This window comes from Pinus tabuliformis, chromosome 1_2 (assembly GCF_031772625.1).
Source record: "Pinus tabuliformis cultivar Carrire ecotype Pingquan chromosome 1_2, CPIR1, whole genome shotgun sequence".
NCBI lineage: Eukaryota > Viridiplantae > Streptophyta > Pinopsida > Pinales > Pinaceae > Pinus > Pinus tabuliformis.
In genome coordinates, this window is record NC_142298.1 from 552,176,632 (window position 1) to 552,320,810 (window position 144,179).

Consider the following 144,179-nt stretch of genomic DNA (forward strand, 5'->3'; position numbering starts at 1 on the left):
GTCTTGCAATTGTTGGATTCTTTGTGCTGCTATTTGTTCTTGCAATAGTTGGATTATCTATGCTTCTAGTTGATCTTGCAACAACCAAATTGTCTATCCAAACAATTTCTCCTTCACTGCAACTATATGGTTTTCATGTAACACTAGACTTTGTGTCAGTGGTTTTACCTACAAAAACTGGATTACCTACCACTATTTTTTGATCACTTTTTCCATTGCAGTAAACCACTATATTTCCCTTGTTTGGTTCCCAAGCACTTTACCAAACACTTATCTGGTTCCCAAGCACTTTACCAAACACTTATCTGGTTCCCAAGCACTTATCGTTGAGTACAACATCAAGCTTGTCAACCACAACCTCCCAAGTTCTTAAATAAAAGTTTTTAGATCATATTTTGTTTCTTAGTTTGTTAAGTATTATCATTCAACCGAAGATAAACATAGACTTCATTTGTGAGACATGGTAGATTTTTATTATTAGTGAGTTGAGAAGGGCATCGAGTCCACAAAGGTCAGAATAGAAAGGGTAATCAATGAGTAAATGGGACTAGAGAATTCAACATTCACAATAATCCAATTGGTCAGTGTAGTAGCAATTCACTCCTAGATCAAAAACTAAGTTTGATCATTATGTCTTTGTTGCTCTGTTAGATGTAGTTCTTAGTTTTACAATCCATAGTAATATTATGAGGTTATCTAGTTGCAACCACTCTAACATTGTGGGTGATCCCTGTAGTTGTAGGTTGAGTAAATCATATTCCTCCCACTGGGCGTTACTGAAGAATAAGATGCCTACCTCCTCATAGCTGAAACTATGTCTCGATAAGAAGAACCTAGGTAGGAGTCGTGTAATAAGTGGTGTTAATGTTAAAGAAATATGTTTCATCTATCTTCAATGTCCAACCAACATCATAGTGAGTGTTGAACCAACATAGGAATCATGTGCAATAGCAATTAACTCTAAATGAACTAGTACCAGTGGTAACATTTGTGTCGTGTACTATTGTTGACTAAGCTAGCATTTGTGTCATGTATCGTTGTTAACTAAGCTCGTGAATGGGTGGTGTATTGTGCTTTGTAAGTAGCTGAAAATAACAATGTTGCAAGAAATCGTTGCATACCTAGCTTACTTTAGCTTTACTTCTACCAACAATTACCATTAAATGATCAAGCAATTCAACAAAAGGAATACATCAATAAATACAACTAGCAATTGTACTAGATATTGCAAAAGAAACATCTTAAGTCATAAATTCGAGAAGAAACGTGACATATAAAACAACATTGAAGATTTACCTAGTAAATCATAAACTTGAGAAGAATCGTAACATATAAAATGACATTAAAGATTTACCTAGATTAACCATTAAATGATCAAGCACTTCAGCAAATGAAATACATCAATAAATACAACTAGCAATTGCACCAGATATTACAAAGGAAACATCATAAGTCATAAATTCGAGAAGAAACGTGACATATAAAACACCATTGAATATTTACTTAGTAAGTCATAAATTCGATAAAAATCATGACATATAAAACAACATTGAAGATTTACCTAAAAAAATCCACAAGTGGAAACTAACAGTTGTCAAGATAGTCAAAGATTTACCTTACAATCCATAAACTCGAGAAGAATTGCGATATATAAAACGACATTGAAGATTTACCTAGAAAAATCCACAAGTGGAAACTAACCGTTGTCAACATGGTCTAAGATTTACTTACAATCCATGAATGAAGGCTAGCATTTGTCAAAATGGTCTAGAATTTATCTTTCAATCCAGAAATGGTGGCTAACATTTGTCAAAATGGTTTAAAATTTACCTTAACATAATATTTGATATCATTACACATCATATGATAAATATTCATATTAAAAATCCTTTAAAATTCATGCTCGTTGGCTACGCACCTTCAGCTAGTTAATAAAAATTCACTCACATGAAAAATATTGTGAGAGCAGAAATAGAGAACCAACTAATTTTTAATCATACCTGGAGTATCCCTGAATGAATATCATGTATATATGTTTAGTTTAATGTGGAAAAAACATCAATTATGCATTGAATCAAAATTAAAAAGGAGTAATATGAATATGTTTAAAGAGGCTTCACTTCCCAAGGCTATAGCTAGATAGTCTCCTCCTAACCTTAAGCTTCCAGTAAGTGCCAATCTATCAAACAAGTAACTTAAGAACACAAGGTGATTGCCACAAAATGAAAATGTATACACCCATATAGCTTCCTCAAATATCATTCTTGATATAATGAATATACATATAGAGATATCTAAATAACATATAAATGACCACTGGTCCATGGCATAATTTTGCATTTTCTTGAAAAAGGATTGTAATATGTCCCCAGTATGATCAATTGATAAAATCCAGATATGTTGTAAAACAAAATTCAACAAAATTTTGCATTTTCTTGAAAAAAGATTATAATGTCCTCAATATGATTTATTGATAAAATCTAGATAGAGGTTGTAAAATAAAATTCAATTCTAGTGGTTACAACATCTGCATAAAAAGGTTATCACCTTGAAAATACCTTGTAAACAAAACAAGGTTGACATGTTTGATATTGTAATTGAAATAAATTAAGCAGGAATAATCAAGGCTCAATAAAACAATTCACTTGCTGATCCTTTGAGAAGAGGGGTCAAAAGTTAAAGCTGTAAATGGGCTCAGTAAGATGTTGTCCAGAACAACATGACACAATTTTCCCCACAAATTAACATGTCAAAAATTTCACATGTACATGTTATGTCAAGATCAACTTGAAGCCAAAAGAACATTCTAGAGTGCTAGTGCTTGGAATGGTAGGCACGTACATACGTTAGTCTCTTCTCTCTTTGTATATATTAGAGGCACAATTCAATGCACATAAGTATCAAACAAGAAATTGCCCCTTTTGTTCTTCTTTAGGCCTGATTAGTCCATCTCATTAGGCTTCTTGTAATATAAGTGAACAAAATTACTTGAAGCAATACTAGAATATTCATGACTTGACTTAATCTGCATTGAAAAAGAAGTGGGTGCTTTTGCTTGCTCTATTTTTGAGTGCTTACTCTCTAGACCAAATGGCCCAAGGCCCATCCCCAATATCATACTTCCCTCAGAAATACCTACACCTGCACGACCTTTTGGAGAAGTAAAACTTTCACTTACAATTCTTCCAAACATGTAATTGTTGTTCCCATAGCCATTGTTAAGATCAACATGCTTCCTCACTGAACATCCTGCATTTGTGGGTTTATAGTAGCTCCTGCCAATACCACGCTCTCTAATCGTAAGGACTCTGGAAATAAAATTTTGAAAAGGAAAATATGATGATTATACTGTTTCATATCTTCACCTCACAAACGTAAAACAAAATTATATGGAAAGTCTAATATCTTAAGGGCCTTCACATTTGGAATTTCGCTGCAGTACAAAGCATGTAACAGTAGCAAACAATCTAAGCTCGATTAGAGATGAGTGCTCAAGTAACGCCCTGTGGCTAAGCTCAAATTCTTTTCTTTGCCAAGTGTAGGATATTTTGCCATTGGATGGATGCCACTTGGCAGACCATCAATGGCCCATATATGGCCTTTAAATGACTACCACTGGCATGCCCTCAATGGCCCAAATATGGCCATTCATTGAATGCCACTTGGCGCACTCTGGACGGCACAAATATGTGCATTCAATGGCTGCCACTTGGCATATCGGTAGAGGGTTCTTTGTTTTCTTGTAAAATATTGAAATTTACCATGTCACTTGTTGAATGAGGGTTAAATAAAAGTAGTCTCTGGTTAGAAAAAATTAGAGTGATTGGTCAGCACTGAGGGCCATCTTGTCCAAACACTTGGTTACGATGGGATCACCGACTAAAATATTAATGTGTACAAAATTCTTCACATTCATACAGAAGCATTTTAAGAAAAAATATATATTTTTACATTGAAAATAATTCTAGTTTCCTCAAAAGGGTTCTCTAGGTTTTCCATAACATTAAACATGATACGCACTCAAAATGGGCAGGGAAGCATATCACACAGATCTTTTCTTATGCTATTTCGTTGATTCTCTCTCCCAAACAGGAATCGCTAGTTTACAAATCTTATGAACCACATAATCCAGTCAATGGTGCCAAATCTTTCCATGTGCTCGAAGGTGTAATCTTACAGTGACCCATTTTGCATGAAGATACTGCTAAAGAAGGGTTCGGGAGGGCAGTGTCTGGGCAGCATTTGGGCAAAGCATAGGTGTTATAGACCCATCCCATGAAATGTCTGAAATGTTTAGTCGAGCACAAGTGATTTTATGGCTTGGCTAGCTTATATAAGAAGGCTAGGCTAATATCGTTGTAGTGGTTCCAGCTAGGGTACTAGTCTAGACTCTATAATTAATATCGACCGAGGTGCGTAAGCTTAGAGGCGTGGTCTAAAATATATAGACATAAAGGATCTCTGGCCAAGTGATTGTGATGTAGGTTACAAGGCTTCTTTACGGAAGACTGGAATATGTAGCCTATCATTCAAACACTCATATTACCCTATTGATATACTTGATTACAATGCCTGTCATGAGATACATCTATCAAATTAAACCCTGAACCTAAGTACTGTGTATGACTGTAACAATGATTTTAATCTCCTTACAGAGATATTGCCCAGAAAACCCTTGTTCAATAAACACACAGCATTCAATGATATTTACACTATATCAAACTATATAGAAATCATAAATGAATTATGAAATAGAAACAGAGTTTATGATGGTGTTTCTACAAGCCACACAGGGATCGAATCCCTTACAAGACTCACTTCCAGATCTCAGTGCTGACTGTTCAACATAACCATAAACGCAAACCATTCATAAGCGCACACCATATACATGCAATGGAAATCAAAAGCTATGGGAATCGAAAGCTATGTAACTGTTATGCAAACCATATGCTATGGAAATCGAAAGCTATGTAACTGTGACTATTATGTAAACCATACAAAATATATTGAAATCGAAATCCAATATAAACACTGTGCAAACATATGATAACCGAAACGTAAATGAAACAAACGGACAGTATACCGATTGAACGCAGGGCCCGTCCGCGTCCTAAGGGTACACTGGCTATAATCAATCAGCTACCAAATCAATGCAAGAGGTATACACGTCGTGACTATGAATAGGTCTTTGTATTAAACTTAAAACTCTGTTCTGAAAACGATTCAATGATTAAACTATCCAAACATTAACCTGACTGTATTTACATATACGTATGCACAGCCATGTCATTGCTACAATGAATGTACATTCGGTTGTTGCCGCTTTTATTACATAAACCTTTTCAAAATGTTTCCATGCTAAGTGTTTTCAAAAAGAACAAAAACTAAAATGAAAATGGAACGAGTTGTTGTTGCTGCTTTTGTCTGCCAGAGTGCCCTGCTTTGACTTGAGTTGACCGCGTACATAGGAGGTTCGATTCGGCTGGGAGATAGGTGTTTGTCCATGCTTGGACATTCTGCTTTTCGCCCATGCCTTTCGTTCTAGCTCATCTGCTGCGCCACATGTCAAACGATAAGCTCATTACAGGATGTGGGTACTTCCTGTAATCATTTCATCAAAAACTTCTAATTCTTCAACATAAAACCCCTAAATCAATTTCTATGCAATTTAATAACTATAAACTTATTAATAATCAATTTTCAAGGATTTTGAGGGATATATGATGAAAATGAATGGATAAATGATATGTTTTTGGGAAGGAAAAAGGGGTCTTGGGATGATACCAACATCTCTCCCCGACTTAAGGACTTAGCATGTCCTCATGCTATCCCTGAGGTGCTTCCCTTGAACTCTGTCCCTGCATGGATCTCTGCTGCCTTGAGCAAGGTGTCTACATTCTTCTTCACCTGTTTATCTTTCTGTCCCTTGAGCTCCTGCTTTAACTTTTTATACTTTTCTTTAAGAGCCTTCTTCTGATTGTACCACTTAGTGGCCCAGTTAGAAATCTCAGTTTGCTCAGTCTCCAATTCACTAATTCTTTCCTTTAACTTTTCATTTGTCTTCTGTGTTTCTTTGCTTTGCACCCTGAGCAGTTCATTTTCTCTTTTAATAACTTTTTCCAACATGTTAGCTTCCATGAGCTCTTCCTTCAATTCTTCAATTTGTTTTTCTAATTTCTTTTGTCTTTTGGTGGGAGGTGGTGAACATTTTTCCTGTTTGTTATTGCTTTCTACCTCCATGTCAACTTCTGGTGCTGGTAGTGAATGGTCACCACTCTCAACATCCATTTGTGCAGGTGCATGAGATTCAAACTGTTCTTCTTGCAACTGGGCTTTTGGTGTCCTCCTTGTTCTTCGTGAGTAAGTGGTAAAAATTTTGTCTTTCTCGGCCCTCTTAGCATCTTCTTTTTGCATGTTCCTGGTCCTTATGCTGCCCACAGGTAGAGGTGCTTTGCTGGCTTTAGACACTGGAATTTCTTCATCAATGTCCTTCATAAACCCTGAATCCTCTTGCACTTCTTCTTTTTCTTCCTCATCTCTGATTTGATTGACAGCTAGGAATTCTTTCCATGGTTTCCCTCGCTTCTGCAACTCATGTTCAATGAGGATTTTAATTAGGCCAAAATGGTACAAGCTTTTGTCTTCATTCCCCTTTTGCTTCTGGATAGTCTTGGCCATCTTGGTTAAACTTTGTAGCAGAAATTATGGCACACTAATTACACATTGTTTCTTCAAATGGAGGAGTAGTTTGATGTGGTATAGATAAACAATACTGTACCTACCTTCACAGGTTATGAACTTTTGAAGAATGTAAACCATTTCATCCCAAGGATGAACTAATCAGCTTCTTGGAACACCCTTCTTCCAGTTTACTGAGGAAACTCTATATCTGGACATGAACTGTGTCCATGATTTCTCCTTAAATTGCTTGGTTTTAAAGTACTTCTCTCCTTCAGGACTAATCCCAATTGCCTGAGCTATAGTATCCTCTGAGATTCTGAAGGAGAAGTTACCTATTAGGGCCTTTTCTCCATTAAAGGTGAAGGCAAATTGCTTGGTGACTTCCTCATTACTTCCATGGAATTTTTCTAGAAATGGTAACCACTGTATTTCTCTGAGAATCTCAATGCAATCCTCATGGTATTGTGAGCTGTCGAATACACTGGGTTCGATCCTATTAGTCATGGTGATGGCAGAGGGTCGTGCCTCTAACCCTTCTCTGTCTATACTCTTAAAATTTAACACAGAAATGTCGAGTTGGTTACCTGGTATATATCGCTTCCTTCAGTCTTCAATATGGTGCTCGGCCGGTCGATATGACTATGATGGGAGTCAAAAATAGAATGGTGATGCTTTCCGCTTTCGGCGCTCACTGGTTTCAATCTTTACTGTGTAAACCGACCCAAACGGTGATATTCTCCTCGGCACTCCTTGCTTCTGATTTTCACTTTGTAAGTCTACCCAAAGGATAATACTCTCTTCGACGCTCCTTGCTTCTGATTCTCACTTTGGAAGTTATGGGAATCGAAGGTGGAAATGATGGTGAGATAACCCTGTACTCACTTCACAACATAACCATTCATTTAAAAAACAGAGTGTTGTACGCTTGCATGCATGTTACCACAAGAACGCTGAGAGCGTATCTATAGTGCTGGGCTATAATGCTGGGTATAATTTCGAGGTCCCTTTGGATCATTGGGTACGTTGGGTGGCGAAGTTATGATTTGGCTGTGTGTGGAGTGAAATATATATAGGCCGCTTATTATGATTTGGCTGTGTGGAGTAGTATATATATATAGGCTGCTTTTACATCTGTCTCTTCCTTTGTATTTAAAACACAGCTCACCACGTGTCCTTTTCAGTTGGTATTCGGTCGTATAGAGAATGTTGGTATGACTGTAGGGTATATGACAAGTGGATGCGTTGATAATGGGTTTTTAGGGATATGAATAGGTTGATGTATGGGAATGATGAAAATCGGTGGGATAAGGGTGATAGGAGATGGATGTAGGTGTCCTTGAAATCAATTATAACAGCTCACAGTCATCAAAGTTACATTAAAAACCAATCTAGGAATTTAAATGTTTAAGAACAGAAATACACTACTCTTTTGTTGATCATTATCATATTGACATGCTGAGTTGCTAATCCTTTTTTACTGTTCTTTTGCTTGTTGTAACAGGTCCTCTGAGGAAGATTGAATGCACATGTCCTTCGAGAAATTTTTTGAAGATGTAACAGGTCCCTTTAAGAAAATTTGAACGTACAGGTCCCTTGAGAAAACTGAATGTAACAGGTCCCTTGAGGAAACTGAATATGTAACAGGTCCCTTTGAGAATTTGAAAATGTTCATACATCTCCTTGTATTGTTATAGGTTCACTGAGCTTGCCATTTGCTGGAGTGTTGGTGCCCAAATCCTTGTAGAAGCTTGATGGAATTCTGTTGAAGTAGCCCTTGGTGTCAATTTCTTTAACAGGTCCCAACTGAATGTTTTAAACAGGTCCCATTACTGCTGGTTGGAATGTCTTAAACAGGTGTCAATTGCTTTAACAGGTCCCTTCTGAATGTCTTAAACAGGTCCCATTGTTGCTGGTGTTGGTAGCATAGATGTCTCAACAGAACAGGTCCCCCTACAAAATATTTATAAACAGGTCCCTCTGAAAGCATAAATGACAAAACAACTTACTTATTGAAGTCTGGAATGCTGGTAACAAGCTGCTGTTGGAAATTTACAGTGAAGATATAGAATAAGAAATCTGAAGAATTTACAAGGGAGAGATAAAAGTAACAAAACAAAATGGTGAAGTCTCTCTCCCCGACTTAAAGTCTGACTTGTCCTCAAGTCATGATTCAGCTGAGAAATGAAACAGTGAACAACAGAAAGAGAATTCATACCCGCCAGAGACTGGTTTTCAAGTAGGAATTCGAGGTTAGAGTGTGCCAGAGACTGGTTTTCACATCTAACCCATTATTTTTTATATTCTCTTTTTTTTTTTTTTTTTTAGTTTTTGTTTTATATATATATATATATATATATAATTTCTTTTTAACTTTGAAATTGAAAGGAAATGAAACTAAGGCAGTGATACTGCAGCTGAGGGCTGCAGTATCTCAACCTCTTCTTGCTGAGATAGTGTATGGAGAAAATCTTGCTTGCTGATGGGCTTGTTGTACAGCTTCAGGCGATGACCATTGACTGTGAAGGAATGACCCTCTCCATCAATAGTTTGGAGCTTAACTGAACCATTGTCATAAGCCTGAATAATTTCATAGGGGCCCATCCAGTGGGTGGTGAACTTGGCTTTATGATCCTTGAATTTTGAATCGAAAAGCAAAGCCCAGTCACCTTCCTTGAAGTGCTTCTTCTTAATGTGTGAATCATGCCATTGCTTCCTGTGTTTTTGCATGAGGATGGTGGTTTGTTCTGCTTGCTGTCTCATCTCATCCAGCTGGTTCAACTGCTGGATTCTCTCTTTTTGTGCTTGGTCCAAATCAATTTGTAAATCTGCAGCTAGTTTAAAAGTGTGAATTTGGAATTCAATAGGAAGCATGACATCCTTACCGTACACCAATTGGTATGGTGTAAATCCAGTGGTATCTTTCCAAGTAATCCTGTAAGCCCAGAGTGCCTCTTTGAGCTTTTCTTCCCAGTTTTTCCGGTTCATTGCAACAGTTTTGGTAATGATCCCCTCCAAAGTCTTGTTTGTTGATTTCACCTGCCCATTGGCCTGTGGATGGTAGGGGGTACTTTTCCTATGCTTTATTTGGTACTTGTATGTGATGTCCTTCATGAGCTTTGAGGTGAATTGAGTACCTTGATCAGTTACAATTTCCCTTGGTACTCCATACCTCACAAAGATCTCCTCAAAAAGGAAATTGACTACTGTGTGTTCGGTTGCTCTCACCAGTGCTTTTGCTTCTGCCCACTTTGTGACGTAATCAGTACATACTAAGATGTACTTCTTACCATTGGAGGTTGGGTTGATAGGTCCTATAAAGTCCAGAGCCCACTTATCAAATGGTTCTAAGTGAACTTGGGGCTGAAGGGGCATCTGATCGGTAGTTGTTGGCCTGCCCATTCTTTCGCAGCTGTCACAACTCTTTACATACTTCTTAGCATCCTTGAAAATGGATGGCCAGTAGTATCCAAGAGTAAGAACTTTGAAGGCTGTCCGCTTCGCTGCAAAATGCACACCACACGGTTCATCATGGCAAGATTTTAAAATGTCAATTACCTCATCATTTCTTACACATCTCCTAATGATCATATCAAAACCAGTGTAAAAGAGATCGCCATTAAGCCATGAATATCTAGCACTTTGTTTGATCTGTCTTTTCCTTTCCTTTGCAGTGAAATGTGGAGGTGTCCTTCCTGTAGACAAGTAATTAGCTAAATCAGCATACCAAGGAGTTACTATGGAAATTGCAAATAAGTGCTCATCCGGAAAAGAATCTTCAACTGGAACAACCTCACCTGGATTTTGCAGTCTAGAGAGAAAATCTGCCACCTGGTTCTCTTTGCCTGGTCTATCTAACATTGTGATGTTAAATTCCTGTAACAATAGTAACCATCTGGTAACTCTGCCACTAGTTATTGGTTTATTCATGAGATGTCTAATGGCAGAATGATCAGTATGTACAAAGACTTCATAACCAGTTATGTAATGTCGGAATTTATTCACAGCATAAATGATGGCAAGTGTTTCCTTTTCTGTAACTGTATAGTTTAGCTCGGCAGGTGTTAGATTTTTACTAATGAAATAAATTGCATAAGTACAAGATTCTTCTTTTTGGCCTAAGGATGCACCTATTTCAGTGTCAGATGCATCGGTAAAAATATGAAATGGTAAACTCCAATTAGGCCCTCTCAAGACTGGTGCGGTAGATAGTTTCTTTTTGAGTTGTTCGAATGCATGTTGGCAGTTCTCAGTCCAAATGAAAAGTACATCTTTGGTTAGAAGTTTAAACAACGGTAAGGCTATCTTGCTAAAATGTTCAATGAATCTGCGGTAATAGCTAGCATACCCAAGAAAACTTCTTACCTCTCTCTGATTCTGTGGAATAGGCAAATCGGCAATAATCTGGATCTTAGCTGGGTCAACCTGGATGCCTTGAAAAGAGATATAATGGCCCAACACTATCCCTTCATTTAACATCATGAAGCACTTTTCGTTGCTGAGGGACAAGTTAGCTTCAATACACCTTTTTAAAACTCTCTCAATATTTTCTAATGCATGTTCAAAAGAATTGCCATATACTGAAAAATCATCCATATACACTTCAACACAATCATGAGACAAATCAGCGAAAATAGCTAACACAGCTCGCTGAAATGTAGCTGGAGCGTTAGAAAGTCCAAATGGCAAAACATTGTAGGCATAGGTGCCCCAAGGACAGGTGAATGTGGTTTTGTCCTGGTCTTCAGAGGCAATCCGGATCTGGTTGTAGCGACTGAAACCATCAAGAAAAGAAAATGATGATTTGCCAGCTAGGGTGTCTAACACTTGGTCAATAAATGGCAGTGGGAAGTAGTCTTTGAGCGTTTCTTTATTCAGCTGTCTGTAATCAACACAGATGCGCCACTTGCCATTTTTCTTAGGCACGATAACCAATGGGGATACCCACTGACTGTCAGAAATAGGATATATAAAGTTGACTCTCAAAAGTTTTTGCAATTCCTCTCTGACAATGTCTTGGAGCGTGGGGTTCATTCTTCTTTGTGGTTGCCTCACCGGTTTAATGGTGCTATCTGTGTAGATGTGGTGAGTGCATGTGTCGGGGTGAATCCCATGCATGTCAGTGTAATCCCAAGCAAAGGCTTTTTGATACTTCTTCAAGAGTCTAATCAATTTCTCTTGTTGAGATGGGTCTAGGTGGTTGCCTATGTTCAAAGTTTTCCCTAGACTGATCTCTATGACCTGACTCTGTGTATTGGTGATGGATTGAACTGGAAAGATGTCGTGAAATGTAGATTGTAAGGAGTGGATAGTGCATGTTTCTTGAAAGTTTTGAGCCAGAAGTACATCTGCAGCATTATATTGTTCATTTCTCAAATTTTCAGATACATCAGGTTGAGAAAGAAATAATTCTACCAAATCATTATTGTCTTCGTGGAAATCATAGATCTGGTCAATGCTAAAAACAGATTGTACTTCCTCTTTATCATTAAATTTATCATCAAGCCACAAGTTATGTGTTACTGCAGGTGATTGTGCCGATGGATAGAGGGTGATTTGTTTTCTTTCGTTCCCTCTGGAAATAATCATGTTGCCTGATCGACATCCAATAAATGCATCAGCAGTCGCTAACCATGGTCTATCTAGAATGGTAGGGTGTCCTCCTAGATTGGATTTGGGTTGAAGGACTAGGAAATCCACTGGATACTCCCACGAGTCCAGTGAGACAATGATATCTTCCAAAATCCCTTCAGGAATGACTTTGGACCTATCAGCTAGTTCAAGAACAATCGTGGTATGTTGCAAATTCATGAGCTGGAGTGTTCTCATGGTTTCAAGGGTCATGACATTGATTGCGGCTCCAAGATCTATCAAAGTGTTTGGAATCTGTATGTTGTTAATGATGGTGGTCACTTTTGGAATGCCAGGATCAACATACTTCTCCATGGAGATGGTATTGGTCATAAGGTCTGCTAAATTTCCTAAAACATGAATGGTCTGAGGATCAATCCTTTTCCTGGCAGGCTTCTTGAGACACATGTCTTTGATGGCTTTGGTGTAGATAGGAATGTCTTTTATAGCTTGCAGCAATGGGATTTTTATGTAGACATTTTTAAGTTCATCCAAGACATCAAATTGTGGTGGAGGCAATGGTGGTTTTACTTGGACCAATCGGTCTAGAAAAGGTGGGTGCAGTGATTGCATCTGTTTATCTTTGGTATCACTGCTTGGTTTTGTTTGAGCTGTCATTTCATTTTCTTTTTCTAAGTTTTCTTCTTGCTGATTTGTTATTGGAGAATCCTTTTGGAGCACCCTACCAGACCTCAGATTAATGTTTTGCAAAGGCAGTGTGGAGTATGAGGTTCCTTCCTCTACATTATAGGCTGGCCTCTCTGCTCTATTGTTCGGATTTGGGACAGTTTGAGCAGGTATTTGTGTGGGTCTGGGAGGTTGTGGGTTAGTTGGAAATTGCAGTTGTGGTACATTTATTTGTGGAGGAGCAGGCAGTGTTTGTTGAGAAGGTTGGGGCTGATAAACAACTTGCTGAGGGTGTTGCTGATATGTTTGAGAATGTGATGGATATCGCTGTTGGTACTGCTGATATGGCTGCGAGTAAGGTGGGTATGATTGCGGATATGGATGGTAGGATTGGGAATACTGTTGAGTCGGTCTCCATTGATTTTGTGATTGGTTTCCATGCTGCCATGGCATAGGTATATTCCATGAGTTTTGTGCATACATCTGATCATTCATAGGAAATTGTAGATTTTGATTAGGAAACATACCTTGGGATGCTTGCCTTGGCTGCCATGGTCGCTTTGCACCCATGTAATACACGTTCTCCATCTCTGTACTGGCTGCCATGTTACAGTTCTGAAAAATTTTAACTTTAGGACAGTTAAACATATCATGATGTTCAGTACAGAAAGCACATACTTGGATATTCTCTAGAGGGCAGTCTTTTAATGCATGTTTCTTGCGGCACTTGGGGCAGAAAATAGCCATGATATTATCTTCTTCCTCATGTTTCTTTTTGGCCTTTAAGGTATCAATTTGGTTCTGTAGAGTGCTCAACAAATCTGTTTTGAACTCTTCTAAAAGATTACCAATTTCAGCCCGGGTGACACTAGCAGAGGCAGTTTTTGTGACCTTGGTTGACAAGGTTCTCTTTCCCATTTTGGCTTTACTTCTTGAATATTTTTCACACAGTTCAGCTATTTCTTCAAAGGGTAAGGCAGAGATGTCACCTTTGCCCATTAAGTTGAGATCATCCATGTATTCTTCCCGGATACCTTTCAAGAATATTGTGCAGACTAGATCAGGAGGCATTGTTCGGTGTTTAGATTTTTGCAAGTTATAGACAAACCGTTCTAGATATTCTTCTAAGGTTTCATCCTCCTGCTGACTCATTCTAAAGATGTCATCTTTAGAGTCTTTGGATCTGCAATAAGGCTGATATTTCCTTAGAAATATTCTCCTCATGCCATCCCAATCAACTATGGCATGCTCACCTAGCCCCATAAACCATTTCAAGGCTGCTGCCTTTAATGTGGCCGGAAACAATCTCAATCTATGAGCATCATCTGTATAGCCATAAGTTCGACATACAATGTCAAACTCGAATAAGAATGAGTCCAGATCCTCTGAAGCCATACCATAGAAATTGGGTAGCACGGATGGGGGTATATTTTTCATTTTGATCTCCTCATCCTCCTGTGGTTCTTGTATGGGGAACTGATCCAGATCCCTCCTCAGCCATTCTAATTGGTCTCTTAGTGTCACTTGGTGGAAAAGAGAGAAAGGAAGATTGCTTGGTAATTGTACTACTTTTCGCTTGTGTAGAAGATCTAGGAAAGGGCTTCTGCTGTGATTTATGTGCAAATAGAGTTTCCCTCTCAGCAAGAGTAATTTGTTGTTCTGAATAAAATCTTTCTTCCAATGTTTGGATATCCTCCTCAGCTGGTGTTGTATTCCCTAGAGAGTCTGCTCCTGATGATGATGGGTTAGTTTTGAGATGGTGGGGGGTTCTTACAAATCTCCCTTGATTGTCTCTAAGTCTAGGCATAAATGAACATGATTTCTAACTGTGTTTTTGTTTGTTTCTGTGTATTGAAAAAAAATTTCTTTTTGTTTGAATCCTTTAAGTACGCCTCCCTGGCAACGGCGCCAAAATGTAGTGGTTCCAGCTAGGGTACTAGTCTAGACTCTATATTTAATATCGACCGAGGTGCGTAAGCTTAGAGGCGTGGTCTAAAATATATAGACATAAAGGATCTATGGCCAAGTGATTGTGATGTAGGTTACAAGGCTTCTTTACGGAAGACTGGAATATGTAGCCTATCATTCAAACACTCAGATTATCCTATTGATATACTTGATTACAATGCCTGTCATGAGATACATCTATCAAATTAAACCCTGAACCTAAGTACTGTGTATGACTGTAACAATGATTTTAATCTCCTTACAGAGATATTGCCCAGAAAACCCTTGTTCAATAAACACACAGCATTCAATGATATTTACATTATATCAAACTATATAGAAATCATAAATGAATTATGAAATAGAAACAGAGTTCATGATGGTGTTTCTACAAGCCACACAGGGATCGAATCCCTTACAAGACTCACTTCCAGATCTCAGTGCTGACTGTTCAACATAACCATAAACGCAAACCATTCATAAGCGCACACCATATACATGCAATGGAAATCAAAAGCTATGGGAATCGAAAGCTATGTAACTGTTATGCAAACCATATGCTATGGAAATCGAAAGCTATGTAACTGTGACTATTATGTAAACCATACAAAATCTATTGAAATCGAAATCCAATATAAACACTGTGCAAACATATGATAACCGAAACGTAAATGAAACAAACGGACAGTATACCGATTGAACGTAGGGCCCGTCCGCGTCCTAAGGGTACACTGGCTATAATCGATCAGCTACCAAATCAATGCAAGAGGTATACACGTCGTTACTGTGAATAGGTCTTTGTATTAAACTTAAAACTCTGTTCTGAAAACGATTCAACGATTAAACTATCCAAACATTAACCTGACTGTATTTACATATGCGTATGCACAGCCATGTCATTGCTACAATGAATGTACATTCGGCTGTTGCCGCTTTTATTACATAAGCCTTTTCAAAATGTTTCCATGCTAAGTGTTTTCAAAAAGAACAAAAACTAAAATGAAAATGGAACGAGCTGTTGTTGCTGCTTTTGTCTGCCAGAGTGCCCTGCTTTGACTTGAGTTGACCGCGTACATAGGAGGTTCGATTCGGCTAGGAGATAGGTGTTTGTCCATGCTTGGACATTCTGCTTTTCGCCCATGCCTTTCGTTCTAGCTCATCTGCTGCGCCACATGTCAAACGATAAGCTCATTACAGGATGTGGGTACTTCCTGTAATCATTTCATCAAAAACTTCTAATTCTTCAACATAAAACCCCTAAATCAATTTCTATGCAATTTAATAACTATAAACTTATTAATAATCAATTTTCAAGGATTTTGAGGGATATATGATGAAAATGAATGGATAAATGATATGTTTTTGGGAAGGAAAAAGGGGTCTTGGGATGATACCAACAATCGCTTCGGTAGACCAGTTATAGATTATATAAGAAGACTCATAACAATAATTAAACTCCAATTTATTTTGGTCCTCAAAGATAATTAAAATTTTGAATTAAATTATTTAGGGAAAAAAGCTATAATACTATATTGTTGTTGGTGAAACCACCACTTAGAGAAAATAAAAAATTGGAGTTAAATCATTTAACCAAAAAAAACCCTAATACTATGTCACACATGGAAGAGAGTTTAATTAATTGAACAATCCACTCAAGACATGTTGCTAATGAGAAAGTCATAGATCAAAACTTTAAATATGGTCAAGTCCCAAGTCCTCGAGGTTGTTAGCCATGATTCTAATAATTGGTAATTGAGTTGCTCTCTATTTAGATATGCTAAGGAATAAGTCTGGGTTTGTAAGTAAACTTGGGTAAAAGAATAGAGATAAAATAATTAGTTTCAACTATATATGGGTAGAAAGACTCACTTTCTAATAAATTAATTACACAAAAATGCCAAAGCAAAACATATTAAAATAGATTCTTTTTAAGTATGGTTGGCATATGAATTAATTGATACAATTTGTAAATTGTGTTTCTCTTCTCTTAGAGATTTAACATATTGCAAATTCTACATGATAAACTTTATTTTGAAATGGTTTAGTTTTTGCCTTAATTTATTATATAATTGACTTATGCATGACACTACCTCTAGGTCATAGACATTTTGGGTATTATAGGTATTAGGTATTATGAGTGCATGCATTGTGGTTCTTTTCTCTCAATGATTTAATATATCAAAAATTCCACATGTTAAATTGTGTTTTAATGTTTAGTTTTTACCCTCAATTATACATTTTTCTAACAATTGTGATAGAAAATTTGGGTATTATGAATGAATGTCTTTGATTCGGATTGGAAAGTCCACATGATAAACTGATTGACTTATAGATAACATTATCTGGTTTCACATTCTTACATTTTTTTGAGAATTTTGATCAAAATTTAGTATTATGAATGAATGTTTTTGTTTTGGATTGAAAAGTACACATAATAAATTTTGTTTTGAATGTTTGTATTTCTCTCTGTAAAATTTATTCATAGTTGTACCCTCGAGTGCTAAAATATTATATTTTTCCCAAAATTGTAAATTGCAATGTAGTCAAAATTGAGGTTTGGTTCAAGAAAAAAACCTTAGAAGTATGAATATAAATTGTGGTTAAATCAATCTAGTACAAATTATCTTCAAAATTTAAATTACAATGAAATGAAAATTTTTCCCACAATACACATCCATTTTTAAATTATAATGAAATGATTTTTTTTCCACAATACAAATCTATCTTTAAATTACAATGAAACGAAATTTATTTCCATAATACAATACAAATCCATCTTGAGAACTTTAAAAAGATGAAATGTGAAGCAAAAGTTTAATATTCTTTTGACAGAAAATGAAACTTATTCTTTGTATTATTTTTGTCCCGACTAGTTCAAAATTTCTTCTAACCAACAATAAATCCGTCTTAACCTACTTTAAAGTTTGTTCCAATTTAAATTACAATAAATCCACAATCCAATGTAACCTACAACAAAGCCTAAAAATATATAAATTTCATTAATTTACCAACCCATCAATCAATCTAACATCTTAAAATTGAAAAAACATTTTAATTACACAATTCTAAATTCATCTACCAACTCATCAATTTAAAAAATTTAAATGAAAAATCAATAATAGTTATATATACAATGTTAATATTCAAACTAAAAATGCATAAAAACAATGATCCAATTATAAAAATATGATTGCATATTGAGATCATTTCCACTAATTCTATTTTCCTGCATCCTATTGCGAGAATATATATAGACAATGTTTTCCATATATGAAAATATTGTCCTCTACTAGCACAACATATTAGCCAAGAAAACACCTTTATAAGCCCAAAAAACAACTTGTTAGCCAAAATAAAGACATCCTGTGTTTTGTTGGAGGTAACTTTGTTCTCCCTTTAACTTGAACCACCTTCCATATTTCCATCTTTTGCACTCCATATTGTCTATTGCTAAAGGGGATTGCAATTCATCCTCAAGTCAAAACTTTGACAAGCCAAACCCGCAGTTTGTTGGTCAAACTATGCCGCTAGTTGGTCTTGGAATAGTTGGATTCTCTGTGCTGCTAGTTGGTCTTGCAATAATTGGATTCTCTGCGTGTGCGTTTTTTTGGAGGTAACTTTGTTCTCCCTTTAACTTGAACCACCCTCCATACTTCCATCTTTTCCACTCCATATTGTCTATTGCTAAAGGGGATTACAATTCATCCTCAAGTCAAAATTTTGACTAGCCAAACCCAGAATTTGTTGGTCAAACTATGCCGCTAGTTGGTCTTGCAATAGTTGGATTCTCTGTGCTGCTACTTGGCCTTGCAATAGTTGGATTCTCTGTGCTGCTAGTTGGTCTTGCAATAGTTGGATTCTCTGCGCTACTAGTTGATCTTGCAATAACCAAATTGTCATGACGCATCCCTTGATGATGGACTCACTTGGTAGTCTGAAACGTTGGGTTCATAAAACTCTATAACAGGTCATTCCTCCTCTAATTAACAACCAAATTGTCTATCCAAACAATTGCTCCTTCACTGCAACTATATGGTTTTCATGTAACACTGGACTTTGTGTTAGTAGTTGTTCCTACAAAAACTGGATTGCCTACCTCTATTTTTCAATCACTTTTTCAGTAGTTGTTCCTACAAAAATTGGATTGCCTACCTCTTTTTTTCGATCACTTTTTTAATAGTTGTTCCTACAAAACTGGATTGCCTACCTCTATTTTTCGATCACTTTTTCCATTGCAGTAAACCACTTTGTTGCCCTTGTTCGGTTCCCAAGAACTTTACCAAACACTTATCTGGTTCCCAAGCACTTTACCAAACACTTATCTGGTTCCCAAGCACTTATCGTTGAGTACAACATCAAGTTTGTCAACCACAACCTCCCAAGTTCTTAAATAAAAGTTTTTAGATCATATTTAGTTTCTTTGTTTGTTAAGTATTATCATTCAACCGAAGATAAATATAGACTTCATTTGTGAGACATGGTAGATTTTTATTATTAGTGAGTTAAGAAGGGCATCAAATCATTGTCCACAAAGGTTAGAATAGAAAGGGTAATCAATGAGTAAATGGGACTAGACAATTCTTGATCCAAATACAATCCTAGAACTATGTATAAAGGGTCAACATTCACAATAATCCAATTGGTGAGTGTAGTAGCAATTCACTCCTAGATCAAAAACTAAGTTTGATCATTATGTCTTTGTTGCTCTGTTTGATGTAGTTCTTAGTTTTACAATCCATAGTAATATTACGAGGTTATCTAGTTGCAACCGCTCTAACATTTTGGGTGATCCATGTAGTTATAGGTTGAGTAAATCATATTCCTTCCACTAGGCATTAATGAAGAATAAGATGCCTACCTCCTCGTAGTTGAAACTATGTCCCGATAAGAAGAATCTAGGTAGGAATCATGTAATAAGTGGTGTCAATCTTAAAGAAATATGTTTCTCTATCTTCAATGTCTAACCAACATTAGTGAGTGTTGAACTGGGATAGGGATCATGTGCAACAGAAATTAACACTAAATGAACTAGTACCAATGGTAACATTTGTGTAGTGTACTATTGTTGACTAAGCTAGCATTTGTGTCATGTACCATTGTTAACTAAGCTCATGAATGGGTGGGGTATTATGCTTTGTAAGTTGTTGAAAATAACAATGTTGCAAGAAATCATTGCATGCCTAGCTTACTTTAGCTTTACTTGTACCAACAATTACCATTAAATGATTAAGCAATCCAACGAAAGAAATACATCAATAAATACAACTAGCAATTGTACCCAATATGGCAAAAGAAACATCTTAAGTCATAAATTTGAGAAAAAACGTGACATATAAAACAACATTGAAGATTTACCTAGTAAATCATAAATTCAAGAAGAATCATAACATATAAAATGACATTGAAGATTTACCCTATATTAACCATTAAATGATCAAGAAATTCAACAAAAGAAATACGTCAATAAATACAACTAGCAATTGCACCAAATATTACAAAGGAAACATTGTAAAAGTCATAAATTCGAGAAGAAACGTTACCTAGTAATAAAACAACATTGAAGATTTACCTAGTAAGTCATAAATTCGAGAAAAATCGTGACATATAAAACAACATTGAAGATTTACCTAAAAAATTCCACAAATGGAAACTAACAATTGTCAAGATAGTCAAAGATTTACCTTGCAATCCATAAATTTGAGAAGAATCGCAACATATAAAACAACATTGAAGATTTACCTAGAGAAATCCACAAGTGGAAACTAACCATTGTCAAGATAGTCTAAGATTTTACTTACAACCCATGAATGAAGGCTGGCATTTGTCAAAATGGTCTAGAATTTATCTTTCAATCTAGAAATGGAGGGTAACATTTGTCAAAATGGTTTAAAATTTATCTTAACATAATATTTGATATCATTGATATCATTACACATCATATGATAAATATTCATATTAAAAATCCTTTTGATATCATTACACATCTTATGATAAATATTCATATTAAAAATCCTTTAAAATCCTTTACCATTCATGCTCCCTGGCTAAGCACCTTCAGCTGGCTACGCACCTTCAGTTGGTTAATACAAATTCACTCACAGGAAATATATTGTGAGAGCAGAAATAGAGAACCAACTAATTTTTAAATTATACCTGGAGTATCCCTGAATGACTATCATGTATATATGTTTAGCTTAATGTGGAAAAAACAACAGTTATGCATTGAATCAAAATTATAATCAATGGAGTATCCCTGAATGAATATCATGTATATATGTTTAGCTTAATGTGGAAAAAACAACAGTTATGCATTGAATCAAAATTAGAATCAAAATTAAAAAGGAGTAACATGAATATGTTTAAAGAGGCATAGTCTCCTCCTGACTCTAAGCTTCCAATAAGTCCCAATCTATCAAACAAGTAACTTTTCTATCAAACAAGTAACTTAAGAATAAAAGGTGAACAAGTAACTTGAGAATAAAAGGTGATTGCCACAAAATGAAAATGTATACACCCATCTAGTTTCCTCAAATATCATTCTTGATATAATGAATATACATATAGAGATAGATAAATAACATAAGAATAAAAGGCGATTGCCACAAAATGAATATGTATACACCCATCTACCTTCCTCAAATATCATTCTTGATATAATGAATCTACATATAAAGATAGATAAATAACAGATAGATGACCACTGGTCCATGGCATAATTTTACATTTTCTCAAATGTAAAATTGTAATATGTCCACAGTATGATTTATTGATAAAACAAAATTCAACATAATTTTGCATTTTCTTGAAAAAATGCAAAATTGTAATATGTCCTCAGTATGATTTATTGATAAAATCATACTATGCTGTGAAACAAAATTCAACATAATTTTGCATTTTCTTGAAAAAAGATTATAATATGTCCTCAGTATGATTTATTGATAAAATCCAGATAGAAGCTGTAAAATAAAATTCAATACTAGTGGTTACAACATCTGCATAAAAAGGTTATCACCTTGAACATACCTTGTAAACAAAACAAGGTTGACATGTTTGGTATTGTAATTGAAATAGATTAAGCAGGAATAAATCAATTTCTAGAAACTATTTACAAGGTCCAGAGATTGAGTTGAAAAAATACATAAACAATAATCGAGGTTCAATAAAACAATTCACTTGCTGATCCTTTCAGAAGAGGGGTCAAAAGTTAAAGCTGTAAACAGGCTCGATAAGATGCAGTCCAGAACAACATGACACACTTTGCCCCCACAAATTAACACGTCAAAATTTTCACATTTACATGTTATGTACAGATCAACTTGAAGCCAAAAGAATATTCCAGAGTGCTTGGAACGGTAGGCACGTACATACGTTAGTCTCTTCTCTCTTTATGTACAGATCAACTTGAAGCCAAAAGAATATTCCAGAGTGCTTGGAACGGTAGGCACGTACATACGTTAGTCTCTTCTCCCTTTGTATATATTACAGGCACAATTCAATGTACAGAAGTATCAAACAAGAAATTGCCCCTTTTGTTCTTCTTTAGGCCTGATTAGTCCATCTCCCTCATTAGGCTGCTTGTAATATAAGTGAACAGAATTACCTGAAGCAATACTAGAATATTCATGACCTGCAGACTTAATCTGCATCGAAAAAGAAGTGGACGCTTCTGCTTGCTGTATTTTTGAGTGCTTACTCTCTAGACCAAATTCCCCAAGGCCCATCCCCAATCTCATAGAATGGTAAGCACGTACATACGTTAGTCTCTTCTCTCTTAGTATATATTAGAGGAACAATTCAATGTACAGAAGTATCAAACAAGAAATTGCCCCTTTTGTTCTTCTTTAGGCCTGATTAGTCCATCTCTCTCATTAGACTTGTAATATAAGTGAACAAAATTACCTGAAGCAATACTAGAATATTCATGACTTGCAGACTTAACCTGCATTGAAAAAGAAGTGGGAGCTTCTGCTTGCTGTATTTTTTAGTGCTTACTCTCTAGACCAAATGCCCCAAGGCCCATCCCCAATCTGATAGAATGGTAGGCACGTACATATGTTAGTCTCTTCTCTCTTTGTATATATTAGAGGCACAATTCAATGTACAGAAGTATCAAACAAGAAATTGCCCCTTTTGTTCTTCTTTAGGCCTGATTAGTCCGTCTCTCCCATTAGGCTTGTTGATATATAAGTGAACAAAATTACCTGAAGCAATAGTAGAATATTCATGACTTGCAGACTTAATCTGCATTAAAAAATAAGTGGGCACTTCTGCTTGCCGTATTTTTTAGTGCTTACTCTCTAGACCAAATGCCCCAAGGCCCATCCCCAATCTCATACTTCCCTCAGCAATATCTACACCTGCACGGCCTTTTGGAGAAGTAGAACTCTCATTTACAATTCTTCCAAACATGTAATTGTTGTTCCCGTAGCCATTGTTAAGATCAACATGCTTCCTCACTGAACATCCTGCATTTGTGCATTTATAGTAGCTCCTGCCAATACCATGCTCTCTAATGGTAAGGACTCTGGAAATAAACTTTTGAAAAGAAACATATGATGATTATAGTGTTTCATATCTTCACCTCACAAACGTAAAACAAAATTATACGGAAAAGTCTAATATCTTAAGGGCCTTCAAATTTGGAATTTCACTGCAGTACAAAGCATGTAACAATAGCAAACAGTCTAAGCTCGATTAGAGATGAGTGCTCAAGTAACGCCTACCTGTGGCTAAGCTCAAATTCTTTTCTTTGCCTAGTGTAGGAGATTTGGAAACGTATTCACGTTTGTGGTAAAACGTATACCAACAAATGCAGTATTCTATTTTGCAAGTATAGAAAGCAATATATACAAGGTGGACCATAGAAGCAAATGTGTAAGTGATATTGCCATGTAAGATACTGTGATATAGCATTCACCTTTCTACTATTTATAAGTTCCATGGCATGTACGATACAGTGATATACCTGCATTTGTGCATTTATGGTAGCTCCTGCCAATACCATGCTCTCTAATGGTAAGGACTCTGGAAATAAAATTTAGAAAAGAAAAATATGATGATTATAGTGTTTCATATCTTCACCTCACAAACGTAAAACAAAATTATACGGAAAAGTCTAATATGATATATCTTAAGGGCCTTCACATTTGGCAAAGCATGTAACAATAGCAAACAGTCTAAGCTCGATTAGAGATGATTGCTCAAGTAACGCCTACCTGTGGCTAAGCTCAAATTCTTTTCTTTGCCTAGTGTAGGAGATTTGGAAACGTATTCACGTTTGTGGTAAAACCTATACCAACAAATGCAGTATTCTATTTTGCAAGTATAGAAAGCAATATATACAAGGTGGACCATAGAAGCAAATGTGTAAGTGCTATTGCCATGTAAGATACTGTGATATAGCATTCACCTTTTCTACTATTTATAAGTTCCATGGCATGTACGATACTGTGATATAGCATTCACCATTTCTACTATTTACAAGTTCCATACCAACTCCACGATATTGTATGTTGTGTTCACATATTTTTTTTTAGACAATTGTTTAGCTACTGGAAATCTTATATCAGAAAATGACCTTCACATAGAATGTAACAAAACGAATAATACCCATTCAAGAGTGGTGCAATTATCTTAACTCATAAGAACATTAATCTTACAAAAATTCTAAGGCAATGTCACCACCTGAAGATGAATCATAGAAGAGGTTCCAGATCCGGAAGAAAATGCCATAGCTCTAAAACAAATGAATTATATTATGAGAGAATGTAGCAGCTGAAGAAGTGACATACAATTTGCACCAGTATAGATGGACAAGAAGACTATGTCCTTCAAAGACAATCCAATGGCCCATTTTTTTTTGTCAAAGTGGAGGAGCAAACCTATCAAAAATATCAAATCCCTGGATGTGCAAACTTTTTTAAGGGTATAAAGAGCAAACTTTTATGAGGGTATAAAGAGTTAACGTAACCTGATTTCCCCACTTTGGAAACTGTGACCTCCCATTAGCAACATGCCTGTGGCATGGCTGTGGCAGATGGTCCAAACAATTGATCTAACCCTACCAGGCTGTGGTCTAGCAGGCAACTTGTGACAAAGAAAGCAGTGGCAAGGTACACCAAAACCCTAAGGCAATGTCACCATCTGAAGATGAATAATAGAAGAGGTTCCAGATCCGGAAAGAAAATGTCATAGCTCTAAAACAAATGAATTATAATATGAGAGAATGTAGCAGCTGAAGAAGTGACATACAATTTGCACCAGTCATTATACATGGACAAGAAGACTTGATGTCCTTCAAAGACAATCCAATGGCCCATTTTTTGTCAAAGTGGAGGAGCAAACCTATCAAAAATATCAAATCCCTGGATTTGCAAACTTTTTTGAGGGTGTAAAGAGTTAAAGGTGATTTCCCCACTTTGGAAACTGTGACCTCCCATTAGCAAAATGCCTGTGGCAGATGGTACAATCTGCCAAACAATTGATCTAACCCTGCCAGGCTGTGGTCTAGCAAGCAACTTGTGACCATGAAGGCAGTGGCAAGGTACACCCAAACCCTATCCTTCACTTAAGTATGGGTCGAACTTATACATTACACGTCCCTCATGCTGGGTTGTACAGCTATAATTATATCATAAGAACTATCTAGATTCACTGATATCATGGAAAAGCTTATCAAAGTATGCTTTTCTGTGAAGCTTGAGAAAGAAAAATCAGCAATTCATCAAAAAAATCAACACAAAAATTGGTTTATTTTGACAGCTCAAGCTCTGTTTACTTAGTAATATTGTTTATTTTTCTAATATGTAAAAACAAAAGGTCTCAGTGGAAGACATTAGTCAGTAGAGTTCTTCATAAAGGAAAAGTATGGAAGGGAGATATGAAAATTCAAGACTTTGAAGAGGTGGCCTAGAAAGCCTCATGTTCAAACATGCAACAAATGTGCAAATGTTTATTTCCATCTGCTGCCACAACCCACATAGATTATGACTGATAATGGGAAATTCCTAAATGAAACCCATGATTGGAGAATAAGTAGTTTAAATAGCGCAAATCTGGAGTATAAACAGAGAACTTGAAAAAAATGGAAACAAGGAAGCAAATATGATCAAGAACCATATATGCCAGCAAGGTGCATTTGTACACCAAGCAACCCAAAGAAGGCTAGCACTTTATTTATTTTATCTATACCATATTAAGACAAACATTATTAGTTCACATTACAGAGAATGGGTACAAAATATAGACAAGCAGATACCCTTTGGAGGCAAAACTTGCCATAACCATAGGCACCTGATGTGGGACTGCTCAATAAACCAGAAAGTTAGCTACAAGGAGAAAACTAATCGAGATGGTTTCAAAGAGGTTAAATATAAATCCAACAAATCAAAACAAATCAGAAAGAAATAGGAAGATCAAGAGACAAACCCTAACAAAAAAGAAGCATTAAACAACATGAATGAGAAACAAAGAGCTGAAAAAAGAGAGTCCTGAGACTCCAAAAAATAGAGTTTGCCAAGTAAATCACCAAAAAAGCTTGGACAAGGAATCTCAAAATCACAATTACCCTTCTTAAACCAGACCCTAACAAAAAAAATTATTAAACAACATGAATGAGAACATAGAGCTAAGCAAAGAGCATCCTGAGACTTGGACAAATGGAGATGTTCAAGTAAATCTCCAACAAAGCTATAATAAAGAAATCACAATTCCCCTTCCCAATGAGACTTGGACAAATGGAGATGTTCAAGTAAATCTCCAACAAAGCTATAATAAAGAAATCACAATTCCCCTTCCCAAACTTCTGAACCAAGCAGGCTAACACGAGACTCTTGCCCTCAACCACCAGCGATAGTGAGATCGAAGGAGGTCAAACTTGTAATTCAGGTACCAGGAGAATTGAGACGTAATGAATACGCTGCAGCAGGACATTGATGAGGAGAAAGAATCAGAATCCTTTATGAGAAAATGGGGGATGTAAATGTGGAATTTTTAGCATGATTGTATGATCATAACTTCCTAGAAACTCTATCTAAAGATGGGCTTAATGTTCTGCAACACAAAATACTAAATGTAAACAAGGCCTCATTTAAAATAAAAAACCTCTGAGTCAAAGCACTGGGCATCAAAGCAAATACTTTAAAGTCCCAAAACACAAATACAAATAAATATAAGAATGGATGGAAAACATCTAAGGAAAAACTACGAGAAGAGCATTAGCTACTTGTTGATTCAAGTAAAACTCAGATTCTTTGAGAGGTTTACACTTTATCTCCAAAACAGTCATAATAACCTAAAATGAAAAACCTATCCTGAAATATTAGTGGACTCAATGCTCCAGGTAAAAGAGGAGACTCCTAACAAGGAAACACATGATAGGTAAATCAGGTCTGTGATTTCTCCAAGACGCAAAGTGCAGATACTCTCAGAAGATTTGCAGGGGGTGTAGATGTATGACCCCCATGATTTTGCAAAGTTTCGACCACAAATATCTTCCAACTCTCCTATCTAGTATCTATGCTACAAAGCAAATACTTTAAAGTACCAAAACACAAATCCAAATAAAGGAAAAACTACGAGAAAAGGGTTAGTTACTTGTCGATTCAAGTAAAACTCAGATTCTTTGAGAGGTTTAAACTTTATCTCCAAAACAGTCATAATAACCTAAAATGAAAAACCTATCCTGAAATATTAGTGGACTCAATGCTCCAGGTAAAAGAGGAGACTCCTAACAAGGAAACACATGATGGGTAAATCAGGTCTGTGATTTCTCCAAGAGGCAAAGTGCAGATTCTCTCAGAAGATTTGGAGGGGGTGTAGATGTATCACCCCCATGATTTTGCAAAGTTTCAACCACAAATATCTTCCAACTCTCCTATCTAGTATCTATGCTACACAGGAACATAGCATCTTTTTTACTTTCTAAAGCTTAACTTACATTAGCTTATACTTTGCAGTTTTCTGTCTCTGTCCTTATCCTCTTTTCCAAGTATTCTGCTGAAATTATGCTAGAATTATCACGTCAGATAGTTCTGTATCAGACGTATACACTTTGACAGAACTTAATTTGACTTACTTTCTACTGTTATGATATGTTAACAATCTACAAACTCCATGTTCCAAACATTGCAACATTCTTAAATACCAAATGGCAGCATAAACTTACAGGACATGTACTAGAAAAAACAAAACGCATAAACTTTACCAGAATTCATCTGACTGTTATTAAATACTGTTACATACACATGACAATTTAAAATTTCAAGGAAATTACAGACGTTGACCATCAAGTACAAAGAAAACACAGTATGAAGAAAATAATAATATAGGATACCTTGGGTTGGGATTGCCTTTTGCTACTTTCTGTCCATATACTTGTGCCAGCGATACCCATCATCAAGGATATCGATATCAGTGGTTGTTTGTACAACAAGGCTCCCGAATAGTTCCAGTTGCCCCTATGATGTCCATCGTATCGGTTTCTTTCTTCCTGTCAATTTTCAGAGAAGCATTTGACACATATTAGAGCAAGTAATTAATTACATCTGCAAAAATGATCAAATAACAAATAAATATGAATTCTAATAAAAGTAACCTGTGGTTTGAATCAGATTCTTCTTCATCAAGATCTTCACCAGAGAACTTGTCCACTTGTGTCCTTCCATCATCATCTTCACTTGCAGAAATTGATGATTGCTCTGGTGTACCTAGTGACTCCAGGTGATTAGAGTTTTGCCAGAGAACTTGTCCACTTGTGTCCTTCCATCATCATCTTCACTTGCAGAAATTGATGATTGCTCCAGCGTACCTAGTGACTCCAGGTGATTAGAGTTTTGCCTTAGTGATGGAGGAGACGATGGATCTGAGAGATCAGTAACAACAGAAGCTGATAAGGACCTTTCAAGACCTTCACTCTTCCATTTTTGAGAATAACTTGAAGCACCATTAACTTTCATTAGCCCTAATTTAATGTTTTCCCAAGACAACCCACCTTCAACTTTGACAAGAGAACCACAGCCTTTGGTACTTTCTCCCTCTTCATGAGGAGCTCCCATCTGACAACTGGGCTGAGGTTTATTACGGTTATGAACACCCTTGTACACAATCTCCGTTACATGTCCATCAAGAGAACGTTCAATCTTCTTTTTGGTTGGACAACTAGGGTGTGTGCACTTGTAGTAACTCCGAGGATATTCACTACCTTTAACATGCCTTTGCCCATATTTGCGCCCATCGTCAGAAGGCCTTTCAATTCCAGTAGGAGGAACTATTGCAGTTTGGTTAAACTCTGAAAGCTGCCTTTGTTGCTGCTCCTCAAAAGAAGCTGCCTGTGAAGGAACAACCCGAAGAGGAACAACTTGCATAGCAGTAGCGCCAGTCGTTGGTGGTTCAGATTAAGAATCTGCCACAGGCTCTTTTGTCTTGCTAAAGATTGGCGAAGTCCACATCTGAGCATCATCCTGAACCCCTTTTAGAGACTGGTGGTGGTTGTAACCAAAAGTTGCCTTCAAGATAAAACCCATACAACTGTTACTTTTCCAACTTCCAATGTTACTAACTTGAAATAAAATCTAGAGAGAGAGAAAATGGAAAAATCAATCAATTATAAAACTATAGAGAGAGGATTCCAGTAAGCTCAAGATCAACATGCTCATTGTAGCCCCATCTAAGTCTATTAGTGTGTGCAGCTGAAACAATCCCCTATAAATTGAAATTGTTTGAATTGGGTGACAAATCCAAATAGAAATACATTTCTAATTCCATAAGTATAGCCCAAATTGGATTTCCCTTTTCTAGCTTGATCCCTACTTTTCAATCTAGCCCAGCATCCACTACATCTTGCCGTTTCTCTTCTATTTTAGTCTAATAAGGACTGAATTTTACAGAGGCATGGAAAGCAAAAAAACGTCAAATACTTGACTGCGCTCTTGTTCAAAAACAAAAGGCTTAGTATAGCGTTACCAAATTGTGTTTCCAAAAAGCCAGAGGCAAAGAGTTGCACGATGATTACCAGGTTTCCTAAAGGTTGCATGTCTGAACTAAGGTTGGAACTGGAAAGAGGTTTGAAAGCAAAGCTGGAGCAGCTGCCATGCTCATTCTTTACAATGTCTAAGGCAGCAGTAGCAGCAGTACTTTGAAATGAAAACACTGTCTTGCAGCAGGATCGGAAGGTAAATCCTAGACCAACTTAACAACTGTTAGCCATATGTTGCATAGGGACGGATTCATTGAAATATTAACCAGATAAGTGCCTAGCTGCCAGCATAACTAGATAATCATCAAAGCAGCAAGTTTTACCAGAATTACATCAGCTAAATTAATTATGCTCGATAACCTTGTGTCTGCTGTCAGTCTTGCTACCTTAGATCACCTTATCATTGAAGACCAAGTGGGCACTTAATGGTAAATGAACAACAAAAAGGAGCCATTTTTTTCATAGGGACAGATTCATAGATGGTAATGGAACATAAGTTGACTGCTCTTGAATAAAATTAGATGTTTCGAAACTGTTAATTCATATTAAAACACAGTATGCACAATATCTAAACCAAGCCCACTAAATAACGAATTTAATATTTTCCTCCAATAATATTGGTGATAGTTGGCATTCTATTTTACAGTAATGGTTGGTGAAAAAGGACACTTGATGCCCACGTGATCTCAAGGGGTGCCACATGGCAGAGTGGGGCCATGCATATTTAAAGGTGCATGTTTGCCTAAGAGGGCAATTCTGGAACACGTTCATTCATTTAAGCATCCATTATCCATCATTCTGGTGAACTAGGTTTTTGTGCGATGAGCTAGTGAGCCCTGTGCTTGGAACCTAACATCGGCTAGAAGTTATTTTGGATTATGGCTGGAAAGGTGCCTAGAGAGTAGCACAAGCTCCTGTAAACCTGGAATTGAGGCTGTCTTTGGCTGGCTGTAAGGCACCCTAAAGAGGTGGGCACCACCGAAGATTGGCAGGGCACAAAGAAGGGTGTGCCACTTAGGCACAGGTTCAGGAGAGTGGAAGCCTGTGGCTGGAGCAGCGTCTGCTAGTACCTCATCCAAGGATGTGTGTTTGTTATTTGGTTTTCACCGTTGCATGTGGAGTTGCACCCTCGGCTCGGGGGTGACCCATGGTTGAGATTTATGAACCACGCGATCTATGGTTGTGTGGAACGTAGAGAGCACGCAACCACTTGGATTTCAGTTGTAGATAAGTGTCTACTATGCAATTTATTATTTTTATGTGCCATGCTTATAATTGTATGTTTTCTTGTTGGAAACCCTAGTTAGGGTTTGGTATTTATGTATGTGTTCCATTGTGCATGAACATAATATGTTGTATTTAAACCCTAATTTTCATGTGCATAAACCCTAGCTGGTGGAGTGTGGATTGGTAATGTGCTTATTGGGTTTTACTAAATAGGGTTTTATGAGTTAAATATACTTTGTTGTGTATGACTCTAAATTATTGTGTAAACCCTAATTACTATGTGAATGTTAATGGCTAAAGCATTGTGCTAATTACTCGTTAATTATACGTGTTTTTAATGGATTCAATGCTATGGTTAATACCCAGGTGACAAAACTACAGTGGGGTTTGCACAGAGTTACAAGGGCTCTGGCAGTGACCCAGGGTTTAATATCTGAAATCAGTAATTACGTGCTTTTTTAGGAATTTTTGGGGAACTTTGGTTTCTGGGTTAGTAGTGTTGCCCAGTTGGGGGTCGGGGATGTTTCATAATTGATGTGGCAGTTCAATGTGCTCACCTCAATCTACGCCATGGAATGCATGATTAGTTCTGGCAGGTAGTATCCATAGCCACCTTATCCATCTTGTAGTAACTTCTAGTCCTCCCTTTTCGTTCCTCGTGTTCTAAAGTTTCCTTCCTCTCTTCATGTCCTGCAGCTTCCCTCCCTTTTGTCTATCATTAACATGCGTCCCAGTCTGGGGTCTACGAATCTCTATTAAGTGGTATAAGTCTTCTCACTCTCTTTCAGACAATGGCCCTAGTCAATGCAATTGCAGTTGCAAAGAAAAAAACTTAGCTCGATTGTTTCTTCAACAATAATCACCACATTAAAAATAACACTCATTTTTTTCAGTTGAATCTTTAATTATGCTCTTGTCATAGCACTTGGAGGTTGTTCCCTCGCCCTAAGCATATGTAGTCACCAAAGCTATTGTTGTAGATGTGCATGTCTCAATAGAAGTCAAAGCATACCTAGATTGAACCAAATCTTGGGAAATTAGGGAATTGTAATGGATGCTTCCACCGAGAAAGAAGGTGGAACGAGGAGGAATGTTGACTCTAGTGCCTTTTATATGCCTTAGACACCTAGGATGACGCTGGAGCTTACTCACAGGTCAACTGATGGTGGTGGATGTTAGCTTTTGGTAGCATCGGATGTGCTCTAGCCATGAAAATTGGTGGAGAGGCTAAGGCACATGAGTTCTAAAGAACCCAGAAACCGATTGGTTAAATTCCACACGGATTGTATTTTATTAAAATAATTAATTTTTTAATGGTGTTCCTAAGTCTGAACTTAGGAAAATTAAAGTATTAATGGGTATTAATCAAAAATATGGGTGAGAATGTTCTAGAAAGCAGATCAAGTCAAGTTTTAATCTTAGCCGTTGATTAGAGACTTAATCTCGACCATTGAAGTCTCAATGAGAAAAGTATAAGAAGGAGGCTTGGGGTTCATTTAGAAACACATTGAGAGAACAAATTGATCTAGAGTTCGAAATTTCTGGGGCTAGGAAGCTAAGAAATTCGAACTAAGTGATCATTCTACAGCAGAGGGGTAGGGATAGTTCGAAAATATTGGGCAGAGAGACGGAGAGCCACTAGTAGAGGTAGCACAACACCTAGAGGGACTGACGCTAGGCCAGTCTGGGCCCATGCAGGCTTAATGCAGAGCCAGAAGGGCCATCGAGAGGAAAAGTTGCCTTCACACGATAATCCAGAATTGTCGGGGAGCTACCGAAACAGCCGAGAGAGGTTGACGTAGAAGATCCAAGAGGCAAAAGAGACAGCACAAGGCTGATGTAGAGTCTCTGAGGCTGACGCAAGGTCTACGCAGGGCCAGCACAGAGATAGTCGGGGTTAGCCAGTTCTGTTGTCGGAAACAGCCGGGTGAAGTGAGGTAATCTCACTTAAGTTTTCCGCCATTATATTTTCTCTGTAACGGGAAACCGGGAGGGCATCCAACATTGTATTCAAAACTACTACTTAATAATATAAAACCCTCGGAGCTGCTACACCAGTTTTCCCACATTACGTTTTTCCAGGGACTATTTTGTCCAAAAATAACGATGTCCTATGTATCTTGTTCTTTGCTCAGTTTCTTGTTTCATGTAATCAAATTAAATTGGTGTAGCCTGCAAAAGTAATTTACTTCGGTATTTTTCAGAAAATAACTTGATAATGTACATTGTATATTAAAATCAAGTAGGAGAAGTAAATTCAGTTTTGTTGCAGTAGGGGTTCCTTGAGTGTAGGAATTTTCACATGGTATCAGAGCATTGATTTTGAGACAGGAGGAGGAGATCCAGCGCTAAGCAGAGAGGCCAATAGTTGCATTTGGCAGTAATTCGAATCCCCTTGAAGGGATTGCGCAGTCCTTGTCGGGAGAGCAGAGATTCCGAGGAAATCTCTCTCTGAGAGAGTCGATAGAGAGGTAACATTTCTGGTTCGTGATCTTGCAAAGGCAGAGGGAGTGATGTAGAGCCTTGGCGCAGTGCTTGAAGGGCGCAGTTTATTCCGTGATAGAAATCTTTCAGAAAAGAGCAAAGACACATAAAAGGGGAATTTTCTCCTCAGAGGACTTTTCTCACCAAGACTCCGAATTTTTCAATTGTCAGGCAACAAACCAGTGTTTCGCAGTGCCTAGAGGAGTCAGTTCAACAATTTGGATGAGATGGCATCACATGGGCTCGGAGATTAGGACAGGTTGGAAGGAGCCTCCATCTATGTCATATGGAAGACCATAATCTTAGTTGTTCTGGAGGAGTACAATCTCGAAGCTTACGTCAAGAGTGTTGTGGTTGTTCCCATCGACAATGATCAGAAGAAGTACAAGGCCGAGCAAGCAAAGGCGAAGAGGTACATACTCAATGGAGTTCGAGATCATGTGGTCTCACATTTGCAGGGCAAAGATACAACCCGAGAAATGTGGGAAGCTTTGTCTTCATTGTATGAAGGTTCTTCCGAACATCGGAAGATGTACTTAGAACAAAAGTTGCAACGAACACTGATGCAGAAGGGAGAAGGGGTTAACTCCTATCTTCAATGTCTTCAGGACACCAAAGACTAACTTGCTGCAATGGGGTCTACTCCTCAGTCTACCGCGATGGTAAGGACAGCCTTGAATGGAGTCCTGGATAAATGGCAAGTCTTCATCCAAAGTATATTGGGCAGGGAAAGACTACCTTCATGGGAGGAGATGTGGGCAGCCCTTCAACAGGAAGAATTAAGGAGGGATCTGGTTAAGGTCAACCTCAATGGCAGCAGTGGGAGTGGCACGAAGACCAAGGAGGAGGAGAACACAACTCTAGCATCAAAGGGACAACATAAGGATAAGTGGAAGAAGGACATTTCAAAGGTGAAATGTTTCAAATGTGGCGAGATGGGCCACTTTGCATCCCAGTGTCCTTTGAAGCAAAAGGATAAGGATGACAAACATGATCCTAAGGCTACTCTAGCAAAAATTGACGAAGTTGAATTTTCCATGAGTGCCCACGCATCTCTAGGAGGGAAATGGGGCGATATAGAACTGTAGTCAGGAGGACTACATGTGGGCAGGATCCTTGAGGAACCCACCTCTTAGATCAGTTCCTTGCTATGGGAGCCCGATATTCAACAGTAGCGAGATGGACTTAGTGTCGGATGATGCAGTGGGTTGGTTGGAGAAACAGATGTAGTAGCTTGAGACCAGAGACTGATCAGCGCAGAGCAACGCAAAAGATTCAGAGGGTCAGAGACTAGTAGCAATCAGATTCCAACATGCACATGATATTATGTTGAACACAGTTAGTTCAGTAATTTTGGGTGTTTTTCAGTTGCTTCTCTCAACCACTGAGTTGCAATACGAATGCAATGTTAGCAGCGATGGTGCTAGCAGCATAGCAGATGCAACATTTGAGGGAGTTGTAGTACAGATGCAGCAGTGATAGTGGCAGTGTCATGGGCAGTAGTACAATAGCAACAGTAGCACATTGTTGATGGCAACAATAGCATGCAATTGGACATTGTTGCTAGAGCACATTCCCCGCTAAGAGGGAGTGTTAGTTTTTGGTAGCATTGGATGTGCTCTAGCCATGAAAATTGGTGGAGAGGATAAGGCACATGAGTTCTAAAGAACCTAGAAACCGTTTGCTGAAATTCCACCTGGATTGTATTTTATTAAAATAATTAATATTTTTAATGGGGTTCCTAAGTCTAAACTTAGGAAAATCAAAGTATTAATGGGTATTAATAAAAAAATATGGGTGAGAATGTTCTAGAAAGCGGATCAAGTCAAGTTTTAATCTTAGCCGTTGATTAGAGTTTTAATCTCAGTCATTGAAGTCTCAACGAGAAAAGTATAAGAAGGAAGCTTGGGGTTCATTTAGAAACACACCAAGAGAACAAATTTGATCTAGAGTTCGAAATTTCTAGGGCTAGGAAACTGAGAAATTCGAACTAAGTGATCATTCTGCAACAGAGGGCAGGGATAGTTCGGGAATACTGGGCAGAGAGACGGGGAACCACTAGTGGAGGCAGTGCAGCACCTAGAGGGGCTGACACTGGGCCAATCTGGGCCTACGCAGGTTTGACACAAATCTAGAAGGGCCGGCGCAGAGGAGAAGTTGCCTTCACGCAGAAATCCAGAACTGCCAAGGAGCTGCCGAAATAGCCGGGAGAGGTTGACGCAGAAGCTCCAAGAGGCAGAAGGGACAGCGCAAGGCTAACGCAGAGCCTATGAGGCTGACGTAGGGCCTATGCAAGGTCAGCACAGAGATAGCCGGGGTTAGCCAGTTATGCTGTCGGATCAGCCAGAAACTGCCGAGTGGAGTGAGGAAATCTCACTCAGTTTTCCACCATTATATTTTCTCTATTACTGGATTGTTGGGAGGGCATCCAGTATTGTATTTAGAACTACTGCTTAATAATATAAAACCCTCAGAGTTGTTGCACCAGTTTTCCCGCATTGGGTTTTTCCGAGGACTATTTTGTCCAAAAACAATAGTGTCCTATGTATTTTGTTCTTTGCTCAATTTCTTGTTTCATGTAATCAAATTAAATTGTTGTAGTCTGCAAAAGTAATTTACTTCAGTATTTTTCAGAAAATAACTTGATAATGTATATTAAAATCAAGTAGGAGAAGTAAATTCAGTTTTGTTGAAGTAGGGGTTCCTTGAGTGTAGGAATTTTTACAGTGGAGGAATGCCATCCATGCGCTAACAAGTATCACAAATTGTTAGAGAATTGACACACCCACCCCATCCACTGCAATGAACTATAGAGCATCAATTGTAGCAAACTCTCCAATTTGAATAAGATTGCAATGCCTCGCCAACAAGATGGAATACAATGAATTGCAAAGCATTAATTTCATGGAGCTCTGCAACCTCATAATTATTTAATAAGCCTACATAGTGACCTATACAAAAATCAGTTTTTTAAATGATTAATGATTCCTAACAATTAAATAGAAATAATTCACAAACTTGGGAGATCCAAGTCAAATCATGTAAGAATGAACCCATGAAAAAGGCATATTTCAAATTTCAAAAATATAAAAATGAATTCATTTTTCTAAATAAATAAAATAAATATTAAAATTTGATGAGACTTCGAATAAATATGATGAAACTGAGCAAATTAATATACATTCAATGGATTTTGACTGCTACACAAAAACTATAAAAACTATAGTCCCTGGCTAGAGGGAGGGACTGAAAATGTCACCATAGAAAAATGTTTATAATTAAACATCATAAACTAATATTATGAAATTCTTAATTGGCCTTATTTAACATTAAATTTACTTACAACCAAGTTCATTATGAACAATTGATTTGTTTGCTTGAAAAATGTCACGGGTGCAAGAAGGAAAATAAATGTGGTCACGCTGCCTCAAACCCGAATAATCACACAAGGGGGAAGGACCATTCACCCTCATTATATGACGGTTATGGATCTTAACCCCAATAAATGTGCTCACTCTGCCACACAAGGGAGAAGGACCATGCACCCTCATTGCAAGGGGTTATGGATCTTAACCCCAATAAATGTGCTCACTCTGCCTCAAATCAGCACAATCATGTAGGGGAAGGACATTACACCCTCATGTTATGAGGGTTATGGACCTTAACCCCAAAGAGAAGGATCAAAAGTGGGTTATTTCCTCTCCAACATTAATGGCGGAAGTCAAATTACTAAGTGGAGTGACAAAATAGAAGAATCATAACAAGTGCATGTGGATAAGGTTTTGAGAATGGAGATAAAGTAATGGATTCAATATTCTTACGTATTTGTTGCTTTTGTTGCATGCTTTTATCTCCCTTCTTTTGTCTGAGAAAAGATCATATTCCTTTTAGTTGTTGTATTGTTAGGTTATTTTGAGGGTATTGCTTAAATATACCAATGTTGATGCTTGGGGTAATGAGATCATTATAAAGCAACAAATCTTGGACAAATGGCCACTGGAAGTGGTCACACCTATCATGAGTACGAGAGAGAAAACATGTGTGGGACCTCCACCTCAAACCAGCATGACAAAGTAGGGTGGAGAACCATGCAACTTCATGATATGAAAATGATGGATCTTAACCCCAAGAGAAGGATTCGAAATTCTTTCACCCTCTACAAAAGTCACATTATTGTATGAAGTGGTAAGATGGAAGAATCCTATGAATTGCCAAGTAAAAAAGGTGTTGAGAATGAAGAGAAAGCCATAGCTTCAATCTTCTAATGCATTTGTTTCTTTTAAGGCTCACTTTCATCACCTTTTTGTCTACTTAGAGACACTTTTTGGTTTTAGCTAGTCTATGTTCCTAGGTTTTCTAAGGCTTGGTCTCAAGACAAGTTAGTGTTTGGTCCCAACGAAAGTTGATTTAGGAATGGCAGAAACATATATGTAGGACGAAGTATGAGGCTTTGTTTCAAGATACATTAGTGTGTGAATTAAGGCCCAACTAAAGTCGATTGAAGAATTGTAGAAATATGTAGGATAAGGGCCAAAGGGAGTTGATGGAATGAGGTCAAAGTTGGAGCATTCTTTCCTAGCCTTCTAGGAGGCCAAATTTTTTATGTTCATTATATTGCCTAACTATGATAAGTTCTTGTCAAACATGCATTCCTATATGATAGAATGATGGAAGAAGTCTGTGATGCTTTTGGCTCTTTCATAAAAACATGAAGCAACCATATAGAAAGTTGTAGATACTATTGGGCTAATAGGACAAATGTGTCATGTTTTAATGATAATGTTGAAATCGAAATACACAGTAAGAATCCCACACTCTCCAATGGCACAAAGTGCTTACTACCCCTCTCAATTGTAGAGGAAAATTGGTATGGTCATAACTTGGATTGAAAAAGTGCTTAGTACCCTTCCCAATTGTAGATGAAAATTGGTATGGTAATAACTTGGATTGAAAAAGTGCTTAGTACCCCTCCCAATTCTAGATGAAAATTGGTATGGTCATAACTTGGATTGAAAAAGTGCTTAGTACCCATCCCAATTGTAGATGAAAATTGGTATGGTAATAACTTGGATTGAAAAAGTGCTTAGTACCCCTCCCAATCGTAGATGAAAACAAGTATGGTCATAACTTGGATTGAAAATTTTATTTTGTTTCATCCATATCTACAAACTCTACTCAATTATGAAGAAATAAAACAAACTGCGAAACCACAATTTAGCATGGCCATGCTCACAAAATGTAAAAAAATAACAACCGTAGTTGTACAAAAACAAAGTAACAAGCAATAGCAAAATATAGCAACAACAATAGCAAAAAGAAATGAAAATAACAAAAACAAAACAAAGATAAATAGTACACAAATTCTTCTTTACAATCCCAAAAAGTATCCATAGTCATCCTGCACATTAGAAAAAAAGAAGAATATTAAATAGAGACCCTAAAATCATATGATAAATATTAAATACACACCAAATATCTTTTGAGAAATATAAAACAAAGACTAACATGAGGATTTCATAGCAGATAGCATGGATTTTTACACCAAAAGAGAACTCACCTCTACTACTACCTCTTCACTATAATATAGTGTTTCTAAATAGATATTTCAATAGTTTCATCAATTATCCTCCATGTTACTTTCCCTACATTGCATTGCACTCAATATTTAAATAAACAACAAAATAGTTTCATCAATTAACCTCCATGTTATTTTCCCTACATTGCATTGCACTCAATATTTAAATAAACAACAAATAAATTAAGATGCCTCTAACTTAAATAAGACTAGATTTTGTCTTTTCCAAATGCTCTTGTATATCCATGTTACCCCTTTTACCTGAACTTACCATTGATGTTAGCTCACTCTCAATAGTTGAGTTCTTTATTGTTTCATATGTGCTCTTTCTTTGCATCCTTGGCATTACATGGATTTATATTTGTTGTTTAACCTGCAATATCATCAAACTCAGGCTACTGTGAAGAAAATAGCTCTAACAAACAAATGGTGGATGTTTCCCTAAAAAGTCTGAAAAATGTTTTTTTTAAAGCATATGCATATGCAACTCAGGCTACTGTGAAGAAAATAGCCCTAACAAACAAATGGTGGATGTTTCCCTAAAAAGTCTGAAAAATGTTTTTTTTTAAAGCATATGCATATGCAGTTCTTAATCTGGCATCCTGCATATGTTGGTGACATTTGATATGGTCTTTTCACCCGACTAAACTTGGATAATATTATTATATGAAGACTTTAATTTATTATCCACACCTTGAGGAGAGTTGATGTCATTTGAAGTGGATGTTGACTTGGTTTATTCATATAGATCTAGCATTTGATTGCCAACATCTGCACAGAAATTAACAATTGTAGTGAGTAGATGCCTACATGTCACAAATTGACAAGTCACTTACAATAGTGAGTCCCCTACTTTCAAATATATCTTGCCTAGCAACAATTGATGTATGAGCAATAAAAGAATATATATAGATATGATGACATTATGCAAAGTTTGAGCATATTATAATTCTAAACACTCTACAGAAACACCAAATTAGATCACAAGGCAGATAAGCTAACCCTCATGTTGGTGAGGAGTCACATCACAATCCCCCCACCAAGGCCTTTGTCCATCTAATGGCAAGTTTAACCTTCAAAAATTTAGCAGCAAGAAAGATAGCTCCAACAGCAATATGTTAAAGGCTTGCACTAGAGGCAGAGGGTTGTAATCCATGTAACATAAAGCAATTTTAGTCTTGTTGAAAATCCATAGATGCATGCAATCCAAAAAGCATAAAATATTGAAGAACAAGGATAAAGAGACTAGAACACTCACCCATTACTTACAAAATTCCATGCTACTTGTGCTAAAGAATTTTCTGCAACATTAAAAATCTTAATTGCAGAAACAAGATATTTGTATGGATGTTGCACGATAGAAGCAAAGGCCAAAGGCCAATGTGGAAAGAAGAACTTGCTCTACCATGAGTAACACCTGTGGAAAACGGAACTTGCTCCGCCATGAGTAACACCTATTTCTGTTATTCATGGCACTATATAGTATTGAAAACCAAATTTAAATATCATAAATCAAGTTGCATAAATACAAACCAAGAATGCTACATAAATATTGAATCCATAAAATACATCCAAAATGTTAGATCCTTAAAATTCATTAGCAAAAAAGGACATGAAACAAGTTTCAACATCAAGTTTTACATCGTTTTAACACATACCTTTTCTCTAATATGTTTGGCTGCAGTGAGGCTCCTCTTTTGCCAAATGTCCTAAGCCAACATTGTGACATCTCAAAGAAGCACAAAAGTTTCTTCTATCTTACCAGAAAGGAAAATATATGCAATCGCAATAGTCTACACACAGAAATAAACATAACTAATCATCAAAATGCTATATTTACAACATTTGGACTGATCGCAATATACATCCCCAACAATATACTAAGTTGAACCAAAACAATAAAACAATAATAAAAGGTGTGAAAGATGAGCATTGGATTCTTGGGCATGAAGTCATCCATCAAAGGAGTAAGGCCAATTCTCCCTCAACATAAAACATGCCTAACAATATTGAAAAGAGCATTCAACATATTGTTTATTTTTGTTACAGTTGTCGGTTAGTAACAATAATACTCATTGACTCAACCCTGAAATAATTGACCGATCAAGCTTGGTCAAACTTGCTGATACAAAACAAATTTGACTACACTTGCAAGTACTTGACAAATTTTTCAATACTCACCATGTGGGATCCAAATATTCACCCAGCAAACAATAAGAAAAAAATGCAAAATAGAACCTTCGTTCTCCATTATTATCAGTTTTGATTTTTTTTCCAGACAGGGTTTTCTACAGAAAGTTGTATTTGTATTTTTGCAGCCAATTTGGACATATTTTTCAGGCGTTGATGAATGTATAGCAAGGGGAAACTAGGCATCTTGTTTCAGGCGTTGATGAATGTATAGCAAGGGAAAACTAGGCATCTTGTTTTCCGCATTAGAAATCGATTGTGTTGGAAAATATCTAAAGATTTGCAGTGGAGACTCTGTGATGCTTTTCGCTCCTTCATAAAAACATGAAGCAACCATATAGAAGGTTGTAGATACTATTGGGCTAATAGGACAAATGTGTCATGTTTTAATGGTAATGTTGAAATCGAAATACACAGTGAGAATCCCACACTCTCAAGTGGCACAAAGTGCTTAGTACCCCTCCCAATTGTAGAGGAAAACTGGTATGGTCATAACTTGGATTGAAAAAGTGCTTAGTAACCCTCCCAATTGTAGATGAAAATTGGTATGGTAATACCTTGGATTAAAAAAGTGCTTAGTACCCTACTTAGTACCCCTCCCAATTGTAGATGAAAATTGGTATGGTCATAACTTGGATTGAAAAAGTGCTTAGTACCCCTCCCAATTGTAGATGAAAATTGGTATGGTCATAACTTGGATTGAAAAAGTGCTTAGTACCCCTCCCAATCGTAGATGAAAACTAGTATGGTCATAACTTGGATTGAAAATTTTGTTTTGTTTCATCCATATCTACAAACTCTACTCAATTATGAAGCAATAATATAGAAAATTGTAGATATTATGGGGCTAAAAAGACAAATGTCTCATGTTTTAATGAAAATGTTGAGATTGAAATACACATGTAAGAAACCCACACTCTTCAATGGCACAAAGTGCTTAGTACCCCTCCCAATTGTAGATGAAAACTAGTATGTCATAACTTGGATAAAAAAATCTGTTTTGTTTCATCCATATCTACAAACTCTACTTAGTAAGAAGAAAGCTTGGCTTATGCTTGAATATTCCAATTACCTTCCTTTACTAATATTGCCTATAATATATTTATACGTGAACACACATGATATAAGACGCAACAAAAGAATTCAATTAAAACAAAGTGGAACCATTAAATTATGTAGCAACAAACTAGTGAATTCCCTCATACATACCTCTTTCATCTTTGCCCATTACATTTGTTCAATCTTCATCAACGCTAAATCCACAATATGTGTTGTTAAGGCTTGCCTTAATTTGAAGGCAAATCATAAACCATGAACAAAGGTATATAAAAATAAAATAAAATGAAATGAAAATATATAAATAAATAAATAAAAAACAAACAAACAAACATGAAAAACAAACTACGAAACCACAATTTAGCATGGCCATGCTCACAAAATGTAAAAAAATAACCGTAGTTAAACAAAAACGAAGTAACAAGCAATAGCAAAATATAGCAACAACAATAGCAAAAAGAAACGAAAATAACAAAAACAAAACAAAGAGAAATAGTGGACAAATTCTTCTTTACAATCCCAAAAAGTGTCCATGGCCATCCTGCACATTAAAAATAGAAGAATATTAAATAGAGACCATAAAATCTTATGATAAATATTAAATACACACCAAATATCTTTTGAGAAATATAAAACAAAGACCACCATGAGGATTTCATAGCAGATAGCATGGATTTTTACACCAAAAGAGAGCTCACCTCTACTACTACCTCTTCACTATAATATAGTGTTTCTAAATAGATATTTCAATAGTTTCATCAATTATCCTCCATGTTATTTTCCCTACATTACATTGCACTCAATATTTAAATAAACAGCAAAATAGTTTCATCAATTAACCTCCATGTTATTTTCACGACATTGCATTGCACTCAATATTTAAATAAACAACAAATTAATTAATTAAGATGCCTCTAACTTAAATGAGACTAGATTTTGTATTGACCAAATGCTCCTGTATATCCATGTTACCCCTTTTACTTGAACTTACCATTGATGTTAGCCCACTCTCAATAGTTGAGTTCTTTATTGTTTCATATGTGCTCTTCCTTTGCATCCGTGGCATTACATGGATTTATATTTGTTGTTTAACCTGCAATATCATCAAACTCAGGCTACTGTGAAGAAAATAGCTCTAACAAACAAATGGTGGATGTTTCCCTAAAAAGTCTGAAAAATGTTTTTTTTAAAGCATATGCATATGCAGTTCTTAATCTGGCATCTTGCATATGTCGGTGACATTTGACATTCGATATGGTCTTTTCACCCGACTAAACTTGGATAATATTATTATATGAAGGCTTTAATTTCTTATTCACTCCTTGAGGAGAGTTGATGTCATTTAAAGTGAATATTGACTTGGTATATTCATATAGATCTAGCATTTGATTGCCAACATTTGCATAGAAATTAACAATTGTAGTGAGTAGATGCCTACATGTCACAAATTGACAAGTCACTTACAATAGTCAGTCCCCTACTTCCAAATATATCTTGCCTAACAACAATTGATGTATGAGCAATCAAAAAACATATATAGATATGATGACATTATGCAAAGTTTGAGCATATTATAATTCTAAACACTCTACAGAAACACCAAATTAGATCACAGAGCAGATAAGCTAACCCTCATGTTGGTGAGGAGTCACATCACAATCCCCCCACCAAGGCCTTTGTCCATCTAATGGCAAGTTTAACCTTCAAAAATTTAGCTCCAACAGCAATATGTTAAAGGCTTGCACTAGAGGCAGAGGGTTGTAATCCCTGTAACATAAAGCAATTTTATAATCTTGTTGAAAATCCAAAGATGCATGCAATCCAAAAAGCATAAAATATTGAGACTAGAACCCTCACCCATTACTTACAAAATTCCATGCTACTTGTGCTAAAGAATTTTCTGCAACATTAAAAATCTTAATTGCAGAAACAAGATATTTGTATGGATGTTGCACGATAAAAGCAAAGGCCAGAGGCCAATGTGGAAAGAAGAACTTGCTCTACCATGAGTAACACCTGTGGAAAACAGAACTTGCTCCACCATGAGTAACACCTATTTTTGTTATTCATGGCACTATTTAGTATTGAAAACCAAATTTAAATATCATAAATCAAGTTGCATAAATACAAACCAAGAATGCTACATAAATATTGAAACATAAAATACATCCAAAATGTTAGATCCTTAACATTCATTAGCAAAAAAGGACATAAAACATGTTTCAACATCAAGTTTTACATTGTTTTAACCCATACCTTTTCTCTAATATGTTTGGCTGCAGTTGGGTTCCTCTTTTGCCAAATGTCCTAAGCCAACATTGTGACATCTCAAAGAAGCACAAAAGTTTCTTCTATCTTACCAGAAAGGAAAATATATGCAGTCGCAATAGTCTACACAGAGAAATAAACATAACTAATCATCAAAATGCTATATTTACAACATTTGGACTAATCGCAATATACATCCCCAACAATATACTAAATTGAACCAAAAAAATAAAACAATACTAAAAAATGTGAAAGTTGAGCATTAGATTCTTGGGCATGAAGTCATCCATCAAAGGAGTAAGGCCATTTCTCCCTCAACATAAAACATGCCTAACAATATTGAAAAGAGCATTCGACATATTGTTTATTTTGTTACAGCGGTCGGTTAGTAACAATAATACTCATTGACTCAACCCTGAAATAATTGAGTGATCAAGCTTGGTCAAACTTGCTGATATAAAACAAATTTGACTACACTTGCAAGTACTTGACAAATTTTTAAATACAAACCATGTGGGATCCAAATATTCACCCAGCAAACAATACGAAAAAAATGCAAAATAGAACCTTCATTCTCCATTATTATCAGTTCCGATTTTTTTTTCAGACAAGGTTTTCTACAGAATGTTGTATTTGTATTTTTGCAGCCAGTTTGGACATTTTTCACGCGTTGATGAATGTATAGCAAGGGAAAACTAAGCATCTTGTTTTCGGCATTAGAAATCGATTGGATGGGAAAATATCTAAAGATTTGCATTGATGAATGTATAGCAAGGGAAAACTAGGCATCTTTTTTTCGGCATTAGAAATCGATTGGATGGGAAAATATCTAAAGATTTGCAGTGGAGACTCAAGAGCACACTATGTTTATGATAATTCCACCTATTATTCCCACACAATTTTTCTTTATTTCGCCTATGCAAAACTTTCATCGACTTCTTGGGAATTTTTTGGATTTTATGTTGGATGTGTTCTCATAAAAGTCTATAGAGTAAAAAAAGTAATTAAAAAAACTATGAAAATTGTTCAAGGAAGGGAATTTGTCTAGCCCTATCGTAAATACCTGAGTGCAGTAAGGTGGAATGTACTATGAAAATTGTTTGAGGATGGGACTTTACAACAAACAACCATTTGAAATACCATGTCAATTTTAAAGCATTGACGAAATGAGAATACAAGAATTAACCATCATCAAAATGGCAAATCTAGGAGCCATTGAAGTTGCAAAAGTGAGACATTGAAACAAGGCTTGAATTTGGACAAGGCTCATTTTTTGAATTTAGTCCACCTCCTCTAGCTGAAAACACTTTTGCTTCTCCCCTTTTAATAAAAATGCTAGATTTTAAGCACAGTTTCTTTTGCTTCACATATTACACCTAAGGGTTGAATCTCAACCTAGCCTAAAGAGCACAGGAGGGGTGAAGTTGAGAAGGCGATAGGGATATTTTGGTCTTATTTAGACTTACCTTTCTATGTTGCTAGATACCATATTGGTAGGATACTATTGAGGCTCTCGTCGTTTGTTGCTTGAATTTCAAAAGTCCTAGATTTAAAGTTCTTAAGGGTGCGATTTTGGTTGAGGTTGTCCAAGTTGTGAGAAAATCCCTTGTAAACATTGTTCTTCAGCAAAGACAATTTTGCAATATTATGACGAATGGATAAATTGATGACAAATATACACTATATATCAAAGTTCACAGGGGTGAAGTTGAGAAAGCGATAGGGATATTTTGGTCTTATTCAGACCTACCTTTCTATGTTGCTAGATACCATATTGGTAGGATACTATTGAGGTTCTCGTTGTTTGTTGCTTGAATTTCGAAAGTCCTAGATTTAAAGTTCTTAAGGGTGCGATTTTGGTTGAGGTTGTCCAAGTTGTGAGAAAATCCCTTGCACAACATTGTTCTTCAGCAAAGACAGTTTTGCAATATTATGACGAATGGATAAATTGATGACAAACATACACTATATATCAAAGTTCACAGTCCTATCACATTCTTGAAAAGTCATCTACAAGAAAATAGTCATAGAATACATTAAATGTTTCAAAATGTATAACCAACAAGGATAGCTTTCCTAGGAGAAGATGTCACTAACAAAATAACCTTATGGTTCTTAAGAGAAGTAAATACAACAAGTTTGCATAAATTTATCCAGTCCTTTCTGGGGGAGAGACAATCTAAATTTATAAGTTATGCAGTAACCTATGATTGACCATCCAAGGTGTTTTTGCACATCATAGTTTCTTCTAGTATCACAGGGAAAGTTAGTAAATGTCTCAAAGTTTGCTAAAGTGTTTTCCTATAGACCAAACGTCAATAAGAAGCCTTTACCATCAATATTCATAAAGCCCAGAGAGAAAAGAGCCAAGTCCTACAATTTTCCAATTTATGGGAATAACACTCGAGGAAATGGTATGGGGGATTGTACAACCTATATTGGTGATGACTTCCAAGAAGGCTTGCTGCAACTACCAAGCTTCAAATCCCTAACACAAGAAATAGAGTGATAGAACAAACCAAAGAATTTGAATGTGAATTTATTTTATTTTTACCTCACTCTTTCACCAAGTGCAAAAATGAGGTGCCTAGGATGGCACATGCCTATTTGAATTGCCTATGTAAAAAGTACATTGGAATCTAATTGCTATTATTAATAATGTTGATTTTTGGTAGCATCAGATGTGCTCTAGCTCCGAAATTTTGTGAAGGGGCTAGAATACATGAGATCTCCAAAACCCAGAAATCGTTTGGAGAAATTCCACCCGGATGAGGAGTTATTAAAATAATTAATATTTTTAATGGGTTTCTAAGTCTAAACTTAGGAAAACAAAAATATTAATGGGTATTAATAAGAATATGGGTGAGAAACTTCTAAGTGACGAGGATCAAGTTTGTTTTAATCTTAGCCGTTGATTAGGGACCTAATCTTGGTCATTGATTTATCAACAGGAAAAGTATAAGAGGAGGCTTGAGGGTCAGTTGGAGATACACTTGAGACATAAGTCGGTTCGATTTTTCTAGGGCGAAGTTTGCTGAGAAAATCGAACAAGCGATCTGTTGCAGCAGAGGGGCAGGGATAGTTGAGGTTGGAGGATCTTCTCCGGGACCTCGAATACACAACAGAGAGAGGCAGAGAAACACTAGAGGACGCAACGCAGACCCAGGGAGGCTAACGCTGAGCCAGGAAGGCCCACACATTACTTGACACAGTGCCAGCGCAGGGGTAGAGCTACCCTCCAGTAGAAGTTTGAATTTAGCCGAGGAGTAGCAGGATCAGCCGAGAAGGCTGACATCAGAGCTCCAAGAGGCAGAAGGAGGTAGCGCAGTGCTGACGCAGTGTCCTAGTGTGCTCCACGCAGGCCCACGCAGTTACTGCGAGGGGGCAACGTAGTTGTAGCTGGGGACAATCAATCCAATTGCCGGAATGGAGAGATGTTGTCGGGTGAAGTGAGGTAATCTCACTTAGGTTTCCGCCAATATATTTTTATCTCTGTAACTGGATAGCTGAGAGGGCATCCAGAGTTGTATTCAAAACTACTGCTTAATAATAGAAAACCCTCAAAGCTGTTGCACCGGTTTTCCCGCATTGGGTTTTTCTGAGGACGTTTGTCCAAAAATAACGGTGTCCTTTGTGTATTTGTCTCGTTCTATTTTCAGTTCATGATCTGTATGTATGTGTAGTCTGCAATAGTGATTTCATCGTTGTTTAAATAATTAAATAACTCGCTGAATGTAAAAACAAGTAGGAGATGATAAACCAGTGGTTGTAGTAGGATTTCTGATGTGTAGATTTAGAAATTTTCACAAATAATATTGAACAAAATATATTGTAAACAAAAAGAGTCAAAGAGACATCACATTTCATCCAAATTGGACTTTAGCCATATTTTGCCACAATGGTGTCCAAAGGCATCTAACATATTGGTGTGCATGGGAAAACGGGTCAGTGAAAGTTAATGTATTGATATTTTAAACATTTTCCATGGTCAGTATTTTGTTCCACATTGTGCAACAATGATGAAGATCGATACAACAATAACTCATTTCAGCAGATATCATATTTGGATTCTATGCAACAGTGCTGGCAGAGAGAGAGGACACAATAACTTGCAAGCGTAGAAAATTCATAGTTACATAGGCTAGAGTATAGGGCACATTCATGCCTAGAGATGAGGCAACACTAGTTTGTAGTGTGGAGAAGACACACTTTACATAGGGTAGAGTATAGGGCACGTGCATGCTTAAGCCATGCATATGCCAATATCAACATCTTTTAATTTGCATGCATGTTCCAAAATTATCAATATAAACAGAGTGCAATCAACTTGTATTTTTTCAGACATATTGTATTCTTTTCACCTTTTGGAGAGCCTCCCATTTAAGCCCATTCCCCCAATGGAGTATGGCACTACTCTTCAATTTTGCCATCCATCCTTTTATACAAACTATACAACCTATTTCGCTAGAATATAGCTCCTAAATCACCTTTCACTCCATTGACTTACAATTCCAATAACAATAATTAGAGAAACATCCCTTGAGTTGGAGCAGAGCCACCCTGAAGAGCAAAGGAAAGTTGGCAAGGTAATGGTGGTTGACGTCTTGGTGACACAAATCTATTATCTAGGTTCTTGTGGCTTTTGCACTGGTGAATATAGATTTTGTGGTAACAAGACTTACCTTGATTTTTTTCCACCTACTAAACCAAACAAAAAACAAAATCCAAAAATATTTAATAGAGACCAAAAAAAAATTTAAGAAATTTTAAAAGAACACAATAAATATTAAATAGATAGTGACATAGATTATGAGATATTAATGAATATTGAAATATATTATGAGAAAACATAAACAAAGATAAAAATCTTTAATATGAACAATCTTATGCAAAAGCAAGAATCATTGTAACTGGAACGAGGAGAAATTCATAACATAATCAAAAAAGAACTCACCATCCAACTCTGCCTCTACACTCTTCTTCATTGCCACCATCTTCGCATGAAGATATTTCACTCATTTCATTAGTGCACCTCCAACTTTGCTCCTCCTTTCATTCTCTGCATAACATTGCATTCATAAATAAATAAATCACAAATGGTATGTGATGCCTCTATATTAAACAAACACACATGGAATCATATGTACCTCCTCATCTTGAGTTGCATTCTTCATTGAAAGCAAAAGTAAAATCTACAACAGCCTTAAGACTTGTCTTTATTTCTCCATTGCCTAAAACCAACAAAAACCAAACTAGAAGATATCTAACAGAGAGCAAAAAATCTTATGAGATATTAAATAGAAACTAAAACCAAGTATGAAAAATCTTTAACAAACAAAACCCTTATGAATAATCATATGCAAAAGTAAGTACATCTTACGTATAGACCAAAAATCATTAACCTTAAATAGATAAGTAGGGAGGAGAACCATCTATTCAAAACATACATGGGCCTCTACATTCAACCTTACTTTAAATGCATTTCATCGTATTCATAAAAAATAAATCACAAATGATATGTGATGCCTTTAAATTAATCAAAGGCACATGGAACCATACATACCTCCTCACCTTGAGCCATGTTCTTCATCGAAAGAACAAGTAGAATCTACAACAGTCTTGAGAATTGTCTTTAATTTTCCATCACCTAAAACCAACAAAAATCAAACTAAAGAGAATGCCATAGAGAGTAAAAATATATTATGAGATATTAAATAGAAACTAAAATAAAGTATGAGAAAGCTTAAACAATCAAAAAAAATCTTATCAATGATCATATGCAAAAGTACAACTTATGTAACGCCAAAAATTGTAAACCCTAAATAAATGGGTGAGGAGAACCATCTCTGCAAAACATACATGGGTCTTGGACCATAACTCCTCCGCCTCTACTTTTGCCTCATCTATAATGCATCCCACATCTTTCACAGAAGGATATTCAACGGTTTCATTAGCATTCAACTTTACTTTACATGCATTGCCTCTAAATTTAAATAAATACACATATGATATCATTTTCAAGCAACAAATGAGCTAATTTAAAACACCATGAAAGGATATTCAAAAGTTTCATTAGCATTCAACCTTACTTTACATGCATTTCCTCTAAATTTAAATAAACACACATATATAATTTTGAAGCAACAAATGAGTTAATTTAAAACACCATGAAATTATGAAATTATGTAGACAAAATCAAGTTATACTTACCTCTCCCTTACCTTTTTCATCTACTTGTGTGGAATTTGCATCAACTCTAATCCCACAATATGAGCTACTAGGTCTTCCATTAATTTCCCCACCCATTGAACAATAAGAAAATTTCAACAACTATAAGTATATAAAAAAATGAGTATACAAAAATGCCAAACCACAAATTAGCATGGCCATGCTCATAAAATGCAAAAAAAAACATCAAGCATAACAATTACAAAAATCAAATTTATAAAACAACAAAATAAACCACAACAATTGGAAATGTATTAACAACAAAACAAAAAAACCAAGTATAACAAAAAGAAGTGATAAACACAGACACAACTCTCCAACCCTAGAAAGCTCCACGACCAACCAAGGACACCCTACACAACAAAACTTAGATAAGTATTAAATACAAACCAAAAAATTCTATAAGAGATATCAACCATATAAGATATTTTGTGAGAAATATGATGCAAAAATCAAATTATCAAATACACAAAATATCTTGTGAGAAATGTGAAACAGTTTGAGAACCATCGTATTGAAACGAGAAAATATCCATGCTAGAACTAAAAGAGAACTCACCTTGTACCTTTGCACTCTCCAACACTTCTCCAAGTCTTTCTCATACAAATATTTCAGTAGTTTCATCAACGCTCCTCCACCTTCCTTTACCTAGATTTGCATTGCACTCACCATATAAATAAATCCCAAATAATATGGAATGCATTTAATATAAACAAGCACATGAAACCACACCCACCTCCTCCTTATTCTTCCCATTCACCAAATGCACCTACACAATCTACGCCATTCCTAGGTCCTGCCTCTATATATCCACTTCCTAAATCCAGTAAAAACCAAATCATAAAATATTAAATGAAAACCAAAATGTTCTAAGACAAACAACAAAAATATTATAAGAAATATTAAACAAACGTTGAAAGATATTATAATAAATCTTAACCATAATCCAAAAAAAAATATTAGTGATATTATGCAAAAGTACATTTTATTCAATGACCAAAAATCATAAACCCTAAATAAATAAAGAAGCAGAACCCAAAAGAAAATTCACCCTCTACCTTTGCACTCTCCTACACTACTCCAAGTCTCTCTTACACAACAATATTTCAAAGTGCTAAAGTCTCTCTTACACAAAAATATTTCAAAAGTTTTAGCACTGTTCCTCCACCTTTGCTCGTCCACCTTTTACCTACATTTGCACTACATCCAATAAATAAGAGAATTCCAAGTAATATAAGATACATCTAATTTAAATAGAGGTACATTTAATGTTAGAAAAAATTAGAAACCCCAAACTGGTAAGAAGGATGGAGAACCATGGTATCTGAACTAAGAGGATTTTATAGTAGAACATACATGAGCCTTGCTCCAAAAGATAACTCATCCTTTGCCTTTGCTTCTACTTTTGCTATAGTGTTCCACGTCTCTCTCGCACAAAGATATTCAATAATTTCATTAGTACCCATTCACCTTTCTTACTTTGCATTGCATTTAAATTTCAACAAACACATTATATAAGGATGAAGCAACAATCATTTTTTTCATCTCTCTATCTTTAATATCATCTCCCTCATGAGCGGGCTCTGGTGCAAAGGAGGGTTTGAAGATCCTGCTCTTTTGCAAAGGAGGGTTTGAAGTGATGGAGGTATGATGGATGTTAGCTAGAGTCTAAAGTATTGTCGGTCTACTAGCCGACACTCCGTAAGTCCAGTGCGGCACTAGGGGTTTTCCTTTCTATGTGCAGTGTTTTTTCCCTCAGGCAGGGAGGTTTTCCTTTGGGGTAGCTTTTCTCTTCAATGTTCTTAACTAGGAATTACATACCATGGTCAGCTTTCCTTTTTTGGGTTCTTGCTGGTGGAGGCTGCAGTGGTTTGTCGATCTAGCACTCTTAGCAAGGTGGAAGTATGGAGGACCTGGAGGTTGTTGACTATTACTCAGTGAGCCCATTTAGGGTGCATATGTTTGTCTCTTGTGGAGGTTCTGACTCCTTCAGGGAGGGATACATCTCATTTATTGGAAGTGCTAAAGGGGGCTTATTTTCTTCCGGGGGGTTGTCTCGATCCAAGAACTGGTTGTTCCTGAAGATTCCCAACTCTCCATTGCCATGTGTCTTGAGATTTGGCTAGTGGTCTCACAGGTCTTTTCACCCCACTTGGTGATTTTTCTCAAGTCGTTAATGTGGGGGATTTTCTATTCCAAGCCCACCCATACACGACAAGGGTTTATTAGGTATTTCGGGGTCTTTCTCGATAGGTTTCCTAGATTCTGGCTTTCCTTTTCCCTAAATCGGTTGTGGGGTTTTGTCGTTTTCGGGTTCTTCATCCTTGGATGGTATTCCAGTGATTACTGAGGCTTTTTAAAAGGTTTCCTTGTCAATTACCAAGATCCCTTTGTCGAAGTTTTCTTCCACGAGCTTCAGTATGAGGTAGGGGATCTTCTTCAAAAAGAAAGAAGATCCTTATAATTTATGCATGGGGGATGATTTGGAGATGGCAGAAGCAATGGAACTGGTAGAGAAATATCTAGTGGGTAGAGCCAAAAGCCGAAAGTTTTGTTTAGAGACCCTTGTTGAATGGAGGAACTAGAATGTAAACCCATTGGTCATCGATGCTACAAATGTCTTTCTTCTAGCCAAGGGATGGATTCATTAAACTTCAAGTCTCATGAGGATGAAGAGAAAGTGGAAAAAGAGATATGGACTATCAATTCCACCCCCATTATTTTCAAGTTTTGAACTCCTTTATTCGATGCTAGCAAGGAACGACTTGATGTGGTGCAAGTTTGGGTTTGGTTTCCTAGTTTGTCGTCCCATATGTATAACCCACAAAACATTGCAAATCTAGGGATGTTATGAAACCATCTCACAAAAATATGGAAAAGAAAGATCAATGCCTTAGTATTCAGCCTCTTCGAGGGGGCAACCTCCTTTATATTACACAAATGAACAATTCTTCGATAATACAAATGACAAGACCTCATTTCTATATATAGGAGTCTAAGGGGTCATAATATAATCAGAGCCGACATAATAATAATAATGTACGGGCACAACAATAACAATAGTGGGCTTCTATGGGGCACAATAATAACAATATGGGGACTACATGGGTACAACAATATAATAAGGGGGTTGCACTAATAACGATAAGGGGTTACACCAGTAGTATAGGGACCTAACATGCCCCTCTCCTTCAAAAAGTGTTGTCCTCAACGCTTGAGTAGTTCTGGATGGTTCCATATAAAATTCTCATCCTCCCATGTGGAATTTTCAGCGGGTAAGTTCTTCCACTTGATGAGATACTCTGAAATTGATGGATTTCATAACTGTCGATTTCTTGTTTCTGTGACTGTTTCAGGTTCCAATATGGTTTTTTCTTCCTCGTCAAGTTCTGGCAATATTATTTGAGCTGGGATCTTCTGCAACTTTTGAATGAGTGGCCACACTTCTTCGTCATTCTTCCATCCATCCCTAGCTTCATTTATCCAATCTGATTGGATAATAGAAATAGCACAAAACAATGCTTCCACATCCTCATCCTTTCTTGAGAGTGCATCTGCAACAACATTTTGCTTCCCTTTTTTGTAGATGATTTCAAAGTCATAACCCAACATATTTGTGACCCATTTTTTCTTTTATTCTGAAGATAATCTTTGTTCTAAAAAGTATTTAAGACTATCATGATCCGTTTTTACCTTGAAGTGTCTTCCCATTAGGTAAGGTCACCATTTTGGTTCGTGGTGATGGCAGTATGGGAAGCTCACGGAGTTACGGATGACAACATCAAAAAGGCTACCCTGGTTAGCACGCTGCAGGACCGTGCACTGACGTGGTATATAAAGTACTCAAGTGATCACCCGAATGCAAGGACAGCGGATATCCGGGCTGAATTGAAAAAAGAATTTAGCCGGCCAAAATCAGAAACGCAGTCGATCATAGGGTTCAAGGAGATCGCGATGATGCCTGGTGAAACTCCGTGGGATCTAGATCAAAGATTGAAAAGTACAATCCGCGAGGCAAACATGACGCTGTCAGATGTGCAGCACTGCGCGTGGTTTGTGGCATCATTGACACCACATCTAAGGACAACGCTATCACAGCAAAAGATCTCAACCCAGGCTGAAGCATTAGAGACAGCGATGAGGTTGCATGAAGCTCCAATACAGGATCCGGGGTTGGGAGTTCAACAAATCCATGCGCAAATACAAAACCTATGTTTAGAAATGCAGAACTTAAAAAAAGAAAAGACACCTCGGCCAGAGGTCCGGAAGGAAGTGTGGTGTATAAAGTGTAGAAGCCAGGGTCACGATAAGGATCACTGTCCGGTTTTTGCGAACTATGTGGCAGCAGGGGGACCAACGTCATTGCGACTAGAGGCACAAGCAGGGCCGAGCGCGACACCCTCACTCTGGTGTGCAATCTGCCAGGTAGGAGGAAAGCATGCTGCATAACACGGACAACTATCATCTACTACCAAAATTTAACCAAACCCCCCAATAGTTATTTTGCAACTTTTGTAGATCAGTGGGCCACGAGGAGCGAGACTGTCGTAGTTATCAATTATTAATGGACCGGTCACCTGCCTACAGAGTGCAAACTGAAGCACGAGGTCAGGATCTAGCCGCAGCGATAGCGCGCGGTGGGTTCCAGGGACGTGGATGAGGACGAAGAATGGGGCCAGGAAGGGGCGCGGGCAACTAATATGTTACAACTGCGGAGGACCAGGACACTAGGCGCGGACTGTACCAACCCGACCAGAATATCATGCACTCACTGCGAGCAATTCGATCATGAAATGATAGATTACCCCACATTGATAGCACAGATACGGGAGAAGAGGGCATGTAGTATTTCCAACATTTCCTTCTCATAAATAGCTTGCTTGAGGGACATTTTTTTGTATGGATGTAGTCGTAAAAATACCTAATCGCCTACATCAAAACTTCTTTCACTGCGATGTTGATCTGCCTGTTGTTTCATTTGATTCTGCACCAAAGTGGCATTATCCTTTAAAACTAAAAGTTGGAGAACTTGTTGTTGATGCTCGATTTGATCTTTCACTGCTTGAACCATTTTCTTCTTGATATGTCCTTCTATCTTGAGAGTTTGAGAAGTGGTAATTTCTGCCAATGCATTACAAGATATGGTCGAATTCATTTCTTGATGCTCAATGTGATCTTTCACTTCTTGAACCTTTTTCTTCTTGATATGTCCTTCTATCTTGAGAGTTTGAGGAGTGGTAATTCTTGCTAATGCTTTACAAGATATGATCGGATTAATTTCTTCTTTCTCTGGGGTTGGTTCCTGGTGTATATCCTCTTCTTTTGATGTTTCTTGATCATTTTCTTCCTCATCTTCACAATGGTGTAAACCTTGTTGGTTGTGGAAGGCTAGGAGCAAAAACACTTCTATATTTATAGTTGTGAGTGGTAGGATTCCCTGTTTCCATCATTCCGCTTTCAATTTTTCTTGCCAACCTGAATGCCTTCTCCAATGAATCAGGTTCCCAAAGACGAACCTCATGTTGAATGTTATCATTTAAAGTCCCTATGAAGACATCAAACCTTTGCTTCTCTGGAATATCATTTACCCTTATTATCAATTTTTGGAAGTCCTCAATGTACTTTGTCATTGAACCCTTTTGTTTGAGATTTATCAATTGGCTAAAGCAGGTGTTTCTCTTTGTATCCTGATAATGTGTTATCATTTCCTCCATGAAAATTGACCAAGTGACAAGTGGTTTACGAGAACAAAGCCCTTTATACCATAAAAATTGATTCGATTCTAAATATAAAGATGCAATATGTACCTTTTGTAACAATTGTACATCATGTAGATCAAAATATTGTTCCATCTGTAGTATCCAATTTACCGGATCCTTACCATCAAACTTCCTCATATCGTCTTTTCTTGATTTTAGGAGCTCGATCTTGAAACGACTGTAACTATGAAATTTCGGATTTCCAAGGTCTGAAATTGCTAGCTGAAATAGCCCTCTCTGTCCTCTTCCCAATGCCACTAGTCTAATCAAAATTGGATTCTCTAAGAAAGAGTTATGCCGAATCTCCCAAGATGACCTGCTTATATACTTTTTCAGTAGAGCGAACTTGTACGAAGTTCCGCGTGTTATTGTTTTGACCTTTGGACCTAAAAACAATACACAGAAAAGTATAGTTATCCTCTTTCGGTAGCTTCTTACAAAATTTCAATCTGATGCTCAGAGAGAAAGTTATGATGATTTTCCCAAGGTCACCTATTTGGGATGTAATTCGGGAGCCTATAGAAACCCTAAATGTCTTGGACTATATATTCGAAAATGTAGCGAAACAAGATCTGAAATTCAGGCCCAAGCTTCACCACGATTTCGCCTCAAATGGGTTTTTTTTTTTAATTCTGAAACTTCATAGAAAAAAAGTTATATAGAAAATGTCACAATGCCCTGTTTAGAGCAGTGAAACCTTAGAATCCAAAGCTCTAATACCAAATGTTATGAAACTAGCTCGCAAAAAGACAAAAAAGAAAGATCAACGCCTTAGAATTCAGCCTCTTCGAGGGGGCAACCTCCTTTATATTACACAAATGAACAATTCTTCGATGATACAAATGACAAGACTTCCTTTCTGTATATAGGAGTCTAAGGGGTCATAATATAATCAAAGCCGACATAACAATAATAATGTAAGGGCGCAACAATAACAATAGTGGGCTTCTATGGGGCACAATAATAACAATATGGGGACTACATGGGCACAACAACATAATAAGGGGGTTGCACTCATAACGATAAGGGGTTGCACTAGTAGTATAGGAACCTAACAGGGGAACAACTTGAGGTGTTTCTTGGGCATGGATTACTCCTTTAAAGAAAGGAAAGACATGTCAGTGGCTCAAGTTTTGGTAAGTTTGGACCTTCAGAAGAAACTTCATGAAAATATGAATATTGGGAAGGGCACTATTAGATTACAAGTATTGGACTACGAAGATTTTCCATTCAAATGGAGGAGGTGCCATAAATATGGTCACCTGATAAACAATTGCAATCTCCCTTTTAAAAACTCCTCAATATCTAGTAAAGCCACTAAAAAACAAAACACTGCATGAGTGGTTCCGGATGACCGCACAGATTTTCAGATTGCAGATTGTGTGCGGTCGAAGTCCCTGTTGCCAAATAGCTCCCCCGTGCCTAGTTCATTGATGGGCTCTCCAAAGGTGTCTCAGATGGAAGCTACAGTTACAGACCATATGGCCATGATCAACCAATCTAGGGTGGACATTGTGATCCCTGGTAATTCTATTTCCCTTCCCCCTATTACTTTACTTGTTATTTCCTTTTCTGATTTATGGAAAGATTGGGGTCAATCTTCTATTGGAATGGATAGTGTAGTCTCTTAAAAGTTGTTCACTTCCCTTTCCCCTCTAAAAGGCTCTTGTTTTATTCCGTTTGGGTTGTTGAGATACTCCTCTTTGAAAGTGACCGTCTCTTCGAGGTGCTCTGGAAAACCTTGGATGAATGGGATATCCTATACACTTTGAGGTTGAGACTAGTCCTCGAGATGACTGGTGGCCTCAAAGGTGCCTTGGATAGTTTTCATATCCGACCATTCTATGAAGGGTAGGGGTAGAAAATATCATTATTTTCTAGCAAAAGCTAAAGCCGGTAAGGAGGTGGCTACGAGTAAACAAACTTCTTCCATAGATGGGGCTCTTAAGGCATTAATAGCCCAACACGAGGTGTTTCAATGAAACTCCCTTCTTTCAATTTCAGAGGGTTGGCAAGTAAGCCCAAAAGACTTGCTCTTAGAAGACCAGTTCAGGTGGAGCAACCTGAAGTTAGTTTTCTTCAAGAAACTCTTGTGGGGGTGGGTGGGGGGGGCGAGGGAGAATATTACAAAAAATTTAGAATCTATCTTATCCTTCCGAAAATTTATTGCTCTAGATGTTTGTGGTAAATCAGGTTGATTGGCCTTGGGGTGGCATTCTTAGAAGATTCAGGTCCATAATACATGGAGTATCCGCTTGGGCCTACGTCTGGATGGTTTTTCTGTGGAATTGGATAACAATCTTTACTTTCATTAACATTTATCGACCAAATGAGGGTCGAGTTTATTTCTGGAATAATTTCTTTAGAAAGTCTTTTGTGTGTGATGAGAATTTGTTTATCAGTGGAGATTAAAATCTCTTTAGGTGTTGCAGAATCCTAGGGACCCCATGTCATAATTGATTCCCTCACAGAGTATTTTTTCTCACCATATTGTTGTTGAGCGCTCGATTGACCTTGTTTCAGTTTAGTTAAAACCCACATGGAGGAACCTTCGTGTGGGGGAGGGCCATGAGGCAAAAATGTTGGAATTTCTAAGTCTAACATGTTAGAAACCCTCCATGTACTTTCTGATTTATTCCTTCCTACTTGTTCTGATTAATTAACAAGTTATTTACTATGTAAATACTGACAATAAACACAAGTACATGCTCAACACATTACAGATCATCAACTGAAGGAAACAGAAACAAGCACACAAATGACACAGTTATTTTTGGACTAATGTCCCTAGAAAAACCCAATGTTGGAAAACCAATGCAACTATCTGAGGGTTTGATTTATTAAGCAGTTTCAAAATACAATCTGGGTTCCAAATCCGGCTCACCCAACAGAGAAACATCTCGGCAGTAGTACCGCTCCTTCGGAGAAAAATGCTCCGACTGAAACCCCGGATAAACACTCTGGCAACTCCTTAGCTCCAATCCGCCCCACGAAAAAAACCAACGTCAGCCTCTAGGGACTGCGTCAGCCTCTTCTGCCCTCTACGTCAGCTTTCCCAGTAGTTCCGGCTGTTCTTGGCAATTCCGGCTTTTGCCCTCTACGTCATCTTTCCCGGCAGTTCCGGTTGTTCTCGATAGTTCTGGCTTCTGCCCTCTGCGGCAGCTTTCCCGGCAGTTCCGGCTTCTGCCCTCTACGTCAGCTTTCCCGACTGTTCCGACAGTTCTGGCTATTCCCAGAAGTTCCAACTTCTTCCCTTCTGTGTCAACTTTCTCGGCTACTGCGCTAATCCTCCAGGCACTATCTTTGCCTCTCTACTTCTGTATTCACTGCCCCTCAGCTGCAACTCCAGATCACTCTCTCAACTTTCTCAGCAAACCCAGCCCCAGAAAGCTGAAATCTTGATCTCTTGGTGTGTTCTCCAAGTGACCCTCAAGCCTCCTCTTATACTTTTCTCATTGACAAATCAACGGCCGAGATTAAGTCCCTAATCAACAGCTAAAGATTAGATCTGGCTTGATCCATGCCTTTTGGACCATTCTAACACAGTTTTATATTAATTCACATTAATATTTTATTTTCCCTAAGTTTAGACTTGGGGACTCCATTAAAAATATTGATTATTTTAATATCTCCCAAACTGTTTAGAATCTGCCCAAACCCTTTCTGGGTATTGAGATCTCATGTAGCTTAGTCTCTCCACCAATTTTCGTGGCTAGAGCACATCCGATGCTACCCCAAATCAACGGTCCCTCTTAGCAAGGACTATGCTCTAGTAATACTCCTCACTGAGCATCACCCTGATCATCCGGCATCAGTCCCTGCGCTGATGCTAGGCCTGCTGCCCAACATCCTCTGCACTGCTACATCCTGTACTGCTAACCATGGCCCTGCCACTGCCACTGTTGCATCTGTACTGTAACTCCCTCTGCATCCGTGTTGTTGCCAATAGCCCTGCCACTGCCACTGCTGCAACCCCTCTCATCATGCAGCATCGTGCTGCCCATAGCACTACCACTGCTAATTGTTGCACTGCAACTTAGTAACTGAGAAGTAAGTAACTGATCTCCTACCTTTGACATCTCCATCAGGCTAGAAACACCCCTAATGCTGAAGCTTCCTCTGTCACTGACAAGTGCTCCCTCTTTGACCTCTGCGTTGCTGCAACGACTTTGTGCATCTCGCACCATTGCACACCTCTCTGTGCCATCTTGCACTGGTGCAACACTCCCGTGCTTCTCGCGCTGCTGCCTCACATTGTTCTGGGAATCCTGCACTGTAGCTCCCTCTATCGCTCCATCCGCCTCCATTTCTACTGACATCTGCCAGTCCTGCTACTCCTCTTCGGGGCTCCCGTAGCAAGGTATAATCGAAGAGGTCGGGTACCTCAAGGATTCTGCCCCTCATCGCCTATAGTCCTCCTGACTACAGCTCGATGTCTCCCCACTTCTTCTCAAGTGGCACATGAGCACTCATGGCACAGTTATCGTCTGTCTCCACTTCCTTCTCTGCCGTGGTGGCGCAGCCTTGGTCTCGGATACCCCTCCCTTGCTCTTCTTCCTTGGACACTGGGTCGTATAATGACCCAGCTCCCCACAATGGAAGCATTTGACCTTGGAGAGGTCCTTCTTTCGTTTCTCCTGCTTTCCCTCAGATTCTAGGGCAGCATCCACCTCCTCCTTTTTTATTATGATCCCTTTGCCACTACTTCCCGCTTTGCTCAACCTTCTGATCTCTTCTTGGCGAAGAGCAACCCACATTTCCTCCCAATCTGGAAGGGTCGCCCTACCCAGTATGCTCTAGACAAAACCTCCCAGTCTTCTAAAACTACGTTCAGGGTTGTTCTCACTGTCAATTTTGGATCCGACGTTACCCCTATGGAAGTCAGCCGATCCCAGATCTCCTTCAATCGGCCGAGGAATGAGTCGATTTATTCTCCCTTCTGCGTCTGGTATGATTGCAGCTGATTTTCTAGTTACATCCTTCTCTACATAGAAGTATGCTGGTACAATTTCTTTAGGGCCTCCCACATCTCATTTGTCGTTTCCTTTTCGGCAATGTGGTACTACATGGTCCTTGACCCCATCAAGAATGATGCTCTTGTCCCTCACCATTGCCTCCTCGGACTTGTCGTTATTAGTTGGGTCAACTGGGATAGCTATCGTCCTTAAGGTGAAGTGCTTGACACAATTCCTTTCTAGAACAGATAAGATTATGGCCTTCCAAACTACGAAGTTTGAGGCTTCGTCCAGTCTGTCCTGGTCTCTTACCCCGTTCACTGCCATTTTGCTGCTCCTCTACTTCCCTCCTAGAAGTTCTCGATATGACTCCTCTCAGCCTCGATTTCCCTCCTGGAAACCCTTCTGCCAATGTCGAGATGCCCCTCTCCAATCGTCTGTGCAACTGCAACACTAATCTGGATTTCTTAGCTATAAATCCACCTTGGCAGCAACTCCTTCTACCTTGGTCTTGCCCTGTTAGGTATTGTTCTGACTACAGTACCCCACCAGCTCCACTCTGCAACTTACCCACAACCTCCTAAACCCCAGCAACCTGAAGGTTAGAGCTCCTAGGCTCTGCGCAATCCTGGCACCAACAAATCAGCCTCGTCAGCCCTCCTGGCCTCTACGTGGCTCTGTGTGAGCCTGCCTTTGCCTTCCTCGGCCTCTGCGATGCCTCTTCCTAGCTCAATCTTGATGACACAGGCACTATGTCACCCCTTCCTTGCTGCTACTCTGCTAGGAACAATTTTTGTCACTCGGGATAGCTGTTTTCTGTTGTTGCTGCTCTGTTCGGCTGATGTCCTCAGTTCTCCTGTGATCTGCAACCATGCTCTGAAACCATGTTTGAAGTTTTGAGTCTGACACGTTAGAAATCCTCCATGTACTTTCTGATTTATTCCTTCCTACTTGTTCTGATTAATTAACAAGTTATTTACCATGTAAATACTGAAAATAAACACAAGTACATACTCAACACATTACAGATCATCAACTGAAGGAAACAGAAACAAGCACACAAATGACACCGTTATTTTTTGACTAATGTCCCCGGAAAAACCCAATGCGGGAAAACACGTGCAACCTATGTTGCGGGGGAGCGCCCCCCCCCCCCGCGCTCCCGCTCCCAATCCGCGCTCCGGGCGGGAGCGACTTGGGAGCGGGTCGGGAGCACGCTCCCTAAAAAAATTTTCTCTCCCTGCCTTTTCGGGAGCGTTTTGCCTTTTTTGCATTTTTTTTTTGTAGTAATGTTCAAAATGCAATTTTTTTTTTAAAGAAACAAATAGTTTTTGAGTGGGGCAGCTTAATGATCAAGTCTAGGCCCTAGTATTGATATGTTATTCATGGTAATGTTAAATTCTTAAAGTAAAAGTGGCATTCTCCTTAATCTTCATTTTCATCCTTTTACTTAAATTTTTAACATTACCATGAAATGACTCAGGATGTTTGAGAGTGGTTTGGTCCTCATTGGATTTCATATGGAGAAAGTAGAATTTTAGATTTCATTCAAAATCCAACAGACTTATCAGTTTTTCAAGATTTCGGGATTGGGGGATTGCAATGTTTCCATTGAATTTTGTCATGTATTAGGGTATGGAACTCGTATTTAATCAAGAGCACCAATCCCTCTATATACCTTGATGTTAGTGACATTGGTTGTCGAACTCCTCTATCATGGCCCTCCTAAAAATGTACGCATCACTCAAACAAAATCTTGACTTCACATGCTATGCTTTTTCTATCTTATGTTAATGCTTAGAGGGTGATATTAATGACAAAGATCCCTATACAGATACAAAGGTAATGACAAAGATACCTCTGGATATTAATGCTTGGAGGGTGATATTAATGACAAAGATCTTGATTTTGCAACAAGACTAAAAAATTAGACATTTCTCGTGGTGGCAAGAGGCCCAAGCATAAGAAATAGATAATAGATTTACTTCTCTTTTCTAGTTTCTAGTAGCTTTTATAACTATTGACTCTTTCATATTTATTATGATATTTATTTAAACAATATATGACAATTTAAGTTTGAAGTTGGCAATTATAACTCATTAGTAATGAATTATGAATATGATGCTTCATGAAAGTGGAAAGTTGTTTCATTTCATTTCATTTTATAACATTTCATTTCATGTTAGATATTATTTGTTGTAATGGTTACACTTAGCTTACAAGTACAACTTTGGTGATCAATGATGATAAATGTTATATATTGAATTTTGGAAGCTTGAAACTTTAATATTGATGAATCATGAGACTCAATATGTTGTATGTTACTATGTTACTAACTTGCGGACATGGTTGATGAAGATTATAACTTTTAGATGATTGTTGTTATATGGTTCAATCTATGTTTTTTATGTTTTTTATATCTAATTCATCATTCTACATGTTTTTGTTGACATATATGTATCAAAAATTAAAAAATATAAAATATATATATATATATTTTTTTAAAAATCGCTTCGGGATTCGCTCCCAAACCGGGAGCTTTTTAAAATGGTCGCTCCCGCTCCCAAGTAACATAGCATGCAACTATTTGAGTGTTTGATTTATTAAGCAATTTCATAATACAATTTGGGAGCCAAATCCAGCTCACCCAACAGAGAAAAATCTCGGCAGTATTACCTCTCCTTCGGAGACAGATGCTCCGGCTGAAACCCCAGATAAACACTCGGCAACTCCTCAGCTCCAATCTGCCCCACGAAAAACCCTAGTTTCAGCCTCTAGGGACTGCGTCAGCCTCTTATACCCTTGCGTCAACTTTCTCGGCAGTTCCCGGCCGTTCTGGTTGTCCCCGGCCGTTCTGGTTTTTGCCCTTGCATCAGCTGTCCCGGCAGTTCCGGCTGTTTCAACTTCTGCCCTCTGCGTCAGCTTTCCCGGCAGTTCCGGCTTCTGCCATCTGCATCAGCTTTCTCAGTTGTAACAGCAGTTCCCAGTTGTTTCGGCTATTCCCGACAGTTCCGGCTTTTTCCCTTCTGCGTTAGCTTTCCCGACTGTTGCGCTGATCCTCCCCGCACTATCTCTACCTCTCTGCTTCTGTATTCACTGCCCCTCAGCTACAACTCTAGATCATTCTCTCAACTTTCTCAGCAAACCCAGCCCCAAAAAGTCGAAATCTTGATCTCTTGGTGTGTTCTCCAAGTGACCCTCAAGCCTCCTCTTATACTTTTCTTGTTGACAAATCAAGAGCCGAGATTAAGTCCCTAATCAACGGCTAAGATTAGATCTGGCTTGATCCATGTCTTTTGGACCATTCTAAGATAGTTTGATATTAATTCACATTAATATTTTATTTTCCCTCAATCTAAACTTAGGGACTCCATTAAAAATATTAATTATTTTAATATCTCCCAAACTGTTTAGAATCTGCCCAAACCCTTTCTGCGTATTGGAGATCTCATGTGCCTTAGCCTCTCCACCAATTTTCATGGCTAAAGCACATTTGATGCTACCCCAAATCAACAAAAAAGCCTTGACAAGTTTCTTGTGGCAAAATCCATGGTGCTCAGGTTTCGTCTTCTTCGTCAATGGGTGGGATCTGGAGGTGAATCAAATTACTCTTCAATTCTATTATAATTAAAAAAACATAACCATAAGCATGTTAGTCCATAACAAAAGCAAATTTGTAAGTGCTATTGGCATGTACGATACTGTGATATAGCATTCACCTTTTCTACTATTTATAAGTTCCATGGCATGTGTACGATACTGTGATATAGCATTCACCTTTTCTACTATTTATAAGTTCCATGGCATGTATTATACTGTGATATAGCATTCACAATTTCTACTATTTATAAGTTCCATACCAAATGCACGATATTGTATGTTGTGTTCACATATTTTGTTTAGAAAATTGTTTAGCTATTGGAAATCTTATATCAGAAAACGACCACACAGAAGCAACAAAACGAATGAGTATATGTTGTGTTCACATATTTTGTTTAGAAAATTGTTTAGCTATTGGAAATCTTATATCAGAAAACGACCTTCACACAGAATGCAACAAAACGAATAATACTCATTCAAGAGTGGTGCAATTATCTTAACTCATAAGAACATTAATCTTACAAAAAAGCTAAGGCAATGTCACCACCTGAAGATGAATCATAGAAGAGGTTCCAGATCCAGAAGAAAATGTCATAGCTCTAGAGTCTAAAACAAATGAATTATATTATGAGAGAATGTAGGAGCTAGCTCTAAAACAAATGAATTATATTGTGAGAGAATGTAGCAGCTGAAGAAGTGACATACAATTTGCACCAGTATAGATGGACAAGAAGACTGTATGTCCTTCAAAGACAAACCAATGGCCCATTTTTTTGTCAAAGTGGATGAGCAAACCTATCAAAAATATCAATCCCTGGATGAGCAAACTTTTTTGAGGGTATAAAGAGCAAACGTTTTTGAGGGTTTAAAGAGTTAACGTAAGGTGATTTCCCCACTTTGGAAATTGTGACCTCCCATTAGCAACATCCCTGTGGCATGGCTGTGGCACATGGTCCAGACAATAGATCTAACCCTACAAGGTTGTGGTCTAGCAGGCAACTTGTGACAATGAAAGCAGTGGCAAGGTACACCCAAACCCTAAGGCAATGTCACCACCACCTGAAGATGAATGATAGAAGAGGTTCCAGATCCGGAAAAAAATGTCATAGCTCTAAAACAAATAAATTATATTATGACTATGAGAGAATGTAGCAGCTGAAGAAGTGACATACAATTTGCACCAGCCATTATACATGGACAAGAAGACTCCATGTCCTTCAAAGACAATCCAATGGCCCATTTTTTGTCAAAGTGGAGGAGCAAACCTATCAAAAATATCAAATCCCTGGATTTGCAAACTTTTTTGCGGGTGTAAAGAGTTAAAGTAAGGTGATTTCCCCACTTTGGAAACTGTGACCTCCCCGTTAAAGTAAGGTGATTTCCCCACTTTGGAAACTGTGACCTCCCATTAGCAACATGCCTGTGGCAGATGGTAGAATCTGCCAAACAATTGATCTAACCCTACCAGGCTGTGGTCTAGCAGGCAACTTGTGACAATGAAGGCAGTGGCAAGGTACACCCAAACCCTACCCTTCACTTAAGTGTGGGTCGAACTTTTACATTACACGTCCCTCATGCTGGGTTGTACAGCTATAAATATATCATAAGAACTATCTATGCTGGGTTGTACAGCTATAAATATATCATAAGAACTATCTAGATTCACTGATATCATGGAAAATCTTATCAAAATATGCTTTTCTATGAAGCTTGAGAAAGAAAAATCAGCAATTCATCAAAAAAATCAACACAAAAATTGGTTTATTTTGACAGCTCAAGCTCTGTTTACTTAGTAATATTGTTTATTTTTCTAATATGTAAAAACAAAAGGTCTCAGTGGAATACATTAGTCAGTAGAGTTCTTCATAAAGGAAAAGTATGGCAGGGAGATATGAAAATTCAAGACTTTGAAGAGGTGGCCTAGAAAGCCTCATGTTCAAACATGCAACAAATGTGTAAATGTTTATTTCCATCTGTTGCCACAACCCACATAGATTATGACTGATAATGGGAAATTCCTAAATGAAACCCATGATTGGAGAATAAGTAGTTTAAATAGCGCAAATCTGGAGTATAAACAGAGAACTTGAAAAAAATGGAAACAAGGAAGCAAATATGATCAAAAACCATATCTGCCAGCAAGGTGCATTTGTACACCAAGCAATCCAAAGAACGCTAGGACTTTATTTATTTTATCTATACCATATCAAGACAAACATTATTAGCTCACATTACAAAGAATGGGTACAAAATATAGACAAGCAGATACCCTTTGGAGGCAAAACTTGCCATAACCATAGTCACCAGGTGTGGGACTGCTCAATAAACCAGAAAGTTAGCTACAAGGAGAAAACTAATTGAGATGGTTTCAAAGAGGTTAAATATAAATCCAACAAATTGGAAAGAAATAGGAAGATCAAAGAGACAAACCCTAACAAAAAAGAAGCATTACACAACATGAATGAGAAACAAAGAGCTGAATAAAGAGAGTCCTGAGACTCCAAAAAATAGAGTTTGTCAAGTAAATCACCAGAAAAGCTTGGACAAGGAATCTCAAAATCACAATTACCCTTCTCAAACCAGACCCTAACAAAAAAAAAAATTATTAAACAACATGAATAAGAACAGAGAGCTAAGCAAAGAGCATCCTGAGACTTGGACAAATGGAGATGTTCAAGTAAATCTCCAACAAAGCTATAATAAAGAAATCACAATTGCCCTTCCCAATGAGACTTGCACAAATGGAAATGTTCAAATAAATCTCCAACAAAGCTATAATAAAGAAATCACAATTCCCCTTCCCAAACTTCTGAACCAAGCAGGCTAACACGAGACTCTTGCCCTCAACCACCAGCGATAGAGAGATCGAAGGAGGTCAAACTTGTAATTCAGGTGCCAGGAGAATTTAGATGTAATGGATACACGGCAGCAGGACATTGATGAGGAGACAGAATCAAAATCCTTTATGAGAAAATGGGGGATGTAAATGTGGAACTTTTAGCATTATTGTATGATCATAACTTCCTAGAAACTCTATCTAAAGATAGGCTTAATGTTCTGCAACACAAAATACAAAATGGAAACAAGGCCTCATTTAAAATCAAGTTAAAAACCTCTCAGAGTCAAAGCACTGGGCATCAAAGCAAATCCTTTAAAGTCCCAAAACACAAATCAAGCAAGGCCTCATCTAAAATCAAGTTAAAAACCTCTCAGAGTCAAAGCACTGGGCATCAAAGCAAATACTTTAAAGTTCCAAAACACAAATCCAAATAAATATAAGAATGGATGGAAAACATCCAAGGAAAAACTACGAGAAAAGGGTTAGTTACTTGTTGATTCAAGTAAAACTCAGATTCTTTGAGAGGTTTAAACTTTATCTCCAAAACAGTCATAATAACCTAAAATGAAAAACTTATCCTGAAATATTAGTGGACTCAATGCTCCAGGTAAAAGAGGAGACTCCTAACAAGGAAACACATGATGGGTAAATCAGGTCTATGATTTCTCCAAGAGGCAAAGTGCAGATACTCTCAAAAGATTTGGAGGGGGTGTAGATGTATCACCCCCATGATTTTGCAAAGTTTCAACCACAATATCTTCCAACTCTCCTATCTAGAATCTATGCTACACAGGAACATAGCATCTTTCTTACTTTATAAAGCTTAACTTACGTTAGCTTATACTCTGCAGTTTTCTGTCTCTGTCCTTATCCTCTTTTCCAAGTATTCTGCTGAAATTATGCTAGAATTATCACGTCAGATAGTTCTGTATCAGATGTATACACTTTGACAGAACTTAATTTGACTTACTTTCTACTGTTATGATATGTTAACAATCTACAAACCCCATGTTCCAAACATTGCAACATTCTTAAATACCAAATGGCAGCATAAACTTACAGGACATGTACTCGAAAAAACAAAATGCATGAACTTTACCAGAATTCATCTAACTGTTATTAAATACTGTTAAATACACATGAGAATTTAAAATTTCAAGGAAATTACAGACGTTGACCATCAAGTACAAAGAAAACACAGTATGAAGAAAAGAATAATTTAGGATACCTTGGGTTGGGATTGCCTTTTACTACTTTCTGTCCATATACTTGCGCCAGCGATACCCATCATCAAGGATATCGATATCACTGGTTGTTTGTACAACAACGAGGCTCCCGAATAGTTCTAGTTGCCCCTATGATGTCCATCGTATCGGTTTCTTTCTTCGTGTCAATTTTCAGAGAAGCATTTGACACATATTAGAGCAAGGAATTAATTGCATCTGCAAAAATGATCAAATAGCTTCTACCAAATGAACAAATTAATATGAATTCTAATAAAAGTAACCTGCGATTTGAATCAGATTCTTCTTCATCAAGATCTTCACCACAGAACTTGTCCACTTGTGTCCTTCCATCATCAAGTTCACTTGTAGAAATTGATGATTGCTCCGGTGTACCTAGTGACTCCAGGTGATTAGAGTTTTGCCAGAGAACTTGTCCACTTGTGTCCTTCCATCATCATCTTCACTTGCAGAAATTGATGATTGCTCCAGTGTACCTAGTGACTCCACGTGATTAGAGTTTTGCCTTCGTGGTGGAGGAGACGATGGATCTGAGAGATCAGTAACAACAGAAGCTGATAAGGACCTTTCAAGACCTTCACTCTTCCCTTGTTGAGAATAACTTGAAGCATCATTAACTTTCATTAGCCCTAATTTAATGTTTTCCCAAGACAACCTGTCTTCAACTTTGACAAGAGAACCACAGCCTTCGGTACTTTCTCCCTCTTCATGAGGAGCGGCTGCCGCAGCAGCAGCTCCCATCTGACGACTGGGCTGAGGTTTATTATGGTTATGAACACCCTTGTACACAATCTCCGTTACATGTCCATCAAAAGAATGTTGAATCTTCTTTTTGGTTGGACAACTAGGGTGTGTGCACTTGTACTAACTCCGAGGATATTCACTACCTTTAACATGCCTTTGCCCATATTTGCGCCCATCATCAGAAGGACTTTCAATTCCAGTAGGAGGAACTATTACAGTTTGGTTAAACTCTGAAAGCTGCCTTTGTTTCTGCTCCTCAAAAGAAGCTGCCTGTGAAGGAACAACTTGCATAGCAGTAGCGCCAGTCGGTGGCGGTTCAGATTAAGAATCTGCCACAGGCTCTTTTGTCTTGCTAAAGATTGGCGAAGTCCACATCTGAGCATCATCCTGAACCCCTTTTAGAGACTGGTGATGGTTGTAACCAAAAGTTGCCTTCAAGATAAAACCCATACAACTGTTACTTTTCCAACTTCAAATGTTACTAACTTGAAATAAAATCTAGAGAGAGAGAAAATGGAAAATTAATCAATTATAAAACTATAGAGAGAGGATTCCAGTAAGCTCAAGATCAGCATGCTCATTGTAGCTCCATCTAAGTCTATTAGTGTGTGCAGCTGAAACAATCCCCTATAAATTGAAATTGTTTGAAATTGTTTGAATTGGGTGACAAATCCAAATAGAAATACATTTCTAATTCCATAAGTATAGCCCAAATTGGATTTCCCTTTTCTAGCTTGATCCCTACTTTTCAATCTAGCCCAGCATCCATTACATCTTGCCGTTTCTTTTCTATTCTAGTCTAATCAGGACTGAATTTTACAGAGGCATGGAAAGCAAAAAAACGTCAAATACTTGACTGCACTCTTGTTCAAAAACAAAAAGCTTACTATAGCGTTACCAAATTGTGTTTCCAAAAAGCCAGAGGCAAAGAGTTGCATGATGATTACCAGGTCTCCCAAAGGTTGCATGTCTGAACTAACGTTGGAACTGGAAAGAGGTTTGAAAGCAAAGCTGGAGCAGCTGCCATGCTCATTCTTTACAATGTCTAAGGCAGCAGTAGCAGCAGTGCTTTGAAATGAAAACACTGTCTTGCAGCAGGATCTGAAGGTAAATCCTAGACCAACTTGACAACTGTTAGCCATATGTTGCATAGGGACGGATTCATTGAAATATTAACCAGATAAGTGCCTAGCTGCCAGCATAACTAGATAATCATCAAAGCAGCAAGTTTTACCAGAATTACATCAGCTCAATTAATTATGCTCGATAACCTTGTGTCTGCTGTCAGTCTTGCTACCTTAGATCACCTTATCATTGAAGTCCAAGTGGGCACTTAATGGTAAATGAACAACAAAAAGGAGCCATTTTTTTCATAGGGACAGATTCATAGATGGTAATGGAACATAAGTTGACTGCTCCTGAATAAAATTAGATGTTTCGAAACTGTTAATTCATATTAAAACACAGTTTGCACAATATCTAAACCAAGCCCACTAAATAATGAATTTAATATTTCCTCCAATAATATTGTTGCTAGGTGGCATTCTATTTTACAAGGATGTTGGGTGAAAAAGGACACTTGGGGCCCACGTGATCTCAAGGGGTGCCACATGGCAGAGTGGGGCCATGCATATTTAAAGGTGCATGTTTGCCTAAGAGGGCAATTCTGGAACATGTTCATTCATTCTGGCATTCATTCAAGCATCCATTATCCATCATTCTGGTGAGCTAGGTTTTTGTGCGACGCGCTAGTGAGCCCTATGCTTGGAACTTAACATCGGCTAGAAGCTATTTTGGTTTATGGCTGTAAAGGTGCCTAGAGAGTAGCACAAGCTCCTATAAGCCCAGAGTTGAGACCATTTCTCGCTGGCTGTAAGGCACCCTAAAGGGGTGGGCACCACCGAACACTGGAAGGGCACAAAGAAGGGGTAAAGGAGCCATTTTTTTCATAGGGATGGATTCATATATGGTAATGGAACATAAGTTGACTGCTCCTGAATAAAATTAGATGTTTTGAAACTGTTAATTCGTATTAAAACACAGTTTGCACAATATCTAAACCAAGCCCACTAAATAATGAATTTAATATTTTCCTCCAATAATATTGGTGCTAGGTGGCATTCTATTTTACAGCTATGGTTTGTGAAAAAGGACACTTAAGGCCCACGTGATCTCAAGGGGTGCCACATGGCAGAGTGGGGCCACGCATATTTAAACGTGTATGTTTGCCTAAGAGGGCGATTCTCGAACACGTTCATTCATTCAAGCATCCATTATCCATCATTCTGGTGAGCTAGGTTTTTGTGCGACGACCTAGTGAGCCCTATGCTTGGAACCTAACATCGGCTAGAAGCTATTTTGGTTTATGGCTGTAAAGGTGCCTAGAGAGTAGCACGAGCTCCTATAAGCCTAGAGTTGAGACCATCTCTGGCTGGCTGTAAGGCACCCTGAAGAGGTGGGCACCACCAAAGACTGGCAGGGCACAAAGAAGGGGTGTGCCACTTAGGCACAGGTTCAAGAGAGTGGAAGCCTGTGGTTGGAGCAGTGTCTGCTAAGTTAGTACCTCATTCGAGGATATGTGTTTGTTATTTGGTTTTCACCGTTGCATGTGGAGTTGCACCCTCGGCTCGAGGGTGACCCATGGTTGAGATTTATGAACCATGCGATCAATGGTTGGGTGGAACGTGAAGAGCACGCAACCACTTGGATTTCAGTTGTAGATAAGTGTCTACTATGCAATTAATTATATTTATGTGTCATGCTTATAATCGTATGTTTTCATGTTTGAAACCCTAGTTAGGGTTTGGTATTTATGTATGTGTTCCATTGTGCATGAACATAATATGTTGTATTTAAACCCTAATTTTCATGTGCATAAACACTAGCTAGTGGAGTGTGGATTGGTAATGTGCTTATTCGGTTTTACTAAATAGGGTTTTATGAGTTAAATATACTTTGTTGTGTATGACTCTAAATTATTGTGTAAACCCTAATTACTATGTGAATGTTAATGGCTAAAGCATTGTGCTAATTACTCGTTAATTATACATGTTTTTAATGGATTCAATGCTATGGTTAATACCCATGTGACAAAATTACAATGGGGTTTGCACAAAGTTATAGGGGCTCTCGCAGTGAGCCAAGGTTTAGTATCTGAAATCGGTAATTATGTGCTTTTGTAGGAATTTTTGGGGAACTTTGGTTTTTGGGTTAGTAGCGTTGCCTAGTTGGGGGTCAGGGATGTTACATAATTGATGTGGCAGTTCAATGTGCTCACCTCAATCTACGTCATGGCATGCATGACTAGTTTTGGCAAGTAGTATCCATAGCCACCTTATCCATCTTGTAGTAACCTCTAGTCCTCCCCTTTCATTCCTCTTGTTCTAAAATCTCCTTACTCTCTTCATGTCCTACACCTTCCCTCCCTTTTGTCTCCCGTTAACATGCGTCCTGGTCTAGGGTCTGTGAATCTCTATTAAGTGGTATAAGTCTTCTCACTCTCTGTCCGACAATGGCTCTAGTCAACGCAATTGCAATTGCAAAGAAAAAAACTTAGCTCGATCATTTATTCAGCAATAATCACCACATTGAAAATAGCACTCTCATTTTTTTCAGTTGAATCTTCAATTATGCTTCTTCTCGTAGCAGTTGGAGGTTGTTCCCTCACCCTGAGCATATGTAGTCACCAAAGCTATTGTTGTAGATGTGCATGTTTCAGTGCAAGTCAAAGCATACCTAGATTGAACCAAATGTTGGGAAATTAGGTAACTGTAATGGATGCTTCCACCGAGAAAGGTGGAACGAGGAGGAATGTTGACTCTTGTGCCTTTTCCTCTGCTTATGGCTTTGGATATGCCTTAGACACCTGGGATGACGCTGGAGCTTACTCATATGTCAATTGATTATGGTGGAGGAATGCCATCCATGCGCTACCAAGTATCACAATTATTAGAGAATTGACACACCCACCCCATCCACCGGGATGAACTATAGAGCATCAGTTGTAGCAAAATATGCAATTTGAATAAAACTATAATGCCCCGCCAACAACATGGAATACAATGAATTGAAAAGAATTAATTGCATGGAGCTCTGCAACCTCATAATTATTTAATAAGCCTACATAGTGACCTACACAAAAATTAGTTTTTTAAATGATTAGTGATTCCTACCAATTAAATAGAAATAAATCGTTGACTTGGGAGATCTAAGTCAAATCATGTAAGAATGAACCCATGAAAGAATCATATTTCAAATTTCAAAAATATAAAAATGAATTCAATTTTTCTAAAAAATAAAATAAATATTAAAATTTGACAAGACTTGGAATAAACATGATGAAATCGAGCAAATTAATATACAATCAATGGATTTTGACTGCTACGGAAAAACTATAGTCCCTGGCTAGAGGGATGGACTGAAAATGTCTCCATACAAAAATGTCTATAATTAAACATCATAAACTAATATTGTTAAATTCTTAATTGGCCTTATTTAATATTAAATTTACTTACAACCAGTTCATTATGAACAATTGATTTGTTTGCTTGAAAAATGTCACGAGTGCAAGAAGGAAAATAAAAGTGGTCGTGCTACCTCAAAACCGAACAATCAAACAAGGGGGAAGGACCATGCACCCTCATTATATGAGGGTTATGGATCTTAACCCCAATAAATGTGGTCACTCTACCACACAAGGGGGAAGGACCATGCACCCCCATTGCAAGGGGTTATGGATCTTAACCCCAATAAATGTGGTCACTCTGCCTCAAACCAACACAATCATGTAGGTGAAGGATATTGCACCCTCATGATATGAGGGTTATGGACCTTAACCCCAAAGAGAAGGATCAAAAATAGGTTATTTCCTCTCCACCAACATTAATGGCAGAAGTCAAATTACTAAGTGGAGTGGCAAAATAGAAGAATCATAACAAGTGCATGTGGATAAGGTTTTGAGAATGGAGATAAAATGGATTCAATATTCTTATGTATTTGTTGCTTTTGTTGCATGCTTTTATCTCCCTTTTGTCTGATAAAAGATCATGTTCCTTTTAGTTGTTGTATTCTTAGGTTATTTTGAGGGTATTGCTTAGATATACCAATGTTGATGCCCAGGGTAATGAGATCATTATAAAGCAGCAAAGCTTGGACAAGTGGCTACCGGAGTGGAGAACCATGCAACTTCATAATATGACAATGATGGATCTTAACCCCAAGAGAAGGATTTGAAATTGTTTCACCCTCTGCAGAAGTCACACTATTGTATGAATTGGCAAGATGGAAGAATCCTATGAATTGCCAAGTAAAAAAGGTGTTGAGAATGAAGAGAAAGCCATAGCTTCAATCTTCTAATGCATTTGTTTCTTTTAAGGCTCACTTTCATCACCTTTTTGTCTAGTTAGAGACCCTATTTGGTTTTAGCTAGTCTATGTTCCTAGGTTTTCTAAGGCTTGGTCTCAAGACAAGTTAGTGTGTGGACTTAAGGCCTAACAAAAGTTGATTTACGAATGGCAGAAACACATATGTAGGATGAAGTACGAGGCTTTGTTTCAAGATACATTAGTGTGTGAATTAAGGCCCAACTAAAGTTGATTGAAGAATTGTAGAAATATGTACGATAAGGACTAAAGGGAGTTGATAGAATGAGGTCAAAAGTGGAGCATTCTTTCTGAGCCTTCTAGGAGGCCAAGTTTTTTATGTTCATTATATTTCCTAACTATGATAAGTTCTTGTCAAACATGCATTCCTATATGATAGAATGATGGAAGAAGTTCGTGATGGTTTTGGCTCTTCCATAAAAACATGAAGAGCCATATAAAAAGTTGTAGATATTATTGGGCTATTAGGACAAATGTGTCATGTTTTAATGATAATGTTGAAATAAAAACATGAAGCAACCATATAAAAATTGTAGATACTATTGGGCTAATAGGAAAAATGTGTCATGTTTTAAAGATCATGTTGAAATCGAAATACACAGTAAGAATCCCACACTCTCCGGTGGCACAAAGTGGTTAGTACCCCTCCCAATTGTAGATGAAAATTGGTATGGTCATAACTTGGATTGAAAAGTGCTTAGTACACCTCCCAATTGTAGATGAAAATTGGTATGGTCATAACTTGGATTGAAAAAGTGTGTAGTACCCCTCCCAATCATAGATGAAAACTAGTATGGTCATAACTTGGATTGAAAATTTTATTTTGTTTCATCCATATCTACAAACTCTACTCTATTATGAAAGAATAATATAGAAAATTATAGATATTATGGGGCTAAAAAGACAAATGTCTCATGTCTTAATGAAAATGTTGAAATTGAAATACACATGTAAGAAACCCACTCTTCAGTGGCACAAAGTGCTTAGTACACCTCCCAATTGTAGATGAAAACTAGTATGTCATAACTTGGATAAAAAATTCTATTTTATTTCATCCATATCTACAAACTCTACTTAGTAAGAAGAAAGCTTGGCTTATGCTTGAAGATTCCAATTACCTTCCTTTACTAATATTGCCTATAATAAATTTATACGTGAACACACGTGATATAAGACGCAACAAAAGAATTCAATTAAAACAAAGTTGAACCATTAAATTATGTAGCAACAAACTAGTGAATTCCCTCATACATACCTCTTTCATCTTTGCCCATTACATTTGCTCAATCTTCATCCACGCTAAATCCCCAAAATATGTGTTGTTAAGGCTTGCCTTAATTTGAAGGCAAATCAAAAACCATGAACAAAAGTATATAAAAATAAAATGAAAATATATAAATAAATAAATAAACAAACAAACAAACATGAAAAACAAACTGTGAAACCACGATTTAGCATGGCCATGCTCACAAAATGTAAAAAAATAACCGTAGTTAAACAAAAACAAAGTAACAAGCAATAGCAAAATATAACAACAACAATAGCAAAAAGAAATGAAAATAACAAAAACAAAACAAAGAGAAATAGTAGACAAATTCTTCTTTACAATCCCAAAAAGTGTATGTGGTCATCCTGCACATTAAAAATAGAAGAATATTAAATAGAGACCATAAAATCTTATGACAAGTATTAAATACACACCAAATATCTTTTGAGAAATATAAAACAAAGACCAACGTGAGGATTTCATAGCAGATAGCATGGATTTTTACACCAAAAGAGAACTCGCCTCTACTACTACCTCTTCAAAATAATATAGTGTTTCTACATAGATATTTCAATAGTTTCATCAATTATCCTCCGTGTTATTTTCCCTACATGACATTGCGCTCAATTTTTAAATAAACAACAAAATAGTTTCATCAATTAACCTCCATGTTATTTTCCCTACATTGCATTGCACTCGATATTTAAATAAACAACAAATTAATTAATTAAGATGCCTCTAACTTAAATGAGACTAGATTTTGTATTGACCAAATGCTCTTGTATATCCATGTTACCCCTTTTACCTGAACTTACCATTGATGTTAGCTCACTCTCAATAGTTGAGTTCTTTATTGTTTCATATGTGCTCTTTCTTTGCATCCATGGCATTACATGGATTTATATTTGTTGTTTAACCTACAATATCATCAAACTCAGGCTACAGTGAAGAAAATAGCTCTAACAAACAAATGGTGGATGTTTCCCTAAAAAGTCTGAAAAATGTTTTTTTTAAGCATATGCCTATGCAGTTCTTAATCTGGCATCCTGCATATGTCGGTGACATTTGACATTTGATATGGTCTTTTCACCCGACTAAACCTGGATAATATTATTATATGAAGACTTTAATTTCTTATTCACACCTTGAGGAGAGTTGATGTCATTTAAAGTGAATGTTGACATGGTATATTCATATAGATCTAGCTTTTGATTGCCAACATTTGCACAGAAATTAACAATTTGTAGTGAGTAGATGCCTGCATGTCACAAATTGACAAGTCACTTACACTAGTGAGTCCCCTACTTTCAAATATATCTTGCCTAGCAACAATTGATGTATGAGCAATAAAACAATATATATAGATATGATGACAATATGCAAAGTTTGAGCATATTATAATTCTAAACGCTCTACAGAAACACCAAATTAGATCACAGAGCAGATGAGCTAACCCTCATGTTGGTGAGGAGTCACATCACAATCCTCCCACCAAGGCCTTTGTGGCAAGTTTAACCTTCAAAAATTTAGCTCCAACAGGAATATGTTAAAGGCTTGCACTAGAGGCAGAGGGTTGTAATCCCTGTAACATAAAGCAATTTTCTAGTCTTGTTGAAAATCCAGAGATGCATGCAATCCAAAAAGCATAAAATATTGAAGAACAAGGATAAAGAGACTAGAACACTCACCCATTATTTACAAAATTCCATGCTACTTGTGCTAAAGAATTTTCTGCACCATTAAAAATCTTAATTGCAGAAACAAGATATTTGTATGGATGTTGCACGATAAAAGCAAAGGCCAAAGGCCAATGTGGAAAGAAGAACTCCCTCTACCATGAGTAACACCTGTGGAAAACAGAACTTGCTCCACCATGAGTAACACCTATTTCTGTTATTCATGGCACTATTTAGTATTGAAAACCAAATTTAAATATCATAAATCAAGTTGCATAAATACAAACAAAGAATGCTACATAAACATTGAATCCATAAAATACATCCAAAATGTTAGATCCTTAAAATTCATTAGCAAAAAAGGACATAAAACATGTTTCAACATCAAGTTTTACATTGTTCTAACCCATACCTTTTCTCTAATATGTTTGGCTGCAGTTGGGTTCCTCTTTTGCCAAATGTCCTAAGCTAACATTGTGACATCTCAAAGAAGCACAAAAGTTTCTTCTATCTTACCAGAAAATATATGCAGTTGCAACAGTCTACACAGAGAATTAAACATAACTAATCATCAAAATGATATATTTACAACATTTGGACTAATCGCAATATACATCTCCAACAATATACTAAATTGAACCAAAAAAATAAAACAATACTAAAAAATGTGAAAGTTGAGCATTGGATTCTTGGGCATGAAGTCATCCATCAAAGGAGTAAGGCCATTTCTCCCTCAACATAAAACATGCCTAACAATATTGAAAAGAGCATTCAACATATTGTTTATTTTGTTACAGCTGTCGGTTAGTAACAATAATTAACAATAATACTCATTGACTCAACCCTGAAATAATTGACCGATCAAGCTTGGTCAAACTCGCTGATACAAAACAAATTTGACTACACTTGCAAGTACTTGACAAATTTTTCAATACACACCATGTGGGATCCAAATATTCACCGAGCAAACAATAAGAAAAAAAATGCAAAATAGAACCCTCATTCTCCATTATTATCAGTTCTGATTTTTTTTTAGACAAGGTTTTCTACAGAATGTTGTATTTGTATTTTTGCAGCCAGTTTGGACATTTTTCACGCGTTGATGAATGTATAGCAAGGGAAAACTAGGCATCCTGTTTTCGGCATTAGAAATCTATTGGCTGGGAAAATATCTAAAGATTTGCAGTGGAGACTCGAGAGCACACTATGTTTATGATAATTCCACCTATTATTCCCACGCAATTTTTCTTTATTTCGCCGATGCAAAACTTTCATCAACTTCTTGGGAATTTTTTGGATTTTAGGTTGGATGTGTTCACATTATAGAGTAAAAAAATTAATAAAAAAAACTATGAAAATTGTTCAAGGGAGGGAATTTGTCTAGCCCTATCGCAAATACCTGAGTGCAGCAAGTTGGAATGTACCATGAAAATTGTTCGAGGATGGGAATTTACAAAAAACAACCATTTGAAGTACCATGTCAATTTTAAAACTTTGACCAAATGAGAATACAAGAATTAACCATCATCAAAATGGTAAATCTAGGAGCCATTGAAGTTGCAAAAGTGAGACACTGAAACAAGGCTTGAATTTGGACAAGGCTCATTTTTTGCCTTTAGTCCACCTCCTCTAGCTCAAACCACTTCTACTTGTCCCCCTTTAATAACAATGCTAGATTTTAAGCACAATTTATTTTGCTTCACATATTACACCTAAGGGTTGAATCTCAACCTAGCCTAAAGAGCATAGGAGGGGTGAAGTTGAGAAAGCGATAAGGATATTTTGGTCTTATTGAGACCTACCTTTCTTTGTTGCTAGATACCATATTGGTAGGATACTATTGAGGTTCTCGTTGGTTGTTGCTTGAATTTTGAAAGTCCTAGATTTAAAGTTCTTAAGGGTGCGATTTTGGTTGAAGTTGTCCAATTTGTGAGAAAATCCCTTGCACAAAATTGTTCTTCAGCAAAGACAGTTTTGCAATATTATGACGAATGGATAAATTGGTGACAAACATAAACTATATATCGGAGTTCTCAGTCCTATCGCATTCTTGAAAAGTCATTGTTAAAATTGACAACTAGGGCCAAACTCCATGTGGATCATGTTATTAATGGAAGTTGATATTTTTCTTGGATCCCTCTCATCAAGAGGTGTAGGATTGATCTAAAGATCATCCGATTCCGATAATTATTCATGGAGATATGAATTTATTTGTGTTATGGGACAATTTGTCAAGGTCGGCCATTAACCAAATAAACCCCACTTGTGCTCAACGTTTTAGTATAAATAGAGGTGGCCTTCAAGTTATTTCAACACACTTGGGATCTCTTCCTCTCTACTTGTCTTTGGGTTTTAGTAGGAGGGGAGATCCTAAGGGATAACGTTGTGCTAATCCAGAGGGCAAAAGCCAAAACAGCTGGAAGTGCTGGAACTGCCAGGAAAAGTCGGAACAGCCAGAACTATCGGAACTGCTGGGAATAGAGAGAACGGCTAGAATTGTCGGAACAGCCAGAATAGCCAGAACTGTCGGAACCGCTGGGAATAGCCAGAATGGCCGGAACTGCCGGAACAACCGAGAAAGCTGATGCAGAGGGCAGAAGCCGGAACTGTCGGGAACTGCCGGGAAAAGTCGGAACTGTCGGGAATTGTTGGAACCATTGGGAATTGCTGAGACTGCCAGAACAGGCGAGAACGCTTGACACAGAGGGTAGAAGCCGAAACTGCCGAGAATAGCCAGAACTACCGGAACTGCCAAAATTTCCGGAACTGTCGGGATTTCCAGAACTGTCGAGATTGCCAGAACTGTCGGGAACTACCGAGACTATAGGGAACTACCAAAACTGTCGAGAACAACCGGAACTGCTGAGAATAGCCAAAACTACCGAGAACAGCTGGAACAACCAGAGCATCTGTCTCCAAAGGAGAGCAGCATGCAAGGGACAACTAACTAACATTGGGACAGTTGTATGTTACTTAGCAGCAAATACACCAAGCATGCAATGTTACAGCTAGCATGCAACAACAAGCATGCTAAGGACAACAAGCATGCTAGCGACAACAAGCAAGCAAGATGCAGCTAACGCATAGGTCAGTATGGCAACATGGTGCAACAATAGCACATAATGCAATACAATGATGGGTACAGTCATGATTAATGAAGCGTGATGAGATGCAGCATAGTGATGATGGGTGCGGCATGGTACAGTTTAGTGAGGTGCAACATGATGACGAAATGCAACACAACAATAGGTGAAGGAGTCACCTTGGAGAATTAGTTAAAGCAACGTGTCTTCAACTGATCTCATGTATCATCTTCTTAGAGATGATCTATGTTCTTATCTAGATAAGTCAAAGTGTTGACTTCTGTTGTAAACGTACTATCTCTCTCTCTCTGCTGAACTATTGAAGAACATATAAGAAGAATTGATCAAGGGTTTCCCCACATTGGGGTTTGTCCCTGGCTAGCGCCACATTTTGTGTCCTCTTGTCTTGGCTTGTCTTTTGCGATTTATGTTTATGGTCTATCTGCAGTTTACTTTAATGCTGATGTGATTGCTAATCTGGAAAAGATATTGAGCTAAATGTGAAAATTGGAATAAATTGCTCTAAGCATAACATAGAACATACCTAAAATTAACATGGTATCAAAGCTGAGGTGAAGACAATGCCCAAGCAAGAGTGAAAGAGCAATCACCGAAGACAGTTGGGAAAGAAAAAAAAGGATCAATGGATTCCTCATCCCTCTTCAAATTCACCAAGGGTGAAGTCGAAGCAGAGAATATTATCAGAATGGTGTAGCGGAAGTTTCTGATGGCCTACCTAAAGATCACTTCATTGGGAAGTCCGGATCTAAGGGTGGAAGGAAAGGCAAATGCCTTGGTTGCAATAAGTTTAGCCATTATGTGAAGGAGTGTTTGAATGGCAGAGACACATCTCTTGATGAAGATAACAATCATTCCAGGGACATCTTCAATGATCAAAGGAATGACAGGTAATGCAAGTCATCAAGGAAATGGTCGACTCTTCAAAAAAAAAAGCAAGGAACCCTAGGTATGAAGAATCAAATGTTGTTTTTGATAAGATAAAGAAGCGTTATCTTATATTGGCCCTCTCCTTCAGATTCTTTGGGAATCTCGCTTATTGATTGTAGTGCTTCAAGGCACATCATCGGATAGTAGGTTGCACTCTCTAATTTGGTAGAGATGGAAACAATCGTGGGATTATACTTGGAGTCGATGCCACCTATCCTGGAAAGGGTGTAGGGAATGTTACCCTCACTTGAATGAGGGTAACTCGATTCATTTACAGAATCTCTTTTATGTACCTGATCACAAGAATAACTTGGTGTCCATCTCGGAAAGGGAAGTCAAAGGTTTCAGGGTGGCATTCATCGATGGAAAGGTATGTGTTAAAAAATAGAATTTTCAAAGATGCTTTTTCTCATGGGTTCAGGGTTGGCAATTTGTATCAAGTTGCAGGATGGTCCATTGGGTATCTTGTCAATTGACATATCGCATCTACAACACCGAAGGTCTACCTATGGGGCCCTACCCGATGTGAGTCAGATGGTGATAGGGATGCCTGAATCGAAGAAGAGCATAAGGTACATGTCTGAGATGTACCAAAGGAAAATCTTATAAGGGGACCATTCCCCTCATGCAGCAGGTCCACAGGTTTGGAACAACTCGAGGAGTTTGAGATTCATGATCGGGATCTCATGTATACAGGTGGAAGAAAGTCCTCTATGGCTTGAAGCAAAGCACCCCGGGCATAGTATGAGAGGATTGATAGTTGTCTGATGAAGCTGAGATTCACTAGGAGTGAAACTGATCCAAACCATTACCCGAAGGTTGTGGATGATATGTTGGCATTATGATTCAGGTGTTGTCCTTGATGGCAACCCATTCAGGTGGTAGATCACTATTCTTGATGATCAGCTCTCTATTTTTAAGAAGGACGCAGGCAATCTGTTCAGAAAGTGCGTCCCCGCAGGTATACCATGCAGAACCCGCGTCCAGGGACGCAGGCCAGCCGTTCAGGGGGTGCGTCCACCCAGTGCACACATTTCAAGACAGAGAAAAGCACGTGGGGGTTTCTTGTGTGGTATCTAGCCGACGGTTTTGTGTTTCTATGGTGTCGGCTCGTGGTATTGTTCCATGTTTTGGGGAGGAGCTTGCCTATATAAAGCAAAGGAGTTCATTTGGATTTATCATCATCTTTGGTTGAATATCTTTTGGTGTGATCTAGTCCAGATCTATGAGGGCGAATCTTCTAATGGACTGTGATCTCTATGGCGCATGATCAGATCTGCAGATCTGACTGTTTGGGCTAGTTCTGAAGTCTTCATATCTTTTATATCTGAAGGGACGCAGGTTCAGTGAAGGGCAAGTGCGCCGAGACGCAGTACAGTAAGGGCTCAGGTGCGTCTCTGAAGCGAAAGACGCGGCGCGATAGTATTATTGGATGCGTCTCTGAAGCAAAAGACGCGGCGCGATAGTATTGTTGGGTGCGCCGGTACGCAGAGCAGTTTAAAGGCATAGTGTGTCGGCACGCAGAGCAGCAGAAGGTAAACTGCGTCCAGTCGCAGGCCACAGAAAGGAAAATTGCGTCCCTGTCTTAAGATGATCTGTTGACTGTATTTTTCTGTTCATAAGGTGTTCTGGGTTAGTTCTGTGATTACTGATCTGATAACTGTAGTGGACTGTAACTGGTGTATACTTGTTGATCATTTGATTCTTCATGAAAAGAAGTAGGGGGTTGTAGCTCCCTTCCAGGAGAGACTGGAAAACGAGAGAGAGTTGTAGCTCTCTGCAGGTTGCAGCCTGCGTACTGGTAAAGGACTGCACCAGTACAAAATCATTGTAAAAGAATTTCTAAATTGAAAGAAGATAGAGACATATTGCAGCAGGTGGTTTTCTCCCACATTGGGTTTCCACCTTACATCTTGTGTTTTTTGGTGTGACTGTCTATTTTCTTTGTTCATGCTCATTATTTTATGGTACTGATATGCAAGAATAATTCAAAAGATCAAATAAGGAAGATTTGTTAAATTGCTACATAATACTGATTCACCCCCCCTCTCAGTATTATTTTCAACAATTGGTATCAGAGCAGGTCCTTCAGAAAAGCTTGATCGCTTGAAGGTAGATCGTTCATCATGAGCAACTACGAGAGAGAAGCATCAATCAGGCCACCGGTTTTTGATGGGACAAACTTCAATTATTGGAAGGTAAGAGTTACTGCATATCTTCAATCTCTTGGTACAGAAGTTTGGGACATTGTAGAAACAGGCTATGCTTTTCCTTCAGCTACTCCTACAGATCCAGCTGAGAAAAAGAAGTATGAAACAAATGCAAAAGCAGTCAGTACTCTATTAGGAAGTATATCTCAAACAGAATTCATGAAGGTAATGCACTTCAAATCAGCAAAAGAAATATGGGACAAAATGATCACGAGCTATGAAGGAGATGAACAGGTAAAACAAGCTAAACTTCAAACTCTCAGGATTCAATATGAGACTCTCAAGATGTATAATGATGAAAGTGTGGCTAATTATTTTCTTCGGGTAGATGAGATTGTTAATTGTATGAAAAATTTGGGTGAAGAAATAAAAGAATCTATAGTAGTTCAAAAGATTCTAAGATCATTATCCTCCAAGTTTGAATCCAAAGTATCTGCAATAGAAGAAAAAGAAAATCTCCGTGTTCTCACTATGTCTCAGCTACATGGAATTCTAACTGCTTATGAAATGAGAAAGGGAGGTCCATCAGACAGAAGGGAGGCTTCTTTTAAGGCATCAGGCAAAGAAGATCACTATGAAGCAAGCCATGTTCCAGAAGAAGAGAAAGAAGAATCAAATTTTGTCAGAAATCTTCAAAGAGGTTCTGGAAGGTTCAGAGGTAAGCTACCTTTCAAATGCTTTGCTTGTGGAAGAGTAGGTCATTATGCTGCAAAATGTCCTTATAAGGATAAAGGAAAGGAACCAGCTAGATGGAACAAGAAACAAAGTGCAAATAAGAAAAGCTACTACACCCATGAAGATAGTGATGGCTTATCAAACAGTGATGAAGATGAACAAGGTAATAAATATAGGTTGTTAATGGCATTTGAAGATGATGATTATGAGGATGCTGTAGATGTGGATAACCTTTATGATGAAATTACTAGACTCAAGAGATGTATAGAAGAAAAGAACATGATCATTGATACTCTACAATTTCAAATTGATGAAAAGGAAAAACATCTTGAAAAATTAGAAGGTGAAATTGTTGGTCTTAGAAAAGAAATTGAGAAAACAAAAGCTATTAATCTCAAGTTTGTCAAAGGATCTGAAACTTTGGATGAGATTATCAGTGTACAGCGGTCTCCACTAAATAAGACAGGTCTGGGCTATAATGGAGAAACTTCTCAAGCATCCACTTCAAAAAGTTATCTTGATGCAGCAAGAAGAAATGAGCAAAAGCACAATGAAGATCATCAGGTAAAGCAGGGACAAACTTCAAACAGAAACTATCAGGGGCAATCCAGCTTAAGGGTGAACAAAAGCCACAACCAGCCACAGGTAAAATCTTCCCAGTTTGGTTCAAGAATAGATGAAAATAGAAATTACAATCAGTTGGCTGGTAGATTCAATAACCGCAGAAGCTTCTTCAATGGACAATGCTTTTCTTGCCATAACTTTGGTCACAAAGCAGCTCAATGTGTTGCGTATAAAACAATCATGACTAGGGAAGCTCAAAAACAAAGAAGTATGACAGGGATTACAAAAAGGACCTATAACAACTTTTCGGCTCTTGAAAATGAAGTTGAATGTTCTATTTGCAATAATTTTGGTCATGAAGACTTTGAATGCAGAAGCAGGTTTCAGGAAAGAAAGGAACAAGAGCGGAAAAAGGAACAAGCCTTAGACACCAAAACATGGAGAATAAAGGAACCTCAAACAGAAAGATGTGGGATAGCATTTTATGCAGAAGGACAGGAAAATCTATGGTACATTGACAGTGGATGTTCGAAGCATATGACAGGTGATAAAGAAAAACTTGAATCTTATTCTATTTTAGAAAAGGGAAAGAAAGTCTCTTTTGGAAATGATACTCCTGCAACTATAAAAGGAAAAGGTATTGCTCCTTTAAAAGAAGATGTTAAGGCTGGAAATGTTTTGTATGTTGATGGATTGAAGCATAATCTACTAAGTGTCAGCCAGATGTGTGATCAAAGAACCGAGGTTATATTCAGATCAAATGGATGTCTTGTTCGTGATCTTGATACAGGTAAAACAGTTCTCAAAGGGAAAAGAACTCCAAATAATCTATACATATTTGAAGAAGGACAACAACAATGCTATCTAAGCAAGGATGAAGAGCACTGGTTATGGCATCGAAGGTTGGGACATCTAAGCTTCTCACAAATAAGGAAAGCATGCAAATATCAGGCAGTTCGCGATTTTCCAGATATCAAAATTCCTGACAACACCATATGCAGATCATGTCAGTTTGGAAAACAAACCAGGACTAACTTTCCAGAGAAAGAAGGATCAGCTAGCATGCCTCTTGAGCTAGTACATACAGATGTATGTGGACCATTCAGGAAAAGAACACCTAGAGGAGAGGAATACTTGATATTATTTATTGACGATTTCTCCAGGTTTGTTTGGTTAGGACTTATGAAGCACAAAGATGAAGCATTCGAAAAATTCAAATCCTTCAAAGCCTTGGTTGAAAATGAATCAGGTCACAAAATTAAGTGCCTCAGATCCGACAGAGGTGGGGAATTTACTTCAAATGAATTTTTCGATTTCTGTGATGAACATGGGATAAGGAGAGAATTCTCTACAGCTAGAACTCCTCAGCAAAATGGAGTTGTTGAAAGAATGAACAGAACAATCCAACAAATGGCTCGTGCTATGCTTGATGAATCAGGAACTCCCGCAACTTTCTGGGGTGAAGCTGCACATGCTGCGGTTATTATTCTCAACAAGACAAATGTCCGGGTGAACAGCACTCAAACTCCTCATGAGCTCTGGAGTGGTAAAACTCCTTCGGTAAAGCACTTCAAAATCTTTGGGAGCAAATGCTATATCAAGAATACTGAGGAGCAGCTTGGCAAACTTGATCCTAGAGCAGATGAAGGCATTCTTCTTGGCTATTCTCCACATAGCAAAGCATACAAATGCTACAATAAAAGACTTGGCAGAATTGTTGACAGCATTGATGTAGTGGTTGATGAGAAAGGATACATTCCTAGGCAAATACATCGTGAAGACATCGAAGAAGATGAAAGCTACCCTCAAAGACAGAATGATGAAGAAGAAGAACCTCAAGAAGAATCTCAAGAAGAACCTCACGAAGACGCAGAAGAACGAACAAGAATAGAAGAAAAGACTCCATCCAGATATGTTCAGAAGAACCATCCAGAATCTCAGATCATGGGACAGAAAGAAGCAGGTATACAAACTAGAAGAACAGTTGCAGAAGCTTCAAGCTATTTGGCATTACTCTCCTCTACTGAACCACAAAATGTGAAAGAGGCATGCAAAGATGAATGTTGGGTGAAAGCAATGGATGAAGAACTTGAGCAAATCGAAAAGAACAACACTTGGGAGCTGGTTCCTAGACCAAAGGATAAGAATGTTATTGGAACAAAATGGGTCTTCAAAAATAAATTGAATGAAAATGGAGAAGTAATTAGAAACAAAGCCAGACTTGTTTGTAAAGGATATGCGCAGCAAGAAGGAATAGACTTTGAAGAAACTTTTGCTCCTGTTGCAAGACTTGAGGCCATCTGAATGTTCCTTGCTCTCTCAAGTTTTCAGAATTTCAAAGTATTTCAAATGGATGTGAAATCAGCCTTTCTGAATGGAGACTTGGATGAAGAAGTATACATTGAACAACCAGATGGGTTCATTCTTGGAAATAATCCAAATCTTGTATGCCGATTAAAAAAGGCTCTCTATGGTCTCAAACAAGCTCCAAGGGCTTGGTACTACCGGTTGGACAAATATCTTCATCAACAAGGTTTTTCAAAAGGTTCAGCAGATAGCAATCTGTATATAAAAGTTGAAAATGACAAATTGCTAATACTTGTTGTGTATGTAGATGACATTATTTTTGGCAGCAATGAAGAAGCTATGAGTCAAAGCTTTGCCTCGGTCATGCAGAAAGAATTTGAAATGTCCTTACTAGGAGAACTGACATACTTCCTTGGTTTGCAAATCCAACAAAAGGAAGGAGGAATCCTTTTATCTCAAACCAAGTATCTCAAGCAGATTTTGAAGAAATATGGCATGGAAGATGCAAAACCAGTATGTACACCCATGGTCACAGGATGTAGTCTCAGTGCAAATGATGAATCTGCAGCAGTACATCAACCAACCTACAGATCTATGATTGGAAGTTTACTATATTTGACAGGTACCCGACCAGACATCATGCATGCAGTTGGAATAGTTGGAAGATTTCAGGCAAATCCGAAGGAGACTCATCTTCAGGCAGTAAAGAGAATTTTCAAATATCTTCAAGGGACTCAAAATTATGGCTTATGGTATCCTAGAGATACAGATCTCACTCTTCATGCTTATACAGATGCAGATTGGGCCGGAAGCGTGGATGACAGGAAAAGCACAAGTGGTGGTGCGTTCTTTATGGGTTCCAGACTGGTATCTTGGTTCAGCAAGAAACAGAGTTCAATTGCCTTGTCTACAGCTGAAGCGGAATATGTTGCTGCTGCATCTTGTTGCACCCAACTCCTTTGGATGATGCAGACTTTGCAGGATTATCAAATCACTTGTACACCTCCAATCCCTATCTTATGTGACAACACAAGTGCAATCAGCATCTCAAAGAATCCGGTTATGCATTCAAAAACCAAGCACATACCAATCAAGTACCATTTTCTCCGGGAACAAGTACTTGAACAGAAAGTCAAGTTAGAGTATGTTCCTTCTAAGGAACAAGTTGCTGATATTTTCACCAAACCATTGCCCAGGGACACGTTTGAATACCTCAGGCAAAAGCTGGGGGTTGTTGATGCATCATCTTGTTGAACCTCTTCTTATTGGTGGTACAGGCTCAGGGGGAGCACATAATGCATTGTTGGCATTATGGAGAAGGAGATCTTGGAAATAGCTGCAATATGTCTCTATCTCTTTCATGGTGGTGCGTTGCTTCAGATCCGGTTCATATTCAGGGGGAGCATGTGCTTAGGGGGAGCATACCCTTTGCTCTTGATGTCAAAGGGGGAGAATGAAGCTGAAGTTTGTGAGGTTGCCATCAAGTCCAAAGGGGGAGATTGTTGGCATTATGATTCAGGTGTTGTCCTTGATGGCAACCCATTCAAGTGGTAGATCACTATTCTTGATGATCAGCTCTCTATTTTTAAGAAGGACGCAGGCAATCTGTTCAGAAAGTGCGTCCCCGCAGGTATACCATGCAGAACCCGCGTCCAGGGACGCAGGCCAGCCGTTCAGGGGGTGCGTCCACCCAGTGCACACATTTCAAGACAGAGAAAAGCACGTGGGGGTTTCTTGTGTGGTATCTAGCCGACGGTTTTGTGTTTCTATGGTGTCGGCTCGTGGTATTGTTCCATGTTTTGGGGAGGAGCTTGCCTATATAAAGCAAAGGAGTTCATTTGGATTTATCATCATCTTTGGTTGAATATCTTTTGGTGTGATCTAGTCCAGATCTATGAGGGCGAATCTTCTAATGGACTGTGATCTCTATGGCGCATGATCAGATCTGCAGATCTGACTGTTTGGGCTAGTTCTGAAGTCTTCATATCTTTTATATCTGAAGGGACGCAGGTTCAGTGAAGGGCAAGTGCGCCGAGACGCAGTACAGTAAGGGCTCAGGTGCGTCTCTGAAGCGAAAGACGCGGCGCGATAGTATTATTGGATGCGTCTCTGAAGCAAAAGACGCGGCGCGATAGTATTGTTGGGTGCGCCGGTACGCAGAGCAGTTTAAAGGCACAGTGCGTCGGCACGCAGAGCAGCAGAAGGTAAACTGCGTCCAGTCGCAGGCCACAGAAAGGAAAATTGCGTCCCTGTCTTAAGATGATCTGTTGACTGTATTTTTCTGTTCATAAGGTGTTCTGGGTTAGTTCTGTGATTACTGATCTGATAATTGTAGTGGACTGTAACTGGTGTATACTTGTTGATCATTTGATTCTTCATGAAAAGAAGTAGGGGGTTGTAGCTCCCTTCCAGGAGAGACTGGAAAACGAGAGAGAGTTGTAGCTCTCTGCAGGTTGCAGCCTGCGTACTGGTAAAGGACTGCACCAGTACAAAATCATTGTAAAAGAATTTCTAAATTGAAAGAAGATAGAGACATATTGCAGCAGGTGGTTTTCTCCCACATTGGGTTTCCACCTTACATCTTGTGTTCTTTGGTGTGACTGTCTATTTTCTTTGTTCATGCTCATTATTTTATGGTACTGATATGCAAGAATAATTCAAAAGATCAAATAAGGAAGATTTGTTAAATTGCTACATAATACTGATTCACCCCCCCTCTCAGTATTATTTTCAACATGATAGACCTCTCATACCGGCACCTTATGAGGACGACCTATTTCTGACAAGTGCAGACCCTCTCATTTGCAGAAGGAAGAGGGAGTTGGATTCCGAATGTGGAATGATAAACTACAAGCCTATGACTACCTCAAGGATCTTAACTTTCATAAGTTATATGGTGATCATGCTGGACCAGATTTGGGAAATGCCTCTGAGTTTCATAAACTCATTTGCATTGATGTTCTTGGTGAACTTCTGTCTGGACATATGTTTTGCAGTTAGCATGGTGAGCTCATATTTGGTTGAGCCTCACTGGATTGGTGCTAAGAATCTTCTGAGATATCTTCGGGGCACAATCTCTCATGGATTGAGATACACTGTCAGAAATATGAAGCTGCATGATTATTCGAACGCTGACTAGGCAGGCAGTGTGGAGGATCACTAGAGCACTTCTCAGCATTGGTTCTCTTTGGGTTCTGCTTTGATATCATGGATGAGCAGGAAGCAGAAGTCGGTTGCTATAAGCACCGTCGAGACCGAATACATAGCTACGAATATGATCTCGTATGAAGTTGCATGGTTGCGGAAGCTCTTAAGTGAGTTGTTTGTACACATGATGAATACCACCGTCATTCTCTGTGACAACCAGAGGGGGGATTTGATTATTGAGGAATCTCGTATTCGATGATTGCTCCAGCAGATAAACATCAGATACTGTCTTATCTGGGATATGGTAAGTCGATGAGCGATGAGGCTCCATCACATTGAGACTGATGTACACGTCGCAAACATTTTGTCAAAGCCCTGGGGAAAGGTCAAATCTATGACTTTCCCAAATGACTTGGAGACGTTGAGAGACCACCTTATAAGGGTCCTGCATGTTGCAGGCATTGAGCTCTGGGAGCTCTAGGGGCTTGGGGTACTTACTGGGGCAACATACGACCACAGAGCGACTCACCCTCCCCTGGTGGTGTGCTATGTACAGGATGATAGGTTCAACCTTCCCCTGTGATACCGCGTGGCGACTGTGGAACAGGATGATTAGTTCTCCTGTGGGCCAGGATGATTAGTTCTCCCGTGGCGAGTGTGGTGTAGGATGATTCGTTCTCCTGTGGACAGGATGATTAGTTCTCCTGTCAAGGCATCCTACCCATGCAGTTCGGGACTCATGGGAAGTACCTCTCATCTGATCAATGAGCAGGGAAATGGGGTTAGGGATCATAGTAGTACTATCGATGGACGCATCAATGTATCTACCGTACTCCCTATGCTAGGATGACCTCCATTGATCTGGGATCAGTATGAGTGGTTTGAGACACTCTCTTGTGATGTTGATCTGGGATCAATAAAACTGACTTCGGGCCAGTAAGAGTGATGTGACACACTCTCTTCAGATGAAACTGACTTCGAGTCAGTAGACAATGGTATGAGACATTCTCGATCAATTCTTCTTCTTCATGGTTCAGCAGAGCAGGGCAGAGCAGTCCAGGGCACTGATGGCAGAGATAGTACAGTCGGACATATGGATCAGTGGATGGAGTTCTCCCTAGTTGAGAGGGAGTGTTAAAATTGGCAACTACGGCCAAACTCCATGTGGGTCATCTTATTAATGGAAGCTGATATTTTTCTTGGATCCCTCTCATCGAGAGGTGTAGGATTGATCTAAAGATCATCCGATTCCGATAAGTATTCGTGGAGATATGAATTTATTTGTGTTATGGGACAATTCATCAAGGTCGGCCAGCAACCAAATAAACCCCACTTGTGCTCAACATTTTAGTATAAATAGAGGTGGCCTTCAAGTCATTTCAACACACTTGGGATCTCTTCCTCTCTACCTGTTTTTGGGTTTTAGTAGGAGGAGAGATCCTAAGGGAAAATGCTGCCCTAATCTAGAGGGTAGAAGTTGGAACAGCCGGAATTGCCGGAACTGCCGGGAACTGCTGGAATTGCCGGGAAAAGTTGGAACTGCCGAAACAGCCGGAACAGTCAGAACTGCCAAAACTGCTGGGAATAGCCGGAACGGCGGGAACTGCTAGAATAGCGAGGAAAGCTAATGTAGAGGGTAGAATTCGGAACTACCAGGAAAATCCGGAACTTCCGGGACTGTCGGGAATCACTGGAACTGCCGGAACTGCCGGGAATAGCCGGAATTGTCGGAACTGCTGAGAACAGTCGGAATTTCCGGAACTGCTGGAACTGGCGAGAACGCTGGCGCAGAGGGCAGAAGCCGAAACTGCTGGGAATAGTCAGAATTGCTGGAACTGTCGAAATTGCCGGAACTGTCGAAATTGCCGGAACTGCCGGGAACAGCCGGAACTGCCAGAACTTCCGGGAACTGCCGGAACTGCCGGGAACTACCGGAACTGCCGAGACTGCCGGAACTGCCGGGACTGCCGAAACTGCCGGAGCATCTGTCTCCGAAGGAGAGCAGCATGCAAGGGACAACTAACTAACATTGGGACAGTTGTATGGTACTTAGCAGCAAATACACCAAGCATGCAATGTTATAGCTAGCATGCAAGGGACAACTAGCATGCAACAACAAGCATGCTAAGGACAACAAGCATGCTAGGGACAACAAGCAAGCAAGATGCAGCTAACACATAGGTCAGTATGGCAACATGGTGCAGCAATAGCACATAATGCAATACAATGATGGGTATAGTCATGATTAATGAAGCGTGATGAGATGCAGCATAGTGATGATGGGTGCATCATGGTGCAGTGCGGTGAGGTGCAACATGATGACGAAACGCATCACAACGATAGGTGAAGGAGTCACCTTGGAGAATTAGTTGAAGCAGCATGTCTTCAACATATATCATGTATCATCTTCTTAGAGATGATCTATGCTCTTATCTAGATAAGTCAAAGTGTTGACTTCTGTTGTAAACGTACTATCTCTCTCTCTTTGCTGAACTATTGAAGAACATATAAGAAGAATTGATCAAGGGTTTCCCCACATTGGGGTTTGTCCCTGGCTAGCGCCACATCTTGTGTCCTCTTGTCTTGGCTTGTCTTCTGTGATTTATGTTTATGTTCTATCTGTAGTTTACTCTAATGCTGATGTGATTTCTAATCTTGAAAAGATATTGAGCTAACTGTGAAAATTGAAATAAATTGCTCTAAGCATAGAACATACCTAAAATTAACAGTCATCTACAAGAAAATAGTCATAAAATACATTAAATGTTTCAAAATGTATAACCAACAAGGATAGCTTTCCTAGGAGAAGATGTCACTAACAAAATAACCTTATGGTTCTTAAGAGAAGTAAATATAGCAATTTTGCATAAATTTATCCAGTCCTTTCTAGGGGAGGGACAAACTAAATTTATAAGTTATGCAGTAACCTATGATTGACCATCCAAGGTGTTTTCGCACATCATAGTTTCTTCTAGTATCACAGGGAAAGTTAGTAAATGTCACAGTTTGCTAAAGTGTTTTCATATAGACCAAATGTCAATAAGAAGCCTTTACCATCAATATTCATAAAGCCCCGAGAGAAAAGAGCCAAGTCCTTCAATTTTCCAACTTATGGAAATAACACCTATGATTAACCATCCAAGGTGTTTTCGCACATCATAGTTTCTTCTAGTATCACAGGGAAAGTTAGTAAATGTCACAAAGTTTGCTAAAGTGTTTTCATATAGACCAAACGTTAATAAGAAGCCTTTACCATCAATATTCATAAAGCCCCGAAAGAAAAGAGCCAAGTCCTACAGTTTTCCAACTTATGGAAATAACACTTGAGGAAATGGTATGGGGGATTGTACAACCTATATTGGTGATGACTTCCAAGAAGGCTTGCTGCAACTGTTGTGTGTGGAGCATGATTGTTCAGAGGTCTTTGTTTCAGCCGGATGTATACCCCAGGAAGTTTGTACACCCCTCCACGCGGGGGGGTGCGGGGGGGGACTTGTCCCCCCCGCTGGGGTCCGAGGGGGCCGATCCCCCCCCGGCTGGGGGGTTCGGGGGCCAGTGGTCCCCCGGCGGGGGCTCGGGGGTAGCGCCCCCGAAGCTAAAAACAAATGTAAAATTGCCTTGTAAAAGTATAGTAATTTCTAGTCAATCTGGGCCGTTCATTAGGCGGATGATATGACGGTAGAACTTATGTTTAGTTTATGGTTTTTGCCCTAGAAGGCAACCCCCTCTCTTTGTATGAGGGTATTGTATTTGAGGCTGTGAAATAGATGTGTATTCGGTGAGCGAGAAACAGAGAGGTGAGACTGTGAGAGAAAACATAGGATATTACAGCGGATTTGCTGTAGGTTGTGTCCCTTCATTTTGCTGGATAATAGAAAGGAAGGACTGGCTGTTCGGGGTGGACGTAGCCCAAACTAGGTGAACCACGTATATCTGTGTCTCTCTTGTTTTGTGCGTTCTCTGTGTTTATATTTCTGCAATATTTTATGTGTTCCATTGCTCCGTAATATATAATTATCTAACAACTGGTATCAGAGCTGAAGGTCTATTTGGCTGATAAACTCGCAAGAAAGAAGGGTTCCTGGTTCGAGTGGGAGCAATGGCGGAAGATGGTAAGTTTAGGGTCGAGAAATTTAACGGCCAAAACTTCTTGCTGTGGAAGATGCAGATGGAAGATTATCTGTATCAGAAATATCTATACCTACCATTGGCGGAAAAACAATGATGCCGACGGGTATGAAAGACGAAGAATAGAACCTTCTCGATAGAAAGGCACTCGGAACAATACGGTTGTGCCTTGTTGCGTCAGTCGCCTTCAACATTTCGAAGGAAACCACGATAGAGGGTTTGATGCAGACGTTGTCGAAACTATATGAAAAACCCTCGGCCTCAAACAAGGTATTTCTTATGAAATGGTTATTTAATATGAATATGTCGGAAGATGGATCTGTTGCAAACCATTTAAATGATTTTAATACAGTTACAAGTCAGTTAAGTTTTGTAGGGGTAAACTTTGATGATGAAGTTAGAGCTCTGTTATTCTTGTGCTCATTACCAGAAAGTTGGAATGGTTTGGTAATGGCCATTAGTAACTTCGTTTCTGGATCTAGTACTTTAAAGTTTGATGATGTTGTCGGTGCTATCCTTAGCGAGGAAATGCAACGGAAAAGCTTCGGTGAGACATCGGGAAATGCTTTGAGTGCAGAGTCTAGAGGAAGAAAAATGGAAAGAGGAAAGAGCTCTGGATATCGCAGTAAATCAAGGAAAGGCAGATCCAAGTCCAGATCGGGGATAATGTGCTGGAAATGTGGAAAGAAAGGACACCTAAAGAAAGACTGTAGATCTCGGAAGGGAATTTAAAGAAGGAGATGCACAATAAGAAAACAATCATGAAGCAAATGTGACAGGTGAGGTGTTACAAGATGCTTTGATTCTTTCTTTCGAAAATATTACTGATTCCTGGGTGGTAGATTCAGGGGCTTCATTCCATGCCACACCTGATAAGAAATACTTTCATGACTATGTTCAAGGAGATTTTGGACAAGTTCGTCTGGGTGATGATAAACCCTGTAAAATCGTTGGAATGGGTAAGGTTCTTGTAAAACAGCAGAATGGAAACCAATGGCTATTAAAGGAGGTAAGGCATGTTCCAGATCTAAAGAAAAATCTGATTTCAACAGGGCAGTTAGGCGGTGAAGGTTGTGTGACAACTTTCACAGATAAAGCTTGGAAGGTCACCAAAGGAGCCCTAGTAATAGCAAAAGGTGAAAAGGTTGGTACATTGTATTTATGCAATGGTATTTCTAACTCTGTTAATGCTTTAACTTCCAAAGGAGCAGATGCAACATTATGGCATCATAGGCTCGGACACATGAGTGAAAAGGGGATGAAGATTCTTCACTCAAGGAATTTGTTGCTGGGTTTGAAGAATGTTGATTTGGACTTCTGTGAGAATTGCATTTATGGAAAACAGAAGAGAGTCAGATTTCTCAGAGTTGGGAAAGAAAAGAAGAATGAAAAATTAGAGCTTGTGCATACAGATGTATGGGGACCTGCTCAGGTATCATCTCTCGGTGGCTCTCGTTATTATGTTACTTTTATTGATGTTGCAACTAGAAAAACTTGGATTTATTGTATTAAGAATAAATCTGATGTATTTGATACTTTCAAGAAATGGAAAGCTTTGGTTGAGATTGAGACAGGAAAGAAATTGAAGTGTCTTAGATCAGACAATGGAGGTGAATATTGCAGCAAAGAGTTTGAAAGGTACTGTTCAGAGCATGGAATTCGTAGAGAGAAGACAGTTCCAAGAACACCACAAGAAAATGGTGTGTCAGAAAGGATGAACAGAACAATCATGGAGCGTGCAAGGTGCATGAGATTGCATGCAGGATTGCCTCTACAGTTTTGGGCAGAAGCTGTAGATACTACTGTTTATCTAATAAACAAAGGGCCTTCAAGTTCCTTGGATGGTGGTGTTCCAGAGGAAGCATGGACAGGTAAAAAGGTAAACTACTCCTTTTTAAAGCCTTTTGGTTGTGAGCCCTTTGTCCATATTGATAAAGAAAATAGAACAAAGCTTGAGGCAAAGTCAAAGAAATGTACCTTTATTGGATATGGTGTTAATGATTTTGGTTATCACTTATATGATTACGAAAATCACAAAATCATTAGGAGCATAGATGTAATATTCAATGAAAAGGTCTTGTATAAGAATCAGTTGCAGGAAAAGAAACGGGAAAAGGAAAACAAGGAATACGCAGTTCTTGATGAAATCACTGAAAAAGGAAAGGTGCCTGAAAATAATAATAATCAACAACCACAACAACAGCAACCACCACAACAACAACAGGCACCCCAAACACCTGAAAGTGGTGTTAGAAGATCTACCAGGATAAGTAGACCCCCTGAACGATACTCTCCTTCATTATATTATTTATTGTTGACTGATTCCGGTGAACCCGAATGTTATGAAGAAGCAATGCAGGTTGAAAGCAGGAAGAAGTGGGAGGTAGCCATGGAAGAAGAGATGGACTCCTTAATGCATAACTAGACTTGGGATTTAGTCAGGTTGCCTGTAGGAAAAAATACATTGAAGAATAAATGGGTTTACAGGCTGAAGGAAGAAGATGGAAGAAAACTGAGGTATAAAGCTAGACCTGTGGTGAAGGGGTTTGCACAGAAGAAAGGTATTGATTTTGATGAAATATTTTCTCTTGTTGTTAAAATGACTTCAATCATAACCATTTTAAGTCTTGTAGCAGCTGAAGATTTGCATCTTGAGCAGTTAGATGTAAAGACAACCTTTCTCCATGGGGATTTGGAGGAAGAGATATATATACAGCAGCCACAAGGATATGAGGTGAAAGGGAAGGAGAAACTAGTGTGCAGGTTGAAGAAGAGCTTGTATGGCTTAAAACAGGCTCCAAGGCAGTGGTATCTAAAATTTGACAAGTTTATGTCTGAACAAGGTTATACTAGATGTCACTCTGATCATTGTCTTTATTTGAAAAAGCAAAATGATGGCAACTATATTATATTGTTATTGTATGTAGATGACATGCTTGTTGCAGGATCTAACATGCAGGAAATAAATGTGCTCAAAAGAAAATTGGCAAATTCATTTGCAATGAAGGGTTTGGGAGCTGCAAAACAAATCCTTGGTATGAGAATAACTAGAGACAGGAAAAATCGTAAATTAACATTGTCTCAGGCTGAGTACATAGAAAAGGTGTTGAAAAGATTTAACATGCACAATGCAAAACCAGTTAGTACACCTTTTGCTAGCCATTTCAAACTTAGCAAGGAAATGTGCCCAAAGACCCAAGAAGACATGGATTATATGTCTAAAGTTCCATATGCATCAACAGTTGGAAGCTTAATGTATGCAATGGTCTGTACAAGGCCTGATATTGCACATGCAGTGGGAGTTGTAAGCAGGTACATGAACAATCCAGGAAAGGAACATTGGATGGCAGTGAAATGGATTCTTAGATATTTGAAAGGTACCATAAATAAAGCATTATGCTTTGGGGGTTCAAACATCTCCCTACAAGGATATGTTGATGCAGATATGGCAGGTGACAGAGATAATAGGAGGAGCACTACAGGATATGTATTTACTGTTGGAGGAACAACTGTCAGTTGGGTTTCAAAAATCCAAAGTGTTGTTGCACTTTCAACAACAGAAGCAGAGTATGTTGCTGCTACAGAGGCTAGTAAAGAAATGATTGGTTACAAAGGTTTATGGGTGAATTGGGTAAGGAGCATGATATGGGCACGTTATACAGTGATAGTCAAAGTGCCATTCATCTTGCAAAGAACTCAACATTTCATTCTAGGACTAAACACATACAGCTCAAGTACCATTTCATACGATCAGTGTTGGAAGATGGAGAGTTGAAGCTGGAAAAGATACACACTAGCCAGAATCCTGCAGATATGCTAACAAAAGCTGTAACCAGGGAGAAACTGAGAATATGCTCAGTTTCAATTGGTCTTCAAGGATGACGATGAAGATGAGAAACAACCAGGTCCAAAGAGGAGTCATTGTCCAGCAAATGAAGCAGTGGTGGAGTTTCTACAATCATTCTCCAAGTGGGAGATTGTTGTGTGTGGAGCATGATTGTTCAGAGGTCTTTGTTTCAGCCGGATGTATACCCCAGGAAGTTTGTACACCCCTCCATGCGGGGGGGTGCACCCCTCCATGCGGGGGGGTGCAGGGGGGACTTGTCCCCCCGTGGGGGTCTGGGGAGGCCGATCCCCCCCGGCTGGGGGGTCCGGGGGCCAGCGGTCCCTCGGTGGGGGCTCGGGGGCAGCGCCCCCGAAGCTAAAAACAAATGTAAACTTTCCTTGTAAAAGTATAGTAATTTCTAGTCAATCTGGGCCGTTCATTAGGCGGATGATCTCACGGTAGAACTTATGTTTAGTTTAGGGTTTTTTGCCCTAGAAGGCAACCCCCTCTCTTTGTATGAGGGTATTGTATTTGAGGCTATGAAATAGATGTGTATTCGGTGAGCGAGAAACAGAGAGGTGAGACTGTGAGAGAAAACAGAGGATATTACAGCGGATTTGCTGTAGTTTGTGTCCCTTCATTTTGCTGGATAATAGAAAGGAAGGACTGGCTATTCGGGGTGGACGTAGCCCAAACTGGGTGAACCACGTATATCTGTGTCTCTCTTGTTTTGTGCGTTCTCTGTGTTTATATTTCTGCAATATTTTATGTGTTCCATTGCTCCGTAATATATAATTATCTAACAGCAACTACCAAACTTCAAATCCCTAACACAAGAAATAGGGTGATAGAATAGACCAAAGAATTTGAATGTGAATTTATTTTATTTTTAAATCACACTCTTTCACCAAGTGCAAAAATGAGGTGCCTAGGATGGCACATGCCTATTTGAATTGCCCATGTAAAAAGTACATTGGAATCTAATTGCTATTATTAATAATACTAAACAAAACATACTGTAAACAAAAAGAGTCAAAGAGACATCACATTTCATCCAAATTGGAGTTTAGCCATATTTTGCCACAATGGTATCCAGAGGCATATAACATATTGGTGTGCATGAAAAAACGGATTAGTACAAGTTAATGTACTGATATTTTAAACCTTTTCCATAGTCAGTATTTTGTTCAACATTGTGCAGCAATGATGAAGATCCATACAACAATAACTCACTTCAGCAGATATCATCTTTGGATTCTATGCAATAGTCCCAGTAGAGGGAGAGCACATCAATAACTTGCAAGCGTAGAAAATTCATAGTTACATAGGCTAGAGTATAGGGCACATTCATGCCTAGAGATGGTGCAACACTAGTTTGTAGTGTGGAGAAGACACATTTACATAGGGTAGAGTATAGGGCATGGGCATGCTTAAGGCATGCATATGCCAATATCAGTGTCTTTTAATTTGATGCATGTTCCAAAATTATCAATATAGAAAAACAGAGTGCAATCAATTTGTATTTTTTTCAGACATATTGTATTCTTTTCACCTTTTGGAGAGCCTCCCATTTAAGCCCATTCACCCAACGGAGTATGGCACTACTCTTCAATTCTGCCATCCATCCTTTTCTACAAACTATACAACCTATTTCGCTAGAATAGACTTCCTAAATCACCTTTTCACTCCATTGACTTACAATTCGAATAACAACAATTAGAGAAACCTCCCTTGAGTTGGAGCAGAGCCAACCTGAAGAGCAAAGGAAAGTTGGCAAGGTAATAGTGGCTGACCTCTTGGTGACACAAATCTATTATCGAGGTTCTTGGGCCTTTTGCACTGGTGAATATAGATTTTGTGGTAATAAGACTTACCTTGATTTTTTTCCACCAACTGAACCAAACAGAAAACCAAATCCAAAAATATTTAATAGAGACCAAAAAATCTTTTAGGAAATTTTAAAAGAACACAATAAATATTAAATAGATAGTGACATAGATTATGAGATATTAATGAATATTGCAATATATTATGAGAAAACATAAACAAAGATAAAAATCTTATGAATAATCTTCTGCAAAACCAAGTACATCTTACACAACGACCAAAATTGTAAATTATAAAGAAGTTGAAGGCGAAGAATCGTTGTAATTGAAACAAGGAGAAAATCATAACATAATCAAAAAATAACTCACCATCCACCTCTGCCTCTACACTCTTCTTCATTTCATTAGTGCACCTCCAACTTTGCTCCTCCTTTCATTATTTGCATAACGTTGCATTCATAAATAAATAAATCACAAATGATATGTGATGCCTCTATATTAAACAAACACATATGGAATCATACGTACCTCCTCATCTTGAGTTGTGTTCTTCATTGAAAGAAAAAGTAAAATCTACAACAACCTTAAGACTCATATTTATTTCTCCATTGCCTAAAACCAAAAAAAATCAAACTAGAAGATATCAAACAAGAGAGCAAAAAAATCTTATGAGAGATATTAAATAGAAACTAAAACCAAGTACGAAAAATCTTTAACAAACAAAACCCTTATGAATAGTCATATGCAAAAGTAAGTATGTATAGACCAAAAATCATAAACCCTAAATAGATAAGTAGGGAGGACAACCATCTCTTCAAAACATACATGGGCCTTGCACCATAACATAACTCCTCTACCTCTACTTTTTCTGCCTCCTCTTTTTCCAACTCCTTTGCCTCTACTTTTTCCTCATCTATGGTGCATCCCAGGTCTCTCTCACAAAAACATAGTCAATAGTTTCATTAGCGATCAAATTTACTTTAAATGCATTTCAGCGTATTCATAAAAAATAAATCACAAATGATGTGTGATGCCTTTAAATTAATCAAAGGCAAATGGAACCGAACATTCCTCCTCATCTTGAGCCATGTTATTCATCGAAAGAACAAGTAGAATCTACAATAGCCTTGAGAATTGTCTTTAATTTTCCATCACCTAAAACCAACAAAAATCAAACTAAAAAGTATGGCATAGAGAGTAAACAAATCTTATGAGATATTAAATAGAAACTAAAATAAAGTATGAGAAAGCTTAAACAATCAACAAAAATCTTATGAATGATCATATGCAAAAGTACATCTTATGTAAGGCCAAGAATTGTAAACCCTGAATAAATGGGCGAGGAGAACTGTCTCTGCAAAACATACATGGGTCTTGGACCATTACTCCTCCGCCTCTACTTTTGCCTCATCTATAATGCATCCCATGTCTTTCACTGAAGGAGATTCAATGGTTTCATTAGCATTCAACTTTACTTTACATGCGTTGCCTCTAAATTTAAATAAATACACATATGATATAATTATCAAGCAACAAATGAGTTAATTTAAAACACCATGAAAGGATATTCAAAAATTTCATTAGCATTCAACCTTACTTTACATGCATTTCCTCTAATTTAAATAAACACACATATATAATTTTGAAGCAACAAATGAGTTAATTTAAAACACCATGAACTTATGAAATTATGTAGACAAAACCAAGTTATGCATACCTCTCCTTTACCTTCTTCATCTACTTGTGTGGGATTTGCATCAACTCTAATCCCACAATATGAGCTACTAGGTCTTCCATTAATTTCCCCACCCATTAAATAATAAAAAAATTATCAACAATTATAACTATATAAAAAAATGAGGAAACAAAATGCCAAACCACAAATTAGCATGGCCATGCTCATAAAATGCAAAAAAAACATCAAACATAACAACTACAAAAAAAAATTTATAAAAGAACAAAAAAAAACCACAACAACAATTGCAAATGTATTAACAAAAAAACAGGTATAACAAAAATAAGTGATAGACACGGACACAACTCTCCAACCCTAGAAAGCTCCATGACCAACCAAGGACACCCTGCACAACAAAACTTAGATAAGTATTAAATACAGACCAAAAAATTCTATAAGAGATATCAACCACACAAGATATTTTGTGAGAAATATGATGCAAAAATCAAATTATCAAATACACAAAATATCTTGTGAGAAATGTGAAACAGTTTGAGAACCATCGTATTGAAACAAGAAAATATCTATGTTGGAACTAAAAGAGAGCTCACCTTGTACCTTTTCACTCTCCAACACTTCTCCAAGTCTCTCTCACACAAATATTTAAGTAGTTTCATCAGCGCTCCTCCACCTTCCTTTACCTAGATTTGCATTGCACTCACCATATAAATAAATCCCAAATAATATGGAATGAATTTAATATAAACAAACACATGAAACCACACCCACCTCCTCCTTAGTCTTCCCATTCACCAAATGCACCTATGCAATCTACACCATTCCTAGGACCCGCCTTTATATATCCACTTCCTAAATCCAATAAAAACCAAGTCATAAAATATTAAATGAAAACCAAAATGTTCCAAGACAAACAACAAAAATCTTATAAGAAATATTAAACAAACATTGAAAGATATTATAATAAATCTTCATCATAATCCAAGACAACAAAAAAAATATTAGTGATATTATGCAAAAGTAAATTTTATTCAAATGACCAAAATTCATAAACCCTAAATAAAGAAAGAAGAAGGAGAACCCAAAAGAAAATTCACCCTCTACCTTTGCACTCTCCTACACTACTCCAAGTCTCTCTTACAGAAAAATATTTCAAAAGTGCTAAAGTCTCTCTTACACAAAAATATTTCAAAAGTTTTAGCACTATTCCTCCACCTTTGCTCATCCACCTTTTACCTACATTTTGACTACATTCAATAAATAAGAGAATTCCAAATAATATAAGATACATCTAATTTAAATAGAAGTACATTTAATGCTAGCAAAAATTAGAAACCCAAACTGGTAACAAGGATGGAGAACCATGGTATTTGAACTAAGAGGATTTTATAGTAGAACATGCATGAACCTTGCTCCAAAAGATAACTCATCCTCTGCCTTTGCTTCTACTTTTGCTATTGTGCTCCACGTCTCTCTCACACAAAGATATTCAATAGTTTCATTAGTGTTCATTCACCTTTCTTACTTTGCATTGCATTTAAATTTCAACAAACACATTATCTAATGATGAAGCAACAATCATTTTTTTCATCTTTCTATCTTTAATATCATCTCCCTCATGAGCGGGCTCTGATGCAAAGTAGTGTTTGAAGTGATGGAGGTATGATGGATGTTAGCTAGTGTCTAAAGTATTGTCGATCTACCAGCCCGCACTTGATAAGTCTAGTGCCGCACTAGGGGTTTTCCTTTCTCTGTGTAGTGCTTTTTACCTCAAGCAGGCAAGTTTTCCTTTGGGGCGGCTTTTCTCTTCAGTGTTCTTAACTAGGATTTACATACCATGGTTAGCTTTCCCTTTTTAGGTTCTTTCTAGTGGAGGTTGCAGTGGTTTGTTGATCTGGCACTCTTAGCATGGTGGCAGTATAGAGGACCTGGAGATTGTTGACTAGAACTCAGTGAGCCCATTTAGGGCAAATATGTTTGTCTCTTGTGGAGGTTCTGACTCCTTCGAGGAGGGATACATCTCATTTATTGGAAGTGCTAAAGGGGGCTTAGTTTCTTTGGGGGGGGTTGTCTTGGTCCAAGAACCGGTTGTTTCCTGGAGATTCCCAGCTCTCCATCACCATGTGTCTAGGGATTTGGCCAGTGGTCACACAGGAAAAATCTTTTCACCCCACCTGGTGATTTTCTCAAGCCGTTAATGTGGGGGATTTTCTATTCCAAACCCACCCATACACGACAAGGGTTTCTTAGGTATTTCGGGGTCTTTCTCGATAGGTTTCTTAGATTCCAGCTTTCCTTTTCCCTAAATCGATGGTGGGGTTTAGTCGCTTGCGGGTTCTTCATCCTTGGATGGTATTCCCGTGATTATGGAGGCTTCTTCAAAGGTTCCCTTGTCAATTAACAAGAAATTTTGGTCGAAGTTTTCTTCCATGAGCTTCAATATGAGGTAGGGGATCTTCTTCAAAAAGAAAGATCCTTATAATTTATGCATGGGGGATGATGTGGAGATGGCACAAGCAATAGAACAAGCAGAGAAATATCTAGTGGGTAGAGCCAAAAGCTGAAAGTTTTGTTTAGAGACCCTTGTTGAATGGAGGAACTAGAATGTAAACCCATTGGTCATCGATGCTACGGATGTCTTTCTTCTAGCCAAGGGATGGATTCATTAAACTTCAAGTCTCATGAGGATGAAGAGAAAGTGGCAAAAGAGATGTGGACTATCAATTCCACCCCATTATTTTCAAGTTTTGAACCCCTTTATTCGATGCTAGAAAGGAACGACTTGACGTGGTGCAAGTTTGGGTTTGGTTTCCTAGTTTGTCGTCCCATATGTATAACCCACAAAACATTGCAAATCTGAGGAACAACTTGAGGTGTTTCTTGGGCGCAGATTACTCCTTTAAGGAAAGGAAAGACATGTCGGTGGCTCAGGTTTTGGTAAGTTTGGACCTTCAGAAGAAGCTTCATGAAAATATGAATATTGGGAAGGGCACTATTAGATTACAAGTATTGAACTATGAAGATTTTCCATTCAGATGAGGAGGTGCCATAAATGTGGTCACCCGGTAAACAATTGCAATCTCCCTTTTAAAAACTCCTCAATATCTAGTAAAGCCACCAAAAAACAAAAGATTGCATGAGTGATTCCAGATGACCACGTGGATTTTCAAGTTGCAGATTGTGTGCGGTGGAAGTCCTTGTTGCCAACTAGCTCCCCCGTGCGTACTTCGTTGATGGGCTCTCCAACGGTGTCTCAGATGGAAGCTACAATTACAGAGCATCTGGCCACGATCAACCAATCTAGGGTGGACACTGTCATCCCTGGTAATTCTATTTCCCTTCCCCCTATTACTTTACTTGTTAGCTCCTTTTTTGATTTAGGGAAAGATTGGAATCAATCTTCTATTGGAATGGATATTGTGGTCTCTCAGAAGTTGTTCACTTCCCTTTCCCCTATGAAAGCCTCTTGTTTTAAACCGTTTGGGTTGTTTAGTTACACCTCTCTAAGAGCGACCGTCTCTTCGAGGTGCTCTGGAAAATCTTGGATGAAGGGGATCTCCTATACACTTTGAGGTTGAGACTAGTCCTCTAGATGACTAATGGCCTTGAAGGTGGCCTTGGATAGTTTTCATATCTGACCATTCTGTAAAGGGTAGGGGTAGAAAATATCATATTTTTCTAGCAAAAGCTAAAGCCTGTAAAGAGATGGTCGCGAGCAAACAAACTTCTTCCATAGATGGGGCTCTTAGAGCATTAATAGCCCACCATGGGGTATCTCAATGAAATTCCCTTCTTTCCATTGAAGTTTCTAAGTATACTTAGTTTAGAAACCCTTCATGCACTTTTTCTGATTTATTCTTACCTACTTGTTATTTTTCTTTAACAAGTTATTTACAAAGTAAATATTGAAAATAAACACTAGTGCATGCTCAACATATTATTGATCAGAAACTAAAATAAACAAGAACAAACACACCACATGACACCATTATTTTTGGACCATGTCCCCGGAAAAACCCAATGCGGGAAAACCGATGCAACTATTTGAGGGTTTTCTTATTAAGCAATATCAGAGTACAATCTGGGTGCCGAAAACGGCCTACCCAACAGAGAATTTCCTTAGCCTCTATACCTCACAGTTTGAGAGAAATCTCTTGGCTGAAACCCTAGAAAATCCTTCCGGCAGCTCCTCAGCACAAAATTGCTCTGCAACTCCAGTTTCTGCTCAATCTGGATTGCGCCAACCCCTCTATATCTCACGTTGGCCCTGCGTCAACCTTTCTTGGCCTGCGTCAGCCTCAGGAGGCCTTGCGTTAGCTCTGGGAACCTCTACGTCAACTGCGTTGGCCCCTCTGGTGCTCTGCGCAGCACTGGGCTGCCTCTGCGTGGCCCTGCATGAGCCCTTGCTGGCTCTGTGTCACCCTCCTTAGCTGCTACGCTGCTCTCCCGACACAATCTCTGCCTTCTCTGTTTCTCTATACTCAATGCCCCTCAATTACTCTCCTGATCACTGATTCTATCTCTCTTAGCAAACCCCGCTCTAGAGAATAGAATGACTGATCATCTGGTGTGATCTCCAAGTGACCCTCAAGCCTCCTCTTATACTTTTCCTATTGACAATTCAACGACTGAGACTAAGTCCCTAATCAACGGCCAAGATTAGATCTGGCTTGATCCATGTCTTTTGGACCACTCTAACACAGATTCATATTAATACTCATTAATATTTTATTTTCCCTAAGTTTAAACTTAGGGACTCCATTAAAAATATTAATTATTTTAATATCTCCCGATCTGTTTAGAATCTTCCCAAACCCTTTGAGTATTGGAGATCTCATGTGCCCCAACCTCTCCACCAAATTTTGTGGCTAGAGCACATCCAATGCTACCCCAAATGAACACTTTCAATTTAGAGGTTTGGCAAGTAACCCCAAATGACTTGCTCATAGGAGATCGATTCAGGTGTAGCAACCTGATGTTAGTTTTCTTCAAGAAACTCTTGGGGAGGGTGAGAATATTACAAAATTTTTAGAATCTACCATATCCTTCCAGAAATTTATTGCTCTGAATGTTTGTGGTAGATCAAGTTGATTGGCCTTGGGGTGGCATTCCTAGAAGATCCATGTTCATAATACATGGAGTATCCCCTTAGGCCTATGTCTAGTTGGTTTTTCCTTGGAATTGGATAACATCTTTACTTTCATTAACCTTTATCAACTAAATGAGGGTCGAGTTTCTTTCTGGAATGATGTCTTTAGAAAGTCTTTTCTGTGTGATGAGAATTTGTTTATCGGTGGAGATTAAAATTTCTCTCTCGGTGTTGCAGAATCCAAGGAACCCCTTGTCATAATTGATTCCCTCACAGACTATTTTTCTCACCATATTGTTGCTAAGCGTTTGATTGCCCTTGTTCCAGTTCGGTTAAAACCCACATGGAGGAACCTTCGTGTGGGGGAGGGCAATAAGACAAAAAGCCTTGACAGGTTTCTTGTGGCAAAATCCATGGTGCTTAGGTTTCGTCTTCTTCGTCAATGGGTGGGATCTGGAGGTGAATCAAATTACTCTTCAATTCTATTAGAATTAAAAGTACATAACCATAAGCATGTTAGTCCATTCAAGATGAAATCTAATTGGATAAATGATGAGAGTTTCCTTGCTTTGGTCAAAGACAATTGTCATTCCTTTGATGTTGGGGTTGGCTTGTCTACAACCAGTTAATTTGACTCCAATTTAAAACATATTAAGCATTTGATGAAGGAGTGGGCGTTTCTACTCGTCGAAAGAAGGAAGATCTAGTGGAAGTTGAACAAAAAATTGAGATTTTTTCATAATTAGGAGGGTTATCGTTCACATGAATCCAAGGAGGAATTGTACAAACTTGAATCAAGACGAAAGGAGATTCTTCCCAACAAGGAAGCATCTTGGCACCTTTAAAGGAAGGGCAATTTGGTTGGACTGTGGGGATGAGAATACCAAGTTTTTTCCTGCCTATGCAAAAGGTCGAAAACTAACCAATACTATTTGGTTTATGGAGGATTCTATGGGATGTTAGGTCACAAATTTTAAGGCTTAGCTTCCCTAGGTAAGGCCGATTTTCAAAAAAAATTCTAGAAACCTGAGGGGGTCACTATTGCAAAAGCAATCTGAGTGGCTCAATTTTTTCCAAGGTTTGTGGAGGATGAAGAAAACAGATCACGAATGGAGGAGGTCTTCGAGGATGAATTAAAGGTAGTTGTTTCTAGTTCTCAAAAAGTCAAGAGACCGGGGCTTGATGGGTGGGCCATCGAATTCTTCTCGGTATCTTTAGGTAAAGATTTGTTAAGAGTTGTCAATGAATCTAGAATGGAGGGAAGGGTTATGTTAGCCTTCAGTTCTACTTTTATTGTCCTTATTCCTAAGGTGGACACCCTTGTCTTTTGAGGACTTCGGGCCTCCCTCCCTTTGCAATTGTTTATATAAGGTTATTGTTGAAATTTCTAAGTCTAACATGTCAGAAATTCTTCCTGCATTATCTAGTTTCTTTCACCTACTTGTTTATTCCTTAACAAATTATTTAACCATATAAATACTGAAAATAAACACAAATGTTGTCTCAACTCATCTATAGATCATCAACTGAAATAACAGACAAACACACAAGGGACACAATTATTTTTTGGACAATTGTCCCCAGAAAAACCCAATGCAGGAAAACCGGTGCAACAGTTTTGATGGTTTTAATATTAAGCAGCTTTCTTGAGTACAACTAGGGTGCCAAACTGGCTCAGGCAACAGAGATTTCTATCTGGCAGTAATACCTCTCCTCGGAAGCAGATATTCAACAAGTCTACCCCACGAAAATCCTTCCAGTGCTTCTCTAAGGCTCTACGTCAGCCCTGCTAGCCTCTGCGTAGCTCTGGAACCCCCTGTGTCAGCCCTCTCCCTCTCTGCGTCAGCTTTCTGGCTTTTTGTGTCACCCACGCAGGTCGTGCTAGCCTCTGTGCAGTCTCTGGCTGCCTCTGTGTGGCTCCTGTTGGCTCTGCATAGCCTCCTCAATCACTGCGCTGACCCTCTGGCACTATCTTTGCCTCTCTACTATGTACTCACTGCCCCTCGCTGCAACTTAGATCACTTGTTCGAATTTTCTCAGCAAACCCCGCTCCAGAAAATCGAATTGACTGATCAATCTTGGTGTATCTCCATCTGACCCTCAAACCTCCTCTTATACTTTTCATGTTGAGTCTTCAACAGCCGAGATTAAGTCCCTAATTAATGGATAATATTAGGTTTGGCTTGATCCATGTCATTTAGAACATTCTCACCTAGTTTTATACTAATACCCATTAATATTTTAATTTTCCTAAGTTTAGACTTAGGATCCCCATTAAAAATATTAATTATTTTAATATCTCTCCAACCGGGTGGAATTTACCCAAACCATTTTTGGGTCTTGAAGATCCCATGTGCCTTAGCCTCTCCACCAATTTTCATGGCTAGATCACATCCGATGCTACCAGAAATCAACACTCCATCTTAGCGAGGAATGTGCTCTAGTAATGCTCCACCACTAAACATCACATTGATCCTCCTGCACCGGTACCTGTGTTGATGCTTGGCCTGCTACCTAGCATCCACTGCACTGTTGCTTCCTGTACCATTGCCATGACACTTCCACTGTCATTGCTACATCTGCACTGCAACTCCCTCTCAACATGTTGCTCCTGCTACCCATAGCACTACCACTGCTAATTGTTGCACTGCAACTCAGTTACCGAGAAGTAAGTAATTGATCTACCCAAAACTCTGACATCCTTGTTAGTCTGAAAGCCTCCTGATGCTGAAGCTACCTCTGCTGCTATCCTGTGCTCCCTCTGTTGCCTTTACGTTGCTGCAACCACCTTTGTGCCTCTCCCACTGCTGCAAACACCTCTGTGCTTCTTGCACTACTGCAACCACTTTTGTGCCTCTCTCATTGCTACAACCCCCACTCCGCTGCTACAGACCTCTGCACTCTAGCACTGCCTTGTCGCTCCGTCGCATCTTGCTTCTACCTGACATTTGTCGTCCTGCTACTGTCGATAAGGGTTCTCGTAGTTGGATATGATCCAAGAGTTTGGGTACCTTAAGGAACCTGCCCCTCATCTTTTGTAGTCCTCCTGACTACAACTTGATGTCACCCCATCTCTTCTCTAGAGGTGTATGAGCACTCATGGCACAGTCTTCATCCGTCTCGACTTCTTTCTCCGCCTTAGCCGGAGCTGCCTTGGAGTCAGAAGCCTCTCCCTTATTCTTCTTCTTGGGACACTAGGTTGCATAATGACCCATCTCCCCACAATGGAAGCACTTCACCTTGGAGATGTCTTTCTTCTTCTTCTTTCCTTGTTGTCCCGCAGATGCCAGAGCCACATCCTCCTCTTTCTTGATTTGACCTCTTTTGTTGTACTTCCCGCCTTGGTCAACCATCTGATCTCTTTTTGGCGAAGAGCTGCCCACATCTCTTCCCATCCCGGAAGATCAACTCTGCCCAAAATTCTTTGGACAAATGTCTCCCAATCCTCGGAGACTACAGTCAGGGCGGTCCTCACCATAAACTTCTGATCTAATGTGGCCCCTATGGAAGTAAGTTGGTCCCGAATCTCTCGCAACCTGTTGAGGTATACATCTATCTGCTCCCCCTTATGCATCTGATACGACCGTAGCTGATTCTCCAACAACATCTTCCTTTGCACGGAAGTGCCCTAATACAATGTCGTCAAGGTATCCCACATCTCATTTGTCGTGTTCTTCTCGGAAATATGTGGTATTACATGATCCTTGACCCCATCAAAGATTATGCACTTTGCCTTCGCCATTGCATCCTCATATTTTTCATTATCAGCTGAGTTGACTGGGATAGCGACGATTCTCAAGGCGAAGCCCTTAATGCGATGTCTATCCAGAACAGACAGGATCCTAGCCTTCTAGATGACAAAGTTAGAGGCCCCGTCCAACTTGTCCTGATCCCTCAATCTGTTCATTGCCATCTCCACTCCTCTTCTAGACTCCCTTTGAGTCTCGACTTCCCTCCTGGAAGTTCTCTACTAGATTCCCTCTGAGTCTCAATTTCCCTACTGGAAATCTTCCCGCCAACTGTCGATCCGCTCCTCTTTGATCCTCTTTGTAACTGAAACATGAATCTAAATTTCTTGGCTAGAAATCTGCTAAGGCAGTGACTCCCTCTACCTCGGTTCTATCTCGTTAGGTATTGTTCTGCTTCGACAACAACAACACCCCACCAACGTCCCAATCCTCAATTTTCCCACAACTCCCTAGGCCCCAGCAACTGAAGAAACTGAGCCTCCCAGCTTTGCGCAATCTCGACAAGGCTTAATCGCTCATTTGGCCAACTTCTTCAAGCCTGCCTGGCTGAGTAGGATGGCGTGGCTCTTTGTGAGCCTCTTCTGCCTCTCTTTGCCTCTGCATTAGCCCTTTATCTGGCTCGAAATGATGACGCAAGCCCTCTGCATCACTCCCTCTTTGCTGCTTTTTGTTTAGGACCAGCTTTGTCTCTTGGGACTACTACTGCTGCAAATACTTCTGATTACGTTGGTGCCTCCAGTCCTCCTATGATTTGCAATGCTCTGATACCATGTTGAAATTTCTAACACGTCGAAATTCTTCCGGCATTATTTGGTTTATTTCACCTACTTGTTTATTCCTTAACAAATTATTTAACCATATAAATAATGAAAATAAACACAATGCAGTCTCAACTCATATACAGATCATCAACTGAAATAATAGATAAACACACAAGGGACACTGTTATTTTTAGACAATAGTCCTCGGAAAAACCCAATGCGGGAAAACCAGTGCAGCAGTTCTGAGGGTTTTATTATTAAGCAACTTTCTTGAGTACAACTAGGGTGCCAAATTGGCTCACCCAATAGAGATTTCTATCTAGCAGTAATACCTCTCCTTGGAAGTAGATATTCAGCAAGTCTACCCCATGAAAATCCTTCCATCACTTCTCTCAGGCTCTGCGTCAGCCCTGCTAGCCTCTGTGTAGTTCTGGAACCCCCTGCGTCAGCCCTTAGCCTCTATGCGTCAGCTCTCTGGCCTTTTGCGTCAACCACACAGGCCCTACTAGCCTTTGTGCAGTCTCTAGCTGCCTCTGCGTGGTTCTTGTTGGCTCTAGATAGCCTCCTCAATCACTGTGATGGCCCTCTGGCACTATCTTTGCCTCTCTGCTATGTACTCACTGCCCCTCATTGCAACTCAGATCACTTGTTTGAATTTTCTCAGCAAACCCCGCTCCAGAAAATCGAACTGACTGATGTATCTCCAACTAACCCTCAAGCCTCCTCTTATACTTTTCCTATTGAGTCTTCAACAACCGAGATTAAGTCCCTAATCGACGACTAAGAGTAGATTTGGCTTGATCCATGTCATTTAGAACATTCTCGCCTAGTTTTATATTAATACCCATTAGTGTTTTAATTTTCCTAAAGTTAGACTTAGGAACCCGATTAAAAATATTAATTATTTTGATATCTCTCCAACCGGGTGGAATTTCCCCAAACCATTTATGGGTCTTGGAGATCTCATGTTCCTTAGCCTCTCCACCAATTTTCATGGCTAGCTTGCACAATCTAAAAATTCAAAACATCAAGTGACTCAAGAGGGGTTGCACAGTTTAAAAATTCAAAACACCAAGTGTGTCGTATTTAAGATAGATCTTTCAAAGACATATGATTGTGTTAATTGGATGTTCATCAGACTCCTTACTCATGTGGGTTTTGAGGTCTCGCTTATCAACTGGATCATGAGATGTTTGATGTGTGTTTTGATAAATGGTTTTGTTTCGCCTTTCTTCCATGCACAAAGAGGTTTGCGACAAGGTTTCCCTTTGTCCCCACTTCTTTTTTACTTGTTATTGAAGGCACCTTAGCCATATGCTGAAGGAGGCAAAGCTAAGAGGTGAGCTCAAAGTTGTGGTTGTAGCTCATGCTCTAGCTATTACTCATCTACTTTTTGTTAACGATATACTTATCTTTTGCAACGGTTAGGGTAGAGATATCCAAAAATTTCATGAAATTATGTTCATGTTTGAGAAAGCTACAGGTATGGTCATCAATGAAAGAAAATCTACCATATCTTTTCACAATTTGGATGAGCATGAGATTTTTTATATCAAAATTGTCTTTCCATTTGAGTTATCTGAATTAGAAGATTGCCTAATGTATTGGGTTTCCATCTAAAACCAAAAAACTACAGGTATGGTCATCAACGAAAGAAAATCTACCATATCTTTTCACAATTTGGATGAGCATGAGATTTTTTATATCAAAATTGTCTTTTGAGTTATCTGAATTAGAAGATTGCCTAATGTATTGGGTTTCCATCTAAAACCAAATTGTTACAAAAAATAAGATTAGTCTTAGTGAAATCAATTTTGAAGCCATTCTGGTTTACTGGATATCCGTGGCTTGGATTCCAAAGGGTGTTTTGGAGAAATCTAGGAGGATTTGTTTTAGGTTTTTGTGGGAAGGGTCCCAAGATCATTTTCTCCTTCCATCGATTAAGTGGAATCGCCTTGCAATGCCAAAGTTGCAGGGTGGGTGGGGGCTAAAAAATATTTTATGTTCTCAAAAGCCCTTGCATCAAAGTGCAGTTGGAGGCTTCTCTCTACTCATAGCCTTTGGACGATGGTGGTCTTCCAGAAGTATATTGCACCATATTCCCTAAAAGACTGGGTGCGGCTTCAGGACAAATCTAGACAGAGTATTTTAGTAGTATGTGTGAAAATTCATGAATCTAACACATCAGAAACCCTTATTGCATTTTCTGGTTTACTATCTCCTACTTGTTCTTTGCATTAACAAGTTATTTAAATGCATAAATATCGAAGTAAACAAAAATGCAGCCTTCACAAATATATAGATCAGCAACTGAAATAAACTGAGACAACACAAGGGACACCGTTATTTTTGGACAATTGTCCCCAGGAAAAACCCAATGCGGGAAAACCAGTGCAGCATATAGAGAGTTTTATTTTTAAGTAGATTATGAATACAACTAGGGTGCCAAAAATGGCTCACCCTTCAGATAATATCCTTGGCAGCAATACCTTTATCCAGAGATAGATATTCTGGCAAATCAGCAACCAGATGAATCAAGCCCACAGTGACTCTGATTGTTCCTTGTGCTGGACAGTGAAAGCTGCTCCAAGCACTCCTCTAGAATTGCGTCACCCTCTCTGGAACTGCATCACCCTCCTCTGGCTAATCTGCTCTCAGTTTGCCCCACAGACTTCCTCAGCGCACCCTCTAAAGCTCTCTGTGTTAATTGTGTCAGCTTCTACAGCCTTTGCGTCAGCTTCTTTGACCCTCAATGTCCTCTGCACTGACCTCCTTAGCCTTTGCATCAACCATGCTGCCTCTGCGTCAGCCTTCCTGGGCTCTGCGCTTCCTCTTCTAGTACTATGTTGCCTCTCTGATATGTATTCTTTGGCCTCCTGCCGAACTGCCCCTCACTGCAACTGATCACTTGTTCGATTTCCTCAGCAAACCTCGCCCCAGAAAATCCAACTCACTGATCTCTCTTATACTTTTCTTGTTGACGATTCAATGGCCGAGATTAAGTCCTTAATCAACGGCTAAGAATATATCTGGCTTGACCCTTGTTATTTAGAAATTTCTTACCCATATTATATTTTTTTTTTTTTAACATGATCGAATACTTTTATATTATAAAAGACTTCAGCAATGGGATGGTCCCGTTACAAATACTAGAGGAAGCGAAGTAGAATTGATCCAAATTGGGCACGCAGTCCCTTGATCTAATTCACTGGGCTTGTTTCTTGAAACTTGAAGGATAAGATGGCTGTATTGCCGTATGAACTGACCTAGTAATAGACAATATCTACAGTGCATGAGACAAGATCACCAGAATTAATTAATTGAATCGGTGGGCAGCTGCCCCTAGTCTTTTTTGTCACTGTTCCTGGTTGAGGCCTCCCCTTGAATGCTTTGATTCATGGATTTGATGTGGTTGATGGCTTCTTCAAGGTGATTTCATTTTTCTTTTAAGCCTTCTATTTCTGCCTTTTGTTTTTCGAGTTTTTTCCTCTTGAATCTGTTCTCTGACTGGACTTCTTCTTTGAGTTCGTTGAAGTGCTTGATGAAGCGGGCTATCATGAAACAGTGAGCCTTGCAAAGAGTGCAGCTGTTGTTAGTGATGACGCGGTCCAGCGGATTTTCTGCCATTTTTGAAGAGTTTTGGGTGATCTTAGAGGAATTGATGCAGGGCTGAACTGGACTGCTACCAAGGGAGGAGCGGGGATTGGAAGAGATTCTGCAGGAAGAGAGCTGACAGTTCAGAAAGGGGAGGGTGAAGATCAAAGCACCACGAGGAAGAGGGGAGAAGTAGCTTCTGAATGAGATGTAGTTAGCAGAGGGGAGAGCGAGGGGGATTAAACCGAGATAGAGATGTACAGGGAGAGGAGAAACAAGGGTCAGCGAAGATGAAGGAGGTTGAAACACGTAGAATGCAGAGATGTTAGAGAAAGAAACATGAGTACAATCCGGAAAAACATAAACAATACCTCGAGTGACAATCTTCAGTGGGCGACTTCGAATGATGCACGCCGAGGACAATTTGGAAGGAGTAATGTCGCGGACGGAGGGCGCTGCTGCTTCAATGAGAAGATGGAATCTGTTCCCCACGGGCTGGAGGAGGACCCAGGCATACCACAGGACCTCTGAGAATATCTCGGGCTGCTCAGGAATACCACTCTGAGAATAAGAGGAGCAACTACGACTAAGGTTCACTAGGAGCGACCTAAAGCAGGAACACACAACTTTGTTATAGAAGAAGAGCGCGGTAGCGGGATGACTGAGTTGAAGCACTGCGAGCTGTTTATAAGCCCACACAAGCTTCAGGGCCTTTGAGTGAAAATCAGACTGGTCAGAGATATTCCTGTCCCGAGTGTCTAATTGGAAATTTCTTGAGCAGCCTTTTGGAGATATGAGATGACTGCTGCCTAACTTCTGTGAGGACTTATCACGGGTCTCGTCCCTGTCCAGTGTGTAGTACTGTTTTTCCTTTAACCTTTGGATTTTATTGGTAGTGTTTGGGGAATGGAAGTGGGTGTTGTTAGTTTGAAGAGTGTCGGTCATCGAACTGCAAGGACTAGAGGGAGAGGCGAGCTTGTTGTTGAGGTGTCTTTTGAGACTATGGATCCTGGGCCCGGTTGGGGGGCGAGGCAACTTATGGAATTGATTTCTCATAGATATTATTGTTCTCGCGGACCTGCCCTATGGGTCTGGAGACAACACTGTTTGCTAATGAGTCTGCCTTAACGTTATTATTCCTCATAACATGTTTGAATTGGATGTTCCCCAGATGCTTTGTGTTGTTCATTGTCCTGAGTTTGATTCTGTTGAGGGCCTGATTTTTGAAGTCACCCCCTGAAACCATCATTTCTATCATGATTGCCGAGTCACCAATTATGACTGGATTTTTGGCCTGAACATTTTTCAGAATGTAAGTGCCTAGGAAGAGGCTATAGGCCTCTGCCATATTACTTGTTGTGTTTCCCAGTCCCCATTCATAAGTGATGATGGTTTGCCCATTTTGGTTTGTGATTATTCCCCTTGCTCCTGCTTGTCCGGGGTTATTTTTTGAAGCACCGTCAAACTGAAGAGTGAGCGTCTTTTGTTCAAGGATCCATTGTTCAATTTCAATTTGAGTTCCCCTGAGTTTCCCGTTCTTTTTCTCCTTGCCTGACTTGGTTAGGAATTGCTTGTTCGTTGAGTAGACCAATGGGAATTTGTTGTACCATTCTACCTCTTGTTTCTGCCAGTTGGTGGGATCCTTTTGAATTACCGTGTTTGCACTTATCATTTTTGCAACTAGGCCCAAGGTTTTGGCCAAGGTGATGGCTGGATTTGGTTTTTGATCCTTGAAAATGCAGCTATTCCTGGAGAGCCATATTTTCCAGCAAAGAGTAGGAGGAATGCATCTCCATATTCTGAGAATAGTAGCTTTACCTTTTCTAGCATGGGGGTAGCCTTTCTCCCAATTTCTGAAAAGAGTTGTGAGCTGATCGAAGTTTGTTCTGGAAGAACTTAGGGGGCTGATGAGTTGATGCCAGCAGTTTTGGGCACAGGAGCACTCAAGAAATAAATGTTGGCTGGTCTCCTCCTCTTTACGACAAAGGCAGCATATTGAGGGGCCTTGAATCCATTTTTTTTGAGATTTTCAGCTGTGAGAATCTATCTTCCCTTTTAGGAGGGTCCACGAGAAGAATTTTATCTTTGGGAGGCATTCATTCTTCCAAACTGAGGTCTGAAAGTTCCAATTGTTTAAATTGTTGCTAGCTTGAAGGAGTTGATACCCATCTTTAACAGTGAACTTTCCTCCATTTAGATCCCAGACATGGCTGTCCTGAGTGAATTTTTAGTTGGGGCAGCTCCCATCAGAGTTCGCTTCAGATCGATCCATTGATTTTTGAGGTGATTTGGGAGAGGGAGGTCCTTCCAAGCAGACCAGCTATTGTCATCCTAGGCCAAGATATCATATAGGGAGTGTATGCTTTTGGCTTCCATCCACGTTTTCAGAGGGCTATATTGCTGGAGGAGACTTCTAGGTTCTGAGCCCATAATTCTGTCTGTCGAAAGATTTGTGTCTTTACCATTTCCAGGGGATTTTGAAATATGATTTTTGATTAGGGGAATGGCTTTTTTGATAAATCTCCAAGCTGGAGTGCAAGGTCGTTCCACTATCAAATCAGAGAGCACCTTGGAGTGTTGACCATTGAGGTATTTTTTTCTTGAGAGCCTCAACCCACCAACTGCCTTTTTCCATTAACATTCTCCACACGAGTTTGAAGCCCATCGCTTTGTTAGTTAGGCTTGGGATCTTGATAGATATGCCACCTTTTTCGAAGGGGAGAATCACCTGTTCCCATCGGACCAAACTGAATTTTTATGTTTCTTGTTTCCCTCCTTGCCAAAGAAAGCCTCTCATGATTAACTCCAACTATTTATGAATGCTTGCTGGGGCCAAAGTGACATCGTACTAATATATCGTAAGGGCTGAAAGAAGGGCTTTAATAAGGATGGTCCTGCCCGCAAGGTTCAACCACGACAACCCCCAACTTTGGAGGAGTCCTCTCATTTTTTCAATCTGCTTATTCCAAATCTCTGACTTGACAACTTCCTTTGCCAGAGGAAGGCCAAGGTAGGAGAAATGACTCCAATTTCTTTGGACAGGGATGTCCATGATTAGGGAAATTCTCTTCATTACTTGGGGTGAGACATTCCAAGTGTAGATACGGCACTTTTTGTTGTTAAGCAGACCCCCTGAGACGGCCGTGAAGGTGTCCAAAGTTTTCTCAAATATCCTTGCAATTAGACTCGAAGCTCCTCCTATTAAAAGAGTGTCATATGCAAATAGCGAGTGGTTTATCTCTTTAATTCCTCTCGCTATAGTTATGCCTGTGATCTCCTTTTGTTTCCTTAGATTTTCCAGATGTATGCTTAAGGTTTCCGCCATGATAATAAAAATGAAGGGTGAGAGGGGGCAGCCTTGTCTCAAACCTCTGGAGCTGCGGAAGTAGCGACTAGGCCTTCCATTAATTAAGGGGGTTGTCCAAGGATTTGAAATGCATTCCATAGTGATGTTGATGAACTTACTGGATATTCCAAATTTCCGAAGAACAACTGCTAAGAATTGGTGGTTAACTTTGTCAAAGGTGTTTGCCATGTCAAGTTTTATTATCATGCCTCTTGGGGAAGAAACCTCCTTGGTTATCATAAATGAGAGTAGGCAAGAGCTTTTTCAATCTATTGGCTAAGATTTTGGTGACGATTTTATAGGAGATGTTGCAGAGGGAGATGAGTCTGAAGTGATCAAAGGAGAGAGGGTTTGGTTCCTTGGGAATAAGCGCCAAATGGGAAGTTTTTGTGTTTTCTCCCATCTTGGTTTTTTTGAAGATGTTTTTGACCATCTTGATGAAGTCTTTCTTTATGGTATCCCAAAGAGTCCTATAGAAGGCAATTGTGAAACCGTCAGGCCCGGGAGCCTTGTCCGGCTGCATACTGTGCACAACTTCTCTGATTTCATCCTCTGAAACATCCTGATCCAGCTCTCTATTTTGCTGCTTAGTGATTTTACACTCTACTGGAAGGAGAAAACCCACGCTATCAGTAGACTGATGCTCTGCAGTTAGGAGGGACTTGAAGTGGTTGTGAGCTGCTTCTTTAATTTCCTCTTGCTCTCTTAATTCTTTACCTTCAACAATGATTTTATCAATTTGGTTTCCCGCTCTTCTGAGCTTGATGTTATTGTGGAAGAATGAGGTGTTCTTATCACCCGCTTTGAGCCAAAGGCACCTTGATTTTTGTCTCAGCTCCTCTTCTTCGGCTTTGTTCTGCCTGTATAATTCCTTGAAAATTTCGTTTTCTTGAGCTTGCTCTTCTTTTGAGGTTTGCTGGGCCTCCTTTCCCTGAATCCAATGTTCTAGTTTCCCGTGGAGCTCGATTTTTTTGGTTTGCTCCATAGTTGCATTCTCTTTTGCCCACTGTTTAATTGCTGATCTAAGAAGTTTTAATTTGGATTCCCAGACATAGTGTGGAGATCCAATGACTTCCGTCTGCCAGCTTTCTTTTATGATCTTATGGAAATCCTCATTGTTGCATAGCTTATTGTATTTGAATGGGATTAGCCTAAGAATTCCTTTTCTATCTAGAATTAGGACCACAGGTTTATGATCTGAGGCTGTAGGGTGGATGATCTTGCTTTTGATTGAGGAGAATCCCGCTGCTATGCTTTCATGGATTAGTATCATGTCGAGTCTTTCTTTTATGTTATGGTTTCCCGCTCTCTTATTGCTCCCCATGAATTTGTCATTGCTTGGTGGGATGTCAATGAGTTTGTTGAATTCTATGATTTCTTCCAGAGCGTCTCTGGAGGGGTCAACAAGATATTTCCCTCCTATCTTTTCATCGATGTTTCTTATTAGGTTCAGGTCACCACCTACTACTGCCTTCCTATTTTGACATGCCTGTAGCTCTGATTTAATGGAATCCCAACAGTTTGCTTTGTCCCTGTAATGGTTTGGAGCATAAACATTGAACACCATGACTTATTCATTTGTGATTTTGTTGTTGAAATCAGTTCTAACCCACCAGTGAGTAGAGTTTTGTCTGGTGAGGTCCCATTTTCTCTTGTTCCACAATGTGCCTATTCCTCCTGAGGCACCCAGTGAATCTGTAGCTGTTCCTACAAAGATTTTGTGTTTTTTTGTGAAATTTTGGAAATCTTGGCTGGACATTTTGGTCTCTTGGATCAGAAGTAAATCCGACTTCTCTTGAGTGATAAGATCTCGGACTGCGTTGGATTTTAGAGAGGAACCCAGGCCTCTGCAATTCCAAGAGACCAAATTCATTACTTACTAACTTTGAGGTGAGCCCCACTCTTCTCCTTTGTCTTCTCTCCACTTCCTTTTTGCTTGGCCAAAAAAGAGTCCATTGGTTGTTGAGTACCTGTGGCCATTTCTTTAGCTGTTGTTTCGTCTCTTATCTCTTTGTTTGATTTCCTGCCTGCTTTTTTGGGTGGATCTGGATTGCTGCTTGCTTCTTTGACTTTATTTCTAGTTAAGATACGATCAATGGTGGGAGGGGGGGAGGGGAGAGTCTGAGAAGGGGAGTGCAGAACAGCTAGGGTTGTGACTGGAGGAGGAGAAGACGGGGAGGGTGGGTCTTCTTCCTCCAGAGATTCAAAGGGATTTGAGGTGGAAGGAATCAAGATGGGAGGAGGGGGGTGGGGAGCAGCTTGCGAAATAGGGGGAGGCTTAGGTTTAGGTCCAGACTGATTTGGGTTTGATTTCTTTCTTTTGACTTATTCCCAAATGTCTTCACTAGCTTTAACATTTTCATTCCTTTCATTTTCTTTTAGTTTACTATACCTGTTAGCGAAATGACCGTATTCATTACATACCTTTCATTTGAACGGAATTTTTTCATAGTCCAGTTGCCGAATGTGAGTCCATTGGTCCACTTTGATCTTGATTGCTTCTGGGAGGCCTTTCCCTAAGTCGACTTCAACACAAATCCTTGCACAAGCATGCATATTGTCCTTTGGTTCGCATCTGTCAATGTATTTTCCCACAGCATTTCCGATGGCTTTAATCGATTCATCTCCCCAGCAGTGGAGGGGGAGGTGAGGCAAGCGAACCCAGACTGGAACAACATTAGGAATGTCCATTTCAGGGTCAAAGTCAGGAGACCATCTGTTCAAGTAGAGGCCTATTGAGTCCATGAAGTAGGGGCCATTTCTGAAGATGAGATTTTGGTCTTCTTTGGTTTCGAAGAGGAAGGTATAGTAACCTCTTCCACAAAATCTTATAGCAATTTTCCCATGGATGTTCGGATTCCAGTTGCGTTCCACCCATTTCTGGACTGCCCTAAGAGAGGGCCATAGGCCAGTAAATTGACCAACCAGGCCTCTTTCAGCAAGAGAGATTGCAGCCCTCCTTGGAAGACTAGGAGGGAGAGAGATTTCAGGAATGTCTGCAAGTTTCTTGACAAACTTTGAAGCAGTGGGCTTGGTTCTGGAGGATGCATTCTCTGAGATGATGGATGCAAAAATCTCGGCCTGTTCTTCATCTTGCGTCTGAGGGGGGTCGAACTCGACCATGGAGAGGGCAGGAGAAGGTTAGCCGCAACGCTAGCCAAAAGAAGGGCGGAGATCAGCTACAGGGGGGGCGGAAAGAAGAAGGGAGGCCCAGCAGTAAGGGCTGCTAGGCAGAGAGCCTGTGGAGGGCCGCAGGAGGAGCAGTTGCATGGCGCAGAGGTTCCTATTCAAAAAAATGGGCGCACTCCGAGTCTGATCCTCGCCTCCAGGGAAAAATCAAATGAGATGCCACCTTACCCATATTATATTAATACACATTAATATTTTAATTTTCCTAAGTTTATACTTAGGAACCCCATAAAAAATATTAATTGTTTTAATATCTCTCCATCCGGGTGGAATTTCCCCAAATGATTTTTGGGTCTTGGGGATCTCATGTGCCTTAGCCTCTCCACAAATTTTCATGGCTAGAGCAAATCCGATGCTACCAAAAATCAACACTCCCTCTTAGCGAGGAATGTGCTCTAGTAATGCTTCACCATTGAAACATCACACTGATCCTCCGCATCGGTACCTGTGATGATGCTAGGCCTGTTGCCCTACATCCATTGTACTGCTGCCCATGGCATTGCCACTGCCACTGCCACTGCTACATCTATACTGCAGCTCCCTCTCAACATGTTGCATCGTGTTGCCTATAGCACTGCCACTGCTAACTGTTGCACCGCAACTCAGTTACCCTGAAGTAATTAACTGACTTCACCCATACACTCACATCCTGGTCAGTCTGGAAGCCTCGTGATGTTGAAGTTGCCTTTGTTGCTATCCTGTGTTCCCTCTGCTGTCACTGCATTGCTGCAAACACCTCTGTGCCTCTCGCACTGCCGCGATGCTACAAACTTCTCCACTCTAGCCTTGCCTTGCCGCTCCACCACACTTTGCTCCCCCCGACACCTGTCATCATGCTACTGTCGTTAATGACTCTCGTAGCCAAATGTGATCCAAGAGTTTGGGCACCTCAAGGATCCTGCCCCTGCATGTAGTCCTCTTGACTACAATTCTATGTCTCCCCACCTCTTCTCTAGAGGTGCATGAGCACTCATGACACAATTGTCATCAGTCTCAACATCTTTCTCCACCTTTGTTGGAGCTGCCTTTGAGTCGGAAGCTTCTCCCTTGCCTTTCTTCCTGGGGCACTGAGATGCATAATGTCCCAGCGCCCCACAGTTGAAGCACTTGAACTTGGAGATGTCATTCTTCTTCCTCTTCCCTTATTGACCCGCATGTTAGAGCCGCATCCTCCTCCTCCTCTTTCTTGACTCGAAATCTCTTACCACTACTCCCCGCCTTGGTCAACCTCCTGATCTCTTCCTGTTGAAGATCTTCCCACATCTCTTCCCAACTGGGGAGAGTCACTCTGCCCAAAATTCTTTGGACAAACGTCTCCCAATCCTTGGAGATTGTATTCAGATCAGTCCTGACCATAAACTCTGGATCCGATGTAGACCCCACTAAAGTAAGCTGGTCGCGAATTCCTTGCAACTTGAGGAGGAAGTGATCTATCTCCTCTCCTTTCGTCATCTGATATGACCTCAGCTGATTCTCCAATAACATCTTCCGCTGCACGGAAGAGCCCTGGTATAATAAGGTGGTCAGTGTCTGCCACATCTCATTTGTTGTATTCTTCTTAGCAATATGTGGTACGACATGATCCTTGACCGCATCTAGGATCATGCATTTCACCTTTGCCATGGCCTCCTCATACTTCTCATTTACATTCGGGTCAACTGGGACAGCTACGGTTTTCAAGGCATAGTCCCTGATGCGATGTTTATCCAGGATTGTCAAGATCCTAGCCTTCTAGATGACAAAATTGGAAGCCCCGTCTAATCTGTCCTGATCCCTCAATCCATTTACTACCATCTCTGCTCCTCTTTTGGACTCCTTCTGAGTCTCAACTTCCCTCTTTGAAATTCTCCTACCAACTGTTGAATCACTCCTCTCCAATCCCCCTTTGCTGCTACAACTCAGATCTGGATTTCTTGGCTAGAAATCCGTCGAGGTAGTGCTTCCCTCTACCTTGCTTCCATGTCCTTAGACATTGTTCTGTACAGACAAAAACAACATCCCACCAGCTCCTCAAATCTCAATCTGCACAGCTCCCTTAGCCCCGGCAACTGAAGAATTTGAGCCCTTCTGCAAATCCTCAGATTCTTCTGTTGGTGTCTTCAATCCTCCTTGATTCGCAATCGCTTTGATACCATGTGAAAATCCTTGAATCTAACATATCAAAAACCCCTACTGCATTTTTTGGTTTACTGTCTCCTACTTGTTCTTTGCATTAACAAGTTATTTAAATGCATAAATATCGAAGTAAACACAAATGCAGTCTTCACAAATATATAGATCAACAACTGAAATAAACTAAGACAACACAAGGGACACCGTTATTTTTGGACAATCGTCCTCGAAAAAATCCAATGCGGGAAAACCAGTGTAGCATATAGAGGGTTTTATTATTAAGCAGATTCTGAATAAAACTAGGGTGCCAGAAATGTCTCACCCTTCAGAGAATATCCTTGGCAGCAATACCTCTATCCGGAGGCAGATATTCCGACAAATCAACAACCGGATAAATCAACCCCATAGTGACTCTGACAGTTCCTTGTGCCAAACAACGAAAGTTGCTCCAAGCACTCCTCTAGAACTACGTCACCCTCTCTGGAACTACATCACCCTCCTCTGGCTAATCTGCTCTCAGTCTGCCCCACAGACTTCCTTAGCGCAGCCTCTGAAGCTCTTTGTGTCAACTGCATCAACTTCTTTGGCCCTCAACTTCCTCTGCACTGGCCTCCTTAGCCTCTGTGTCAGCCTTCTTATGCTCTGCGCTGCCTCTTTGATATGTATTCTTCAGCCTCTTGCCAAACTGCCCCACTGCAACTGATCACTTTTTCGATTTCCTCTGCAAACCTCGCCCTAGAAAATCAAACTAGCTGATCTCTCTTGGTATCTTGGTGTATCTCTAACTGACCCTCAAGCCTCCTCTTATACTTTTCCTATTGACGATTCAACGGCCGAGATTAAGTCCCTAATAAATGGCTAAGATTAGATCTGGTTTGGTCCTCGTTATTTAGAACTTTCTCACCCATATTATATTAATACACATTAATATTTTAATTTTCCTACGTTTATACTTAAGAACCCCATTAAAAATATTAATTATTTTAATATCTCTCCATCCGGGTGGAATTTCCCCAAACAATTTCTGGGTCTTGGAGATCTCCACCAATTTTCATGGCTAGAGCACATCCGATGCTACCAAAAATCAACAATATGGTGGGTTGTTATAAATTTATTTGATTTGATTACTTCTGGTATGGCATGGAAGATCGGGAATGGCTTGAAGGTGTGATTGGGCATAGATCCTTGGCCGAAGAGTGGTGACATGCACAGACTATGATCATCCCTCATTGACTCGCTGAGAGATCAAGGATACTCCAGACTTGCGCATATTAATGATCTTGCTCAAACTACACTTTGGCATCAAGGATGGTTGACACTACAGATTTAAATGTTCAATAGGTTTTTAGGGAGGAATGGTCTAGATATTTGGATGCTTTGCTTTTAGCTCACATTAGATTAAATGATGAAGAGTATGAGTTTGTCTGGGCACTTGCTCCACATGGCATATATACGCCTAAATTGGGTTATATTCACTTAAATGTGCTTGCACAAAATGTAGAGATTAATTGGTGGTGGAGAGCACTTTGGAAGTCGAAATACCCATCTAAGTCTCGTTTACTAGTCTAGTGTATCAATGAGAAAAAAGTTCCTATATAGGGTGCAATGCAGCGAAGATCTAGCTATTCTCTCTCACTACCCCCGGTCAAATGTGCCAACTAGCGAAAGAACTATGCTAAGTGAAAATCCGAATGTCAATATCCCTTCGAGATTTTTTGATGAGGCTTCTCGGGGGTGCGGGGGGGATTCCCTTTGTGGAGGGGGTTTGTTCTTCATTTATCATACCAACATTCCTTTCATGTCAAGATGGACTTGGGTAATGGTACAAATAACTGGGCAGAGATTTTAGCGTGCAAATCCCTTATTGCTTTTGCACAAGAAAAAGGGTGTGAACATCTTCAACTCTATGGTGATTCTTTGTTGGTGGTGAATTGGGTCAATGATACTCAATTGTGTCGGAAGTGACAGAACATATCCCTTGTTCATATTGTGGAGGATATTTTAAAATTAAAGCAAATTTTTATTTCCTTAACATGCATGCATGTTTACAAGGAATGGAATAGGGTTGCTGACAAACTTTCTAAGGAGGGCTTGCATATGGATCGAGGGTTATGGTAGGTGACTAAAGTTACTGGAGCAAAGCACTATCAATTTTTTCACAGGCCTTATATGGATGAGATCCTTCTGGCAAATCATGTTTAATTTCTAGTTCTTATGCATTGTTGTTTCTTATATATTTTGGATGCTCTTCAACATAATTTTTGCATGTATTCCTCAAATATTATGTCACTGTTACAGTGGTTGTTGTCTAACAACACTATGGAAGATTTTATTTTTTGACTGATGTACAATTTTGTAAGTACATATCATGATAGGTTAGTAGTTCTTTATTTTTTCTTTTGACTTTGAAACACCACTACAAGATCTAAGTAGTACCTAGTGAATGCACACTTTATGTGTGTATATACAAAATGTATTTTCTTTCACTCTTATGAATAGAAGTACAATTTTTCCAAGGAAAAAAAAAAAGGATGAATCAACAAATCAGTTAAATTAAAATGGTCATGAAACCACATAATTATGTAGTAGCAAACAAGCAAATTCCCCTTATACATACCTTTTTTCGCCTTTGTCCATAAACAAGTAAATTCCCCAATTACATTCCTCTTCGCCTTTACCCACTACACTTTTGGACTCCACATCAATCCTACACCCACATTATGGGTTGTTAAGGTATTTCTTTCTTTCTCCACCCATTGAATCAAAAAACAAACAATCAATAAAACACACAAGAAAAACAAAATACTAAACTAGAAATTAGCATGGCTATGCTCATAAATTCGAAGATATAAGAACCACAACAATAAAAAAACTAAAAAACAACAACAACAACAATAGTAAAAAAAAATATGACCAACAACTAAAAAAATAAAAATAACAAGAAAAAACATAAAAATACAAACAAGAATATACTTTACAACTTCAAAAAGTGTCCACGGCCAACCAAGGGAACTCTGCACATTGAAAAATAGAACAATATTAAATAGAGACAAGAAAATATTAAGAAAAAATATTAAACACGTAAACTATTGTGAAAGATATGAAACAAATATCAAAATATCTTATCATAAATATTAAATAGAGAAAAAATATATTATGAATAATCTTATGCGCCAAAAGATATATCTTATTCAAACACCAAAAATCATAAACCCTAAATAGGTAAAGAGGGAAAAGAACTATAATGTTTTTACCTGGAAGATTCTATAGTTGATTATGAATGGATTTTGCACCAAAAGAAAACTTATCTCCATGTTTGCCTCAACACTCCATTATAATGTCTCTCTCAATGAATATATTTCAGTAGTTTCAAATGTGATCCATTGCGTTCTTTTACCTACATTGCATTGCACTCATAATTAAATAAATGACCAATAATGTAAGATGCCTGATCCTCCACATTCCCCTACGAGTGCCAAGACGCAACCTTGATTCCTCCAACCATTAAATCTAACAAAAAAAACAAAATAAAAAAAATGCATGAGAAATCTTTAAAACATACTAAAATTCTTATGAGAAATATTAAATAGACTATAATATACTATAAGAAATGTTTAATGGCAACCAAAAATCTTATGCAAAAGTAAGGAGGGAGTAGCACCATTGTATTTGAAATGGGGAGGATTACATGGGTTGTGCAACAATAGAGAACTCACCCTTTGTCCCTCTTACACAAAGATATTCAACAATGCTCCTACATTGTCCATTACCTACATTGCCTCTAAATTTAAAAAAAACACACATTATGTAATTACGTAATGTAGAATGAGATAAATTAACCATACATACCTTATCTTTAGCCTTCACTTAGGAAATATACATTGACTAAGTTGTGTAATTTCCTCATCCACTAAACAAAAACAAAATAGGAAAATCTTATGAGAAATATTTGAAATACACCAAAAATCTCATGAAATTTTTTAACCTAGACTGCATTATACTATCAAAACGGGGAGGATGCAATTGAGGAATAACTAGTGGACTATTTAGAGAAGAGGAAATAATTTTTTCTCAAGTCCATCTTCAACACTAGGGATGAAGCTTTAGAAAATTAGAAAGAATATAAGGCCTATATCAAGGAGGTAAGAGAATGTGAAGGAGAGCTTTAAGACAAATCCAAAACTTTAAAGTGTTAATTTTTTATGAAACTTTGTAACTACTTGGTGAATAACCGAAAACTGAAACTAGTTTACTTTCACCAAGATACAGAGTCTCTTAACAATTCATATGCAGCGAAATAAAAACACCAAAGATGTAAAATCACACTACACAAATATTGGCACGCTTGTATTCTCACGCTTGTATTCTCACGCTTGTATTCTCAGGAAACCCAACAAGGAAAACCTACTTGCTTGATGTGGCTATTTTATTGATTGTTCTTGGAGCAACTAAATATTTTACAAAGCAATATGTCTCTTTGAGAACATACTTGTTCTCCTACTGATATAGCTTGGACTTTCCCTACCAACCATTGATCCCAAATCCTAATTCTAGCGCACTTGTGATCTCCTATTACTTCGAACACAAGCTCTTTGCACTCTCCACAAACAAGGCTCTCTCACAACCTATGAGCTTTATCTTGTCACAAACCTTTTTGCACAAAACAATTGTACTCCTTGTGCCTTCGTCCTTATTTTATTGATTCGATCCATGCTAAATTAGGCTAGTTCAAATATAGAACTCAAGCTTTGATAGCGAGTTAACTGAGAGTGTTACTCACTCTCCTTCCAATCATCACTAAAGTTGTTAACTCATGCTCTATCCAATCAACATTGTAGATCTAACTCGCTCTTCCTTCAATCAAGAGTGAAGACCCAACTCATTCTGACCAGACTCGATCTACCAACCAATCTTGTAATCAAACTGATGAAGACTTCCACTTAACTGATGCTCCAACACTACGCATGAACTTGTGATGATTATTGCCATAAACTGCAAATTAACTCACCACAACTGAAATCTATCCTACGAGCTCGCACTCAAATGGGGAGAAGGAAAAATTAAGGTCTTCACTGGCAAAGGCATAAGCCAGAAGACCTTGCTAGCTACATTTTCAACACTCCCTCTTAACAAGGAAGGTACTTCTGGAAGAACCTCTTCCATTTGGATTTGTCTTCAACACTACCACATTATTCATTGCTATAGTTGCTCCCTCTAAACTAGAAAACTTCACTGCTTCTTGCTAAAGAATCTGATCTAAACACATGTTCCTTTCAACCACGCTCCTAAGATCCTGATCTTGAGCATCCATCAATGTTAGCTCATACCAACTAGTCCTAATATATTTGGAAGAGGCCTCCTGCCCACTCTCTGTCACTAATATCGATATTGTGCTAAGTCCTTCAAGCACAATTGTGGGTCTGTCTTGGTCCTTTGAGACACATATGAATTTTGTTGTCAATCCCCTGAACAGTACAGTCTCTCTCTCTCCCTTTGAGGGTTTACCTCCGCCAATATTGTTGGCTATTGGTATTGTCCTTCGTACCTTTCGTTGGCTACTACTAGCTCTGCTAGCAACTATTGGCCCATGTTTGTTGTGTAGATCCCCTTCCTAACGACTCTTAATGGCCACTGCATCTCGTAGTTACTTGATCATGCTCAACGTGGCACCTTGCCCATAGTACGATTCCCCATACTGCTTTATGGCTACCTATACCAGACCCTATCACGTTGCCCGAGGTTGACCAGAGCCTTCTTGCTCCCTTCCCAAAAATTGTCAGTGTTGCCCGGACAATTTTACAATAACAGTGATTTTTTTAAATTCTGCAGTTCGATTTTTTTTGTTAATTTCTTGTAGCCAACTCCACAGGCTACTCCTTCACAACTCGCACTAGAGGCCTATCGATGCAACTGTCGACTATGGCTCTAGCTGCCAACTCAACCTGATTCTCAATTGTCCTTGTGTCGTTAACTCGCAACGATTCTCCCGGTTTTCGTCACTCACTGCCAACACCCTCGAACACCTCCACAATTGTTGTTGTTATCCAAAAAATTGATCCTACAACAACTTTTTTTTATCACTCATGGTTGTAATCAACTCACACACCCACCAAATCCTCACTACGGGCTCAATTGTGACACTCCTTTATCGACCTTCTCTTAGCCCATGTCTCCTCTACACCTCGTGTAGACCTCGTCCCCCATGTCTATCAGTTACGGCTATGACTGTTGACTAACCAAAAGACAAGTTTCTTTGTTTTGCTTGCCTACGGCTATTCTCAACCCACTTCACTGTAAACCTCGACTCAGCCACACTTACAACCACCTACACAACTTTATTATCTTCCTTTCGACACACAGGTTGTTGCTTCCGGTTGTGGGGCACTTCTCTACCACCCCAACTCCACCCTGGAACTTATTTGCGTTGTCGGTTGAGATAGTTCCATCAATATCCAACTCGCAGGAGGCTCATGGATGTGCAACTGATTAGTTTTTTTTATAAGCCTCCCATGGCCAATATTTGTCACTTGACTAGTTAGAGCTCATTGCCCTTTGTTTGGCCTGATTACATTCGATAATGACTAGCCTCATTATGTGATTTTTTGTGGCCCTCCCTATCTGCTCTGCTCCTGCGTTGTTTCCAGCTGGTCTATCCAGCTACATCCCCAAGAGCTACCTCTACAAATTTTTGTTGCCCAATCCACTGCCCTACAACCTGTCAACTCCAACAATGTCATGGGCCTCTTGCGCTCTGGTCCGCCTGTGTCCTATGTGGCCTTACTCACTGATTTGCATCATCCACTAACTTGTTAATCTAGTTTTTGTATTTATATTGATCTCTGCTCAAATACCATGTTAATTTTCCGTGAAACTCTGCAACTACTTAGTCAATAACTGAAAACAAAAAGTAGTTTACTTTCAACAAGATACAAAGTCTCTTAACAATTCATATGCAGCGGAATAAAAACACCAAAGATATAAAAACACATCACACAAATATTGACACACTTGTCTTCTCTGGAAACCCAACAAGGAAAACCTGCTTGCTTGATGTGGCTATTTTATTTATTGTTCTCGGAGCAATTGAATCTTTCACAAAGCAATATGTCTCTCTGAGAACATACTTGTTCTCCTATTGATCTTGCTTGGACTTTCCATGCCAACCCTTGATGCTAGTTCCTAAATCCTAGCGCACTTGTGATCTCCTATTACTTAGGACACAAGCTCTCTACGTTCTCCACAAACAAGGCTCTCTCACAACCTATGAACTTTGTCTTGTCACAAACCTTTATGCACAAAACAATTGTAATCCTTGTGCCTTCGTCCTTCTTTTATAAATTCGATCCATGCTAAATTAGGCTAGTTCAAAATATAAAACTTGAGCTCTGATAGTGAGTTAACTGAGAGTGTTACTTGCTCTCCTTCCAATCATCACTTGAGTTGTTAACTTGTGCTCTCTCCCATCAACACTGGAGATCTAACTCGATCTTCCTTCAATCAAGACTAAAGACCCAACTCGTTCTGACTTAACTCGATTTGCCAACCAATCCTGTAGTCAAACTAATGAAGGCTTCCACTTAACTGAAGCTCCAACACTACACATGAACTTGTGAAGGGGAGCAATGCATAAAAAGATATCAAAGGAGGGAAAAGACATACTTTAAGTCTACAGAAGTAGGAGGACAATATATTAGGGCAAACATCAATTCTACTAGGTTTAAGGAATGGAGTTCATTACTAACATTAGTAAGCGAGGGGGAAGCGAACATTACAAAAAATAAGTTGTAGCCCTATTATCAGGTGATATAGATAGAGGAAGAGGATAGGAAGAAGGAAAACCAAGCAAAACTAGGTTTTCTAGGGAGAAAACATAAGAAGAAATGCATCAAAACCAAAAGGGAAAATGTGAGACTAGTATTTGGAGAGGACATGTGAATGGAAGAAATCACTTCCTAAATGGAAAAATCCCTAAGGCAATTCATGAGAAAAAAGTTTTGAAAGGAACATTGCATGCATGGATAGAGAGAGCTTGGAATGGAATATTATGGTATACTTTAATGTTTCATTTCCTCATTCGAGTTTGGCTTGCATTTGAACTTCATTCTAGGGCATGTGCAAAAAAACACATTAGTGAGAAGGTGGTATTAGGGACTATCCTTACTCTACTTTAAGAAGTGAAGATCAAGGTTTGATCCTTGAAAGGAACCAATGTATATGCAACCTATATGGCTGAAAATGTCATCTTCACATGGAAGTTTCCTCGAAACCTAGATAACTAGAGCATTTCACTTAGGTGTACTAAATTGTCATGAGATAATGCATCTATGGAGAGGCTACCCTAGATAGAACACAACATGGATTTGGAAGAAATAAGAATGGTTGCTAGCAAATAAGATAAGATCAATGTCTAACAAAGGACCATAAATAGGTCAATGGGACTACTAGGTACAATAATGTCAAAAAACTACATATAAGCAAAACTAGTCTATGTTATAAAAGCCCTGAAGTCTACAAACAATTCTAGTATAATGGAAGAAGTTGAAGGCATCTTTGAACCCTCAAGGGCATAAGATTTCACTATAAAAAGTGGCTAAAGGTGGCATGAGAGCTACAAAAGAACAAAAAAGCTACAATAGCAACAACATGAAAATGGTCAATAGGGTTTAACTCAGGTGTTAGCCTCCCTACCCAAGTTCAATTTTGACAAATGACCATGTTGAGCCCTTAACGAGTATATTGTTGTAACGAATTGAATCCTTGTTTTTGACCTAGCCTTGTGCCCTAAAGAATCTAGGGTTTACCCTAGGTACCATCCTCAAAATGAGAGGAAATGTCTGGCCTTTCTTTGTATTATTTAATGAGGACCCTTGAAACGATAAAGATATTGAAGACCATCGTGAAAATACTAGTCTATAGGTTGAGCATCCTTGTGAAGATGCATCCATTTGTCAATTTCCTTGGACAAAAAAATCAAGGAACAAGTTGATAAGAGTCCTAAATGTAAAGGAGTGGACTAATCTTGGTCTAAATATGGACAACCCTGCATCCTGTAGTGATGTTGCCACACAATTTTCGTGATACTAAGAATATCACTAATTGAGAGGTGTGTGAGGGTGATGTTGATAATAATTTATATCATCGATGGAAGCACCACAAATTTGGAAGAAGATTTCTTTTATAGGGAGAATTTGTTTATTGCCCCTAAGAACAATGCATACAACTCGATGTTGGATAGAACATGTGACAACCTAATAATCTGAAATGTAACTAGCAACATAACCAATATGACAAAACTCCTTGGCCAAATTATGGTAGCCCAGGTCATAATGAAGAGGATGACCATCCTTTCCAAGTGGTAGCCTAGGTCATTTTGCACGTTGTTGAATTTGAACACATTAAAAGCCAAAACCTTGAGATTATAGAAAATGTTGAGCAGGCAGCCTATAACATGGGAAAAGAATGTTGATGAAGTAAAATCAGAACAAATTTCTGAGGTTGAAAGGAAAATTTCCAACCACAATGGTGGGCCACAAAGTAAGAAAATCCCTCAAAATTGTGATGAGCACAAAAATGGGGTACAAAATGAGCTCAAAACCACTAAGAAATGTGCTACACACCTGAAGCTTTGCAAAGGATCTAATGACAACAACCTTGATGGCATCATTGAAAAAGTTTTGTTGCAGGAATATGGTAGTAAGTAATGAGGATTATAACTTCATTCTTGTTGAAATTGAAAAGGTTGAAAAAAATCATTTTCCCAAGTGGATGGAGAACAAGATAATGAGATTCATTTGACAAAGCAAGTGCATGGGGCAGAGTTTGGGCATCCATTGTATTCCAATACAAAACTAGAAATCTAATGAGAAATATTCTAAGAACATTAAGAACTCATGAGAAATCTTAACCTTAGACAAAGAAATTTTATGAGAACTTAGAATGATGTTGAAAATATCATGAGATATTAACCATAAATTGTAAATTACATATTAAAAGAAAAATATTAGTTAACACAAATTATATGCAAAAGTAACTACATTCTATGCAAAAACAATAGATCTTACACCCTACATCCGTGAACATAAAATTGCATTTGAAATGAGGCTTGCAAGAGTTTTGCACCAAAAGAGGACTCACTCTACCATCTATGATGACTCACACTCTAGCATCTGCCTCTCGCACAAATGTTGGAATTTCTAAGTCTAACTGTTAGAAATCCTTCCTGTACTTTCTGATTTATTTCTTCCTACTTGTTCTATTAATTAACAAGTTATTTACCATGTAAATACTGGAAATAAATACAAGTACAGTCTCAACACATACAGATCATCAGCTGAAGGAAAAACAAGCACAAGTGACACCGTTATTTTTGGACTAATGTCCCCGGAAAAACCCAATGTGGGAAAACCGGTGCAACTATCTGAGGGTTTTATTATTAAGTAGTTTCATAATACAATCTAGGTGCCATAAATGGCTCACCCAACAAAGAATACCCTCAACAGTAGTACCTCTCAGTCCGAGATAGATATCAACCCCAATCTTCCCAACGAAATCTCCCAGCGTCAGCCTTTAGGGTCTGCGTCAGCCTCTCTGGCCCTGCGTCAACCTTTGGAGCCTCTGTGTCTCCCAAACTGGCCCTCCTCAAGCTCTGCATGGCCTCTGGCTGCTTCTGCGTGGCCTCTAGCTGGCTCTTCGTCAACCCTCTCTTGGCTTCTACGCTGATGCTTTCAGTACTATTTCTGCCTCTTTGCTACATTCACTGCCCTTCAGCTGCAACTCTGATCACTCCTTCGATTTCCTCAACAAGCCCTGCCCCAGAAAATTGAATTCTTGATCAACTCGGTGTATTCTCCAAGTGACCCTCAAGCCTCCTCTTATACTTTTCTCATTGACAACTCACGGCTGAGATTAACTCCCTAAACAACGACTAAGATTAGATCTGGCTTGATCCATTACTTTTGGACCATTCTAACTCAGTTTTATATTAATTCACATTAATATTTTATTTTCCCTAAGTTTAGACTTAGGGACTCCATTAAAATATTAATTATTTTAATATCTCCCAAACTGGTTAGATTCTACCCAAACCATTTTTGGGTATTGGAGATCTCATGTGCTTTAGCCTCTCCACCAATTTTCGTGGCTAGAGCACATCTGATGCTACCAAAAATCAACACTCCCTCTTAGCGAGGACTGTGCTCTAGTAATACTCCTCACTGAGCATCACCATGATCATCCAACATCGGTCCTTGTGTCGATGCTAGGCTTGCTGCCCAACATCCTCTGCACTATTGCATCATGTATTGCTACCCTGGCCCTGCCACTGCCACTGGTGCATATGTACGACAACTCCCTCTGTATCCATGCTGTTGCCCATGGCCCTACCACTGCCACTATTGCATCTGTACGGCAGCTCCCTCTGCATCCGTGCTATTGCCCATGGCCCTGCCACTGCCACTACAACCCCTATCATCATGCTGCATTGTGTTGTCCATAGCACTGCCACTACTAACTGCTGCACTACAACTCAGTTACTGAGAAGTAAGTAACTGATCTCCCAACTTTGACATCCGTCAGTCCTGCTACTCCACTTTGAGGCTCCCATAGCAAGGTATAATCCAAGAGGTTGGGTAACTCGAGGATCCTGCCCCTCATCACCTATAGTCCGTCTGACTATAGCTCGATGTCTCCCCACCTCTTCTCTTGAAGTGCATGAGCACTCATGGCACAATCATCACCTATCTCCACTTCTTTCTCCGTCGTTGCTGGCGCAACCTTGGTCTCAGAAGCCTCTCCTTTGCTCTTCTTCCTCATACATTGGCTCGCATAGTGACCCAGTTCCCCACAATGGAAGCATTTGACCTTGGAGAGGTCCTTCTTCTTCCTTTTCTCCTGCTTTCCCTCATATGCTAGGGTAGCATCCTCCTCTTCCTCCTTCTTGATTCTGACCCCCTTTTCGTTGCTTCCCGCGTTGGTTAGCCTTCTGATCTCTTCTTGATGAAGAGCCGCCCACAATTCCTCCCAATCTGGAAGGGTCGACCTACCCAGTATGCTCTGAACAAATACCTCCCAATCCTCTGAGACTGCGTTCAAAGCGGTCCTCAACATCATCTCCTCATCTGGTGTGACCCCTATGGAAGTCAGTTGATCTCGGAACTCCTTCAATCGACCGAGGAAGGTGTCTCTCTGTTCTCCTTTCTGCATTTGGTATGACCACAACTGATTTTCCAGTAGCATCTTCCTCTACACGAAAGTATGCTGATACAATTTCATGACGGCCTCCCACATCGCATTTACCATGTCCTTTCCGGCAATATGTGGTACTACATGGTCCTTGACCCCGTCAAAGATGATGCTCTTGGCCCTCGCCATTGCCTCTTGGTACTTTTCATTCTCATCCGGGTTAACTTGGATCGCTATAGTGTTCAAGGCAAAGTGCTTGAGATGATTTCTATCTAGAACGAACAAGATCCTGGCCTTCTAGACTACGAAGTTTGAGGTTCCGTCTAGCCTGTCCTGATCTCTTACCCCATTCACTGCAATTTTGTTGCTCCTCTTTCGACTCTTACGAGTCTCTCTACTTCCCTCCTGGAAGTTCTCGGTGTGACTCCCTCTGAGCCTCGATTTCCCTCCTAGAAACCCCTCTGCCAATGTCAAGATGCCCCCACTGTGATCGTTAGTGCAACTACACCACTGATCAGATTTCTTGGCTAGAAATCCTCGGTAGCAACTCCCTCCACCTTGGTCTTGCCCTATTAGGGACTGTTCTGACCATAGTACCCCACCAGCTTCACTCCGCAACTTACCCATAGCCTCCTATGCCCCAGCAAATTGAAGGTTAAAGCCTCTAGGCTTTGCGCAATCTCAACACTAGCAAAATCTGCACCTCCTAGCCACGGGCGTCAATCCTTCCTCACTGAAAAATATGATCGGGCACTGCGTAGGTCAAGTCTTCTCCTCTTTGTCACTGCGTTGATCCTCTTCCTGGCTCGAAATGATGACGCAAGCACTGCTTCACCCCTTTCTTGCTGCTTTTCTGCTAGGAACAGCTTCTGTCACTCAGGACAATTGTTTCTGTTATTGTTGCTCTGCTCGGCTGATGCCCTCAGTTATCCTGTGATCTGCAACCACGATCCGGTACCATGTTGGAATTTCCTAAGTCTAACTGTTAGAAATTCTTCCTGTACTTTCTTACTTATTTCTTCCTACTTGTTCTGTTAATTAACAAGTTATTTACCATGTAAATACTAAAAATAAATACAAGTACAGTCTCAACACATACAAATCATCAACTGAAGGAAAAACAAGCACACAAGTGACACCATTATTTTTTGACTAATGTCCTCGGAAAACCCCAATGCAGGAAAATCGGTGCAGCTATCTAAGGGTTTTATTATTAAGCAGTTTCAGAATACAATCTGGGTGCTAAAAATGGCTCAATCAACAGAGAATACCCTCCGCAGTAGTACCTCTCAGTCGAAGACAGATATCAACCCCAATATACCCCACGAAATCTCCCAGCGTCAGCTTCTAGGGTCTGTGTCAGCCTCTCTAGCCCTACGTCAGCCTCTAAGGTCTGCATCAACCTCTCTGGCCCTGCGCCAACCTCTGGAGTCTCTGTGTCTCCCACGCTGGCCCTCCTTAGGCTCTGCGTGGCCTCTGGTTGCTTCTGCGTGGCCTCTGGTTGCTTCTGCGTGGCCTCTAGCTGGCTCTGCGTCAACCCTCTCCCGGCTTCTGCGTTGATGCTCCTGGTACTATCTCTACCTCTCTGCTGCTGCATTCACTGCCCCTCAGTTGCAACTCTGATCACTCCTTTGATTTCCTCAGCAAGCCCTACCCCAGAAAATCGAATTCTTTGATCAACTCAGTGTATTCTCCAAGTGACCCTCAAGCCTCATCTTATACTTTTCTCGTTGACAATTCATTAGCCGAGATTAACTCCCTAATCAACAGTTAAGATTAGATCTGACTTGATCCATGACTTTTGGACCATTCTAACTCAATTTTATATTAATTCAAATTAATATTTTATTTTCCCTAAGTTTAGACTTAGAAAGTCCATTAAAAATATTAATTATTTTAATATCTCCCAAACTGGTTAGATTCTACCCAAACCATTTATGGGTATTGGAGAATCTCATGTGCTTTAGCCTCTCCACCAATTTTCGTGGCTAGAGAACATCCGATGCTACCCCAAATCAACAACAAAGATATTCAAGAGTGCTCATCCACGTTCATTTCCTACATTACCTTTCAATTTTAAAAAGCACAGGGTATAAATTTTTAAAACACATGATATAATAATGTAACAACTCGAACTGGTGTTGTTTATTGAGCTACTCACATTGATGATCTTGGACTATTTGAACTATATATGATGGATTTGTTGCTTGATTGGGATCTACCTAACTACCCAAATTCTAACTTTACACATTGGGACCTCACTTGGTTTCAGGTCCATGGGCATCAACGTAGGCACAGCTAGAGACTAATCAAGATCAAGTAAGAGGTTGCCACATATTTGAACGAGGTGCTTCTACACCTTCCAAAAGCGTTCATCCTTCCTCAATAGGTTCAGGTTGTCGACTAAACGAATGGTGGGATGGTGGGACTAATAGATTTACCCTCCTATCCACACCGAATTCAAAGCTCGACATCCAAACAATCTGATTTTGCTTCATTTCTCTATAGTTGACTACTACTACTACTATTCTCTGAACTACTGTTACGAGGTGCTTATAAATCAAAATGAGGGCCGCAATCACAAACTCGAACAACAAATGACTCCTATTCTGATGGTTCTTTAAGAATCACACCATCCAATGGCATATCAGAAACACATATGATATTGTAGCAAAATAGGTGCCAAATTGAAGCAAAGATACCTCCTCCTTTGGCTTCCCTTACCCCCACCGCATCTCCTCCTTCACTTTCCTCTCGCTTCACTACACCTAAGAAATCTTCATTTGTTGACTTGTTAGGGTTGAACACAATTTCTCCACCCATTGAACCTAACAAACACAAAACTAAAGATCCTGTAAGAAATATCAAAGAGATAACAAAAATCACTTTAAAAACATAAAACATCCTATGACATAATATTAAAACATATTAAAAAGAGGGAAAAAAACAAAGAACCTTAAATGGGAAAAGAGGGAGGAGATTAATGGTATTTGAAATGAGTAAGATCCATGAGTTTTGGACCAAAAGAGGATTCACCTTCTTTGTCCCTATTAGACAAAAATTGAACAGTGCCATCGAGACAAAGGAAAATTGGGTGATTGAGGTAGTTTGGACTCCATTTTTTTAACACTACAGTGGTTTTTGCACTTCCTCTTCTTGTAGAAAATCCATGAAATTCTAATCTGTTGATCAGAACAATCTGACAAAAAAAAAAAATATTTGGGTGATTGAGGTAGTTTGGATTCCATTTTTTTATCACTACAGTTGCTTTTTCACTTCCTCTTCTTGTAGAAAATCCATGAAATTCTAATATGTTGATCAGAACAATCTGAAAAAGAAAATTAAAAAAAATAAATAATAATAATAATAATAAAATATATATATAAATAAATAAATAAATAAATTTTCTTACAAACACAGAATTTCTCTACTCGATTTGCAGCGGAATTAGGAACAAAAATAAAAGCACAATCACACAATTGAACAACACAATTTTTACAGGGAACACAACTGGGAAAACCCTCTGCTTGATTATTGAGAATTTCTTGGATAAAATTAAGCATTAGATCTCTTACAATACAATTGTTTCAATCTAAAAACAACCTTGTTTTCCCTGCTTAATCTAAGCTTGAAACCTATGCAAGAATTCTGATCTTTGCTTCCTTACCCAAGGAATTCGTCCTTCTCCAATTCCAACAAGCCTTTCCTAGGCTTGTTCACCTTCTCTCACAAGCTCCATGCACAACCTTGTGCTTCCTATTGCTTGGTCTCACAAGCCTTCAATTTCCAATTTAACTCACACTAGAAAATCAAGAACTTGACTTTCAATTTCAACACATCAGTTAACTGCCTCATGCACTCCTAATTTTTAGGGAAACTCCTAAATTTTAGGAACTCGACCATGCACAAAAAGGAACTCGACTTTGACTCCTTGAATTAAGGCACAAATCAAGGAATCACTTTTCTCGCTAATTTCAATACTCCCTCTTAGCGAGGAAGTTGTTCATGGAAGAGCCTCATCCACCTGGATCTATCCCTAACACTACCAAGTTCTTTGCTGCTGCAGCTACTCCCTCTGAACTAGAAGGCTTCCCTGCTTTCTTTTGTGTAACCTGATTTGAATACCTGTTCTTTCCCACCATACTATGTGAGCTCTGTTCCTCCTCCTCATCCTGTTGGTCAGCCCAACTGCCAACTAGCTTAACCTGAACCTGAGAAATTGGTTGAGTCTACATCTTGAAAGCTCTATCCTGCTCTCACTCAACCATCACTTCTCTACTTCGTGCATTATCTTCCTTGTTGCTCAAGATTGCACCTGTATCTACCTGCAACTTGTAGAGATTCTTCACCCTCACACCTATTTGCTTCTTACATCCAGAAGCTAAGTGTTGGAGGTAAGCCTTACCTTTGTTGAAGATGATATCATATTCCTTGCCCTCAAGGGTGGCTACCGAAACAAGATTCTGCCTCAATCCTAGAACATAAAGAACATCTCTGAGATGAAGGGAATTACCTGACTCCCTTTGAAAGTTGAAAATACCAACTCCTCTAGGTACATATTGACCATCATCTCCAAGCTCAATCTGAACTTGCATGTCCTTCTCCTTCAGGTGGCTGAAGCTCTTCCTGTTCCTGGTCATGTGGAAGGAAGCTCCTGAATCAATATACCACATACTGTTATTTGTTGAGCTTGCCATGCAAGCTATCAATGAGAAATCATTCTCGAATTGGGCAAAAAAGTCATCTACCTTCGTTGATGCAGCAACATGATCCTTCTCGACCCCCTTCTTCTTACCAGGACACTTAGAAGCATAGTGTCCAAACTCATGGCAATGGAAGCACTTGATCTTACTTAGATCCTTCTTCTTGCCCTTCTCATTGGACCCAACCTCTCCTTAGCCCTTCTTGCCCTTAGCCTTGCTACCGTTGCCTGCCAGGGCACAATTCTCCTCATCCTCTATCATAATTGTTCTCCCTTCTATGGTTCCTCTTTGGATCTCTTCCTATATGCAATTAGTCCAAAAATTTTCCCAAATTGGAAATTTCTCTCTCCCTCTAATAGCATCTTGCAACCCTTTCCACGACTTGTGGATTCCAAGTAATGTTGATTTGGGGTAGCATCTAATGTGCTCTAGCCGCGAAATTAGGTGGAGAGGCTAAGGCACATGAGATCTCCAATACCTAGAAAAGGTTTGGGCAGATTCTAAACAGTTTGGGAGATATTAAAATAATTAATATTTTTAATGGAGTCCCTAAGTCTAAACTTAGGGAAATTAAATATTAATGTGAAATATAAAACTGTGTTAGAATGGTCCAAAAGTCATGGATCAAGCCAGATCTAATCTTAGCCGTTGATTAGGGACTTAATCTCGATTGTTGATTTGTCAACGAGAAAAGTATAAGAGGAGGCTTGAGGGTCACTTGGAGAACACACCAAGAGATCAAGATTTCGACTTTTTGGGAATGGGTTTGCTGAGAAAGTTGAGAGAGTGATCTGGAGTTGCAGCTGAGGGGCAGTGAATACAGAAGAAAAGAGGCAGAGATAGTGTCGAGAGGATCAACATAGTAGCCGAGAAAGCTGACGCAGAGGGCAGAAGCCGGAACAGCCGGAACTATTGGGAAAGCTGACGCAGAGGGCAGAAGCCGGAACTGCCGAGAACAACCCGAACTATCGGAAACTGCGGGAACAACCGGAAAATCTGACGCAGAGGGCAGAAGCTAGAATTTCCGGGAACAACCGAGAGCTGCCGGAAATGTTAGGAAAGCTGACGCAAAGGGCAGAAGAGGCTGACACTGGGGTATTTTGTGGGGCAAATTGGAGCTGAGGAGTTGTCGGAGTGTTTATCCGAGTTTTCAGCAGGAGCATCTGTCTCCTAAGGAGAGGTACTACTGCCAAGATATTTCTCTATTGGGTGAGCCGGATTTGGCACCCAGATTGTATTTTGAAACTGCTTAATAAATCAAACCCTCAAATAGCTACACCGGTTTTCCCGCATTGGGTTTTTCCGAGGAAATTAGTCCAAAAATAACAGTGTCATTTGTGTTTGTTTCTGTTTCCTTCAATTGATGATCTGTAATGTGTTGAGCATGTGCTTGTGTTTATGTTCAGTATTTACATGGTAAATAACTTGTTAATTAATCATAACAAGTAGGAAGGAATAAATTAGAAAGTACATGGAGGGTTTCTAACTGTTAGACTTAGAAACTTCAACATGGTATCAAATCATGGTTGCAGATCACAGAAGAACTGAGGACATCAGCCAAACAGAGCAGTAGCAGTAGAAAACAATTGTCCCGAGTGACAGAAGTTGTTCCTAGAAGAGTAGCAACAAGGAAGGGGTGATGCAGTGCTTGCATCATCAAGATTGAGCCAGGAAGAGGCAGCGCAAAGGCTGAGGGAGGCAAAGGCAGGCTCACACAGAGCCATGTAGAGGCCAGGAGGGCTGGCACAGTTGGCTGAAGAGGCTGATTTGCCGGTGTCAGGATTGCGCAAAGCCTAGTAGCTCTAACCTTCAGTTTGCTGGGGTTTAGGACGTTGTGGGTAAGTTACAGAGTGGAGTTTGTGGGGTATTGTAGTCATAACACTACCTAACAGGGCAAGGCCAAGGTAGAGGGAGTTGTTGCTGAGGTAGATTTCTAGCCAAGGAATCTGGATTAGTGTTGTTGTTGCACAGACGATCAGAGAGGGGCAACTTGACGTTGGCAGAAGGATTTCCAGGAGGGAAATCGGGACTCAGAGGGAATCCAGAAGAGAACTTCCAAGCAGGAAGTAGAGAGACTCAGCAGGAGTCGAACCCAGACAGGAAGTAGAGAGACTCAATAGGAGTCGAACAAAGAAATTTCAAGCAGGAAGTAGACTCAGTGGGAGTCGAACAGAGAACTTCCAGGCGGGAAGTAGAGAGACTCAGAGGAGTCGATAAGAAGAGCAGAGAGATGGCCATGAATGGGTTGAGGGATTAGGACAGGTTGGATGAGGCATCCAACTTTGTCATCTGGAAGGCCAGGATCATGTCTATTCTATGTGCCATGAGTGCTCATGTGCCACTTCAGAAGCAGTGGGGAGACATCGTGCTATAGTCAGGAGGACTACAGGCAATGAGGGGCAAGATCCTTGAGGTACCCAGCCTCTTGGATTAGACCTTTTTACGGGAGCCCCGAAGAGGAGTAGCAGTACTAGCGATGTCAGTAGAGATGAATGTAGATGGAGCGATAGAGGGAACTACAATGCAAGATTCCCAGGACAGCGCAAGGCTAGTAGGCGGCAACAGTGCGAGAGGCATAGGGTGTTGCACTAGTGCAAGATGGCATAGAGAGTTTTGCAACAGTGCGAGATTTATGGAGTTGTCGCAGTAGCGCAGAGGTCAGAGAGGGAGCACTTGTTAGTGACAGAGGGAGCTTTAGC

The 144,179-nt window shown here is 39.0% G+C and overlaps 1 protein-coding gene, 1 long non-coding RNA gene and 1 pseudogene across 3 annotated transcripts; all 3 read right to left on the reverse strand.

Annotated features, from left to right (window-relative positions):
- Positions 1-22,502: 22,502 nt before the first annotated feature.
- LOC149206774 (WRKY transcription factor SUSIBA2-like) lies at positions 22,503-49,651 on the reverse strand (annotated as a pseudogene). Its single transcript, XR_016253046.1, has 7 exons — positions 49,612-49,651; positions 29,894-30,060; positions 28,874-29,387; positions 28,691-28,744; positions 28,478-28,589; positions 28,217-28,372; positions 22,503-23,374 (listed from the first exon to the last, which is right to left on the reverse strand). The product of XR_016253046.1 is annotated as a WRKY transcription factor SUSIBA2-like (transcript).
- A 19,191-nt stretch (positions 49,652-68,842) lies between these two features.
- On the reverse strand, positions 68,843-83,419 carry LOC149206775 (uncharacterized). Its single transcript, XR_016252590.1, has 5 exons — positions 78,363-83,419; positions 78,129-78,256; positions 76,663-77,039; positions 69,546-70,458; positions 68,843-69,417 (listed from the first exon to the last, which is right to left on the reverse strand). It is a non-coding gene; the product is annotated as an uncharacterized LOC149206775 (long non-coding RNA).
- A 9,425-nt stretch (positions 83,420-92,844) lies between these two features.
- On the reverse strand, positions 92,845-120,863 carry LOC149206776 (uncharacterized). The gene is made up of 2 exons (XM_089397796.1): positions 119,789-120,863; positions 92,845-93,155 (listed from the first exon to the last, which is right to left on the reverse strand). Exons 1-2 carry the CDS (start codon positions 120,861-120,863, stop codon positions 92,845-92,847), a joined length of 1,386 nt encoding a protein of 461 aa, XP_089253922.1.
- Between the last annotated feature and the right edge of the window lie 23,316 nt (positions 120,864-144,179).

Coding starts and splice junctions, on each gene's coding strand:
- LOC149206776 (XM_089397796.1), bottom strand. CDS start 120,863: ATGGTGTTCAATGTTTATGCTCCAAACCATTACAGGGACAAAGCAAAC. Junction 93,156..119,788: donor CAAGGCTCCCGGGCCTGACG/GTTTCACAATTG, acceptor TGTTCCCGGCAG/TTCCGGCAATTTCGACAGTT.